Genomic DNA, 126,208 nt, shown 5'->3' on the forward strand with positions numbered 1-126,208 from the left:
GCAGTCACGTAGCATAATGAAAGATAATTTTCAGTGACAAGTTACTAAATTTCTTGCACATTCTTTCTACAGTAAATGATACCCTCTAGAAATGAGGGAGATCCAATTAACGGTGTAAATCAGATGTTGATTCTTAATAATTCGCAAGATGTACTCCAAAATCTTCAATCACAATCTTTATAATTTTTCAGTAATTTTAAAATTTTAAAACCTATGATTTTTCTACGCTTTCATCTACTATCCCCCTGCTCAAATAAAGACCAATAACACTAATTTATCATAGCATTTTCTAGTAAAATGGGAAACATAAATACAAATTCCTTGTTTAATGTCATTAAAAATCTTAACTTGGCGAAAAACCAAACTGATTCCCAGAACAAGAACACTGTACATGATATTAAAATGCTGGTCTATTTTATCGATATCATAGTTAGTGAGAAATTTTGGTTGGTATTTTAGCAAACAGTCGATATTCTAAAGAGTTCTTCTGCCGACCTGTTTTCGTACCCATTTGAACCAAAATTTATACAGAATGATATCAAGGGCAAAACGAAATATCATGTCTAAAAGTTGTTTAATCGCTCTTCTGATACATGGATAAAACAATCAATAACCTAAATTTCATTGAATGCTTACATCTCATATATCATAGTGAACTTGAAATTAAGGATACTACTAAGTAGAAGACCATCGTCATATCTTGATTTTCCCCCTTACATTGACACAGATTGACGATTTCCAACTATAATCTATGTCGGACGTGATAATTTGAGTTTCCAATTGTCAACTTTTCATTTCTCATCAATAACATACACACTGTTCCTTCGTATGGCGTTTAGTTATTTCGTTTAGTTATTTCGTTCATATTCACACCATTCGAACTTAATTTAAAAAGAGTGCGCTCCATACACAAAAAGTGCTTCATCTGAGTTGTGAAAACGAACGATTGAAATCAACAATACAAAAGTATTATGGTCACCATCACGAAATTGGATAACCGAAGCTTACTTTCGGTCTTTAAATATCTAAATACCTGTATAGGCATCTGGTCTTTTCTTCTACTGATTGTTTTCTATTCCCGACTGTGACATTTTGAATGAGTAAATTCACACAGTGTGTGATCCATACATACGCTCGTCCTGCCAAATGCATCAGGTCTTACTCCTTTATTAGATGATGGGATTCCTTCAGTCCTTGATTTTTTAAAGGCAGTGCTTTAAGGCCTGACTTTCAAGTCATGAGGTTCATCTTTTCATACGCAATCTATGCAGGGGGTCTTTTGGCCAGAAATAGATCCGGAAATGTTCGAATTTCTCCTCTTCTTTTTATGGTATGATATGGTTTTTGTTTCTTTCATTTACATTGGGGACTAAAGAAACGATCAGTGTGTATTGTTCGTTTTATAGAACTTGTTATTAATGTGTATTTTGCATTATAAGCAGTCAACCTGACTACAAACTATCATTATTTGTATTCCGTGTGGAAAGAGGTCGGGTCAATTTCGAGTGTTATCTGACATCTAAAGATTTTTTAATTAGTTCAGACGTTGATATAACAATGAAAAGTCGACTGAACATGATTAATATTGCATCTTCTATAATTCAAAGCGGAATTCGGTTTATAAACGAGAAACCATAAAGCGTTTTCAATTTCGGTATTAGTTATGTATGTTGTCTACGTATTATCCTGGTTCCCGCTACTACGTTCCGGGTATTAGCTATTTGATATATCTGATGTGTATCATTACGATCAGGTACCAGCCAATCTACGTGTGTATGTGTACATGATTTCCCGCCAAAATGACCGACTTACAGCTATGGAAAAATAGTCCATAAACGTTCCGTATAATGATATGCAAATTCATAATTAATCGTAACTTTTTTTATCTTTATATAATAAATATAACAAAATGGATTCCACAAAATTGAAAATAGCATTATTTTACGAGGATTTCTAATATTTTTTTCACTTCCGGGCGCAGAAATACGTAGAAGCTCGAAGAAATTGACAAAGTGAATTGAGAAGGAAACGGATAGATATACGTCCTTGCTATCAGGTAAAACAATTTAAATGTACAGAAAAAACACATTTACTTCACACAAATAGTACAGGCTTAAGCATTTTATTGTCTTATACACGACTGTAGTCTAGTGTTTAAACGACGGCGGTGACCTACAAGGTACGGGTCATACTGGGTCAAGTCTAAATATGTAAACATATCCACGTGCTATTAGGTAGAAAGCATCGTAATGCAATATCTACAATTTTTTCCTCCTTTATACATCGTTTAACCAGATATATTTCTCTTTCAAATACACTTAAACACGGGTTGTATGTACGTATCTTTTCTAGTGTTTTCTTGTCCTTATTAAAGTTCATTTGTTGATGTTTAAATATTTTTGAACGACTGAACACAGGAGTGAATGAATGCAATAATTATATATACTGAAGACTTGGGCTGTACAATGATAGTGTACGTATATCATACTGATAATTATTCTAGCAGTAATTATGTTAATTTAGGATGTAATGACAGGAATTCATGAGCTATGCCTCAGGCTTTCTGAAAAATATCAATGACAATGTAAACAGGAACAAAACATTGACACGAATGATGCTCTCTTCTATGTTATAGTTATTTAGGTATGTGTGTTGCACAAGTTTCAAAAAAACTTAAGTTATAAAACTTTTTTTCAGGGCACAAACCCACTTTAAAGAGACTTGTCTACTGCCATACCCATCATATTTTCATGCACCATTTGCAAGCAAGAGACTGAATGGTTTGCAAAATTAAAAATCAGGACGGTGTCCAATTAAACCAAAAGAACTAAACTGGATGAATATTGTAGGAGAAATCTAGAGGAAAGTTTTGATTTGTGAAATTGGTTTTCCTGAAAAGTCATTCATCCTAGCCTGCAGAAAGGAACTATAACTGTCCACCACCAACTGACGAGCTAATGTTGAGCTTCACATATGGAATTACTCAAATACCATCAATGTCTATGTTTTCAGCACAGATTTCACAAGTTATGACACAGCTGTGCTTTTTTTTTATACCTGTTAAAGAGTTGTATACTAAATTTTATTTTTTTATCATTTAATATATCTTGTGTCATTTAAGAACTTGTATTTTGCCAAAAGATGCATACTAGTGAATGAAAGTGGTGCAGTTCATTTTGCTTTGGTATATAGAATTGAATTACAATTGTTCATGTTATTGGAATGCATATAAAAATAAGGAGATGTGGTACAATGTATATACATGATATTTAGTGAGTTTATCAAGCAAAAGTAAATAAGAAATAGGTATAAGCAGTTACAGGTACTACTGTACAATCTCAAACAATGAGAAAAACTCATACCGTAAAGAGAATTTCATATTTACAAGTAAGTTTTGTTTTTGTGTCGAATAATTTTCTTCTATTGTTTTAATTGCAAATATGGGAAGTGGTTAAAATGCTAATGAGACAGCTGTTATGGCCACAGAGCCTTAATTGAAAACTTCTTTTTCATTCATACCGGTAGATTTTGCCTGGAGTTAGAAACATATCTGCCAACTTTTCAAAATGCACATGGGGGTTTTACGTGAAAGATGGTTCATATAGTCATACAAAACCTTCAAGGGGGCCTTCAAATGGAAGCAGGACAAGTCGCCCCACTGGCTAATCGCCCACTTTTAAAAAAACCGCCTCAAACTGATTTATCAAATCGCCCCACATGTGAAATTGGTTAAATCATGTTAAATATTACTCCTGCCAACCCGCCCTACTTATAAAAAAACGGTAATATTTAGATTAATATATATATATATATAATTAAAAATAAAAACTCGCACCACTTTAATGAAAACTAATCTACAAAGAATACAAACAAACCGAAAATTTATTTAATTATTATTATTGATATACTGAAATTATAATTCTAAAAAAAAAAAATGTATTGTTGAAGAATAACTAAGTTTTGAAGCTTAGTTATTTGCATAACAATTGAAAAGAAACCTGTTAATTGTATCATAATGCAATATAAGGAATTTAACTTATATTCAACGGGATAACATCTTTTTCCATAAGTGGGGAGAGTTGGCATTACTAAATTCATCCTGGTTAATAATATATTTATCTAGATTTCACCGATTTCCATTAGGTGGGACCAGTTAGCAGGAGTAATATTAACGGAATTTAACTTATATACAACGGGATAACATCTTTTTACATGAGTGGGGCGAGTTGGCATTAGTGAATTCTTCCTGGTTAATAATATATTTATCTAGATATTATCGTTTTCTATTAGGTGGGGCAAGTTGGAAGGAGTAATATTAAGGGATATAACACATTTCACAAGTGGGGCGACTTGGTTATCCAGGTTGGGGCAGGTTTTTTTTTTAAAGTTGGGCGAGTTAGTGAAAAAGTGAGGCTATTTGCTAATGGGGCGATTTGTCATGGATTCCCTTCAAATATATTCTAATGTGGTTTTTGGCTTCTTCGTGCATAAACAAGCTCATTGCCATTGTTGAATTAATTGTTTTCTTTAAAATAGTCGACAAAATTGCTCTTACAAAATTTCCATTTGGGAACCTCGAGCTCGATGGGGGAAATACTCTGCAAATACTGACAGTTGGCAGGTATGGTCATCAAAAAAGTTGATGTGTTACTATGTACATTTACCATTATGTTACTTGATGTTCTTGCTATACACACAGTACAGAGACTAGTCAATCTTTGTGAACTATTTTTTATGGGAGTCATAGAATATGCGTATACAATCAATAATTAAAAATAGTCTATTTATATTGAAAAGGAAAAGTTCTTATATGTCTAAAGAAGAGGGACGAAAGACACCAAAGGGACAGTCAAACTCATAAATTTAAAGCAAACTGACAAGGCCATGGCTAAAAATGCATTTCATGGCGAGGCACAGAAAATATACTGTAAACAGTAGACTATAGATATAGGTGAACTAGGTACAAAAGAACTCTAAATCTTAAATTCTACAAACCACCTCTGTTCTATGGAAGATAATGATATAACTGGACTAGAAATACACACAACCTGTAATTAACTGCCTTTACAGCGCTTTCGCGCTTTGATTACCTCTATTTGTCTCTTAGTTGTTGATTTACAAGATTTGGATATCAGTAAACTACTGTCGCCTTATTTTACTTACCATATGTTTTAAAGCAGTAGACATTTAGACGTCAACATATGATTGTCAGTTAAAGACAAGTTTATATACCACATACAGTTAATTCAGAAATTATTCTGAAGTTTTTATCAAGGCGAAAGTTGCGACAGTATCATGTTTGTTATAAAAAAAAACCTATCTTTCACAACTTAAATAGTAACTAGAACACATCCGCGAAATCGAGGGCATTTAGAGTGGATATAAGTATGTAAATTTTTGTATGAGGAATTTTTGTAAAATATTTTATGACTGGAGAATTTCAGTATTTAAAACATGATCTGATGTCAATGTAACATTTTGAATTGTCCACCGTCTATTTTATTGAAAAAGTGTATGATATACAGTAACTGATCCTCAAATTTTCCCGTCTGTTTCTTTAAAACAGTGTCTTTAACTGATCTTCAAAATTTCCTGTTTGTTTCACTAATTCACCTTTAAAGTTTGAAGTGCATTACATGCATGACGAAATACATCTATTCTGTTGACATTTATTTCATTATTTCTAAAATTCTTAAACAAATTTGAATGAATCTATATTTAACCTTCCTTTTATTTAATTCTGACAGAAATAATTTGATATGGTCCATTATTTACGCTATTTTAAATTTCCCCGCAAATTTACTAAAATTCTTAGGAGCATCTGAGATCACTCACAGTTTTTGTGGTGTTCGTGTTACTTAGTCTTTAGTTTTCTATGTTGTATTTTATGTTCTATTCATTGTTTGTCTGTTGGTATTTTTCTTCATTCGCAAAGGTGTTGTCAGTTTATTTTCGACTTATGAGTTTGAATGTCCTTCTGGTATCATTCGCCTCACGTTTTTAATTTCACATTCAGATATATTGATACATAAAAAAGAAGATTTGGTATGATTGCCAATGAAACAACTATTGTTCATCCCATTAACAATCCAAACTTTTCTGATTGGGTTCCTAATATTAATAAATACCACAGAACTGAAAAATAAAGAAACAACAGACACCGCTTTCTCTGCCTCATTTGAGACTTATGCTTCGGATTTGATATAGGTGGTAATTTCAGTACCACGAGACGATTTTTATTTTGAAATAATAAACTTCCCTCACCTTAGCAGCAATATTCAAACTTCACCTGCATATTAAAGGGATATACATTTTCAAGCTCATTCGATATTAAGAGCTTGCTGATACTACTCAGACTTTATAAAACGTCATCGGTGTCTGAGCCGAAAGTTGATGATCCAGGGGTATGCCAAAGAACGTCTCGCCATTTTTTTTCTAAACAAAAGTTTATCGGAATATACCAAGATCTTCAAAATAACCTGTGATGGTCTAGAGGTGAAGTTTCCAGGTACTGACTTGTTTATCATCTTAATAACGTGTTCTTTTTATTTGGCTTTATGTATTTTCAATCTATACTGTTAAGGCCATCTTTGGTAATATACTTTCGTCGTGGATTGGTATTTATTCACCGCGCCATTGTGTTTTTGTGCTATGGTAATTTTTGTAGTCTTGTTTTTCAATTTTGCTTATGTACTTTGTCTATAGAGTATTTAAATGCCATTTGGTGTTTCTTTGCTGAAAATACTGATGTACTCCAGTTATGGCATCTTTACTCATTATGTCAGTTTGTTTTGTTCACACATTGATGTCAATGTAGTGGAACTTTATGCGACTGTCATATAAGAGGGAGGTTCAGCTAGCTACAAAATCAGGTTTAATCTACCATTTTATTCTTAATAACAGGATTTTGACAGTTGTTTTCCATGCGTTTGATTTTGTCATTGTTAAATGACTTAAAGTCTTTCCTTTTGGAATTTTGTTTTTTTTCAATTATTTTGTCATACCTAAACCACTCGTGGAGTCAAGATATGTTGAGTGTATTAGTTGCTTTTCTTTGAAAGGCTCATGAGCTCCTACCTGGTATTAGTTAGAAAGCTTTTGATCAACCGTCATTATATGTATTTAGTTTGAATAAAATTTTCAAATAATGTTCCCTATGGCCCCTTTGCATATTCTTTCTGTCATTTTCAACCAGGAAATTTCACCAAAAGGTATTCCTCGATTGACAAGAAACACACAAAGATATAGAAGATGTCTTCTGATGTGTTGATTGCGCATATATCTCAACAATGCCAGCATGTAATTGAATGCAAAAAGATAAGTGAACAAAGGTATTTTAAACTATCTTCAATTATTGATCATATATAAATATATCACAAAATGTCTCTTTAAATACAAATGTATATATATCACAGGTAATATCACAGATTCAAATATAAATAAAAATTAGCAATTAGTAAAAGTATTATCTTGTTGGCAATTCACGGATATATTGTAAGAACCATCTGTTTTACAACTCATGAATCATTTGGGATTTTACATTTAAATTCAGTTAATGTTTATTTCGTATGTTTGCAGCGTTTAAAGACATGTTCATCCCTTATATTAGCCCTTATCCGTGATAAGTAAAGGCTACGAAAACAAGAGTGGTTTCTTGCGAAAATTTGAAAAAGCAGAAACCACAATCTTGGAGTTCTTTAATAGAAACAGAGAGATGTATTCACATATCAAATTGTGGTCTTGCTCGCTGGACAATAATTCTTAGGGTATAAAATTATATGTTTATGATACTCTTGTTTTGTCGGAAACGAAATTCAGAATTACGCCAAAACCACATAAACGGTATATTTCACTGATGTACCCTTTTTTGCTAGGAAACAATAACTAAGACAGTTTTGGATTTTGTTAACATTGAGATTCATGTTAGAAAAATATAAACGGTTAACATGTGAGAGACTAACAATTCCTTTTCTCAACTAATTCCGTATTTCCCAATTTGCCACTGTGATAGATGCCAAAAACAGTAAAAACGAATGCATCTATGAACGTAGTGCCAATGAAAACATTGTTGCTGAGCGTTAAAATATCTATAGATGGTAGCGGCATTAAATTGACTTAAATCACCGACATGTATATATTTTACATACTACAAAAATAAATAACTAGATAAAATGTAACAACATTGAAAATCAAAAAGAATGATAAAGATAACTTCCCTGGTTCTTTGGACACTCTCACTTATATATAAAATCTACAAGGACGGAGATAAGACTAACATTCATACAAAATGTCAGGGGTATGCAGAATGGTCCATATAAATTTGGCAACTAAAACATAGTCATGTTAACATATCATTCTGTGTTATGCTTTGTACCAACGATATCTGTTTCCTAGATGGTCAAGGAATTTGAAAATATCTACTTGGTCACGTTGGTTTTTATACTCCTGTGCAAGGCGTACAATTACGTCATAAGGAATGTCCATGTGAGCGTACTTATTGAATTCCATCGTCTTATCAATCATTACTTGGTAGGGTATCAAGCCTAAAACAAGAAACAAGATTGTTCATTTGTCATGGATATAACACTTTAAATTATTTTATTACAATTATAGCTGCACATAGTAGTATTATGCTTTTAGAGAAAACGTGATGGTATTAAGTACTGAAAAACTAGTTTAGCCCAGCAAAAAAACTTTTGTTTAAGAAGTCATTGGTTGCATTTACTAGTATCGTTATTTTTCCGGTAACAAATTTGGTTGTTGATGGCTGGTTTTTGGCAGTCTCTGTTAAGTTTGTTTGAACTTTATCTAGGCTTAATTAAGGACTATTTGGAGCTCGACATATGGTATAGTCAATTGTGTATTGAAAACTGTATGTTGACTTAAGACATCTTTTGTTTTGTTTCGTTTCGTGTCTCTTGGTCTTCTATCTCATAGATATACACCATGAATCTTCTTTAATTAATAATTACCTTCGGATCTTCCTCTCTGCTCATCTATAGCATATAGTTGTCCACTTAGTTTTAGCAGTTTATCGGACCAGTTGTACCCCTTTTCACTGACCTCCATACCTTCTCTCATTATCTGTAAACATGACACATTTTTGTAAGCATACATGTTAAGTAAAAAATTATTCACAATAAATGTAGAACATATATATTTTTAAGATGTATTTGGAAACACAAATTAGAATCTCTAATTAGTTCAAAACTTAAGAATTCTGGTTGAATGAATCTTCTATGACTATCGCCACTTTTCTTCAATCAAGACAAGTTATAGATGTATATGTTAGAGACAATTATGTCAAGATGTGGATTAGCAAGGTACATAAGTCATAACATCTTAATTCTTACCATACCAAAACATAAACGTACAAAAATAATAGTCCAGTCTAATATTAAGCCTTTAAGGAAACCGAACACCACATGCTGTATCAAACTGTCCAATGTATTGAAAACAAATATCCAACCATAAATAGCTATTTACTGTAACAAATGGTGCAGTTAAATTGGTACCGTATATGCTATTACTACCACCTGGTCGATGAATCTACGAATGGACTTAATTTTTTAGTGCATCACCACCTCAATAGTAAATACTTCGGATCTTGCAGGAAAATACGGATAGTTTATTTGACATCTGTTGTTCTAAGTTTTTGGAAATCATTTAATTTCAGGAATGTACCTTTCATACGCAGACCTTGCCAAGGATTGGTTTTGTTTTTCATCAACTTTTCGCCGTTTCAAAGAGGTTTCGATTTTCAAATGATTTTGTCCACGAACATTTTTAATGGTCGAAATGTTTATCTGATGTAGTAAAAAAAATGCATTACTAATATTAATGATATATTTTTTTTAAATACATTTTTTCCCACATCAATCAAATTTGTTTTAGTTGTTGTTTGTGTTTTTTGTCAATTAAAGAAAAAAATATTGATTAAATTGAGAATGGAAATAAGGAATGTGTTCAAGAGTCAACAACCCGACCATAGAGCAGACAACAGGCGAAGGCCACCAATGGGTCTTTAATGCAGCGAGAAACTACCGCACCCGGAGGCGTCCTTCAGCTAGCCCTTAAACAAAGATGTATACTAGTTCAGTGATAATGAACGTCATACTAAACTCCGAATTATACACAAGAAACTCAAACTAAAAATCATACTAGACTAACAAAGGCCAGAGGCTCCTGACTTGGGACAGGCGCAAAAATTCGGAAAACTATTTACGTTTGCAAATATATTTTGTTGGCTTTTGGACTATTTATATTTAACCAGTGATATTGCATCAATGACAAAACACGTGTGCTTAAAACAGATATATCATATCACACACACAAAAAAACCAATGTGCAGTTCTTTTTTACCTGGCCTTTTGTGTCTCGATAGAAAAAATCCTACGACAAATCAGTTTTAATACATGAGAATATTAAAAGACTATACACTAGGACCAAAGTTACATTAATTAAATACAAATCAAATAAATAGATATATAACAAGAACAATTGCATAAATTGAATGTTAAAAAAAGATAAATTAAAAAGAGTCAATGAGCTTCACATTTTAAAATGAAAAGGTGATGTGCAATTTAAGAGTTCAATAATTTATCTGAATATTTCAATATACATCAAAGTCACTATGAAGTTATTTATTATAAAATAAATTAGTATATTGATGTTAGTGCTGTACGAATCTATAATGTCTTTCATCCAATTGAACAAATTCAGATAGTTCCTACAATTTGTTGCTTGGTATGAGAGAAATGTTATATTTTTGGAAACTCTACACTTCAAGTTGAATAGCATAGACTGAATATTGTAAACAAAAGAGAGTTAATGAGTGTCATAAATTTAAAAAAAAAAGATAGGTGATGTATGATCTAGCCATACTAGTATGTGTCTTAATATTTATAAAACAATTTATATTGCTACGAATTTATATTCGATATAAAGAGAATTAATAGGTTGAAGTTAGTGCTGTGTGAAAACATGTATATATATTTGATCCGTATAGACAGATTTAACAACAAGTAACTCCTTTTTTGGATAGTTCAAAGACTAGGGATGTTTAGAATGAACAAAATGAACATCATTTTTGGAAACTGTAGACTATATCCTCTGATACAGTTTTGTCTTTATCTTTTATAAGGCGTACAGGGAAAAATTCGTGCATCGCACCAACACACCAAACTTTAATTAAATACCTTTCCTGGTCTGTCCATATATGGCTATTTGTATAATAAATGAAATTTATCTTTATTATGTTTATTAAAGCTACAGTTTGCTATATGCAGTGAATGGTGCGTTGTGTTTTACACTGATGCAGAATACTTGTTAGTATTTGTGTTGGTTTACAAATAGTGTGTCCTTCATCTAACGAAACAGAGTATGGTTTCAAAAAGTAGAAAACCCCAATAAAAAGATAAATCCACGAAAAATTTAAAATATTCGGTTATAAATCTTGATTGGCAGTACATAAAATTCATAGGTTAAAAGAATTTAAATAAAATAAATATCTGTGAAGGTATGAACGTAAATCTACAAATAACAAAATAACAGTTGGCACAGAAAATAGTAATTCTATGGTGTATACAGTGAGTTTGACAGTTCACGTACAGGGAGAGGGGAATGATGGAAAGGTAGAAAGTTCTATTCTGTTAAACATTTTTTCAGCAGAAATGATAAATGCTGTACTGTATTGTTTAAAACTTATTTCGAATCGTATTGATAAATATCACCTATAATTTATAATATCAAGGTATTAAATTCACCAACCAAATGTCATCAAACCTTCAATTATGGTGATTTTTTTTCTCGAAAAGCTTTAGAAGAAAACTCTATGTCTACATGACATTTACAGAGTTAAAAAAAAAGGTGGTAAAGAAAAAACCTGTAAGATCCACAAATTAAATAACCATCACACAAGTCAAAGGTTTCATTCTTTCATTTAGTTTTACTTGAATACAACTTCGTCCACGAATGAATAAAACTGTTGCTTTAGGGAAACCAACAAACTGTAAGTATCCAAAGAACTTCCAGGTCAGGTTAAAAGCAGCACATAAACTGCGTATGTGTATTTGAACAGCGGTATACTACTGTTGCCTTTATATATTAAACATTATCAAGCAGTTAATCAGAAGAAATAATAATGTCCCTGTACCATCAAAACCTTTCAAATAGCATATGTTAAACTTATTAGGGCATTTTTGTTTAAAACAGAAACCAAAACAATCATATTATACAGGAATATAACGAACAGACGTAAGGAACACAGCACAAACAATTGGATATCAGGGTCAAGTAAAAGGGGCGAATTTAAATAAACACCTCATATGTTATTAACAGAACAGAAATAATTAGATAGAAATAAGTGTTAGTTATTCAATGTGATAATCAGTGTAATGGAACAAAATGACTTTACGTAAAACAAACGATAAAGCATGCAAAAATATTACAGGAACGTATAATGTAAAATGTAACATTAAGCATTGCTACTCTATTTATACTTTATGATGCATTACATTTATCTAAGGTAACAAATCAGCCCTACAAACAGGAGGATAAGTCATGAGTATAGATTTTTGAAAACCATAATAAGAATCTACATCTAGCAGAAACACAACCCCAAAAATATTAACGAAAATATATATGTAGTTTTTATACTGTATCTAATAAAAAAAAAAACTAATTGTTTGCATTAAACAAAGTCTTAAGCTTCACAAAATACAGAAATTTTCAAAGATCTAATTTATAATAGACAAAATATGTAACACAACTATATGTGTATCACTTGTTTTACAGTAACAATTAATAAACATCATAGTTAACGTTCTAAAACCATATATCAAGTGAACATTAACAGTCCTAACAAACAAACAAAAACAATTGACCAATGTAAAAATTCAATAGTCACTAAACGATAAGACAAGGAACTTGTATTTCTGTCCGATAAAGTAAAGCCATAGCAAAAATTAACAGTAGACAGTTTTGCAGGTTTTTTTTCATAAACACGCCTTATTTAAAAAAAAAATGCATTGTATAACAAGATAACATTCTGGCAATGGCAAAGTAAAACTTATGTCTAGTTTTGCATAATTTAGTGCAAGCAAGCTGAAAAAAAACATACTTTGTATACTCTTCAGTAGCGTAACTTTTTACAACATTCAAAGGAAAATGTATGTATTTATCAGAAAGTCTATACAATTAAAGGATAGCATAGAAGCATAGCGATACAACATTGTCATTGGTTACCTGGTTAGTAATTTTAATATCATCAATTGTGTTCCGGGTCTTGCTTATTTGGTCCAAAATACGTTTTTCCTTATTTTCCTTATCTATACCGTTTTGTGGCTGTGACTCCTATTGGCATAATAACTTCAATTAATATCTTAAAAACCGCAAAAAGACCCACAAGACAATGGTATTATAAAAACAAAGAAACGGCCATCATTTGAAAAAAACTAGAAATAGAATAAAACCCCACTATTTCAGATTATGCATTTTTAAAAATTAAAAATGAGGCACATAAAGGTTACAAAATATTTAGGAAATGTGTATGCTAATGCACCTTATTGTATATGGATATTTTAAAATATCCGTTCGTAAAACCAATATAAATATACTAGTAAAACTTAAAAATGGTATCAGCATGGTTTATATATAATTCGGAAAATCAAAGTGGAGAGTGTGTTAATGTTTCTATATAGAAGCTATAATATTTTCTAATATTAGTATATGAAATCAATATAATTCAGGCGGTGATTGAATTACCTGATCCTTAAATTTTAGTTCATATATTTCGTCTTCTATTTGATTTATTTTTGCTTTCACTCGTCGTTCACGTTCAGTTTCAGATTCATGGTAATGAACTGGTGACGGTGAACGGTCCTATATTATAAAATGCAGGTCTGATGTTAGACAACAAAATGCATAGTCGCAGTTGATTATAATATCTTTATTTACAAAACCAAACTCAAAAATAGTACAATATTGCATGTTGATTGAAAAATTGTCAATGTTACTTTGGAACTCAGTTTTATTTTTAAAATCTGTTAAATGTAGAAATAGTAAACTTTGGCAAACTCTTAAGAACACAGTAGTTTTATTTTACATGTCCTTAGTCTGTTATCAAATCACTACTGATATTTAAAATTGAGGTGTTAGTATTGCCAGAAACGGCTATGATTAAAGATAGACAATAATACAAATGACATTATATGCATGATTAAAAATGAGTAAGCAACCACAGATAAGCCCAATTGATAGCTAAGATTGAAAACAATTTTAGAAATTTAGATTAGTCTAGACTGAATAGAAAGATATTCAGTGTATGATACCTTATTGTTATGCTTTATATCGTAAATTTCGTCTTCCGTTTTTCTCATTTTTTCTAAAATTCGTCTTTCTCTTTCTGTTTGAGGATCTTCCCGATATGAGTTGTAGCCCTATTCGCAAAATGTTTGTATAAAATATATGAAAATCTTTTTTTTTGTCAAATTAGGTTTAATGATTCATATAGTACAATTTATCTGAATTCATTTTTTTTAAAAGAAGTAAATGATTTAATGTAGCAAGGGTTAGTCAAATGCTTGACAATGAATGACTGGTAAATGAAAATGGAAATTATCCATTTACCTTATATCTATGCTTTAACCCATTTATTGCTTCTTCCGTTTTTCTCAATTTTTCTAACATTCTTCTTTCCCTTTCAGTTAAGGGAGGTTCTCGATAATCATTCGAGTCGTAGCCCTATTTATAACATGTTTCATTTAATATTGTAGAAACAAAATTAAACAGTTTCATTGATATTAATTCTATTATGGGTAAAAAGGACCACATCTGTTTATTTCAATGGCAACTTCATACATTCAGAACCCCCATCAGGAAAAGAATACTTTGTGGACGATTCCTTCTATGCATGCTATTTAAGATCTTGATTGAATTTCATACAAAATAAGTAAAATCTTACACTTTTAATTTCGATAATGTAACAAAAACCTTTCGAAATACAGACTATTATTCAGCAGCTGAAGATCAATCATTTTATATTTTTGTATATTCAAACTTATTCGGAATAGGAAAATTTATAAGGGGGTTTAATTAGAAAATAAAGTATGCAATACTCTTGATCATTCCATATATTGTTCAACCGATGCATCTTGAAACATATTAGTAGCTTAGCATGAAATATAAATACGAGATAAAAGGATTTATAATGGCAAATTCATTATTGGTCATGCAGATTTATTTACATCCATGGTCATTAATATTTTATTCTTGATTATTTAGTGCATGTTTGTAGTGCGATACATGTTATACATGCAATAAAAGAAACTATTTTCATGAAAATCATAAAACAAATATTTGGAAAATAACACATTTGTGCATTGCAAACAAAATCTTAGTGGGTGATACTGTGCTTATTAAACCCTTCACCATAAATGGATGATGCCGTGTAGTCCTCTTTGCCCCGACTTTCAACAATATGCAACAGTGTCAGAGACACTAATAACAAGAGTTAATAATATCATGTTTTTTCATTTTATTTCGGAACATAAAAATATCATTTCAGTTAGATATTTTATCATATTTAAATCAAAATTTCGAAATCTCGTATATATAAAATTGACAAAATTGTTAAGGTATATAGTAATGATAATATTTGGTATGCTAGTCAGTTTCACATTTAATACTTTATTATTGGTGAAATACATTGAAAGAATAACAGAAAAGAACTAAATGTACGAAGAAAAACTCTTCTTTGAAGTAAAAGTGTTTAACTATTGCATGGTTTTTTAACTCCAATAGTCGTTTTATTTATACCAATATATAGGAAGAAGACAAACTTACGTTTCTGTTAGATGGTGGAGGTGATTCTCTAGGTGACTCCTTTGCCCTTGGCCAACTGTCATGAGGTGGTGGGTACTGTTTGGCGTACTCTAAAGGTCGCTTACTTTGTGGAATTGGTAAACCTGTTTGTACTGATTGAACTTTCTCCAAAAAGCTGAGGAACTGTTGCCAACTAAAATATAAAACTTATTCTTACTTTTCTGTAAGAAAACAAATGTTTTTTTTTTTTAGATTGCCATTGTAGGGTTATGTGTTACTGTCTTTAGTTTAATCTGTTACCCGACGAACCCTTAAAAGCCAAAATGAGTTTGACGACCTAGTTTTTGTACTGGTCCACTTTTACAATTGAATTATATACCCATTTCACATGTGAAAAGTTGTTGCAGCTGGTCACTCATAAAGAAACAACGGCCAGACGTAAAAACAGGTCATATTTTTAACTAAAATGTATTTTGCTCTATCGTGATGGATTTTTTCATTGATATATGCTCCTTTACATATTCATAATGTTATGGATAGAAATAATAGAAATAACTTTATTTTTTTTCATGTTTCAACTGACCTTAAAAGACCATTAATAGGTTGCATAGTTTTAAATTCTTTTTTCTTTAAATTGGTAATATAAACAGCACCATTTTCCTCCAACTTATATAGCATCTATTTTGTTTGAAATTGTAACCCTCAAAGCAATTTGAACAGAACATAAAATAGAACATAAATTAGATGTGGCAAAAAAGATATGCATACAGGTGGTGACGAATTTGAAAGTGCTTATTGACAATTCAATCATTGTTTTATGAGTAGCTGCGAACAACTTTTAAAAATATTGCAATATCATGAAGCATTCCTGAAGGTTTTCAGTTAAATGCAACAACAAACTATGCATCTCTTTGGGCAAACATTTCATGGTATACCACCACATTACATACTTGTATTGTCCGTTGGACTGTTGGAATTTGTGAAGTATGTGGTCTAACAACGAATCTTGTAATGGAACTCTGTTCTGGTATAAAACATCACTTATCTAAAATAGAAATAAACTAAATACAACGAGGAACATCGGATAACAATAGTAAGATATTTTTCAATTATTTTTTGCACCTATACAATTATTGTATTACCATTTTTGTGTAAAACATAAAATATATATAACAAGACTTTTCAACAGACATTTATAACGAAGTCATTATTATGTCAAAGGACAAAGGGGTAAAGTATTAGAAGAGGCTGGCATATTGGAGGCACTTGATATCGTTCGTCTTTCCGTTGTCCATTTTTCGCCATAATTTTGTCAATCATTTCGACTTATAATTTTTTATTAACTTTTTGCTATGTTCCGCATCATTTTCCCACTAAGGTGAAGACAGAAGGAGATTGCATCCTTCACGTGAAACGATTTATTAAGGACATAATTACACAATAATACATGCTTTCTCTTTTAATCCATCATGATCAACACAAGTATTATGTACCAATAATTGCAGTAATTTATGACAAACAACTAGATTTCAATTGTACCAGTCAACTTCTATGTCATTTTACATCTAGTGAAGAGTTGTCTCATTGGCAATCATATCACATCTTTTTATTATTATAAATGTCTCATCTCTAAGCTATGAATCTTATATTGAATAGTGTCAAATTCCGTAAAGATCTAAGATAAGTGGGCTAAAGTGTTAAAAAGGAGGCACAGGCATAGAGCCATGTATTTAGACATATCAACCAAGCTTGCAGTTGCTATCTTTTGACAAAAGAACTATGTTTTGCTCCAAAATATCTGTTTTATCAACTATATAACATTTCATCGATGTTAATTTTTTTTTTTAACCCTTTTAGGTGATTCTAGTTAGAACATAGTGATCACTTGCTACCAACCTGAGCCTTTGATAATGTTTCCCTCTTGTTATCTACAGATTGAAAATCTCTATAAAGTCTCTCTATATCAAGTCGATATCCAGTTTCATTTAAAGCATCATGCACCATCCTGAGTAATTTTGCTGTCTCTTTTTCCTTGAAAGGCTCTAAACCATGCAGACTGATAATAAATAAAATCTTATCATTTACAAACTTCTTTAGAGATTTATAGATAATGATATTTAACGAACAATTAATTAATTCAATTGATTTTTTAATGAATTGTGAATAAACAATTATACATATCACGTATTGAAAATCTCATGGGGTTTGTTTCCCCTTAAACAGCATTTTATTTCTATTATTTATCATTATTATTTCGTATCATCTTGTCAAACAAATATAGTAGAGTAGTATGCAAGTCTTTCACAAAACGCAAAGAGTACAACATTAATCAATATTAACAACTTTAGAGCAGAAAATATCTAAATTTCTAACAAAAATAACACTACACTAAACACAACAAGCAAGCCATGATTACTGTAAACCAACTTATATTGGCGAGCGATTTCTTTTCGCGACTTTCGTGAATAGAAAAATATCGCGAATATAAATCGTCTCGAATATGTAAAACTTGGATTTTTCCTTACTTAACTACATCAAGAAAATTTGAGAATCGCGAAATTAAATCGCTTCGAAATGGGATAAAAAAGACTGAACGCGAAATAATGTATCCGCGAAAACGAGTTGTTTTACAATATATGTAACCTCACAATACACGAATGGAATTCTTTCTTTTAAAGATTTCTTGTTAAAAACAATCTATTCACATTTGAAAACAAAATATATTGCGCATAACGCTGCATAAAATAAAAATAAAAAAAACAACAAAAATATTGTTAAATTAAACTTATTAATAATCTTAACATCTCTTTATCATTCGTGTATTATCAGGTTTTCTTTAAAACCTACAAAACAACAACAATTACATAAACACATACAACACACTCAAATTCAAACATTCAATACAATCACATAAAAACACTAACAAACAATTATTTTCACTAATCTTATTAATTATAATCTAGCAATACATAAGTAAACTGATACCGAGCTTGTCCATAGCAGCGAACTTGATAGACCGTCTGATTTTAGATCAACACGCTGCATTAAAACAATAATACTACAGACCCATCTAGTTTTGAAAGGGTAAACAGTAACAATTATCACAATTAATTCAAACAGCAAACCGAAACAAATTTCAATGCTGATAGGTGCAATGACAGACAATGTGTTTCACACATGGTGCACACAGACAAGCTCGAATCAACTTACGAAGAGTTATTTTGCTGAGATGAATTGTAGTATTTAGAATTTCCGTACCCGTCTTGAGTTTTAGTAAACCTGTAAATTAAATATTATATTGTGTTACAGTGTGTTGATTTATATAAGACGCATGCCAAATAAGCTGTATATAATAATAAAAAAAAAATGGAAATATTGAGAAATAATCTGGTTAGTATATAATAATTTGCCTACATATAAGTAACTATATCTATACTGGGGAACAACAGTTTTGAAATTGACATTTATAAGTAAAATATATATCCATACTAGATAAAAAGTTTTGAAATTGACATTAAGGAATACAAATATGAGTGCAGAATTTGTAACTAAATTGTGATATGAAAACATACCGTTTACTACAAAATAAAACAAATTTCATTATTTAATTATTTTCTACAAAGAATAAACAAAAATATCGACAATTGTAATTTATTTTTCAATTAAAAATCTTAAATCGATAGCATTCATAACATTTACATTGACAAAATTGGATATTCAATACTTTTTTTAAAATCGCCTGCATACTATCGCTGTAGTGATCAATTAATTTGTATGAACACAAGGAATTTAAAACTAAAACATATTCTTGAAAGGATAAAACATATTTTTGAAAAGATACAAAACAATATGTAACAGTTACCATTTGTTCATGTTACATGTATTACTTACAAATCTGGATAATTTCTTTTCATAGCATATTCTATAAACTTCAATATTTTTTCGTAGTTGACTTGACCAGGTATACTAGGGTCTATAAACATAGATGCAATGAGTCTAAGTGTATCTGGATGAGGTGCAGCCTGGAATACATAAAAGATAATTGCCCTAAAATCAACTATCATACAACAATTCAAAATTATTACTTATTATTCAGTACTTATCTAGACTCGGGGCGCTTTTTTTTTTTTTTTGGTCGTGAAGTGCATTTCGAGGGTTTTTGTCAACACAAGGTTGTTTTTTTTTGTATTGTTGGTTTATTGACTTTTAATTCCTTCTGTCCTATTATTATGATTCTTTTTTTGTAACTTTGTAATTATGGCTTTCTTTGATTAAGATTCTTCAGTAGTTTTCTTTTTATATTCATTATGACATCTTAGAAACTCCTTGTTCTTTGCATTGATAATCCTAGAATATTTTCCACGATCTTTTCATCATTCCATGGAATGACCATTTAGCCTTAACATAAATTCAATATACCTATTCTACTGTATGTTTATTTCATTACAAGGGTTTAATTATAGACATGTTTCATGTAAAAACAATTTGTATATTCCTACTTACGTTTTGAGACAATAAGCTCTGATTTACTCTGTCAAACGAACACCAGCCCATAAACTGTTTATCGAATTTCGTTGCTTCAATGTAAGCGTTGTATAATCTATCTGGTTGAATGTGACTCAATTCGTCCCCAATGATTTTGACTAACAAATCTTCATCGGCTGCAGAAAACATGGCGGAATCAGATGGTAATTTGTATGTATCATATCTGTCTGTAGGTAGATATCTTTGAAGTAGGAATTCTCTTTCGCCTGATGCTCCGTAGTTCCCATTATCACTTTGTGTTTTTCTTGGAGGCATAAAATGTTGATCTGATTGGAAATTCATTTTGAAATTGTTCTCTGAATGATAACCGTTTAAAGGTCGGTCACTGAGAGGTCGATCAAGGTATGAATATTTGTACTCTGTGTCGTTTGCTAGCTTTGGCGATTCTCCTCTTCTTATCCAGGGTTCACTCTCAAAAACTGTGCTCATCTGATTCTTGTTCCTATTAGCTCGAATCGGTGGCAGGTTATTATATGGCGATAGTGTTTTGGAGTCTGGTCGTGTTCTATTTGCAAAAGTTGGTTTACCTTGTATGTTTGATGAAAAGTTATCCTGTAAAAAAACTTATAAGTGAAAGCTCTCAAAATGTATACACAACTTTTTAATGATGTGACCTATAAGATCATGTTGTTTTTTTTAGCAGGTCAGGGTTTGCATCTGAACTAATAATATCCAAAGTTCGTATTATTCACATTTGATATATCTAGTGCAATAGTACATCTTTTGTGAGTTTGTTAACATGTATCTACAACGGAATGCCTTCTATCCTTTTTCATAAATGTAAGCTCTGGTATCAACAGAAACAAAGTCAACAGAATAAAAAAGGAAATGCAATCAAAATGGCTCGTTTTAATGAACTTAATACTCTGAATGTCATTATTGTTATGTTCTTAACAACTAGTATGGTTTTACCCATGTGCATTTTTTTTTTTCATTTCTGAAATTATACGTTTTATTGTCTTTATTTGTAATCGCATTTGGGCCAGACAATCATCATTTCAGAATAGATATCTTACAACTGGGCACGACTGGTAAGTGTTTGAACCTATGTTATCAACGTTCTCGTTGTTATCATATAACTAATCACGTTAATGCTTAAACAAATCAAATCAATAAGTAAAATATGACTACTTTCTACATGATTAATACGAGAAAAATATCAAAATATATTAAAAAAAAAAAAAACTAACTAATCAAGTCAATTTGAAAAAGGGGTGATTAAGATAACATTTAAAAGTATATTTGTTTGTGGAGTATGTTATACTTTTGTATTTCTCGTGCTATACCGAGGTGATAATTTCCATCCAACAGAAGCTGATATATGTGGGTTGTAAATACGACTAGATATTCTAATCTAACATGTGGATTTCCTACCTCTTCGTTTTCTTTATCAATCGGTGAATACTAAGAAAAACAAATAGACATAAATAGTGGGAAATTTTGGGTTTTTCACCTTCATAAACAATTTTTGTCCTTTTTGTCTGTTACACTAATAATTCTATATTGGATTAAATGCCTTTTTCATGCACTTTCTTTATTAGCTTTTCAATATGAAAGAGGAGGATTAAGATCTCAAGATATATACTAATCATAATTATGATTTCTTTCATCCTTGATATAAGATTGGTGATGATGTTGAACGCACCAACAACTTGTTTATACAAAACGATGAAATGCAATAAGGTTTAGCTGATAGTCCTTCGATGAAGTCTGCTAATTTGGAATAGATCTGTATAGAAAAGCAATCCACGCACAGTTGGTCTTAGTACAACAACATATTGATGTTTAAACCATATACTAAGAATTCTACACAATTGTATATAAATAAACCTCTATATATGTATAAATATATCCCTATTAAAACCAACTCTAATGACTAATGACTATTAATCTAACTATCAAGTTTTATCCTTTTTGCTCTTGTCGACTTTTATAAACACATAACCCCATTCTGCTGTGGAACTTCATATCTGTTAGAATTATGTTGGCAAAGTAGATTACTCTCAAGCAGAAACCAATTGACAAAGAATCAACGATAGATCACCGTTAGTAATTTGACAATGAACAAAACTGATATCGCAAAGCAAGCTCTTAAAGTCCCAGAAATTACAAATGTAAAACAATCCAAACGAGAAAAAATAGCGGCTAAAGAAGGTAAAGAAACAATGAACGAAATAAGAAAATGATATAAAGCAACAAACGCCAATTATTGAAATACTAGAGAACAGCGTTTTATATCATCCTTACTCCCAAAACGCCATACGTTTCAAAACATTATTAATGACACCCAGGGAAAGGTACCCTTTCGGTGAAATTGTAAAAAGTTATACACTATGATCCTATCCGGGACATAAATCTGTTTTCGCCGCAATATTATTAGATGATTAGTTGTCATTTATACATCGAATAATCCTTCATATACATTAAAATATTCGGAGTACTGTATCAAACAACATTTCCTCTAAAAAAAAAACCAAGACAATTTCAAAACGTTTGACCTGAATTATCACAAAAAGTGTATAGTCCGAAGACGCGACTTTCAACTGATTAAAATAGCAATGCATAACTGTTACGGGGCGCAAAAATGAGTAAATATCTTATTCATACATTTTATATGTGAGTGATAGCGGCTTTTCGATACATTCAGTTAAAATGGAAGTTTTTCTTGTTTAAATGGAAAGGTAAGGTCAAAAAGGAAAGCCCTACTTGTAGGAAAACCAATGGTACTAATCGCAAATGAAAAAATGTAGCTTCTTAAATATATAAACGTAAACAGTACCATAACCCATTGCAATAGAACTCCAAATATGATTTATGGCGCCAAACCTCTCAATCACTTCAAGACTTCGGGCAACACAACACACCGAGAAAGGTATGTATATGTATAGAATAGAGAAGCAAACGCAATCTTGATTACTGAAGTTAAACATAGATTGTTTTATGTCACAGTAATATCATGACATCATGCAAAGATGGCTATACATGCTTTTGCTTTTTGAAATTCCAAAATTGAAAAATATTAATTGGTCTTGTTGCTCTATGGCATGTAAAAACATAAAGATCTAGAGAATAAACGGTCCACACTCATGCACCTAAAGAAAATAAGTCATTTCTATTACAAACCACACCACCCAGTGCATAAATAAAATAGACAGTGAATTAAAGGTAGCAGTTTTATGTAGGAAATGATTTCAGGTTGGAAGAAGATAGGAGGACTGTACTTACCAGGCGCATTAATGGCCGAAATAATCTCTAAAGAAAACAAAATATCGCTGTCATGAAAGCAAGCTATTTCAAAAAGGAAAAATGAAGGGCACTTAAAGCAATAATCTGTTAATATTTTAATGAAAATTATCATTAAAATTTTAAAAACTAACTACTTCTGAAATAAGCTAACAGCATATTAGTATAATTTTTTTTTCATTTTATTTACTTGAAGATAATAGAGGAAGGTGTGTTCTTTCCCTTGGTGTGGACCTCTACTTAGGTTAAAGTTGTTAAAGTTGAATTTAAAAGTTTCAGTTCTATTATGGAACATTGATTATAAAAAGAAACATTGGAGCATTTAAATAAATTTAAAAATATTATTTCATACAGGTTTTAGATAGTCGTGTAATATCATATAACAAGTGAAATTTTACCCTCAAGTAAACATATTTGTCTCACGTTAGAACAATATCAGGTATCGTTTTAAAAGAATTATTTTTATTCGTTATTGTCTATATAAGGCACAGATCAAAAGTCTTCGTCTCTAATTTTATAAAAATGAAATATTGTCATTATCTTGTTCATTGGTCTAAAACAATTATATTCCTTAAAGAATGTCATTTAATTCTACAGTATTTCAAATGTTTCATTTGAGCTAAGATATCATTGGTCAGTGCCCTAAAAAAACTGCAAAATTGGCAAACTGATGTATGTCATTTCGCGAATTCTTATACAGACAAAACAGTTCTTTTTTCAGAATTCTACCGAAATAATGAGTAATTAACATTTACACTTTATATATTTGGTGCGTAAGCTCTTGAAAATGGTTAATTTTATGGTATCTATTGGTGTCTTTAAAATAAATAGGCTAGTACTCACACATACAGTTAACATAAAGCATCGAGTTTTTTTCATTTTATGAGTAATGTGGCCGAATTTCCATGTCAATGAAGTTAATCAAAATAGTCGTTAATTCATTAGATACTATTTTAAGTAAGGACTTAATACATTGAATGTTTTTGTCATTAGTTAAATTTGGTACTAACAATATGGACAAATCGTTTATCTTATCAAACAAATACCTTGTGTTAGGTATTGTGTCAAGAAAGCTTCATTAGTTTAATACGGAAACACTTGTTATGGTAAAAAAGTAACATGTTATATGTTTTATGTCAGAAAGCCAGTATGTTAGCTGCATACAATTATGTTTACATGAATGTTTTCTATCTATATGTGTTTTAATATCGGGTAATATTTAAGGAATGGATTATTTGTCGCGATACATGCAACTCATGCTTCATTAAACGTTCTCTGTACATACCACGTTGTGTCTAAAGTATTGGAGTTCTTTCTGCCTCTAACATAAAACATTTTCAATTCCATAAGTGCGTTGACAAAAGCATTAAAATGACAATGCATGAATAATTTCTCTGGTAATCATTTGCTTGTTGCTATGTGTAATTTAAGATGTATTATTAATTTAAAACAAACATTAATGTTTTGAAATTATTCATTTTTCTTTTGATATTCAAATTGTTTTTTCACTCATTTTTACGCAGAATACAACGACAAATGATTACCGGAAGCAATAGTGCTGAATGAACATGATTTTATCGGTTGCTACCATCAGTGCTTGAGTGTATCATTTGCAGAAAAGGGGTGATTTTGCGATATATTGTGCAAACTGTGTTTATTCATCTACCATGCTATAAACTTGCATGTCTCTCATTTTTCATTTTTGAACTGAATTTACAGTTTTACAACCAAATACATTAAGGGAAAACATTTTGAAAACTACGTGAATTGTTAATGACGTCTTGAAAAATAAACATTCAAGCAATGGCGAACCATTATGTGCAAACAATTCCGATAAATAGACGAATTTTTATACAATAAAAAAACGAATTTCACTTTTTACTTTTTTCAGTCAAATAATGAAAATGTAGCAGACGTTTAACGAGTATATATATGGCATCGATGAAATCCACCCAGACATACAGAAGCTGATACATGAAGCCTGTAAACTAAGACAAGATAATCTACGTCTAGCACGTGGTTTTCCTACCTCTCCGTATTCTATGTTGTTTGATCCAGGCTAAGAAAAATAAGTATACATATAATCATATGAAGATTGTGGATCTCGAGTTCGATACACTCTAATCATTACTTTTTAGGAATGAACATAAAATCTTTAAAATTTAAATAAAAGTATAATAACAAAATGTATAATAAAAAATCCAGTACAAAATATACATATGACTACTGGTTTCAGTTTCTGAAGACTAAAAGTCCAAACAGGATTTGTATAACTGTATTCGTGTTTTTGATTTTTTTTATGCCACTAGATAAAATTGGAACTTGAACGAATAAGAACTATGACTTTGTATGTACCTTTGAATTCAGCATGATTATTATTACTTATTCGTGTACAAACATATTCAGATAACAGATAGTTAGTAGACTTACTCTTTGTGCACTGAAATATCCTTTGGTTCCTTCAGCAAGTAATCTAGGGTCTATCTTAGTAGGGTTCTCTGCTATGTTCTGTATTGGAGGTACTCTAGGTCCATAACCGCCAGGAGAATTCTGTCGATCTTCCCTGTAAACAGTGCCACTAAGTTACTCAAGTAAATACACCTTACTTGCTTATAAGAATTTTAAAGGGAAGATTAAACAGAAAAGTTTGTATTTTAAGCCGTAAGCGCTTACAACTTATTTACTTTTATATATTTATACACACTTTAATTATAATCGTGAAATTAAATGCTAAACCTGAGTGGTTTGAAAATAGATTAATGAAAGTATGTTAATGTGGTGAAAAAGAACTGGTGATCCACATATTTAACTTTTTAATCAAGGACATAAAATATATTCCAACAAACCATGACAAAATAAACATGTCCAATAAACCAGTGCCAATTGTGTTTAATGATTCGAAACAGATTAGGAAAAACTAAGAGCACTTTCATGGATTTTAAACATTCAACAAAGTGTTTTGTCTTCAGTTTCTTTTCCAATTAACAATGATATTTAACCGTAAACACTTCCTACAAGCAAGTGAACAAATGAAACGTTTTGGGGTAGATACAAAACATGTGTACCTGAAACCTCACAAACAAAACATGGCATCGATGAATTAGGAGTACTTTACAATGTCTCGTCCTTTTTCTTAAAAAGTTCATTGGAAAATACCGAGACCTTGTTGATAAATAAAACCGGTATATGACGGTCTTGGAGAATAAATTCTAGGTACCAACGTTATTTCTCATCTTAATTAACAGTTGCAGTGTTCTGATGTTTGTCTTTGTACATATTAACCTTTTGTGTTTAGTCCAATTTCGTAAATATTCGTTTGGAGTGGCTCAGTACGTATGCATCCTGCCAATGCGTTGTTGTTCTGTGGTCAATTTTTGTATTGTTGTCGTTCATTTTGGCTTATGTGTTTTTCTTTGCTGGTATAATTGTTTGTTTATAGAGTTATTATGATTATAGCACAATGTTGACTGCTGTACCCATATTTTTGCTTTTTTGTCTAGTATGTCTGTTGGTTTTGTTCACACATTGTCAATATAATTAAACTTTATGCTTCTGCCATACAATTGAAAGGTTTAGCTAACTATAAAACCTTTTTTAATCCAACTTTTTTCACACAAGGAAAAGTATGTACCAAGTCAGGAATATGACATTTGTTTTCCATTCGTTTGATGTGTTTGAGCTTTTGATTTTGCCATTTGATAAAGGACATTCCGATTTGAATTTCCATTGGAAGTCGGTATTTTTGTTATTTGACTTTTCATAAAATAAAAAAAAAACAATATTAGGTCAATGTTAGAAAAATATCATCTTTTTTGTATGAGGTGGCTAAGAAACTGGGAAAGGGCGAGGTTCTACCGATTTTTTTCTGACATTAACTTAATATATATTGTTTTTATACTGCAACTTAAATAAATAAATTCATAGCTTTTTAAATTGTAACACAAATTTCAAACTTATTTTCATCCCTTAATAAACCCCTGACTGTGGAAAAAGTGTTCCATGATGAAATTGACATTGCACAAAGTATAGCTGTGTTACTATATTTAGGTAATAAATAGAACTAGTTGCAGTATAAATAAGTTTCTCTAATTCTATGGAAATTTATTCCTTTCCGAACCCATTGTATAAAAACATTTAATCAACGTGTGGTTGCCGGTGATCTCAAAAGATCATTGGATGATTTTAAGGGTCATAACCTCTTTAGCTAACCGAATGAATCAAAATATATATACATGTATATGGTATGATTGTCAATGAGACAATTTTTTTTATCAGGACCAAATACAGGGACGTACACAACTATGAACTCACATTGTATTTAAGTTTTCTATAACTGGAACCCGTTTGCTTCCTATTATTTTGATACCAATCTGTGGTGTATGATTTGTGGCAAATGGAGCTGTTGTCGTAGTGAGATTGTTAGCACGCATAAAATCATATTCCATCCGCTCACTCTGAAAATAATAAAATGTTAACGTAAATAAATTGTTACCATATGATACATGTATCAAATCTACTCATTCTGATGTCTGAAGTTTGGTTACAAGAACATCTTTCAAGCTTTAGTGTAGTATATTAGCTTATTAGCTTATTAGAAAACAAAACATTTATAAGTTTAAAGAATAGGCCAATTATTTGACAATCAACTGGTTTTGAATAACAAGAGAGATGTAGTAGCTTGGACACAATAGTTATACATATAGTAAAAAAAAACAGAGAAGAAATAAAATTCCTAAGGTTTTATTTTGTGTTTTAAAAAGCTACTACATTGTACAGGTGTAACAGCGGGTATTCTACAATAAACTCCGACAAGAGTTGCACTTTAAAAAGCTAAATGCGCATAAATCAATATTTACTGCATGACTTTCTTTGACTACCAGTTTTTGATTGCCCCTTTTATTTAATATCTTCTTACTTTAATACCCAACATAGTAAATAACTGTAGAATTCTGATTTATAAAATAATTTTAACTGGTATAAATTGTCAAAAGGATTATCCAGACTAGATTTCAGCTTATTATCAAAAGTTGTCTATACCATGCTCTCCTCCACCCACACTAATACAAGACTATAGAAATTGTGGGTTTTTTTATAATGTCACTTATCAGTCTACGCCACTTTTTAACCTAAAAAGGCGGTTTTCCTAATATGAAGTCGGTGATATCCAAACGTTTCCCCGCGGAGAGTGCCTGCACCACGTAGGGAGAATAACTGACATTTTCAATGTTATACTTGTTTATATTTTTGACACGGCCTTAGTTGGAGTTTGTTATAGTACATTTCTTTTTTAGTTACTGTATGTTAACAATTAAACAAAATCATTTGTCATTTTTAACATGTGATCGTTATCCATATATTCATGTTTTGATCAACCTGGTCCTTGAACTTCATTGAGTACAACTTTGCTGAAGGCTTCCTATTTAAAGAATTGAAAAAATGGTCTCTATTTAAACTTGATGATCTGATGAACTGTTCCTGCCAGCTAATGGGTCGTATTTAGTCATATGTATAAGCTACACAAAAAGAGGAAAGGATAGCATGAGTGTGGCTACGATAAATGGAATTCGTCATTGACGCAAATATTCTGTAACGGACAGGTGGTAGTCCAAGTTAAAAGAGGAATAAAGGAGTATACAAAACAAATATATGACTTGTGTAGATATAAAAAAAAGCCTTTAAATTTCGGTACAGAGAATCTTCATGCCCGCGTCACACTGTCCCGATTTTTACGCCGATGGCAACACGATAATGGAAATTTTCAAAATCGGGACTGATCGTATCCAGATCGGGCTATTCGTAGTGCCATCTTTAACCATCGTAGAACCATCGGCCACTTTTTCTAGCCTTCGGTGACAACTTCGGGAAGGGTTCTAAATTTTTTAACATGTTAAAAAATCCCCGAAGGTGCGTCCGATGTTGAGGGTTCGTATTGAGTTCGTATCACCATCCTCACTATCGTAATGTCACCGGGAATGCATCTTTGCACATCGTATTGCATTCGTGTTTACATCGTTTCCATCGGGCAGTTTTGACATTACGATGTCTACACGAATGAATCACGAAGATACCCGAAGGTCTTACGATGGCAACACGACTTCGTGAAGACCTCGTAATCCCGTCGTGTTGCCATCGAATAAAAGTACGAAGGCGACAAGATGGAACTACGACGGCAATAAATCCAGCTAAATGTAAGTTAATTTTCGCGTTAAAATACATTTAAAGTGCCTTGCGCGATATGCACTGGTCAGTCTAATATGACAGTTAAGAAAGACGTTCACAAAACATGGAGCTCGTATCATATGATTCTATGAGAACAAGAAAGGCGACAGCGTTGTTTCTATTAATTCAAATGGAACAAGAAGAGCAGCAATTACAGGCTCAGGATTTACTTTTACAAATAAAATATTATTTTTTGTCAATTTTCCATATCTAGTAACATAATGAAAATCATAAACGCGACTCGTACACCAACACTGCAGGTACACGTATATAGGGAAACCAACTTTTTCTTCATTATTCTGATTTTTTTATGTATTGTTTGAGTTGTTGTCACACGAATGTTTACTCCATAACCATTTTGTTTTCTATATGTCATATTTTGCCGCATTTGTTGCTTTCCCCACATCCTTCCTTTTGTCTATATTATTATGATATTCTCCTGGAAAGAGCTCTTTTTGAATAAAAGGGATCAACGAACCCATTATCTTACCTTTGAGATAGATCAGTAAACATGGGCATAATTATGGGTGATTATTCAGACTAGTACACACATTTTACAGTTCAAACAAGGCAATGCCGAGCGTGGCATCCCCTCGTATGTAACATATTGGGGACAAATATGAACACTATATTTGTATATACACATGCAGAAAATGGTAAATTGAATATGCATATTTGATACATAAACTATTTTTCTAGAAATCAACCAAAACATTCAGTAACTGGAAATACCTTTAATATTGTCTTTAGAACCAGCAGGGAAAAAAATGAGCAACCAATTCCTGTGTATTATGCTATTTCAAGGAGAAAAACAAGTCCATCTGCATGACCTTGACCTTTGGCCTTGAACGTAAAAAATGTCAGATCATTACAAGGAGGAACAATATACCAAATGTGGTTAAAATCTTTTGAAGCATATTGGTTTTAGAGTGACCACAAGGGTGATATTTCCTTGTATTACAACTGCCACTGTGACCTCGACCTTTGAACTTTAAAGTCAATAGCGCTTAAGATATTCTTAACGAGTAACACCATACAAAGTTTTGAGCATTTTGGGTCTAGAGTGTCAATAACAATTTTATATACACGCAACTTACATGTAGTAGGCGAGGGGAATCCGATAATAAACTAAGTTTTATAAGAATTAGACAAAAAGATCGATTTCCCGCCATGCATGGCAGACTTGTACAGAAACGATATGTTGTCGAAATTCTGTTCGTATCTTTTAGACATCGTATGGCCATCGCGCTATCATCGTAATCCATCGTGTAGCCTTCGTAATCCATCGTGTAGCCTTCGTGATCCATCGTGTAGGCTTCGGCTGAGATATGAAGCTTAAATACCCGTCTTCGGTTAACCTTCGTATGTCCATCTTTTGCTATCGTATATAATTTCGGCACCATCGTATAGACTTCGTTATTCATCGTACTTTCTTCGGTCACTTTTTGGTATTTTAACGAGATCGGGACCAACTTCGTACGAACTTACAATTTTCGCATTCGGGTGTCCATCGTATATAAAAATCGGGACAGTGTGACGCGGGCATCAAAGATAACATTAATTTCAATAGTAAGAAAAATAAAAAAATTGATCAACCAATTAAACAAAAACAGAAACTGAAACAAAACAAACCGGAAATCAACAACCAGAAACTGCCAAAGTAATCGACATTCGTAGGTAAATATCTTATCTGATACATTATACATGTACATGTATGAGGGGCGAGAACATGTAATCTATGCTTATTAACATGTAGGATGGTAGTTTATCAAAATCCAGTCGTTCTTTTTTTTGTTTTCAGATATGAAATAGCATTGAAATTATATTGTTTTGATATCTATGACAGCGTGGGATCAAGTTCAAGACCACATCTCAATTTAAATTAATAAATCCTTGGAAAAAACAAACGTTTCATAATAGTTTGGTATGTCATTGATTAAAACTTAGAAACAAAGTAGGCTTTAGTATGTCTAACTAGTTTGGATCCAGCTAATATTGTTACAAATACTGAAGAAGTGTAAACGTATCCGAGTAAATTTTTATGTCAATTTATTTAACATATAAACGATAAATGTTGCAATATGTCGACAAAGGTTATTAAATGATTTATCATAATTTAGTGGGTAAATATTTAATCTTAAGAAATTAATATTTAGTTGTGTTGTTATGTACTTACTATTCTTTGACAAGCATTTATATAAGTAACTTGAGACGTTATCAATGCAAGAGAGTGATACTATCATAGAAAACTCAGAGATTTTTTTAATGTTCAAGGATTTCTTACATTTGGAAATAAGCATAGTCTTGTATGATTTTAAATTTTAGTTTCTTGTGTATATTTCGGAGTTTAGTATGACGTCCATTATCACTTAACTAGTATACATTTTTGTTTAGGGTCCAGCTGAAGTACGCCTCCGGGTGCGAATGCGGGAGTTTCTCGCTGTATTGAAGACCTATTGGTGGCCTTCGGCTGTTGTTTGATCTCTGGTCGGATTGTTTATTCTTTGACGCATTCCCCATTTCCATTCTCAATTTTATATTATTACATTGTTTTCCTTTGAAATATGGTCACTTAAAAATACTACTCGTTTAGTCTTGTAATATGTCTAGCCTGTTTGACTGTACCTTTATGTTAATCTACCTACTTTTTTTCTTCGATAATAGTTATCAACGGTATCAGGCTTATAATTGTATACGCAGAACGCTCGTTTCGTCTGCATTAGACTCATCAGCGACGCTCAGATCAAAATAGTTAGAAAGCCAAACAAGTACAAAATCCTGTTTTTGTACTAGTTTTAATATTTCACTCTTTTAACCAGTTCTGCACAACCACCGAAATAACAGAAAGCAGTCGAATATATTTTGTTTGCAAAAACGTGTGACTCGACTTTATTTGTTAAATGTAATCATTAGAGTTTTCCGAAGGGTCGGCCTCAGTTCATCCCACACTGTGGTGTGGTGCTTAAACTGAGGTTTCCTGAGTGATGTTTTGAAGACTGTTATTTGACTTTTGACTTCTTCTTTTTTTTTAATTTTCATGGTTTTATCATCTTTGATTTGTCTCTCAATTGCCTCCGTAGTAACTATGATCATATATTCAGAATCACCATGCATCCGTTTGAAAGTCGGGGAAGTTTGCATTGAAAATTGAGATTTTGACAACGTATAGAGGTACATCCACCTGTTCTATCATTAATATCATTAAATCAAATCAACAACTTTACGACTTCAATACTTGTACTTATGCATCCCCCAATAAAAATGCCAATCAAAACCAATATTTAGCTTAAGTATTTAATAAATACGAATTGTTAAAACCCAACTATTTAAATCGAACATTTCAAAGGATTTTATTTAAATTCATATGGTATATCGCTTCCTTGTTGTCATTGGCTACCTATGTAAATCAATGTCAAAGTGCGGTATGGTTTAAATCGAATTCTTACAAAACTTTTAAAAAGTCATTCCTATATATGTATTTCATAATTTAAACTGTTTGTTTACTGTAGCTTATAATTATACCATTTACGTATTAGTTTTCAATTTTACCTCTGAATTTTGATTAATTGCATATGGGACAAAATATATTGTTCTTGTGTTAAATACAAGCCAGACTGTTTGAATGCAAAACAGACAGTTCAAGTACCTGAACAAATATTGTAAATGCATGGAAAGACAGGATTACTACCAAATAAAAACAGTGACTTATTCTACACTCTTGCTAAAAACATACGCCACGTTCACAAAACAGTATAAAGAAATCTAGAGAATGATCAACCCCCTAAAAATGCGGAGGTTAGCTCAGATTCTTTGAAGAATGGTAAAAGGTCATGAATCAGGAATACAGGACTGTTTTGGGTCATGATTATTTTGAGGTACATCCACCTGTTCTACATATTTAGATTAAGATGGAAGTAATTCTATTTATCTAACATTAGTTTATTCATTTCTTAGTTGCACTATTGTTTCAGAAAAGAAAGAAAAAACATTTCTCTAAGAATCATCTGTATGTGTGACTACTATAAAAACTGTATGGCCGGATTATTTAGATTAATTCAGAACAGTTTGTTTTGTGTCCTTCAAAACGACAATTTAAAAGTAAATGAAATCCGAAAACGATGTGAACCAAGGGCATCTTTCAACGTCAATAATTAGGAAATTTGCTTTCAAAATTCATCATATATCTCGATGATTGAATATACTATCTAGCACCTTTTACGTCATAATCAAATAACCCTAAATTGCAGATTCAAAAAAAAACCGGATAAATTATCTTCACAAAAGAATATAATGCAAAGAATATTTTAACTATCTTTAAATAAAAACTTTTGCATAACACTTTGCACAAAATTCTAAATGCAGCATGACGCAAAAAGCGAGAAAAAACCTCAAAGACAAAGTACTGGATAACTCTTTGCTTGTTCAATACATTTAGTTCAAAAAGGTTGGTGAATCAATCAAAGGAATATGAGATCAAACTGAAATAGTGAATAAATTACTGATATAAATTATTGATAAAAAATTTGCATATTGAAGGTTGTGTTTTTACGTTTAGCAGATAACAACACTAGCATACACTAGAGCCGGGAAAAGTCATATTGATATTTAAAGTTGGCTGTACTCTGGGCGTCCACTGGATCAAATAGAAGAACAAGTAATCTGGGGTACAAAAAGGAATTTTTTTAGGAGATAGCATAAAGATGGAAAAGTAAGCAGCAATGCATAAATTGTTTCACCTCATTCTTCGATGATTAGACAATACTGAAATGTTGATGCTAATCAGTGAGTACCTGTCACTTGAAAAAAAGAGAAGCGTACGATACCAAAGGGACATTCAAACTCACAAGTTGAAAATAAACTAACAATGCCTCGACCAAAACACTATACATAGAAATATTCATTTAACTACTCGAAGTTATGTATTTTAAATCTGGCATATGCACATTGTCTTTCTGACATATACCCCAGTATGGACATAGAACTAAGATTAATCAGAGATATTTAATCCATACTACCACATACAACTCCGTTTATAGTTTGAATCAAGCCTCTTTATTAGGGCCAAATGATATCTGATCTTGATGTGAAGGAACGTTAAAAAGGTTGATATGAGATCAAGATTGTCAAAATAAATCCAAGGTCGTATTGACGATGTTTCTGGCATACGCGTTTCTTAAACCTATACTAATTTCTGCATACCGGTGATTTAAAAAAAAATGAAATGTGGGTACAAGTGTCAATGAGACAGCAACTCATTGATTGATTGTTGGTTGCTTTACGCCACATTAACACAAAAAGGCTATATCGCGGCGGAGACAGCAACTAATTGATTGATTGTTGGTTGCTTTACGCCACATTATCACAAAAAGGCTATTTCGCGGCAGAGACAGCAACTCAACCACAAAAACACAAAAGACACTTAAACGGCAACATACATAGTTATCAACAATAGACATGTGATTAAACAAAATAACGCCTTTTACAATGTACTGACAATATAAACGACTAAAAATAACACGTTTTAATTGAACAGGACGCGACTTTTATTTGAAGGACTTTTCGGCAGTAATCTTGCCATGCATGAGGCATATTTCTTTGTCTTAGTTAGCTACCATTTGGGGGAAAAGTTTGCCTACACTCACATTGCAAAGTGGAAAAATCCCTTTCATCAAATCATACCAGTTTTAGTTAATACATTTAACGCTAGGTGTTATAGTTAAATTCTACCGAAAGTATTTTTCATAAACAATATCAGTTGTTACAATGTAAGAAGCTAGAAACATATAGCCAAAGTTGCCGCACTTGTTCTGTGGTATGTTTAAGGTTTGATCTTGTGCTTTCTAATCACGCAATAATAGATATTCCTTCTAAAAATAATAACTAAACTAAGAAATGCTGTGTGATTTCACTGTATATTTTGAATAATTCAACCAGTAGATATATAATAGATTATACTGTACAATCTGCAATATTGGACATTTAACCGTACGACGTTTAAGGAGCACTTGAACAAATAAATTAGATTTCAATATATATCTTAAACACTTTATTGGAACATTAAAATTTTCTTCTTAACAATAATGTGTTTACAGTCATCGCAAGCAAAACGATTTATCGCCAATATAAGCCTTTTGACAAATATTTACAAACCAGCATATGATTTGCTCCGTGACAGAGGTTTGCTTAGCAACAACCTGTTAAATTCTTCTCTTGATTAGAGAACGACCACTCAATAGTCCTTTCAGCAACTTGAAAATTGTCTTTGGAAAACAGTTGTCATATAAATAGATTTTGCTTTGAAGAAGAGATACGATTGAAGTGGTCTCTGTCAAGAAAAAAATGTCAAAATGCAAAAATCCAACTTAAAATGACACTTCAAACCTCGAGCTCAGGTGGCAGACAGTCCGTATTAAAAAATTCATTTAAAAACTGACTATAATAAATTGAGTGCGAAGATTTGCGGTATGGTAAACACAAATTAACGTACGCGTGTTTGTTTCCTTTTAAACTATTATAAAGTTCCGCCTTAAATTACCTTTTCCACACACAAAGTGTCATTTAAATTGCTACAGGCAGCAAATATGCTCAAGTTGGACAGTAAACATCTTATAGTCTAATACATATTTGACTAGTCAAGCAATGGTCAATCTTGTATGACATTTGTGGAAAATAATCAAAAATATGTGCTTGTGCCACGGTTTCGGAGTTCGTGTCAGTTCAGAAGTTATAACATTTGTTTTAGTTCGTCCACCATTTGACATACATTATAGGAAAATATTCAGATTATATATACCTACCTTGATGTTTCCACTCTTTCGAGGATTCCGAAGTGAATTTTTATCGCGAAATGAAGAGGACATATTATAGTTCCTGTGCGCTCAATACAAGATTCAAATAGAATTCTTCCAAAATAAATAGCCCTACTCTAAAACCATCATACAAGTTTCTGCATATCTAATATACAAATAAATGGCATATCGTATGTACAAATAAAATTAATGGCTATATTTATTGATATCATCTAACGTTCAAATTTCCCCAATGTTTCAAAACAATGATAAGTTTAAATCATCTTAGTTTGGTATTTAATACAGAACAATACAGAGCGTGTTACATGTCAATATAATGTACGTGTCTTTGTTACCATTGACATATAGTATCATCTACCAACTACCATCTATGTTTGTTTTAGTATAAAATTACCAATTTAGAAACAAATATAGGACTTGAGTTTTCTATTGTGTAAATAAGTTAAATCTATTTGCTGTGAACACAAAGTTGTTATGGCTGCAATGGTAACTGTTTCTAGAAATGATAGTCTTTAGTTAACCGTCAGAAAAAAAAAATATATGTAAAAATCAGACGATTAGTGTTTAACGAAAGACTGCAATACATTATGCTAGAAAATAAACACAAATATAATATATAGTCCAGGACAAAAAAAAATCTCTAAAACCCAAATCAGGGTACTTAATTCATTGTAATACTTATTGAATTGTTTTCCTTTTCAGATTCCACAGGATTGATTGGAATATAGAAATAACAATTTTAGATATTTTCCCGAGCATCAGTTAAACCATGAAGATGAGTGTCTGTTTTTGGCAGTGCGGGATGAATGCATACGCATCCTTATTCTATCTGAATTGGAAAGGTGTCCCGTGTAAGGAGAGCGCTACACTTTTGTACTTTTTAAGAACCTTTGCTAACAAGGGGGTCTGTTTGAAAATGCAACATTGATGTTTCTATCTAACGTTCCATCATTTGACAGTGCCATCCTGGCCACTTTAAGCAGAATCTTCCAAACGAAGTTATTATTAATTGTTCTCATTCTGAATATTCATACAGTATTTGTTACAAGACATTTGGCAAAAATCTTAGGCTTCAACTCTTACAGGCAAAATTGACCATAATGGGATAATTTCTTGTCACAATTAGAAAAATTATAAAATAACAAAAAATCAACAAATATTAGCTTAAAAAGTTATATATTTGGTAAATGGAAATGTACCGTCGGTTTTCATAGGAACATGAGGGCATGGCGGGTAAGGTTTAGAATTTTAGTTCCTGACATGAGCTTACAAATGTTTTACTTATTCTCATTATATCTATTTTCTAAGATGGAGGAAACAATTGAGGTTGGTGATACTTGATTCGTTGGTTTGCACATTCTTCATGTATTCAATTATATAAGAAATTTGAATTTGGTTCAAAAGTGAAATACATGGTTCACCGACATTCACAAAATCCTGGCAAACCATACAATTTTTTCATCTGGTGACAACGGTTCTATGCTATTTAACATTCAATATCAGTTTGTTTATACTCCTTTTTTTGGGTTTAACATTATAACTTTTTATTGCTTTGTTTAATCCTTCCCATATGCAAGTTATATGCAAGTTATAATAATTCTACAGCCTTGAAATAGTCATATTTAATATACAGTATTTGTTTGATACAAGAATACTTCAAACATGACAATGGGGTGCCCTCTTTTACATGACCTGTAAGTTTAAACATAGAAACCTTATCGGAGTTTCGTGCATCCCATGTCTTCTCAATAGGATGATAAAGATTATAGACAATGAATAAAATTAAAATAAACGACAATGACAAAGCTATACTATGTATAGATTTATGCATTATTTTATGAAACATGCAGAGACACATTTTTACTCATGAAAGGGGTAAATTAACTGGATAAATGTGTGTAAGAATTTGATATTAAAAGTGTAGGACCTTGCTTAAAAAGGTGATAAAACTGACAAAACTATAAAAAGTTAAGTACACTAGCTTACAACACAAAAAGAAGGGAAATTTCAGGTCAATTTAAGTTACACATGTCTATTAGATATGAAATGTTTGGAACTGTTATTAAACATGAAATGTTTCGAAAAGTAAAACTTCACCGCATTGTTTTGACGTTGTTACTGACTAATAAAAAAACAAACATCAAAAAGTCCAACAAGAATGCTCCTTAGAGCATAACATAAACAGTAACAGTTGACATAGGCTATGAATACATTACATACTTTTGGCCTTTTTGGTTGAGTTGTGATAGAAGTTGGTCTGGTAATCTTCTTCTGAACTTGGTTTTCCGAAGGCCATACCCATGCCATCTTCAATATTTATCTCTAATAATCCAGATACGAGATTACCACAAAGCCTAATCACACGAAGTACAATTTTTATCCAGATATTTGTAAACAAAGGTCTCCTCTTCCGATCACAGATTTTGAAAAGAGAATGTCGTATCACCTAAATCTTATGTTTTCACAATGCTCCTTTAAATACCAAGGGTAACCGCGTCTGCTTGTAAATGTAGATCAGTAAAAACTTGGTAAAGTAAACACTCACTGACAGTTTGTAAAATAGAAAATGTTTGGACCTTAGACAAATGAATGTCAGCGGGATGCCGCAGAAATCGTTGTGTTTGCCTTTGACTTATTAAAGGATTAAATGTTTGATTGATTTGGATATCATTGGCAAACAATCTTCAACATCGAACAGTTCCTTTTGAGACCAATACACACACATTTAATATGTAATGATATTCTTTATCGTATCTATTGGTGAATCGGTCCATGTTTCTAGTATAGCTGGATGGTGTTTATTTGTAGTTAAACGATCATTATTATATTTGAATGCGAAGGTTTAATTCATTCTGCTCAATTGTGTTGATATATTTTTGTACTTGAATAAAAAACCCGGATCAATTTCATGTAATTCTGTTTTAAACTTATTGTTCGTAACCTTTCAGTCAAGTAAAAAAAAACTAAAATGATTTACTGATCAATGTCTCTCTGTATGTACAAGTAAGGTTATACAGGGGTATTTTCACAAATATACCTGCCATAAACTAATAAAACTAAGCAAGCTATATAACTTAAAGTACTTCAGTCGATGGTTTTGTCTGCCGTTTGAACGACTGTATCACAAAAGTTAAAAATCTATCGTTAAAAAACCCATCAAATGGATATTGAAAAAATGTTCATTTCATTATACGAGTCTTATAATAATATCAATTTTGTAACAAACCAAACAGTGTTGTTGCTATTATTTGAATAGATACAAAACTATATCAATGTTACACGAGGCAAATGATCTAAATGAACTATTTCAATCGAAACATTGGATATCAAATTAACCCTTGGAAACATTAATAGAATTATTAAAAAATAAATTGATAAAATTTCGATTGACTTGACTTGTGTTTGTTTTCATATCTATGTGAAACTAAAACAAACTGCTACGAAGCATTAATAATGTTTACGTTACAAACACGGTGAAAGTAAAGCAGTATAGCTCAATTGTTACTATTATTCCAGTCCTTTGTTGATCTCCCCCTCTAGTTACCTTATTATGAACGTGAAGAGGACAGCAGTTAGCGGTTTAAATTATGAGTTTTGTGATTTTGACATGACAATGACTTTTAACTGATAACCTCTAATTGTCTTTATGTCACCCACGAGTTTCAATGCACAATGTATATTTAAAGACCCTTATTAAAATTCATACATAAAACGTTTCACTTCTATATAATTTCTGAAACTATAAACGCATGTAAATCTAAGATAATGAAATGAGTAATTGCACCAAATGTGTCATATTTTCTGGTGTCGTAGACAACAGTTGACCCTAAAAACAGAGGATATACATATCCCTTCTCCTCTCCCCCCCCCCCCCCCCCCCCCCCATTTTTTGTTTTATATTGTTGAATCATCCAAATGTCTAGATTGCTAAACTATTTAAATCATTATAAAGGAAAACGAATTTCAAAATCAAACCTAAATAATTATACACCTGCAATCCTATGTTGGTTCTTACACCAAAAGTTTATCTATACTCATAACGTATATTATTTTAGCTAGATACACACCCAATTCAAAACTGCCCCAACCGCTGGAGTGTGAAATGTATTCAAGGCCATACGATATGTCAATTGTATACACATTTACAACGTGCACCGCATATACTAGACTTGATATAATTCCCCTTCTTTTATTTCATTCTTACTAAATCATGTTGACTGAAAACTCCAATGATACTGAATGCTCGAGTATATTGATTGACCTTGGAGAAACAATTCCTTTTCTTTTATTTCTTTCTCACAAATATATATGTTTACCTAAATCTGCCATAATACTGAATGCCCAAGTTTACTGATCGCCCTTGGAAAAAGTTTCAGACAAACTTAACAAGTCCCTTCGTCTTCAGATGTCAAAATTATGGCAATTTCTAAGCTACAGTTACTTTAGTAGAATTGTTGGAGGAGTACAATTGAAGAAAAAAAACAGAAAATTAGGAAGGGACATGTAGCAAGTATGCGCATGTATATATACCAGAATTTAACCTCGTTTATTGTGCCTCGGATACCCACCGAGGGCTGTATAGCCAGTCAAGGTCGTTTAACACTTCCAGCATCATCAAACACCCGTGTGATAGGTTGGTGCATAGTTAATTCATTTTTAAAAGCCCTTACCATAACTCGTGATGAGAAGATAAGTAAACTGTCGACACATTATTTCTGACCTTTTCAAACTTGCTTACGTTTATTATTGGTAGGCATAACCCTCATTGATGCTTTTGGACAAAGCTGGGATATTTGGTAAATGTTCGCAGCATATCATCGACATAAAAAGAGGATCACAAGATTCCTGGTGCATATCATATCGACAGTCTCTAGCTGTACGTGATTCCATTTTTTACAATCAAAAGTTTGAAATCTTAAAGACTTTTGTGTATAGATCTGATTATCCGAGAAAGAAAACTGTCTTGTGTTTGTGTGTTCATTGATAAGTTTAACTAATCCGAGGCAATATGTTTATGATAATTTGATCATGTTAAATCATACCTGATCTGCAGATAGTATTGTGTATTTTATTTTTTGGATTTGATAACATTTTTATATAGTACAGTATAAAGAACTCTTGTGTTTTTATTCCTTCGACTCTAGCTCTCACACTGCAGCTTGTTCATACGAAGGGGAATAACTCTATTTGATTTAAAAGTTTCATTACTTGAACGTAGCTTGGAGATTAAATCGCACTAATGAACTTGCCAAGAAAATATGTATATCTAATATAGAGAAAACGAGTTATTCTTATACAAGAAATACTTTTCAGCTATGTCGAAGATACTACATCTAAACGGTGACTAGGCTTTAAAACTGGTGTCTCCCTGGTTTTCTTTCGACGGGCAGTAACACCCTTCCACAGTGAGAGTACACTGAATGTTTAAGTTCGCATCCACGTCCATTCATAATTGGGACTGTCGAATGGCAAAATTTCTGCATTTTATCTAGCATACCATTATTTTACAATGGCATTCCAACTATCCGAAACATACCTAACGTACGTATAAGTTGTTCGTGTATAGTCCTGAATATGCAAGTGCACGTTTAGAAAGAACCAACAAATAATAAATCAAACAAATATACTAATTGTTTATAGCATATAAGCAAAAATTATAGTATCATAAAACAAATTAAAACAGAACCAAAAATAATATTTTTTTGAAGAACATTGATTAACATATTCTTTATTAATGTTTATATCGGTTTATATGACCGTCTGCAGTTTTCGGGGCTCTTCTCTATGGATAATTAGATGGCGTCTAGACTCAAATTTACACAAAAATCTGATACATATCATCGAGTCCATGCATTGTTTATTGTTTAATTATTATTTTTTTTATAGTAATTTCGATAAACGTTTTATTATTGAAAATTTGACAGCTAATGCTCCTTTAAGTAGATCCCAGTTTTTCTTTGTGCAGGAATTAGAAGAAGTTAAGATTATGACAACTAGTGAATACATCTCCCGTGCATTTGTTATTTCTTCAGAAGTCTACCGAATGCAAAGAATATGACATATCCGTCCTAGTTATTGGTCTGAAAATGTCTTAAACGGTGTGATATAATCATTCAACTGTCATTTCCTTTCTTACAACATGTACAAGCCTTGAACTAGCCATATCACTCTTGATGAAATGTACTTTTTCAGACATGAAAAAGAATAAATCGACATAAATTATATCTAGGTTTCAATATGCACAAATTGAGTATCTCCGACATAACCTACTTATGCTTTGAGATGTAGAATCGACAAATAAATAAATTCCGAGTACATAATGCACAAACCCTTCATCAATTAAACATTGTAAATCAGTTCGAATTTATCTTCCTTCATACCTTTTAACACTTTTAAACAAAATAATACTCTTTTATTTTGAAACCATTTAATTTTATTTGATTTGATAAATATTGTTTATACTTATTAAATATCTGCTCAAACTTTATGAAATATTTTGTTTGGGTTTAGTACATAATGGCCTCCAGCAAACCAAATTATAACGAAAGAGATTTTGTCTCACAACACAATGGTATGAAACATGAATGCAAAAGCTATTACTTGTATTCAGAGCTCCAAAATGAACCTTTGAAGAAAAACAATCAACAGTTAAATATCCGGTCATATATTTCATCACACAAAGCAAAATAATTATAAATATACTGTGCTAGAAAGTCATCAATCGGTTTAAAGAAATTTAAAGTATATTAATTTAAACTAGTATTAAAGTTTTGTTTAAAGCGGTCTGTGTATAACTATACTATTGTGGTATATGTGTTTTATATAAAGTACATTACATATCTGGTTTTACATTTATTTTAGGTATATTGAAATATGAAAAAAGCTAAATTGTTTTCAAAATAAACATTGAATTTTCATAAATATGACCAAAATTGAACATGGAATAAACGACAACGACAGAAACATAAAACACTTAAAGAAGAAAAAAACCTTAAGAAATTCAATGTATCAATATCATTTTACACTTTTAACAATCCTGGAATTATGCATGGGGTGTTTAATTTGAAGATTGAGGAGTTACCGAACTGTTCAACAATCACTTCAGGAATTTTTCGATAATTTTCTACGTTAAATGCGGTCATCTTATTTTTACATATTTTAGTTAGATAATTTATCCAAATGCAATCGGTCTGAATCAGGCGACTTCTGATCCCAATCTAGGAACAGGATTTCTAACAATATATATATGTTCCTGTCACAACCCACCAACCCATCTTATAATCTTAAGCATTATGTTTTCCAAAAGTCCGCAAATATTTAAGTTCATTTTGGCTTCTCTTGTATCAAATAATCTTTAAAAAGTGCACTTTAATATTGTGATAGGGTAACAGTGACAAATTCATTCTGGTTTATTTACACATGTGACTTAAGTCGAACCTTATAGTCTTCGTTGTCAAGGAAATTCCTAATGTTTCCAAGTGAAATAAGTGTCGACTTTGCTGGAAGCAATAATGATTTATTCATTTCATAGAAGTAGTTATCTATACTATTTTGTTGATAACTATGGTAATATATGGAGATATTTTCTATAGAACCCCTCTGTAATGCTAGTATCCTGTATTTTATGTTTTATAATCACATTCTAACACTACAAAGACCTTTTGAGTTGTGAATATCTATAGAACGCCCATAAATAGATAAGCCGACAGAACGGTAATACATCTCTGATATCAACAAAAATATTTCGAATATGTTCTTGATCCAAAAATAAATCAACTGACACAATGTTGGGTATGTAATGTGTATATGATTGATTTGTGTTTGCTTAACGTCCAGTGACAAATATTCCATACATATTCACATCGAGAGCACTTCAACAAGCAATTCGATTAGTAAGTTCTGGTACGAGGGTTGACCAGCATCGAAGGCGGGAATTTGGTCTGTCATTGGGAAAAAGAGAATGTTGAATATGCTGAGAAATTGTGTCTTACTCTATAGTCAGAACACTAACGGTCACATGCATGCACAAAACAATTTATAAAAACTAATATTATATACAGCAAAAAACGATAACCGTTGGATTACATGCTTCTGACTTGGGACAGGAACATGAAGAATGTGGTGGGGTTAAAAAGATCTAAAAATGCCAAATCACGCTTTTCACAGTGGGCTTAACTCATCAGATAGATATACAAAAGCAACAAACAAAAACTCTAAGAACACAAAATACAGATATGATAGAACTCCAGCCTATAATGACTATTGGCATCTAAGACTTAAATATAAATCAGTACACATCCAAAGGGTTTACTGATAAGACGTCATAAACAATGATCAACAATCAGCGAAAACCATGCTTGATCTTGTGCAATGCCACAATATAGGCCTCACTTGAGCCTACAGTCTGTTATGTACGCATATCCAACAAGTTGATAAATTGGAAGGAAGAGAATGAAAAGCGACAAACGTCATAGAAAAAGGTTTCATTGTTCATTTTTTTGTTAAACGGTCAGTCACAATGACAATTGAAGAATGCTTTTTTATTGTATGTTTCAATTAATTTTACAATTATTTTTTGTATTGTTGACGTAAACAGACAGGTGATCTAAACCATATAATTTTGTACTTCAATAAAAAATGTTTTTACTGAATGCATGAAGAACACTGGACACTTTTAATTTGCAAAACACTCATTTGCAAATCCGCCGCCGCCTCAAACAAGAGCTACAATATCATGTATATAACCAAAATGTGCGGAATTACATGGGATTTAATAATTTCATTGGTTTTATACTGTTACTTTCATATTTATTTTGCAATTTGAATTATAAAAACATGGGATTTTCAATATCCCATGGGACAGGGCAAAATCCCATGGGATTTACCATTATCCCATGGGATTTTGGTTAAATCCCATGGGATTTTTTTTGGTCCCATGGGATTATTGTAGTCCCATGGGATATTTGTTGTCCCATGGGACAAAAAAAATCCCATGGGACTATAATTATCCCATGGGATTTTTAATATCCCATGGGACAAAATAAAATCCTATGGGATTAAAATTATAAATATATATATATAAATATAAAGTTATGTGTATGTTACAATGAATGCTGTTTGGTAGTAAAATGTTTTAAATGTATACGAGTTTTTTTTATATTTTTTATATATACATATATATAATTTTTTTTAAATTTTGTCACAAACATGTTTTTTATTTGTTTATATGACAATAAATATTATTCTTATTTTGGAATGTATAATAATAATATTTTACAGTCAAAGAATAAAGTCCTTTCACTGAAACAAAATGATGAAATTTCTAAATAAATGAAAAAATATTGTTTTGAAATCTTTGTCTTGTTTATTTTATTATGAAAAATAGAACTGAAAAAATATTTCATATTCTGACTGAATAGTTCACTCTTTTCATGAGGTAAGATTTTCTTTGTTATAGGTTCATTGCAATACTTGTATAGGCAAACAATTTGAATTATATATAACTTTGTGGTGTACATAATAGTATGCTTATAATTGCAAATTTATAATATAAACACTTTTTGTTAAAGTTTTTGCTTTCTTTATTCACAGCTTGCTATGTACAATTATTCAGTCCACTATATAAGAGTGAAGTCAATAAATAATTTCATTCACTAGAATATTCCTGCAATTCTTAGACAAAACATTTTTTCAATCTGTTCTTCAAAGATCTTCCTCTGTACATCTTTATTGAATGGAGAGATTCAAATGAGAAGACAAAGCAAGTTTATTTGGACAACAACATTCTAATATCTTGTTCATTCGTTCCATCTTTCAATTGATAATTACATTGTTGTATTTATATGATCAAGTTCTTGTGCATCAATGATCGTGATGATATGACTCCTTTTTGTTTATAGTCATCATGTTGAAATTTCCTCTTTCAAATAAATGTAGGAAAAAACATGTTCCATTTCAAATTAATAAAAAAGTCGCACTATGGAGAAAAATATCAGCTTTAAGTTTTCCGTTCAGTATTGATCTGTGAATGATGACCATGAAAATCCAGATTTCTGACCTACAAATACACAAACTCAAAAATTATCAGTGAAGAGATCAATAAAATGGCTATTTTGTCATGTTTATGATTAATATGATAAACTTTCATTTAAATATTCAAGTACTAAATTACAGAAATCGCTTAAATTTTATAATAGTTTAGAAAGTTCAGCTTATTTAAAATTATAATAAAAAATATAGGCCACCGATGAGTTAAATAAGATATTACATTTTTAATGCCAAAAAATGGCTTTTTTGCACCAAAGGGAGATAATTTGGAGCTTTTTCAATGATATATGCATTTTAAAAGTCATCTGGGGCCAAACCGAATAGATTGTTTTGAATGATTTGGTGTACCATATGATAAAGATATAAATAAATTGAGTTATGAAAAAAAAATATTAAAACATTTTTCTGAAATTGTTATACCCTAGAGCCTCCTAAAATGTCATTTGATCTCTATTGGAGAAATGTCTCATTGGAAATCAGACTGCTAAGTGTTTCTTATTTTTATATCAACCCAGCCATATTATACCTGTCTAATATCAGGAGCTTGTACATAGTTCAGTGGTTGATGTTGGTTCATACCCGTCATTTTTATTTTTCATAATTTTTTGTTTTTATAAATTAGTCTGGTATATTTGACGTTTGAATTGATGCTCTGTTTCAAATTTGGTTAGTGTTGACTTTTATAGATTACTATAACATGTATAGGGTATGGGTTTTCTCATTACTTACAGGTCATCAATGGCCTCTAATAAGTAATTACAATGCTTACATCCACTAAATTGAACTCTGATGGATAGTTTTCTCTTTCATCATACCACATCTTATTTTAATAAATATTTAATTATTATTCAAGGACAAAATTTTTTATAACAGTGGACTTACCATTTAGGCTTTGGTGACCTCTGTAAATCTTATTTTGTTGATAATTTCTTCTGTTTATAGTTTCCCCTTTATCTTTCATGTTCTTGCCCTACACATAAAAGGGTAAACATCATTTAATGACAAAAATAACTACTACATGTATTACATAATTAGTAGGCAACTGAAAATTTTGTCTTATTTGTATATAACATCAACTTACTCATCATTCTTGCTGTTCAATATCATGAATATTATCATTATTCTATGAATATGAGGTCACAGTAAAATTAACCTTGGCAGGCAGACATCTTTTTTCATATGATACCTTGTAGTCATTCCATACAACAAGTAGACCTATGCTTAAAAAATCTAAGGCCAAAATTAAAAATATGTTTGTTTCCCCTCCCCCCACACGGGTCAAAAATAAGCGCCAGGGTCAAAAAATTATTTTCCACAAAAAAAATCGAAATTATTTTTTTCCTGAAAATAATTTGTTTCCATTTTTGGAAAGTGCTTGAAAGCAGAAGGATTGATAATCTAAATAAATACACTCAAATTGAGCACAAACAACTGATAAGTGGCCTGGACTGGACAAGTCAAACCATTCATGTGACCATGCTATGACAATCACATCCAGTTAAAAAAAACTAGAGGCTCTCAAGAGCCTGTGTCGCTCACCTGTTAATGTGTTTACTGATGTCAGCCATCTTCGTTGGTAGGCGGGGTCATTAGACACTTTTTTTTTTAAATAGATACCCTAGTATTATGATTGTGGCCAAGTTTGGTTAAATTTGGCCAAGTAGTTTTAGAAATGATTTTTATACAAGTTACAAAAATGACGAAAAGTTGTTCAATATTGACTATAAAGGGCAATAACTCCTTAAGGGGTCCTCTAACAATTTTGATCATGCTGACTTATTTGTAGATCTTACTTTGCTGAACATTATTGCTGTCTACAGTTTATCTCTATCTATAATAGTATTCAAGATAATAACCAAAAACTGCAAAATTACCTTAAAATCACCAATTTTAGGGCAGCAATTCAACTGAAAATTTGTGAGGGGATATATCTTATTCTGATGGACATTTAAATCTTGAAAGATTTGCCCTAAATGTCTTAGTTTCAAAGATATAAAGCAAAACCTGCATTTTACCACTATGTTCTAATTTTAGCCATGTCGGCCATTTTGTTTGGTAGGCTGAGTCATCGGACACATTTTTTAAACTACAAACCACAATGATAATTGTGGCCAAGTTTGGTTAAATTTGGCAAAGTAGTTTCAGAGAAGAAGATTTTAAAAAAAATTATGAAAAGTTGTTAAAAATTGACTATAAAGGGCAATAACTCCTTAAGGGGTCGACTGACAATTTTGATCATGTTGACTTATTTGTAGGTCTTACTTTGCTGAACATTATTGCTTTTACAGTTTATCTCTATCTATAATAGTATTCAAGATAATAACCAAAAACTGCAAAATTTCCTTAAAATAACCATTTCACAGGCAGCAAACCAACAACAGGTTGTCCGATTCGTCTGAAAATTTCAGGGCAGATAGATCTTGACCTGATCAACAATTTTACCCCATGTCAGATTTGCTCTAAATGCTTTGGTTTTTGAGTTATAAGCCAAAAACTGCATTTTACCCCTATGTTCTATTTTTAGCCATGGCGGCCATCTTGGTTGGTTTGACAGGTCACGCCACACATTTTTTAAACTAGATACCCCAAGGATGATTGTGGCCAAGTTTGGTAGAATTTGGCCAAGTAGTTTCAGAGGAGAAGATTTTTGTAAAAGTTTACAGACGACGGACTCAGGACGACAGACGACGAACGCCAAGTGATGAGAAAAGCTCACTTGACCTTTCAGGTCAGGTGAGCTAAAAAAAAACTGCCTTCCTGGTCTGTTTACAAAGGGTAGACCCGGGGAGGGGAAACAGACATTCTTTTAAATGTGGCCTGATAAAATGACAAAACCAAGAAAACTTATCATTGACCAAAGAACAATAAAATGCGGTCATGGTTTATATATGAATCTGCCATTCAGACATGCACACCTTACAATTGTTTCATATCTACCAAATATAATCTACCTGTAACTTTAAACATATGATAAACTGACAAAACAATGCAGTGTTTCATTGACCAATGAACCATGCATGAAAATGAGGTCAAGTTCATATAAAATATGACAGACAGCTAAGTGCATCTTACAATTATTTCATTCACTAAATAAAGGGGCCTTATTGCTTACAGTATCCGGAAAATTGACCAAACCACAAAAACTAAATATTTTCAAAGTTCCTTATACCCTGCCAATTTGTTATGGTTGTGCCTGTTCCAAGTCAGGATCCGATAATTCAGTGATTGTCGTTTGTTTATGTGTAACATATCTGTTTTTCAATTTTTTTGTACATAAATTAGGTTGTTAGTTTTCAACTTTCAACTTGGCTATCATCATGATCATGTGTAAAATCATACAAGTGTTGGGAAAACAGGAAGTTGTCGAGTGATGAATCTGAAAATGCATCACACGGTATAGCCGACTTATTTAACCCTGAAACCAAATTTCAGAAATCCTTCTATTGTAGTTCCTAAGGAAAATGGGACGAAAAATATTCATCGGACGGACTGACTGACGCAAGGATGGATGGACAGACAGGGGTAAAACAGTATACCCCCCCCCCTTTTTTAAAGTGGGGGCATAATTTTAATACGGGGCTATAAAAACCCATGCAAGATGTCAAAACAAAAAGAAGTAACCTAATTCTTACTTGTTAGGGGCTATTTATTTATTGTCGGTTATACATATAACAATACAACATATTAAAGGTCTGTAGAGCTTTTATCCGACATACATATATATGACAAGCACAATACATTTGTACATGAAACATAAAGCTCATCACTGAGATAGTAGTCTCAGATAGAGGGAGGCGGGGTCAACCAAACTCCCCTATTCAATCTGAATGCAGGACAGAAAGTCACAGTCAAAAAGTCACACACTGTCACAGGACAAAAAGTCACAATTTAGTTTTGAGATTATTTTTCTTTGAACAAGAAAACACTCTTTTTGTATTTTTCTTGAAGTTTTATACATGAACATGATGTAGCAACTTTAAATTAAAATTTATTAAAAACAAATAAATCAGTGCATTAGGTTTGCGCACATTACCATTACATTTGCGCACAAAAATCATTACGTTTGTGTGCAGCTTTTGATTACATTTGCACGCATTTTTTAACATGTAAATATAAAAAAAAAGATATAGTATGATTGCCTTTTACAGCTGACTATGCGGTATGGGCTTTACCTCGGGCTTTTCTCATTGTTGAAGGCTGTTTGGTGACCTATGGTTGTTAATGTCTGTGTCATTTTGGTCTCTTGTGGACAGTTGTCTCATTGGCAATCATACCATACCTTCTTTATATTGGCTTATGGTTGAAGGCCGTAAAGACCTCTAGTTGTTAATGTCTGTGTCATTTTGGTCTCTTGTGGACAGTTGTCTCATTGGCAATCATACCACATCTTCTTTTTTATATTATGAACAATTTCCTAAAATTAAAAATGAATATATGTAATAAAAAGAAGATATTTCAAAATCTTTTTTCATTTATATTCAATCAATTGTCAACAAATTGTTTGTGACTTTTTGTCCTATTAACTTTGTTACTTTATGCCGGAGTTTGACATGTGTTTGACTTTTTGTCGGAATGTCCTGTGACTTTCTGTTTTTGCAGAAGTCCAGGGAGTGTTAAAAAATCACATGTGCAAGTTGAGAGTCAACACTTACACAGGGACTAGTCTACACAATACTTTTTCAGAATGTCAGCAAAAAAGAATCACTGGTGACAGGGGAGTGTAACCGATGAATTGATCCTGAATCAGATAAGATTTTCCCGGTACGTCTAAACACCGCTCAGGAGGACCTCCTGGGTGCACACATGCAGGGCATACAAAGTGCACTCATGGCAGACCCTATATAGTCGCCGTCGTATCTGCACACATGATGGATGTATATATTCGTTATAGATCGTCATACACTTCTCATTTTAGAGTTAAATTTACAAGCAACCTCTTAAGATTCTAAAATAATAATGCTACTAAAAATATATTATTTCCCCCAATTTTCGCAATTTTTTCGCCATATAAAATATTTAGGCGACTGTGCTTTTAGTGAATATAAACGATGACGAGGCCTCACGAATAAATATAAATATGAAATATACTGGAACATCGATTAGCATAGATCGAGCAGCAGAGTAAACTTCCACATAAATCTCGAAGTTATTTACGCCGGATAATATAGACTGTGCTCCTGAATAAAGTTGTCAAATACATTAATTTGTGTTTTTTACTTCTACAAGAAATTTGATTCAAATGCTAATTACGCACCATTTGCTGAGCAGAGAATCATTCTAAGCCAGGAACCGTCTATACTAACTGATAACAGTAAGAATAGAAAGTCTCTGTAAAAAGGCAGTCAATACTAACAGAACTGTATTAACTTAATGATACATGTACATCAAGTTCCAGCACCTCACCAAGCACCCTTGCCTTGCATACTGAGATGGCAAACTGGTGTGTGTCAGTATTTTAATATAAAACTGCGTAGGTTCATATCGTTTGATTCGACGTTTGTTTGGTTATTTTTTAAGGATCGTTGTAAAATTATATCTAAATCTTTGTTAAAATACGATTTTAAATTGTTCAATTCTTTCTATTTCATAATTTTGTCAAAGTCTACTTTTTAAAGTTTTAAATTTTACAGAAAAAATGAATATTCCAATTTGATTTGAAGAAAATCTTTTTGAACTGTCATGACATGGTGTTGCAAAGCTGATTACAGGTAACTATAACATACAGTAATTTTCCATTACGACAGTGCGTGTATTCTCGGGTGTGTATAACGTATAGTTTTCTAGAGAACATCCTGTCTACGTGTAATACAGATTGATGACATTATACAACATTTCTTTGGTTAAATGTGATAAGGTATCTGTATCCATTCCCTATTTCAACACCACTAATTTTTCGAAGAAAAAAAATAAAAAAAAAAATTATATGAAATTAAGAAGAAAAGTAGCAAATATAAACTTCAGTAATTGCGCATTGAGTAAACATAATTCCAATATTGCATGAACAAATCCGTGAGAAAACGTATATATACATGTATGAATAAAGATGTGTTTTAAAAGACCTATTGGCATTATTTCACACTAGGACCTAAGATAACTAGAACTAAGCAATGGTTGATCCAGAAATTTTCATATGTGGGGACTCATTGACTGCCTTAGAGGGGTCACGTCCAGTCATGCTTCCGTGATTCCCTATATAATCTACCATTTGTTTCCCAAGATTTAGGAGGGGGGCTGGTACACACATATATATATAAATATACCTCTGCGGCGGAGCCAGCCATTTGAAAAGAAGGGGGTCTCAACCCAGGACAAAAGGGAGAGGGGGTGGTTCCAACCATATGTCCCCATTCAAATACATTGATCGCTAAAAAAAAGGGGTGGTTCCAACCCCCGAAACCCTCCCCCTGGATCCGCCACTGATACCTTGTATGCATATAATTAAGAACAGCTTTGAATATATGCATATAAAATAATGGTACGTTTAAAAACCGTTCAGGATCTCCTGGTTGCACACAGGACATTAAGTAACTTAGGACATGTATATATAATAGTAAGAGTTCAGGGTATACATTCGATAACTAACATATTTTATAATTTTGTAATTTTTGTTTTGATAAAATCAGAGACATATAATACATGTATTGAGACATATATAATACATGTGTCTCTGAAAAAATCAAACCATCTTTAAAGAAGTTATTTCAGTTTGAATCGACTGTCTTTTGCATTAGAATTCCAAAACGTTAATGTTATTTACAAATGCCAAAACCTGCAAGAAAGAAACATTTATATTCGGTGATTTTTACACTAAACGTTTTCGTAATTTGTTTTAAAAATATTAAAAAGTACATGTACATCGTTTTTTCAAGATTTGTATAGTAACTGGTTTAATTAAGTCCCCTTGATGAAATTTAAATTGCGAGACGCTAATTAATAAACTATGATCTATCTATCGGCATGCGTCGTTATTTGGGATACGTCACGGATGACCGATGGTCATATTCAATACGATATACCAATCATCATTTGAATTTGGGCAATTGATCTTTAATAATTAGGACTAATTGGTGATGGCAGAGAATAAGTCGCTGGTGATGGTTAAAAACATATAGAAGTAAACTTTGCAAAAAAAAAGGTTTCCTCGGAAAAAATTATGAAAATATATGAATATGCTAAATAATTTTTTTTTCCGAAATAATAATTAACGTTTAGAAATAACAAATTTTCACAGTTGGGAAATTTTCAATTCAAGTTATTTCATTTTGAAAACGTTGAAAAATATAGATATTATTATATGTTAAATGTGGGCCGCTTGGAGATCAACTTGTGAAACCCTGCATAATTAGGGTTTGTCTACTTTCGTCTTTTTATATTACCAAACATTCTATAATCAAGGATTTGTACAAGGCCTTGTTATAATGAATATTATCGCCAATATCACCATAATTAAATAAAGAACAGATACAATATTCGCCTAAAGAGTTTGCCATCTAACAATTCAAAATGAAATGTTGAGTCGAAACTGAGGTACCAAATCTATAAAAAGAATCACTATTTTAGTCGAAATTAAACTGTATATAATATTCTTTTTTTCAAAACTCCTGAAATAATTTAACATTAACTATAGAGAGCTTACATATGCAAATCTGTTTAAAAGTATGTGAGCGTAAATAAAATTTGTTTATTACCCCCCCCCCCCCCCCCCCCACCCCCTTTTTTTCCTTCTATAAAATTTAATTGTAAACGATTTTCGTTCTTAATTTGTGTTTGCTCATTAACTGGGGTTCATGCTGTCAAAAAAAAAATGTCTCCTTGTGTAAAAGTTATTGATAAGAAAAAATTGAAGCTTCCAGAAGAATAACGGTACGTCTAAACACCGCTTGAAGGACCTCCTGATTGCACTCATGACATACGAAGTGCACTCAGGACCCTTTATAGTCATCGCACACAGGATGGATGCATATATTCTTTATACGCTTCTTATTTTAGAGTTAAATTTGGTAGAATTTGTAATTCTTAGAAAATAATAAGGGCACGTGTCACACAACTACTGAGCCATGAATTATCCAATCAACAAAATTAATTGGATTATCTTTATTGTTGTTTTATACATTGTGTTGTTAGTACAGTGTGACCATGCGGGAAGTAATATTGTGACGTCTAGAATGAATATCACGATGTTTTAAGATTTTCGTCTTTAATTAAAATTTCGTTCCATAAATTTTTAAGTTTTATTCTTAATTTTATTATCATGTCCTGGACCAGTAATTAATTCTTTGCACGAGTTTGAAAAGGGAAATAATTATAAATGTTCATACTTTAAAAGAATTTATATTAATTAAAGTTTTGTATATGGAATCCGTTCTAAACGGTAAAAGCCGTACTTTTCAAACAATCAAACTCATATACATGTAGTTAGATGTTATTTCTCATTTTTATCGAACTTGTCCAGGAATTTTATTTTTGAGTTATACGAATATTTTAAGAAATCCGTTTTTATTAAGTTTTTTTTCTCTCACAAGCCTGAAACGAATTTCAATGCGAAAATAAATTCTGAAAATGAACTTGTCTCCGTTTTCGTCTCCGTTTTTTGATTGTAGTAGCGAGAAATTTTAAAAAAGAAGATGTGGTATGATTGCTAATGAGACAACTATCCACAAAAGACCAAAATGACACAAACATTAACAAAGAAAGACTATTTCGAAGACAGTTTATTGACACGAAATCCGTTCAAACCACGACTAAGTCTTCGTGCACAGATTTCCGTTAAGGTTAAACTGAATATTGTACATAATTGTCTTCTCTTGTATAATGGTTTGTTGAGAATAAAGATATACAAATGTAATAAAATTTGATATTCAGTCAACATTGTGTTTGTTTAAAATTTTGATTTAGAGAGAGAGATAGAGAAAAGAATCACACTGAAAAACAAAAATCGAACTTGTTACAGAAAAAAAAACGCAACTATAAAATAATTTTCTTTATTCGTGAACTGCAAAACACAACCAGAGACATATAATACTATATTGTATTATATGTCTCTGACACAACAAATTAATTTACCCGTCATCATGAAAAATAAACTGAAAAAGCACATCGAATGAGATATATGTTTTATTTTTTCTATATGCAAATTCATGTTAAAGGTAAAACTGAACTAAACAATACAATTCCTAAAAAACAATAAAGATAATCCAATCAATTTTGTTGATTGGATAATTCATGGCTCAGTAGTTGTGTAATCAGTGACAAGTGCCCTCATTATTTTATAAGAATTAACATATCTATCTAAGTTCGATTCAGGCGCGGATCCAGAGGTGGGAGGGGGGTTCCGGGGGGGTTGACCCCCCCCTTTTTTTGGCCGATCAATGCATTTGAATGGGGACATGTAGTTGAACCCCCCCTTTTTTTGCCCTGGGTTAGGACCCCCCCCCCCTTTTAAAATGGCTGGATCCGCCCCTGCGATTTCAACTTCTACCAAAATTTAACTCTAAAATAAGAAGCGTATAACGAATATAAACATCCATCATGTGTGCAGATATGATTACGGTAATGGGTCCTGAGTGCACTTTGTATGTCCTGAGTGCACTCAGGAGGTCCTGGGCGGTTGTTTAGACGTACCCGAAGAATAAATCATTTCCTGAACCTAAAATACATTTATCTGTAATTAAAGAAAATTCGCCTAAAACATTCTCTCATATATTTAAACAATTAATTGTAAAATAATTAATTCAACGTCGGACTTTCTGTCTGTTTACTAATACTTTTCTTGTTCAGTTTAGTTTATACCCATAATAGATGAACGGAAATAAGTACTTTTTTTAGGAAAATTTACAATTAGATGAACGGAATTAAGTACTTTTTAGGAAAATTTACAACTCAAATTTTCAAAAACAAAATTCTACACTTTTTACCTGGATGTTTTTCTCTGTCTCGAAGCCGCAACCTTTGACCCCGTATCAAACGTAGCGACCAACACCTCACATGACGTATTCTCGATGTTGAGGTATTGACAATATACAATCACATTTATCAATCACATTTATCAATATACAGCAAGTAAGTAATTTGGTGTCGAATGCCAGTAGATCAGAATTTGTTAATTGAACTTTACCTGTTTAAGGGGCACTAGCTGCCAAATTCATGTTCTTCATCGATTTTAATAAAATTCACATAACGTGTATATAGTGTTGAATTGTTTATTAAAATGTTGCGCACAATCTTGGCTTATATGCATAAAACCATTATATTTCATGACACTGCATGAAAAAGAAATTGACTTATCGCATAATACCAGAACCAGAGACATATATATTGTATCTAATATCTCTGCCAGAACTAAAAAATAAACTACAGTAAGTCCACATACACATAAGAGGGTATGGATGTGAATTAACAGAATAGAGAACAAAGGACAAAGAAAAAAAAGGAATAAAGAATAGAGAAAGAAAGAGAATAATGGAAAAAAGTGTAAGTTATTAAAAATATAACTAAAACAAGAATGTGTCCCCAGTACACGGATGCCCCACTCGCACTATCATTTTCTATGTTTAGTGGACCGTGAAATTGGGGTAAGAACTCTAATTTGACATTAAAATTAGAAAGATCATACCATAAGGAACATATATACTAAGTTTCAGGTTGATTGGACTTTAACTTCATCAAAAACTACCTCGACCAAAAACTTTAACCTGAAACAGGACGAACGAACGGACGAACGAACGGAGGCACAGACCAGAAAACATAATGCCCCTCTACTATCGTAGGTGGGGCATAAAAAGAAGACAGAAAAAAAGACACCCCTCCGAGACGAGCCTTTCATGCACTGTTATTACCCAAGGTTAATTTTACGGCGGCTCATTTTATTTTGGCTTAGAAATAAACATAATTGACAAGTTTCCTTCCCCTGCATTCTCGATCCCACATGTAAATAGCACGGTGATTTCAAAAAGACATTGATACATCATTACAACACTTGCCGTCAGTATTTGAATATATTGATTAAGAAGGTATAGAAGATTAATGCACGCACACTATTATCCACCACTGGCCTAAATAGTTAGTCCGCAAACAACGAGGGTCATAAAAACCCAGTACTTTGAACACAGCCACCGGCATGGTGTGAATCTGAAAGCTTCCCACTATCCATTTCTACCCATAGAAAACGTTTGCCTTTCATTTATCAAAAATGAAATATGTTGATATTAATGGTATATAAGAATTATTGGGGAATTCAAACCATTCCTATTGTAAGTGATAAAACTAAATTTATATCAGGGTGATTGAAATGAGGAAAAAAAAGGGGGAATCAGGAGTTCAGGGCCCCCTGTTTGGGAAAAGAATTGGTTGATTATATATGGAATCACTGAGTCATGGCAGGAGCAGGCCCCTCTTAGGCAGTCGGTGGGCCCCACTTATGAAAAATTCTGGATCCACCACTGTGGTCATGGTGGTCTTCAGTTGTATTATCTTTTAAAAAAAAATTACACCTGTATAGTGTATATTCTTTAGTGTAAATCAAGGGAAAATACTGTGAACTATCTGTGCATTGGGGCTTATTAAAAGGTATTTCGGGGGGAAGAAAGAAGGGAGGGTGAGTCCATGGGAGGTAATCCCCACCCCTTTCAATTTGAGAATATATATGCTATTATCTTGTAAACGGTCCAGATCCCCATCCCTAAACCATATATATTCTTGAATGGGACGATAAAACAAATCAAATGAAATTAAAAGGAGGTCTTTGGGGGTTACCCCACTCTGTTCAATTTGAGAATGTGCTATTATCTTGTGAACGATCCAGATCCCCACCCCTAAACCATATATATTCTTGTCGGGGACAATAAAATTAATAATGAAATAAAATAAAAGTGAAGTCCCACCCCCTCTAGTTTGAAAACTTGTAAACGGTCAAGATCCCCACCCCTAAACCATATTTATATATTCTTGTATAGAACAATAAAACAAATCAAAGGAAATATAGGGAGAGTCCATGGGGTTCACCCCCACCTCCACATGTTTGAGAAACTTTTAAATGGTTGAGATCCCCTGTCATCCAGTGGTTAGGTGAAAAAATTTCAGGATCCCTGATCCCCACCGTCAAACCATATATATTCTTGTATGAGACAATAAAACAAATCAAATGAATATAGGATCATCCCCTTTGTCTTGGGTTGGGAACCCCCCTTTTTAAAATGGCTGGATCCGCCCCGGCATACCATCTAGCTAGCTATAAAGGCTTTAAAAATATGAAATCAAACAAGGAAATTAACAGTGTAGGCAACTGTTTTGAATTTAAAAAAAAGTCTTTTACATATATATAACAATGTTAAATTTTTTGTGCATTTATTTTTGCTTATCGTATTTTCAATAATAGACAAAATTGCATGATTGAATATTGTAATTTAAGAAAAATCAGCATACATGATATAAAATGGGAAGTGGAAACTGGGAATTTGACAAAGAGACAACAACCCAATCAAAGAGCAGACAACGGCCGAAGGTCACCTATGGGTCTTCAATGCAGTGAGAAAAATTCGGCACTGGTCTTCAGCTCATAAATATGTATCAGAAATGAAAACGAGATACAGCTTTCAGTTGTATTAATAAAAACCTCACAATAAGTTCTGAATATCAGAATATACAGTATTGCAAGATTCTCTCAAAATGTACACATAGAGCTGAAAAACTGTCAGTGACTGTAAAATTAATCATGCTTACATTAAAGTCCATGGAGTCCATCTTAATATGCATACTCTCGTACAAAGGAATATAAGTATGCAATAGACATCAAGTTTTCAAAAATAAGAGTATCTATGCCATTAATTTACGACAAGATCTTTATCAAGTAATAATTTCGGTTTGTTTAAATATTTCGGAGGTTAGTATGACCTCCTCTTTGGTGATGATGTTTTCGTTTTAAAGTTGGGAAAATTGTTTGTACATGTACCAACAAAAATAAAAACACAAATTCAATCTAGAATTATGTTTTTATCATTTTTTTATGTTTAGGTTGTCAGCAAGATGAAAAGGACAAGTATGCAGTTCAAAATTCAAAATGTGGATAAGTTGAGGTTCTAGGTCTTACCTTTGCAGATTTTCATATTTTGCATGAATGAATTCAAAGGTTATATGATGGACAGCAGAGAAAGAAAAAAACAACTTTTCAATTATCCTGCTCCTGGATAAATGTAAAACATCTTGTTTTTCGGTAAGTTTTATGCTCTGTTTTGATAGTGTTAGTGCATTCATCTTTCCAGTCTTTCCTCTAAATTGTAAGTTTTTGGTGAGTGTTCACCATGAATTTCAGTAAGTAACTTGTGGATTTACATGTATGTACTCAAAATTTAGTACTAATATTAATGGGATTTTAGCATGACATCCTGCCAAATGCTTGTTAATCATGTTTATGTTCCAGAACAAACAAGTATTTGGACTGTACGCATACAGTCTGCCCAATTTTAAGAAGTTGGTCAAGTTTATTACAAACAAATGTACAGTACAGATCAACATAACTGAAATCTTTAATAGATTAATACAAAAAGTTTAATTGCAGTTAAAATAAAAACACAGGTTTGGTTGAGATGGTTCCAGACAGTACAAGTATACTTAAATGGTCTGACTGTACACATATGGTGGGACTGTAAGTTCTGGACCATAAAAGTAAGATCCGAATACTGATATGGTCTGGAACATTTATACATGTCTTAAAATTAATATCAAACACATTGGTGTTTTTGAACTTGGTAATAAGTTATGTGATAGAACTATAATGTTTTGGGATATCAAAATCAAAAATATCCCATTTTTACTTTTAATAAAGAAGAAGATTATTGATGTATGTTTAAATGTATATTAAAATGAGACAGCAAGCCAACAACACAAAAAAAAAAGGATAAAACATACATATTTTGTTTGTATCAATGTTATAATTTCCAATATGTTCAAGGTATTTTTTCATTGAAATAAAACACAAATTGAAATCTGTCTGAACTTCAAAAGCTTAAAGAAATATTGTTTCTGTTGTCTGCATTTTGTATAATATATTGCAAATTCTTGTGAATAATGGAATGTTATTATAGTTGTCTAAAGTTTTAACTTTTAACATTGATCTTTATACTGTAAAATTCATAAATTATTGCGTGCATTTATTATTGCGATTCTGTCATTTTAGACTTAAATGCGATTTTAAATTTTACGATTTTGAAAAATCCTGTTTAATCCATATAAAATATTTCATAATACGAGTTTAAATTATTGCGTTTACAACTCCGTTGCATTTTTCGCAATAAAAAAAAACTTGCATTAATTCCGAATTTACAGTATATATATATATTATGTATATAACTTGGGAAAATACCCAAATTTTATAAAGAAGAATAAATTAATTGATTGTTATATGGTATTAGAATAGGAAGATGTGGTATATTGCTAATTTGACAACCCTCCATCAGAGACCAAAGGATGTAGGCCGTTAGCAACTGATGACACTGGACAACCTTTAACAATCAGTAAAATCCATACCGCATAGCTATTTTTATTGAAAATCATATTATTGCTACATGTATGAAAACAATTTTGTATAATCCATTACTTTAGATTTTATTGGTTCTTTTTCAGAAGGATTGATATTCACCACCTAAAATAAATGGAGAAAACATAGAAACAAGACCAGAATAAATTCAAAGTAAAAAAGTTGGATCAGTTATTATTTTCATCACTCAGTCAATGATTTGAAGTTCTTTTAAATTCAAAAAAATATTGAAACCACAATAATGTCAAAGTTCTGTGCTGAATGTCCAAAAAGTGGACTATACCATCAAACAATGTTGGATGATAAGAAACTATTAATGTTTTGTGTTGAGGGATATTGTGAAAAAAATAGATTTACTTAAATAGCTACTAGTATGTTAAGCCTAACAATAGAGTTTTTATTGATTTCAAATGGCAAATAATTGTGTTTGAAGAAAGTATTCTATAATTCATGAATAAACATATATTGATACTTACATTATCTGCTTTGTTGTTTAAACGTTTAGTTTTGAACAGTTAAAGAACAATATGCTAAATTAACATTTCCCAAGAAAAAAAGATATTCAATTAAAAAGATTCATCTTATAATAATTTACTACCAAATAGAATACATTGTAACATACACATTACTGTTTATTTATATCTATATATTTACAATTAGAATCCCATAGGATTTTAATTTGTCCCATGGGATATTAAAAATCCCATGGGATAATAAAAATCCCATGGGATTTTTTTTGTCCCATGGGACAACAAATATCCCATGGGACTATAATAATCCCATGGGACAAAAAAAAATCCCATGGGATTTAACCAAAATCCCATGGGATATTGCCCTGTCCCATGGGATATTGAAAATCCCATGTTTTTATAATTCAAATTGCAAAATAAATATGAAAGTAACTGTAGAAAACCAATGAAATTATTGAATCCCATGTAATTCTGCACATTTTGGTTATATACATGATATTGTAGCTCTTGTTTGAGGCGGCGGCGGATTTGCAAATGAGTGTTTTGCAAATTAAAAGTGTCCAGTGTTGAAAGATGAGTAGAAAGATAGAGATGTATTAAAAATTCTTTCAATAACTTATGTATATACATTCTCTTTAAACATCGGTATGTAACGGTCTTTTGATAAGTTCAGCTGTACTGAAAATAATATTACAAACTGTTTGAGAAATAAAATTGTCGATATTTCGATTTATAATAAAAGGACACAGACCAACCTATATGAAAGATTTTTAGGTATTAACAGAGTGACCTATTTTCACTAAGCGAAATTCCAAAGGATATGGACAACATATCAAAAGCTGGGTGCCTGAGGTTATGGATATTATAAATAGTCAAAGAGTAAAAATTGGACTTCTATCTGAAGATTTGATGTTAAAAAAAATATCCGATGTTTGATTGATTGAATCAGCTTAAGTGTATTTCATATTTTAAACTATTTACACTATAAACTTCTTTTAATATCTAGTTTAAAATAAGGAGTTGAGGTATGATTGCCAATGCGACAACTATCCAGCAGAGTGCAAATACAGTGGATTGAAGCACCAACAGGTTACCTTTCGACAATCATCGATGAGCAAAACTATAACTTATAGTCAGCTATAAAACGCCCCGAGAAGACAAAATGTGAAACAATTCAAACAAAGAATTGATTTATAACAAAAAATAACAAACGAAAAGTAATAAGTCAGACATCAACCGACGAAAGTCATTCAGATTTAAACAGTTATCAGCACCCAATTTCAGTTCTGATATGTTTCAGATAATCTTTTATTTTCTTTTGAACAATAAATTTTATGCGACAAAATTCCTAATGTTTCTAAGTGAAATAAGTGTCGACTTTGCTGGAAGCAATAATGATTTATTCATTTCATAGAAGTAGTTATCTATACTATTTTGTTGATAACTATGGTAATATATGGAGATATTTTCTATAGAACCTCTGTAATGCTAGTATCCTGTATTTTATGTTTTATAATCACATTCTAACACTACGAAGACCTTTTGAGTTGTGAATATCTATAGAACGCCCATAAATAGATAAGCCGACAGAACGCTACACGGTAACACATCTCTGATATCAGCAATAACATTTCGAATATATTCTTGATCCTCAAATAAATCAACTGACAAAATGTTGGGTATGTCATGTGTATATGAATGATTAGTGTTTGCCTAACGTCCAGTGACAAATATTCCATACATATTCACATCGAGAGCACTTCAAATAGCAATTCGATTAGTAAGTTCTGGTAAGAGGGTTGACCAGCATTGAAGGCGGGAATTTGGTCTGTCACTGGGAAAAAAGAGAATGTTGAATATGCTGAGAAATTGTGTCTATAGTCAGAACACTAACGGTCACATGCATGCACAAAACAATTTATAAAAACTAATATTATATACAGCAAAAAACGACAACCGTTGGATTACATGCTTCTGACTTGGGACAGGAACATGAAGAATGTGGTGGGGTTAAAAAGATCTAAAACTGCCAAATCACGCTTTTCACAGTGGAGTAAAGGACTTAACTCATCAGATAGATATACAAAAGCAACAAACAAAAACTCTAAGGACACAAAATACAGATATGATAGTACTCCAGCCTATAATGACTATTGGCATCTAAGACTAAAAAATATAAATCAGTTCACATACAAAGGGTTTACTGATAAGACGTCATAAACAATGATCAACAATCAGCGAAAACTATGCTTGATCTTGTGCAATGCCGAAATATAGGCCTCACTTGAGCCTACAGTCTGTTAAGTACGCATATCCAACAAGTTGATAAATCGGAGGGAAGAGAGCGAAAAGCGACAAACGTCATAGAAAAGGATTGCATTGTTCATTGTTTGGTTAAAAGGACAGTCACAATAACATATATTGAAGAGTGCATTTTTATTGTATGTTTCAATTACATTTACAATTCTTTGTATTTTTGACGTATACAGACAGGTGACCTAAACCATATAATTTTGTACTTCAATAAAAATATGTTTACTGAAATTATAAAAGATGAGTAGAAATATAGAGATGTATTAAAAATTCTTTCAATAACTTATGTATATACATTCTCTTTAAACATCGGTATATAAGTAACGGTCTTTTGATAAGTTCAGCTGTACTGAATATGATATTACAAACTGTTTGAAAAAATAAAATTGTCGATATTTCGATTTATAAAAAAAGGACACAGACCATCCTATACGAAAGATGTTTAAGTAAACAACGTGACCTATTTTCACTAAGCGAAATTCAACAGGATATGGACAACCTATCCAAAGCTCGGTGCTGAGGTTGATGATTATAAATAGTCAAAGAGTAGAAATTTGACTTCTATCTGAAGCTTTGATGTTAAAAACATATCCGGTGTTTAATCGATTGCGTGAGCTATCGTAGACACTATATACTTGTTATGTCCCATTTATGGGCATAATGTTTTCTTGTCTGTGCGTTTGTTCGTCTGTCTGTCCCGCTTAAGGTTTAAGTCCAGGTAGTTTTTGATGAAATCAAAGTCCTATCAACTTGAAACTTAGTACACATGTTTCTTATGATATGATCTTTCTAATTTTAAAGTCAAGTTATAGTTTTTACCCAAATTTCACAGTCCACTGAACTAAGAAAATGATAGTGCGACTGAGGCATCCGTGTACTTTGGACACGTTCTTGTTTTAATAAGGTTTAAACTGGTTCAGGTATGATTACCAATGCAACAACTATCAAAAAGAGTCCATGATAAAGCGGAATGAAGCTACATTAGGTTACCGTTCGACCATCCTCAATGTGCAAATACTATACCGTGTAGCCAGCTATAAAACATACCAAGATGACAAAATTCGAAACAATTCAAACAAAGTATTAATTTATATGATAACAACAAACAAAAAGTAATATGACAGACAACAACCGACGACAACCTATGAAATACAGGTTCCTGAATTGGGATAGATACATGTATATCTAAAATTTTGTTGAGTTGAACATGTTTGAGCGTACTCAATATTCTCCTTAACCCGGGAGAGTGGTGCAACAGAACAACGTATTATAATAATCTGTTACAACCAATTGCAGATACTACTAGGCTCTTCATATCGACATGAAGCACGAACACAACTCACATAAATACAGACATCTAAGAGCATTCACAGTTAGTAAAAGCTAATCTAAGGCCAATGATGATAGTTAACAAAAAGATCATTTTCTCTCAAATTTGTTCAGTCTAAAAACAAAATTGCAAGAATGACTAAAGAGACCAATAGTGCACGACGGAGCTCTGAGTGCACGAGAAACAAGAGATATTTTATACAAATGTGCACGTTTCTTTTTCATCCTGTGGCCGGGTCAAAGGTGTTACCCGTGAACGTCATTTAGATTTAAACAGTTATCAACACCCAATTTCAGTTATTTTTCAGATAATCTTTTATTTTCTTTTGAACAATAAATCCTATGCGTCAAAATGTTGACGTCATGTGGCGATAACACCACTGCTTATGTGTGACCAGAGTGTCTCGAATGTTCTCGATTCTTTATTCTTCTTTTAAAAAAGTCGTATTTAGATAAGGTCTGAATTATTTGCTTTCATTGCACAAATCCTTTATCAGGAAATAACGATTTCAAAATAATATTTGTTCGAAAATACAAAAAATATTTTGATTGGAAAAAATCTATATCATATTTACCCGACCTTTTGACACCATTTAAAAAGGTGAACACATAGATTTGATCTTATTCTTTTTTTCAATCAATAAAGTTTTGCACTTTTACTCAACCAAGTTCTTAAGAACTGAAATTATCCTGTAGATACAATGACGTATTGTACGTCTTCAAAACACAGCGGAGACTTATGTGTTTAATTCCTTTATCAGTTGTTTTTTCTTTCTATCCCCCACCTTGAACATACCAGAAGTCGTTATCAAGGAAATTACAAGTCCATATAGTATTTTTCGGTTCTCCCTGTGGCGTTTCGTCAAAATAAGAGAGCATGACATTTTTGCGCAACAATATTAAGATTTACATTATGATATTTATTCACAATAGATCAAGTTATAGGACTTGGACTCAAATATGAAAGGGATCAGTATTTCAAGTGTATTTTGTCATAAAAAAAGAAATATTATATGAATCTTTGGTAATAAATAAAAGAATTAAATAGAATAAAGACGAAGTTATTTTGTATTATCCCTCATTATCATTATACCAGTTATTACTGTAAATGTTTGTATTAATTATAATAAGTACCGTTCTATTCTTCCATTTCTCTTTGAAATTGTTTGCAAGAGACTTTACAATTAGAGGATAAGAAACAAATTTTGATTTACTCGTAAAGTAACTACCATGTAAAGTTGATGTATTCATCTGTTAAATATTATTAACACCATGTCATACAAGGGCATGTATATGTACGCGGTACAAGCCCAAAGATCACCAATACAAATGTTAAAGTCCATGAAGTCAAATGCTATAACACAATTGACTCTTTTAATTGGACCTAGAAGTGTTGCATAAGAAAGTATGTTGCTATAAAGATACCTTTTTTGTTATTGTGTTGTTGGGTTGTTGTTTCATTTATATCTACCACACAGATTATGTTTTCATATTAAGTATGCATTCCTAAAACAGAGTGAAACAAGATGGAACATCATACGACAAGACCACAAAACCACAGACGAACTGAGGTGGACGACCAAAAGATTTGATGGAATATGAACCAGTGAGCAAAGTGTTATATGTCAAGATTTTGGGAGTCACAATTAAAATATCGAAAAGTGACAAACCCTTTGTTTGCATTTAAATTAAATTAAATACATTTGTATCTATGTGGTTATTGAATCTCCATGACCTTGTAAAAGATTATCGAATATATTAAATGGACAAGACATTAACTTAAGATATCGAACTTTTTTCCACTACAGGGTTAAACTAATGCTTCCACATAATCCATCCCGGTGCGGATCGTGCCGAGCTAGGTATGTATATATGATCGATTCTTATCTGTGTCTACAATCAGAGCCTGTTAGGTTCATATATACTTTTCAAGTACGTTATATGAACACTTATGGACAAATGTTTATGTTAAGTTACCCACTTATTAAGGTGCATAATCTTAGAATTGATGAATATCATTAGATTTCTCATTAGGGTAATTGAAAATGGGCATCTTGAGATTGAAGTTATTACATAAACAGATAAATACTGAGAGTAAATAAGCCAATGCACCTTTATACGTCTACCTGTAAAGCCAAACACATTTAGATTTATCCGAGGCAAAAAGTAAAATAACCAAACGGAAAGTCTCTAAGCAAATAGCAAAATCAAAAGCTCAAACACATCAAACGATCCATAGTAAAAAACTATAATAGTTATCAATGAAGCAAGATATTTTCTTTTAAAAACAGTCATATTTTAAGTATACATTAGTCTTGACGCCATATACTTCTATTTTAAATGCACATTTAATATGGTTCTACATAACCGAAATTTTACTTTCAATAATGCACTTAGCTTTTAAGTATCCAATATTTATAAAGCAATAAGACAGTTAGATTTAAATTAAATAGACTAGTTGAATGACGTATTAAAACTCTAATGCAAATGCGTTTATTTAACTTTACAAAGAAATATCATCAGACATTGTGAATTTATTTACTCTACGATGTACTGTTACTAAATCTAGCGAGTGACGTTTTGTAAAACATGTTCTTGTCTTGCAAATTATATCACGTTTCTTTTCTTTTTATTAGTACTCCAATGGTAGTTAGTTGGTGCAAACATCATAGAAATTCCCAACCAAGAAATCGGTAGCAATAACTCAGGCTGACTTGTTTTCAACGCTTGCAAATTGCTCTCCGATTGAACATATCATGCTATAGAGGTTTGGACATTATCATGTCCATTGTCTTACTAAGTGGGATTGGTATTTTAAAAAGAAATTGTCTATTTATATGTATATGTTTGTAGCCACGAAAAAAAATAACAAATTATGATAAAGATTTTGGAAGTGACGCTAATGAAAAGGTGTATGACATACAAGTCACTGTTTGTTGCCAAGCAAGCAATTGTAATCTTTTGATTCGCTTGTATGGTTTACTTTACGATTAGATGAAATAAACATTACCAGTGAATAGACAAATTTTACTATCGAATAATAAATAAAAAATCTTTTCAACATTCATGTTAAAGCATCATTACCATTTAAATTATGTATTTATGGAAATAATAAAATATTTCATTTCAAATTCTTTTTAGAGTGCTTTATCATTTCTTTGTCATTTTAAATAGATAATACTGACAAAAAATAATACGACTTAATATTTTTCCTTTGAGTAGCTCTTCAATGTGAAATTTACGCATTTACATCAATTTTGTATAATTACAAGTACTTGAATATTATTTGAAACTTATACAGTAAGATTTATGAATTTTGGTTGTCAAAATATTATTTAGCTGTCTTCTTTTAAAAAGATCAGATGACCTTTGCCATTCAGTGTTATTAGTAAAAACATAAATAAAACTAGATTTAAACATTTAGGATCGAACTATGCCAAAATTTCATTTATAATTGTTCAATAATCTTCTCAATTCATAGTAAAATGTGTTTCTTTTTAATCTTATTTAAACAATATGATATCTTTTTTTTTTATATATTAAAAACTTCCTTTTACTACACTTTATTGTTCGTATAAATCTTTTTTTGGTATTACTTATCATCTTATGGTCCTGAAATCGATTTATTACATGACTGCTTGCATTGAAATACATTTATTTATTTATAGCTCATTTACTGATGAAGACTCTTAGATATGCATATAATCTATATAAAACGCTGTCCATGTCCGCACTCGTAAAAATAAATGACACGTAATTGATTTCGTGCAGGCATCTCGAGTTCCTAACTTTCAAAGTACCAAATACTAGTGTAATCAATATTTATACATTAAAAGAAACCATCCAATTAAGACTTAAGAATGATGATACTTTCATTTTTCATTATTTTATACATTCAAAGAGTTATTCTTCACTATGGCTGGTTACAAGCTCTTCCGCTCGGGATAATACCATCAACGGTACCAAATCTATAGCGCATTTCAAAAATTAATGTCTCCTCTTCCGCTCGGGATAATACCATCAACGGTACCAAATCTATTGCGCATTTCAAAAAATAATGTCTCGTCTATGAAGCTCGATTCCAAAATATGTTTATTGTAGACTTAATGAAGAGTGATACACAAGGCCATACCTACAACTGAGATATATTTACTTTGCCTTGGTGGAATATCATATAAATGTGTAAGCTTGGAGGTTAATCCAAAAAACGCTTTTTACCTTAACTTATATTAAGTGCCTATGAATGGAATCAATAGTTCGATATTATTGCTGATTTATTATCATTCCCTGAAGGTATAATCCAAGTGTTAGGTGCTTTAGTTATAGCATGACAAAAAATATCTTCAGCTGATACATTTTTGTTATTTTATCAGAAAAAATATTTCCTAAGATAAAAGTGACCTTCACCTGTTTTATCTTTTATATTCAGATCGTTTTGGTTTTCGTGCTCTATATTTTTCCCAACAAACTTTTTACACTAAGAAACAATATGCTCGCTTTTTCCAGACCAATTTGAAACGTACAGAACTTTCTACGGTATAACATTTTTTTCTCTCGGTTAAGCTCCATGAGCACTCGCAATAAAATGTCCAACAAACAAAATATGTGCAAATCCTTAAAGGAGCAAAACAACTGTAAGAGGATGAATATCAAAAACTCAGAACAACTTTACTGAAGGAGGTAAAACTTCAGTTTTTGTAAACAGAAGTAATGAAAAAATATGCATTCAGTTAGGTCGGATTACGACATGAAATCCTTTGCTCGTGTTGGGAGAGTGCTAGTCTCTTGGCAAGTTAAAGAACCGATAAATGTAATTAAGAAGGTAAGTATGTGGCCTATTACTAGTTTTAGTTTCTGTTCCTATCAAAAGTTTTTTTTCCCGTATTCATCCGGTCCTCTAACTTTGCTGAACATTCGTTTAGTTTAATAGCTTGTTTCTCGACTCGAACAGGCATGTAATATTTGCTACTGGACGATAAGCAAACAAAAATCCATTAATAAGTCGTAAAATTATAATTTTTATCTGATTAGCATTATAGATCAAATAGGAAACAAATATAATTCAAGCAATATTAAATTATATACTTTTAAGAGATAGATAAAGACGTGTAATGCATAATTATCTATTTCGTCTCTGTGTGTACTGTTATCGGCATACCGTTTACCCTCTGTAATTCACAATCCAATCAAGAAAAAAAAAACATTTAATGTGTGAAAAGTAAAGACTATCTTAACATACTGAGGCCCATTTTAAAATTTTAATAGATTTGAAATATGATATAAATCATAAATTAAGGATTGTTAACTAAAGTGTTTGTAAAACCTTGACTTTGAATTATAGTTGTGTTATAGGACAAATACTGTACTTGTTGAATGCTGTTTGAAGTATGTTACCAATGGCTTGGTAGCATTAAACAACGTTTACCTTGTAACTTATACAAGTTAAGTGTGTCTCGAGCATTAATCATGGTTTTTAAGTATCCAACCAAGAAATCGAAAGTTGGATCTCGAATATAGGGAAAGATTATAAAGACTTCGAAGTAGCTTCGCTTTTTTACGCAAATATTCGGATGTCTTTTTTGTGTCGCTGGAAGGCTGAATTGGTGTAAACCCCACATTTAATTGAACAGGCTGCATGTTTTATCAAGTCCATAATATGAATGATTCAATTACACGTATAATTTATAAAACATTATGTGCTAGGTTTACACATATCATAAGTATGATTTATAAAATTGTCATGCAGTAATTCGTTAATTGATATATTTATTTTCATTATCTCCATGTTTCTATTACTATAGATAGTCATTTGATATGGATTGGTAATAAATATTTTACTTTTTTGCTTTTCTCTTATTTCCTGTTCTTTTCTTTGTAGAAAACAAATTACAAAACATAACCTATACATGCTATAGTTATCTACATAATAATAAGACCCTTTCGTACTTAAATTGAGTTTTTAAATTGAAAAAGATTTTATTTAAATGAATAGCCTCATCCTTTATTGGTTTGCAATCGCTATTTAACAAGCTGACGATACTTTCTGTTTAATGTTAATTTATTTAATATTGCCTTTACCTTTAAATTCAGCTATTCAACTCTCAATCAATAATTCAGAGCTGATACTAGTGGTTACCTTTGGATTTGTGAAAATGAAATGTTTTTGAAACAGGCGGGGAAATAATATTACAGAGACAACTTGACAAGAGGGCCTCACACAATGACATTTTGTATAAGATATTAATTCTCGGGTCTTAACGTGACGAATCAACTGTCTTCAAAGTACGAATATATGTTGTAACTTAGATAAATTTAGTCGAATATACATGTTTCTTTCCTAAAATACCTTAACAATTTTGTTTTTAATCTGGCCACCCAAACTAATCAAGTTATATCATGATTGTTATATGATTCTCAATTCAAATTCACAAACTAAACTACAATTTTAAATCTGAAATGAACCATGTGGATTTCTTTTCTTAGTTCACAACTTGTTCGTGTTATTTATGGATATTCGATAAAATACACGACAAGTGTTGCTCCGGAATCCGCTCATTACCAATAAATACTCTATTACAAAAATTCATATCGTTATTTGTAAAGATTTAATTTCCTATTAAATGTTTGACTTAGTAATGATCCGGGAGAAAGGTAACATCGAGGAGTAACGAAAGTATCTTTATAACCACATAAATATTTCATATTTGTTGTTAGGAGGGTAGCTGTGATATTTACTTTGTTGATATGATATAGCAGCTGTTACGACATGTGCACAATTTAATACAATTTCATATCTTTTAAGCATGCAAATAAAAGAAAAGTACTGGTTGAAATGTGAATCTTTTGCAAAAACTTTGATGGTACATAATTTCATAGACCATATATATTCAATTTTGAAAAAAAGTTAAATTTATATAACCGATTTTTTTTAGATCAAAACTTATTGCACTTATTAAATGTATTTGATCTTTTCTTCTCCATATATCAATCATATTTGAACAATATATAGTTTAAACAAATTGAAATCTATCAACCTAAACTACCAATATATTTTAATGTTCACATTACCAATGGGCGAAGTAGTGATATATTATATAAGTGAAATGAGTCCATACAATTATACTTTAAATCCGAGTACTAATATAAACTAAACGGTATTACTGATACCAAATTAATACTTGAATACTTTTAAAATGATGTAAAGTTTGAGTGACTTTCGTGCAGAGTAACCACTTTACAGTAAATACAAATCAAAGTGATTGTACTGTCTATGATACAACTGTTGTTAAGATATTCTGTAATTTTCCCCCATATATATGGGGACTTTTTGCACACTTGAGTTTCTTCTTGTAACTTTCAGGGTTATGAATATACAACAAAAAAAAAGACTTGTAGATCATTTTTTTTGTTCATAGGATTCATCTTTCTAGTCATATTAGTAGATTATTCAATAGAATGAAATTCAAAACAGTGTGGCTGTGGCCATTGATTGACACATTAAATTCATCCATTGACTGGGACAATTTAGGTGAACGTTTGTATGTAACGACCACTACTCACTATGTACTTTTTAAAGACACTTAATTTATGGGGTCACCAAAGGTTCTCAACACCTTAATAAAGTAATTCGAAAAATTAATCAGAAAAAACACGATGTTTTGATTTATATCAATTAAATAAATCAAAGCATAAAGGTTATTCCTGATTAATTTTTCGAATTATTTTATAATTAAAGGCGTTAAGAAACCTTTGGTGACCCCAAAGTGTAAATGTCTATCGTAGGTACGTCGTGAACAGTGGTCGTTACAGACAAACGTTCACGTAAATTGTCCCAGTCAATGGATGAATTTAATGTGTCAATCAATGGCCACAGCCACACTGTTTTGAATTTCATTCTAAATGTTTTACTAATGGTGCCAATAAAACAAACCTTTTTTTAGAGTGTTCAAAACTGTTCTCATTGTAATCATTCACAAGAGCCAAATGATATAACACTGATGGAATGTGTTTATATATACTTGCAGTCTACCAAAAAATGAGAATCGGCATCTCGCTGTAATAATAATAAAAGATCATCTCTTACCCTCACTCTATTGCGACATTACGTTAAAACAAAAGAAACATGTCTCGAACGCTCGCTGTTTTGATACAATACATTAAAACAATCAACATGTTTCAAACCCTAGCTGTATTAAAAGAGTGCATCCATACAACACAAATATCTCGCTGTATTTAAAAAGTGTGTTTTAGGTTTTGAAAGATGATAATATACAATGTACGCCTTAGTGTTCTCAAGCCCAAATCATGATTAAAAAATTTAATAAATCAGTATCAAAAATGACAAATGCAATGTTCAAGTATATTACTAATACAGTAATTTCAAAGTAAATATGAAATTGCAAAACTTTTAACTCACAACGAAGTATTTTCGTTACTGCTTAAAAGAATATTACAAAACGTTTCCAAATATTTTATGTGTTACTTAGGTGGCAAGCAAATTATCTTATCAACACTTTAGTCTACCCAGGGTAGCCATGATTAATTGTGTTTATATATGATAACAACATGTTTGATATTAATCTTTCATAATTGTTCTGGTTGTAAAGAGTAAAAATATTATTGTAACTTTAGACAGAACATGCAGAAGGAAAGACCCAACACCACCCTAAGTTATTTCACATCATGCACATTTTCTAATGCATATAAGTACTTGGTTGCTGAACACAGCATTATGTGAATTTATGTCGTTCTTCAGGTCACGCAATCAAAACACAACCATAACGACAGCTCAAACTGAAATTTGGAATTTCAAAAAAAGGGCGACAAAGACTTGAAGGCACGGAATTGTTTCGAAGTAGTGTGGTATGTCTTCCTCGAGACAGGTTCTTTGTAAACTAGCACATATGTATGTTTAAATTTCGGCTTAGCATACACAACAGGGTTCATTGTTATTCCATATCAACTAATTTTCGTCACGATATCCATGCATAGAATATTAGTTAAACATTAACACATACAACGTTACATCAAGTTCCAAAAAGTTTCTTTACTCCTCCCCCTTTTTCATCATAAATCTGGTTTCTCATACACTAGACACCAACATGATACAATCTTAATGTATTTTGTATAAATAGTATAGCTGTATACAAGCAAAGTTGATTTACTATGATCACTTTGAGATGCCATGAGTATCATGTATGTTCAGAACGAGATGGTCAACACACTCAGCGAGGAGGCTGCTTCGGTTGTGAGTCAACCGAGAGGATGGGCGAAAAAACTGTTGTTTCACGGGTTAGTTGTGACAGTTTGGTCAATACTTTTTTTTACATGAAGACATAACCGCTATTTCAAATCGTAAGTCATAGATTTTAACGTAACCATTCCAACCGTACGTGGCTGTGTATTTATGAATCCCACACAGTTGCTCCCCTTTACTCTGTTGACGGACAGGAAAGTAAAGGCGACTGTTCTATTACAATGTTAACTCTTATGCTCAATTTTATGTTACGTATTCCGAAATTGCCATGTTGTGAACGTTTAAACACTTTTGTCTTTTTTTCACTCTACTTTCATGTTTTTGAATTTGCAATAATATAAAGATATTAAAATATCATCGTTAATTGGCGCCTCGTTCTATTTTTTTTTTAATACCGAGTGATTTGAAGTATTAACGGAACGTGTCCTGTGCATTTTGTTGGATTAATATTTGGTCTACTTTTCACAATTCTAACTGAATATATTTATGTCACCTGTCATATTTCCAGTTTTTATTTTTAATTTAATTGTTAAATTGATAACAACGAAAAGACGTATCTATTGAAACGGTCTCTGCCCAGCTCTTAGTTACGGTAACGATATTTGAAAATTAAAGCTTGTAATATGACCAATCATCACGACCCCTTGGTAGGAGACATAACTTCAAGTAATTCTCTTTTTTAAACCCTAAACTTATAGCTATGCAACAACAACAAAAAACGATAAATTCAATATTGTAATACACACGTAGTTATAGTAAGTTCTAGCTATCCACGATCTCTTAATTCGGAAGAATTTCAGGAACACCAAGGGCATTGCAAAGTAGAGATTTTCCTGTCATTTTTACAAATGTTACATTACTTTGTGGTTATCAAACTGCCTTGATCAATGACCGTTTAATTTGAAATTAAATAAGGTGCAAGTTCTCACCAAAAGAAAGCATATAATAATTGGTAAAAGCCTGTAAATATTGGAACTCTACTGTTTTCCTATAAAGGGTGTCACCTTGAACTTGAAATTAATATTAGATTCAAACGATTTCTAATGATATAATGCAAGTGTCAACCGTTCAATCGTACATTATGGTACACACAAACGAGCCCCTATGCTACTTCTAAACGGCTTAATTGTAAGACCATTACAGAGAGGGAATTGGAACGATCAAATCACTTGTTCTTAATATGAGATATGTTATTTGTTAGTTTTATCTGGTTTATCATGCCCCGCAACTTAAAGTTGGGGGCATATTGTTTTACCCCTTTCGGTCCGTCCGTCCCATTATGGATTTATATAATAGTTCTTGAAAAACTGGTCATTATCGTGATATATGGACTGCCCACAGGACAGTGGTATTGACTAAGATAGTGATAATGACTGAGCCGAAGGCGAGGTCATTATCGCTGTCGCAGTCAATAACACTGTCCTACGGGCAGTCCATGTATCACGATAATGACCAGTTTTTTCAAGAACTACTATGTTTATTTCATTGAGAAACCATGTTTTGGAAAATTCTCATAAATTCAAAATGCCTACAGCGAACTCGAGTAGTTGTATGATTTCTATGGCAAAGAGTGAAGACCAGTCGTAGTAACACTGCCATTCATTTTAGTGCAATTTTTCAGTATAAAAATACTTAATCAAGTTCTCTTTAATTTTATAATTAGCGAAAACATATAATAAACAATTCAACAACTTAAATATACTTAATATTAAAAACAGGAACATGTTTTATAAAAGGTACATCTCTCTAAACAGAGAAACCACGCCCCACCGGTCATTAACAGAGAAATCACGCCCCAGCGGTCATTATCAGACGAAAACCACGCCCCAACGGTCATTATCAGACGGAAACCACGCCCCACCGGTCATTATCATGTAAAAGTTCGTTAACGACCGGTTTTCTGGTCCGTTTTTTCTGTTAATGACCGATGGAATTTATTACTGAAGTATAATGAATGTCATGTGACCCCTTTTAATCCAATAAGAGAATCTTATTTTCAACCGACATGAAATAAATATAGTTATTCCGCATAACTCCTCCTAAAGTTTGAATGCTAGGAAGTTTTCACTTTGCTAGCTGTTTGTACATACATGTACCTGTATATTGAATGTGTGCATGTGGTCACGGTTTTTATTTTTATTAATATTTGCTAAATATTTTCTCTCTAAAATCTCTTTTGAACTTGTCATTTTTTGGGTATAAGCAGTGTAAATGTTGTATATAGTTATTTTCGCATCTGCGGGGGCATCAATTCTGTCTTCCAGACAATAATATCTCAAAGAAGGTCCTACATTGTTTAAATACAGTTACTTCAGAGTGGAGAGCGGCGGGCATCACTTTGTCTAGTCTTAAATCTACGTTGTACAATCACGACTATGCAGTCTATATATAAGAATAAGGATGCTAAAGGGTGTGTCATATGATGGAATTGATTTCCATCAGTGAATTTGATCGCAAGAAATACTGAAAAGATCGAAATGTTCAAGTAGAATCGGAATCTCGTTAAAGAATCCCGTTCAATAATGTTCATTAAGCAATTTTAATAAATAACGATACTTATTATCTAAATAAATACGACAATTAACGAAGGTCATGTACGACTTATTGTTTGGATTCTGTCAATGAACTTTGCGAGTAAAACACATCGTTCATGTATTTAAATATTGAGCATTTTATATAGAATATCTTCTTTCAGTAATTAAAATTAAACTGCTTTCGAAATTGGTTTTAATCCATGATATTGATTAGACAATATTAATGTATCTATTATATCTCTATAAATTAGTTATCAAAAACAGAAGTTCATTTTAAAATCAATAAACTCGGTGAAAAAATTCTTTTTATCTCAAAGATTAAAGACTATGTATTTAAATGAAAGATCGTGATGAATGTCTTTGAACTTGAACCCCAACTACAAACTTTCTAATGAGTCAAATGTCATGGTAACACCAAAAAATCCACACGGCTGTACTTTTTTATTTTAAATAATCGTATGTAATTTATCAAATAGCGATTTGGAAATGTAAATAGTTGAGAGAGAAAAAAAACTCTGCTTGAAGTTGAAGCCTCACGCAAAAAGGGGTTGTGATTATTGATAAAAGCAACATGCCAACTATATATTTCAAAGGCCTGTCGATTGTAAAATTGAAATTTACATTTATGTCAATAAAATATTCAAATATTGGGACATATACTTTAAAAGTATGGAAATCGACAATCTGTCAATAGCGTTTAATGTTATTGTAATTAATCATCCATTTCATATCAGTCATGTAATGTGGCTTGGTTCAAAGACTTGGAGAAAGTGAAGACCAAATGAAGTGCAAAATATGAATATAGCAATGCACCAGCACGAAAGATATAAATATATTCATCTTAAGTTTTTATAAATGTAAGATTATTTTTTTTACTATAACGAGTTTTTAAATTTAAATAACATTTTCTAGCTAACATGTTTAACCGAGAGGCACTAGAACAGTCCACTATGGGGGGACATAATACATCTTCATTTTTTCATTATGATAAATGTTACAGATCAAAATTACAACAATTGAATACAACAAGTGAATTCAAAATGTCCATCCACTGCAGATAACAACCTTGTATACGTATGAATACGACATCTTGAGCCCCTTTACCCCCTGTGCATTGAATTATTACGATGTTAACCAGATCACTGATTATTGATAAAAACCCAAATTTGGAGTATGAATGGTTGTATTTGATAAGTTTTGTCAAATGTAAACGAACAAGAATATCTATCCATAGTTGTGTGATAAGGAAAGTAAATCTGTGTAACTGTGCCTGTAGTGTTTATCTGATGATTGCTTGACGACGGAATGGTTGGGGAACAGCGATCCCTACATACTCTAGATTATAGAACTTTTCAAAGCATATGCCATGTATTATCACAAACGGGGGTTATTTATCAAGTGACTTAATTTCGAACTTTATTCCTATTCAATATTTAAACTTTAAGCTATTATATAGAATTTGAAAGTAGATAATAGTTTTATAAATGTTAATATCGTCAATCAATTTGTAACTAACAAGCTTCGAAGTGGCAATCTTAAGAAAACAGTTTCCAAGATTTAAACAAATGGTATACATACTATATGCAATGAGTATTTAATTTAGTCTTCATTCCTTGTACCAGTAAAAAAGTCAAGAAATAACTAGGGACTCGAAATAATAAGTCGATGGACAAACAACACTGACGCTAAAACGACACACCACCTTCTACGAAACACTTAACAGAAAAAATACCATCGATGTGATTCTCGTGACAAGTAAAAAAATTCTGCTTTAAGTCTTATTCGGTAATGGTCATACATATAAAAAAACGGTAAAGAGATTTTTTTACAGATCTCTTAGAAGTCCGGGTATAAAACAGCAAAATAAGAGTTAAAAAAAATTAGTTTCATTACATTTCGACATCAGTACAACCATATAAAGCTGAATGTCAAGTATCGGTTATAGATCTAAGATAATGAAATGCTTTTCAATGTATTACTCACAACCTTATATATCATACATGTGCTATCATTACATTGCATATGATAGGAGTCGTCGACAATGAGCTGGATTAAAATGTCAATTATTCCTACCCCCTTACGTTTTTTTGTCTTATAAATATAAGAGACAACATACTCGTACATGTAGCATATGGTATCGTTTCACAAATGTTTTGAGACTTTAGAAGACAAAACAACATGTATGTATTTTTTAAAATAAATTGGGTTATATTTACTAAGAATGTATTTTGTTACTGACATAATTGTGCCAGAGTTTTTGTATGGGTTATAACTGCACTTTGGTTCCGCTTGTGACTCAATATATCATCTATTGGATATCATTTCAAATCGTACCATTTATAACACAAGAAATGTTAGATATATTTCAGATACCCTTATATATTTATGAATTAACGCAGGATCCATATGACATCTCGACAAATTAAATGTTTTGTATAGTAGCAAGATTAACTTGTTAGATCTATCCATGCTAAGTAGATCACATTGTTACAAACATGCGAACTTAGTAATATAATCTGTTCTGTTTTTTTAAAAGTTAAAAGATTAAATCTGAAATGGATATTTAAAGAAGAGTTACAATGATACATACCCGCCGTCCTTTTCTCGGCATGTTTTCAGTTTTAGTATCCAAATAATTTCACTAAAATAATTTTAGTACATATTCCTTAGATACCTTTTCCCCGAAAAAAAATCACTTGCACTCGATAAACAAATACGTAAATGCATTAATTGTCCGGTAACCAACTTGAAATTCGAAATATATTTCGATTCAATATAAGATTTCAAAGGTAAAAATAAAAATTTGCATCTGAATGAATTTAAACCACTAAATGAATGCGCGTTCAATCAGCCACGACAAACGCAAATGTTTACCAAATAACACATAGCTTTACATGTTTAACAGAAGCCGAAGTTTCGCATTCAAATGTCCCAATAATTCTTACAGTGGGTTAATATTTAATCAATACAAGTAGAGGTTTAAACCCTGAAATTATATTGATAAGGAAATAAGGTCTTACGTTAATTCTCAAATAAAAGGACGGATACTTTCTGGATCTTTTTTTTATTGGAACATTTATTATTTTATTAATTATATATGGATATGCTAGCTATTTATACTCGCTATACAGATTCTAGACTCCCCTATCCTTTATAAAATGTAAAACTCACAATTAACGTTTTATTATTTACAATATTATATCAACTGAATGAAAAAGTATAAATGATTTGCAGTTTTAGGGAAACTATAAAGATAAACGAACAAAATTTGTAATTATACGAGCCATAAATTCGGAAGGAAATAAGTAAAAATAAATCATTCGTACAATAATCCTGTAAATAATAATTCAGTCTTAGAAAAGTGACATGGGTCGAAAACAGTCTCGACTGACCAATGGCAATAAAATGGTGCATAGAAACACGTTTAAATGGTTTTTGTTTTCATTTTATGTGCTTTTCAACTAACTTTTTTTAGTTTGTTCTTCAGTTATAGTGTTACATCACTGTCCCAGGTTAGGTGGGTGGTTTGGCGCTAGCAAACTTGTTTTATGCCGCCAAATTCTGTATGCACATGTCCCTAGACATTGTTTTGTACATCATGCCGTTGGTTTAATCTCGTTTGAATTATTTTACATTACCTTTTAAAGCTGAATATGTGGTCTGGGTTTAACTCGTTGTTGAACGCCGCATGGTGACCTTTAGTTGTTAACTTCTATGTCATTTGGTCTCTGGTGGAGAGTTGTCTCATTGGCAATCATACATCATGTTCTTATTTTTACAGTGTCCATTTGTAATGCTTTTTAAACTCTTTGTTAAATCAGAAATGAAAAACTACACATAATTGTTCATACGAAAGTACGCAATGCAGTGTTTGCAAGAGTCTATTATTGTCGCCTAATGCACTTAAAATATAAGCCGATTCCTTATTTCAAATACGGGATCGAATATTTTTCTGAAAGAACACACTCTCAAATCCTGCCATGGTGGTCTGAACTTAACTTTTATTATTCGCATGCAAGCATCTGAGATTTTTTTGTCACATTGACAAGTAGCCTGTTGTAGAGGACCTATAGGTAAGCTATGAGAGACCATGTGTAAACCAGATGAGAAAAGTTATATAAAGAAAAAAGTCACTTAAATGTAAAATTGAAGTCAATAAAATAAAACGTAAGAGAACAACGTAAACCACTAGAGAGAACAGACTTGGTACAGGGACATTACACTTTTAAGCATACAGTTGTGTTAAATGTGTGTAGTCGTTCCAAATATAACAGGGGTGATACAAAAGAAAATCTATATTATCTTAATTAGTAGCTAGACCAGTCTCTTTTCTATTTTCAAAGAATAAATAACTTATAAAATTAAAAATCAAAATATGTAGTAACGCTTGAAAATTACTTTCGGTACCATTGAAAGCATCTTATTTATCTCGGTATTTGATTATGTTTAAATAAATTTTAAAGCTTATTGCAATAATTTCAATAGGTTTATATATAGATGTAAAAGAGATAGTCAACAGCAAAAAAAGTCATCTATTGAATAGTTTTTCTATACGGAAATGGAATTTTTTAAAGTGTTTGTTTTGTGTTCAGAACTCCAGTTAGAATACAACATATAAAGTTATTTATCAGATAAAACAGTAACTAGTAAGAACAGGATGAACTATTTGTTGTGCTTAAACCAGATTCTGTTGTCATGTTTATTATAGGTCAAACATATTAGTAGCTATTCAAATACAACAAATTGGTTGATATTTGTAGTCTGGAAATACAATAATTCTCGAGGAGGCCAGAGTCAGAAACTGAAATTTTTATACCAAAGGAAATTTTTGTATATTTTATTTCAATTGTTTTAGGGGAAAATGGACTCTCTTGACGCGATTCATTATCCGGGTTCGGCTATACGTTTGAACCGTTTTAGTTTTATCAGCCCTTCAATATTTGAGTTTCAAATATTTTGACCCGAACATCACTCAAGAGACATTAACTGTCAAAATGCGCATTAGTTGCAGTAAAATTGATACCGTAAAGGCTTCTTTCCTGTATTGAATTTTGTGTATTTGTCAAACGTGCAAGTTATCTGCGCTAAGATACCACTAAGTACCATAATAATTTAAATAAAATCAATACGAAAAAAATGTTATTCTAGATAGGAAGCATGAACTATGGCTCGTCATTTCACTGGACACACTTTAATGTTGTCTTAGCTTTTAATATATAGTATCTTTTGGGTGACGAAAAAAAAACTTTAAATGTATTTGTTAAGTTCATTATCGATACGAAGTATTTAATATTATATCAATAAAAACGAAATTGAATGGACCGTTATCTACTTGCAAATAATTCTAAACAATATGTTTAGCTGAATAAATTCAATAACACAGTAAATAAACAACAGAGGAGTTTGGCATTGTTTCTATTGTTACTGTATTTGCACAACACAACCGGAGTTCCTTCAACTCCTAATAAAATTTCGGTCAGAAATATGAAAAGAATTTCCAACATTGAAACATTTTGACCATCACAATTTTCATATACGGTACGCTCTATATAAACCGAAACCGATGACTTCAATTGAAGTTTGAATATTCAGCAGAGAAACCCAAGGTAAACCTTCAAAACGCCATGCTAGACTTTAAACATGCCAGATAACAATTTAAGTTTTCCATGGCATTCCGAATCCCCACAAAGCTTATATACAGAGTGTTTGTTCTGTATACTATTATATACCAACTAATCTACTCAAATCAAAAGAAACATGGGTTCGTATTTGTCTTCACGTTTTCCTATTATTTTTTAGTATGAAATTATAATATTAGGAAGTGAAAAGCAAATGATGTATCGTACAAACAATTGAAAAGCTCTAATAAAATCTAACTCTTTTGTATACGGGGTTAAAGGTTTAGGCATTTTAAGGATGCATATATAGCTATAACATGTGTAGGACGACTGTGAGGTCATTCAATACAAAACGCAGAAGGAACAATACAAGCTTTGCATATCCAAGATAATTGTGAGTACGAAGATAGAGTGCTGGACAGAACACGTTTAAAAAACTTTTCCAAATAGTGGTATACTTATAATATATATTTGCTACCTGCATAGCCAAAGACTAGCACTTATTACAAACATGAGAAATACTTACTTTTGGCCTTATCTGCAAAATCTAAATTTAAAACGTACAAACTGATTTTACTTTTTAAAAGGCATTATTAACATAAAGCAATTATTTCACAACAACAAAAAAACTCATTCACATTCCATACGGGATACAGTCTTAAAGGTTAATCATTTAAAAATTTAAAAGTATACTTTCAATATATTATTATATTTAATATATTAATAATCTTAAAAACGATTTTCAATAAAATTGTTGAACTCCCTAGTAACAATGTAGATACAAGTAAAAATCAATCAGAGATCCATTTGATTTTAATTATATATACATTAAAATGTCCCATTAACGTCCACAGCATTATTTATTTTCAATATCTCTCACAGAGAATAACTAAAGTATGCAGATTAGAATTATAGGTGTCAAATGAAATAGATAGTATATGTAAACCATAATCTGCAAATGCCAATAATAGATTATAAATAAAGAATATAAGAACTGTTGTTGTTTTTTATATAGTTTATACATTTAGTAAGAAAGTCTCAAGTTAGAATATTAAGTTTGTTGGTGACATCGCGTGTTATCTGAAAATACCACTGCAGTAGTATGAATTGACACCAGGGTAAACATTGCCTTCTGGGTAAACATTGCCTTATTTACTGACATGTTTTAATACAATTGTTGCAGTATGTTCTACAGAAGTAAACATTATACAATCTTGACAGTTTCGTTAAGCTATACTTTCTACTTAAGATTTCCTATGAATACAAAATACATTTACACACATCATAATACAATGCATAAAGATTTAAACTATTTGCATCATGCAAGATTAAACATTATTTCAAGTTGTAAACCAGTGAAATTATGGTGCATTTAGACATCATTACACATGCAAGTGCGATTAGTGTGCACATTAGTTCTACACTTGTAAACCAGACCATGGTTAACTTACAGATGCCTTTTGCTTCTTCCTTTCTAACATTGGGCTCATAGACCTCTGTTAATTCAGAGAATAAGAAATTGAACATTTTTATGATTTCAGTGCAGCAGGAAATTATAACCTTACGAGGTCTAAAGTTTTGAGGATGCAATTACAATGGATACCTATATCACTTTTTGTATTGATTTCAAATAATAGCAATATTTGTTCAAATATTTGATGAAAACTGCATTTGATGTAATATGATTCAGTATTTCAATTAAATACATAAACACATTTATTTTTAATTCATGTATTTGGTTTTGATGTTATATTTGTTATTCTCATATGATTTTGTCTAATGCTTAGTCCGTTTCTGTGTGTGTTACATTTTAATGTCGTGTCGTTGTTCTCCTCAAATATACCGATACACACACACAAAAGCATAAAGGAACCAAACAAATTTTGAACATTTATAACTGGATGTATATTTCAATGAAACATGATTGCTACGATTGAACAGAAAGTATTGTATACAAATAAGTATTATTCAAATTACCTGTGATGGTTTCATCGCTGTTGGGATTTCCTAAAAAAAAATAAGAAATCTGTACCTAAAGGTTAAATTATATCACATTCAAATCTAGAAAAGGCAGTTAGTTACAGGTGCAACAACTATTCACATTATAAAAAGATATTAAACTATACAAAAGACAGACGAAAGATACCAGAGGGACAGTCAAATCAACACTCACAAAAGCTCAATAAACAATTGAACCACTTTGATAAGACCTTGTGTCATATTGAAGAATAAAGCAATACACTACTACTGAAGACTGATAGCTTTTATGTTTCACCTAAAAACAACCCTCAAACCAAATATATCTGGCATAAATAATCGGAAAATGCAGGACTGGAATAGGCAAAAAAGCTTAATTTGTATGAAATTGTAGGGGTATAAGTACGAAATAATAAAACAAGAAAAGACATTTAATACATGGGTAAAATAGGTCTTGGACATAGAAAACTTCAAACAAATCTGACACAATGCAAAATATCATATAAGCCCGCATGGTGAGCATTTAACCGAATATTAAATTGTTTGACATTCTCGCACACAACAACCCATATGGAAAGCGCATCCCAGACCAACAGGAAAGGTAAAAATCGAAAAGATAAAAATAAAAGATAGTAAATCCATTCCATAAGCTAAAACACAGGCGTTGTCTAATCTATAATAAACTATAATAAACGCATTTTACGACTGTCATATACGTATTAAAACTTACAAAATTAAAGCAAATATTGTAATAGACGTTAAATCAGTAGAATACACCTGCAGTAAAACTTTAAATTGCGAAAGCGTATAAAAACCGCCTTAAACTTGAAGTCTAAATTTCCAAATCAGATTTTTTTATAATTAAAAAAAAGTAGCTTTCTGAACGCGCGTCTAGCCCAAAAACTAAATTTCGATCCTGGTATCTATGACGAGTTTATTTAATACCTATCAAATGAATAATATGCAGTTTCTTGTCACCAGTTGGTTGTTTGTTTATTTGATTGTTGCATGGTTGCTTAAACAATCAAACAACTGATACAAAGACACAATCGACACGTCGGTTTCAAATTCGTGGTAAAAGGTTAAAATGTCACGCGTAAATAGCTATCAACGGTACCAGGCTTATCTAATTTGATACGCCAGTCGCGTGTCGTTTTGTCTGCATCAGACTTATCAGTGAAGTTCAGATAAAAAAAGTTAAAAAAAACAAAAAACAAGCAAGTACAGAGTAGAAGAGCATTGAGGACCCAACATTCCGAAAAGTTGTGCCAAATGCAGCTATGGTAATTAGTTATCAAAAGTACCAGGATTATAATTTTATACGCCAGACGCGCGTTTCGTCAACATAAGACTCATCAGTGACGCTCAGATCAAAATAGTTAAAAAGCCAAACAAATACAAAGTTGAAGAACATTGAGGATCCAAAATTCCCAAAAGTAGTGCCAAATACGGCTAAGGTAATCTACTCCTGGGGTAGAAAATCCTTAGTTTTTCGAAAAATTCAAAAGTTTTGTAAACAGAAAATTTATAAAAATGACCATATAATTGATATTCATGTCAACACCGAAGTCCTGAATACTGGGCTGGTGATACCCTCGAGGACGAAACGTCCACCAGCAGTGGCATCGACCCAGTAGTGTAAATAGTTATCAAAAGTATCAGGATTATAATTTTATACGCTAGACGCGCGTTTCGTCTACATAAGACTCATCAGTGACGCTCATATCAAAATAGTTAAAAAGCCAAACAAATACAAAGTTGAAGAGCATTGAGGACCCAAAATTTCCAAAAGTTGTGCCAAATACGGCTAAGGTAATCTACTCCAGGGGTAGAAAATCCTTAGTTTTTCGAAAAATTCAAAAGTTTTGTAAACAGAAAATTTATAAAAATGACCATATAATTGATATTCATGTCAACACCGAAGTCCTGACTACTGGGCTGGTGATACCCTCGAGGACGAAACGTCCAACAGCAGTGGCATCGACCCAGTGGTGTAAATAGTTATCAAAAGTACCAGGATTATAATCTTATACGCCAGACGCGCGTTTCGTCTACATAAGACTCATCAGTGACACTCAGATCAAAATAGTTAAAAAGCCAAACAAATACAAAGTTGAAGAGCATTGAGGACCCAAAATTCCTAAAGTTGTGCCAAATACGACTAAGGTAATCTACTCCTGGGGTAACCTATGCCTGTGATACTAAAATCCTTAGTATTTAAAATATAATTGATACATTTACAAACAATTACTAGTAATTTATTAAAATGACCATGTAAATGGTATTCATGTACTTCTGGTATGATGATACCCTTGTGGACGAAACGTCCACCAACAGTGACATCAACCCAGTGTTGTAAATGGTTATCAAAAGTACCAGGCTTACAATTTTATACGTTAGATGCGCCTTTCGTCTACATAATACATGTCAGTTACGCTCAAATCGAAATAGTTAAAAAGCCAAACAAGTATACAGTTGAAGAGCATTGAGGACCCAAAATTCCAAAAAATTGTGCCAAATACGGCAAAGATGGTCTACAATCGTAAAGTGCTAGTGTGTTTAGATAGCCGACACGAATCGATAAGACTTCAAATTAATGAAAAACATGCATTTATTATTATTGTAATATCAACCATGATGTTATTCATTTGGGAATAATCAAATACAGTTTGACAGGACTTTTATAAACATTGAGATCAGAAAAAATCAGACCACATTAAAAGAATGACCTCTGAATAAAACTAGAAGCTCATTTGAAACATATTACAAACTTTTAAACCAGAATTCTTCGAAATTTCTTTATATAGATTTAGGAAATTTATAGTGTTCATTTAGATGCAAATCAAAGGAGAAGGTCCGGTAAGGGCCGATTTTGGCCTCAAATTTTAGGTTCATCTGACGAAAGATTTCGGACACTTTTTAAACACTTAAGTGTCTATTTCAGTTGCTTCAATTAGTTTTTGTGAAAGATTTTAACCGACGTACTCATTAAAAACGCTCCGATTCAAGCTTAAATATGAAAAATCTATCAAATATGCCCCAAAATGTCACTTTTTCAGATGGTTTTTGTCAAAAATGAAAGTGGCCGCATCCATTTTCATCCTCAACCTTTATATATGTTATGTATTATCATCAAATACAACTTGCATTTCAATATTAATCATTATGGGACGAAAACCGTCTAAAATTTAACTAAAACGGTAAAATTATGACGATTTTAGTAATTCAGCATGACTTAATGATGCTATTTCACGATATATGTGCATTGTTTTGTCAAAAACAGTCCATATTTAATTTATGTAGCAGCAGCATTCTACTGTCAAATAAATAGATAATAGTTTACATTTCAACAATTTTGTAAAACTGCCATAAATGGGTCTTACTGAACCTACTCCTTTAAGCATGATTTAATTTAAACAATGTTAATCCGATTTAAGCATGTTTTAATTTAAGCAATGTTAATCAACTTTAAGCAAGTTTTAAATTTTAGGAATAATCTAAGATATAGAAAAAGAGGAACAACTCTAAATGGAATTAGTCTACATTTTTAAAGTAAGAGTTGTCTGTTCCTGAAATCGTAAAAGTCACATAAATAAATAAGGCATATCAGTTTGTTAATATACTGATACCAGTACTTGGCACGAGAAAAATGTGAACAACGCTCAATGCGATGATCTTTCTACACAAGTGTATAGTATAATTAACGATAATACTAATATTTTGAGGGTAACATTTTTATCTATTTTTTTTACATTTGTTGGTAAAAATTGCTTGTATAATTATTTTTACATATTTCTAACCAACACTTCTGATATGTCATGGCGGTTTGGTTTTCATGATTTTGTTCAATCCGAAATACAACTTGTTAAACGAAAAGTTCCATTTCTTTCGGACATTGGACAACATTTGCCTCTGAATTCAGAAAAAAAGTTGCATTATTTATCATCAGTCTTATTAATGTACACGAGATACAATTTTTTTAGATAAAATTGGATAGCATAATTATACATATAACGTTTCGATGTAATAAAATTAACGGTACCAATTTCTTGCACCAGATGCGCATTTCTACAATACATGTCTCTTCAGTGATGCTCGTGGCAAAAATATTTGAAATCCAAAGCTTATATAAAAGATGAAGAGCTATAATCCAAAAGGTCCAAAAAGTATAGCCAAATCCGTGAAAGGAATCAGAGCTTTGCATGAGGGAGATACATTCCTTAATTTATAATAATTTCTATCATTTTGTAACAGTAAATTTTAATAACACAAAAAATCTGTATTTTCATGCCAGTACCGAAGTACTGGCTACTGGGGTGGTGATACCCTCGGGGACTAATAGTCCACCAGCAGAGGCATCGACCTAGTGGTAGTAATAAAATTAGCGGTACCAATTTTCTTGCACCAGATGCGCATTTCGACAATACATGTCTCTTCAGTGATGCTCGTGGCCAAAATATTTGAAATCCAAAGCTTATATAAAAGAGGAAGAGCTATAATCCAAAAGGTCCAAAAAGTATAGCCAAATCCGTGAAAGGAATCAGAGCTTTGCATGAGGGAGATACATTCCTTAATTTATAAAAATTTCTATCATTTTGTACAGTAAATTTTAATAACACAAATAAATCCGTATTTTCATGCCAGTACCGAAGTACTGGCTACTGGGGTGGTGATACCCTCGGGACTAATAGTCGTAATATATGGAACATTATGGTAATTGTTTAGAAGAAACAGTTACCGTGACACAGGGAATTCATTATGTTCAAAACTATATGACAATACCAAATTAGAAAAAAAGTATATTGGTCAGATGATGAGCCACTGTTAGGAGAAATTAACAATTACAGCTGTTTTCATTGAGTATGTAGCCAGACGTAATATTTTTGATTAGCTTGCTTGTTAGCTGAACCGTGAAATCATTATTATGTCAGGTATATAACCCTCCTTTAGTAGTAGCCTTGTCAAACAGAAAGATAGATTGGTTATCCGCTGGACTAGTCTACTCTTAAGGGGTTAGTTTATCTGACCTAACAATGACTTCACGGTTCAGCTAACAAGTAAGATAACCAAACATATTACCTTTGGCAACACACTCAATAAAATCAGATGTAATAAGGGCAATGTTTAGTTGGTTGCGGAACGAAAGAACACTTGAAGTAATTAGAAAAAGAACAGATCATTCAAACATTAATCCCACGTTTGAAGATTGGCAACCCGTATGCTTCTTCATCAGTACCAGAAATTCTAAAAGTTATACACCAAGAGGTGAATAACAATGATGGTAGGAATTATAGAATTACTGATGTGTGAAGTGCAGGTAGGAGAGTTGTAGAGTTGGGGGTTATAGATGACAATCTCGACTGTATTATGTAAAGTCTTCTTCTACTGTTTAAACTGAACATGAAATAGTATGAAATTCAAAACAGTGTAGCTGTGGCCATTGATTGACCCATCAAAATCATCCATTGACTGGGACAATTTACGTGAACGTTTGTCTGTAACAACCACTGTTCATGACGTACCTACGATAGACATTTAAACTGTGGGGTCAACAAAGGTTTCTTAACGCCTTTAATTATAAAATAATTCGAAAAATTAATCAGGAATAACCTTTGTGTTTTGATTTATATAATTGATATAAATCAAAATATCGTGTTATTTCTGATTAATTTTTCGAATTACTTTATTTAGGTGTTGAGAACCTTTGGTGATCCCATAGTTTAAGTGTCTTTAAAAAGTACATAGTGAGCATAGGTCGTTACATACAAACGTTCACCTAAATTGTCCCAGTCAATGAATGATTTTAATGTGTCAATCAATGGCCACAGCTACACTGTTTTGAATTTCATACTATTTAAGACCCCAAGTCATCAACAACATAAAGTCTCACATACATATCTCCATGAATTTATCAACAAATGAAATAAAATATTATTAAACATTTTGTTAGTTCTCAGATTTTCCCTAAAAGTTTCCTTCATGAATAAGAAATATCCGACACCCCTAGTAAATTAATTTACGTTTTTTTAAAAACGTTCTTTTTATCTAATATCTTCTGACAGTTCTGAACCATAAAAGAGGGACGAAAGATACCAGAGGGACAGTCAAACTCATAAATCAAAAATAAACTGACAACGCCATGGCTAAAGATGAAAAAAAAGACAAACAGACAAACAATAGTACACATGGCATAACATTGAAAACTAAAGAATAAACAACACGAACCCCATCAAAAACTAGGGGTGATCGCAGGTGCTCCGGAAGGGTTAGCAGATTCTGCTCCACATGTGGCACCCGTCGTGTTGCTTATGAGATAAAAATTCCGGTAAATAGTCTAATTCGGTAGGTCACATTTATGAAGGGAACTCTTGATTTATTAGCTTCCTTGTGACCAACAACCCTCGATCAAGAAAATCATGATAGGAAATGCAAGCACGGGAATATTGTATCAATTCATACATGTATACACCGTATGCATGTGCTGTTGGAATGTTGCTACTTAGAAATGGAAAGTTAACAATTGGAAAGCTGAAATCATCTCTTTTGTCGTAAAGTTTTGTTTTCAACCGACTCTCATTGTCAATTTCTAGATGCAAGTCAAGATATGAGGCCGACTTAACAGTATAAGTTGTATCTTTTATCTCTAGTTCAATTTGATAGATGCGTTCAACAGTCACCAAATTTTGAATTATTTAATGAGAGAACATCATCTATATAGCGGAAAGTGAAGATAAAGGTTATTGCTAACTTCTTAAATTTCTTCCTAAGAAGTTCCTGTATGAAGTCAGTCTCATAATAATGAAGAAACATGTCTGCAAGAAGAGGGGCACAATTGGTTCCCATTAGAATACCGACAGTCTGTTGCAAAACACGTCCTCCGAACGTAACAAATATGTTGTCTATCAAAAAATTAAGCATCTTGATTACTGATAAGTCTTATGTAGGCGAAACGCGCGTCTGGCCTATTAAATTATAATCCTGGTACCTTTGATAACTATTATGTCAGATTCAGAGAATTTTGTTTGAATCAGAGTGATCTTTTACAAAGTAGGATATATCCCTCCCTAAGACAAGACACTTGTATCTACGTTGGCCATTCTTTTTTATGAAAAAAAGCAGTACAAACTCTTTCAATTTGTCTTTTAGTTTGGAATGTGGAATACTTGTTTAAAATGTAGAAAAGACAAATGTTTTAATACTAATTGCAAGATGAAAGAGAGCAAGAATGTACTCTAAAAGATCTTTGGATTTTTTTAGTATCCACATCTGATTCACGCCACCTCTAGAATAGGTTATCTATTCCTGAGCAAAAGTTGGATACGAGTAATTTTCACATAGGTGTATTATTATTATTATTCTGTAAAAGCAATTGGATCTACATAGGTTTATGAATGTACTTTATTTGAGATTGATATAAATTTATTCTTAACAAAAGATATATTTGGTTTTCTTTATTGACCAATTCAAGGAAAAAGTTTTTTAAAAGACTTTTAAAGATTCTTCGTTCTCTTTTTTTTTTTTATAATGAAAACACGTTTTTGTAGTCTGATTCAAAAATTCATAAATTTTAAAGAGTTAGAACTAGTACACAATATCAGAAATTGTTATAAATGTCTTGTTGTTTTAGTGTTTAAAAGTGTTTTGTTAGGAGTCATACATTTCCCGTAATATTTTGGTATTTGTGAAATCAAGCAGGAAAATAACTGTAACAAAATGACAAACATGTGTGTGTTAAATGGCACAATACGTTTACGGCTTTTCTTCAATAAAAGGTGTTTTAGTTTATTGAAATTATTGTTTTTTAATTCTTTAACATATTCTCATCAACCAAATGTATATTTTTATAAATAAAACTATTATCACGAACAATATAGGGCTGCGGTACGGAAAAACATACTGACATGTTAATGATTTTCATATTTATATTATATATGAACGAACCTTAAAAACAACTAGGAAAACTTCCTTGTTATATTGAATGTAAGCAGTATGTTCTCCTTAATTCAACACAATTATGGAATAGAAAGGGACTGGTGAATTTGGTTCTCTACGGTGAATGAGTCCAAAGATTTTATAGCATCGACTGGTCAGCTGGTAGGCCCTCCAATTATTGCACTTTCGGTCACAGTTTATGACGCGTGTAAATTGCATTGACAACAATGAATTTTTTTTTTGAAGCTTTTTAAAAGAAACAATAAAATAGGATTTGATACAATGTATAGGTGTCTCAACTCACTAACGACTGTGGTACATTTACTGGGTGATAATTCATATGCCAGGCGATTCATACAATGCAGAAAAACGCTTACCCTATCGATGTACATTATAAGGGTCTCGCTTCTTTAAGAGTTCAGGCGATTCCCTCAGTTTTTATATGTTGCCCTAATTTGTCTTCCTATTCTATAAACGAGATTTGAACATCGGTTAACAACTGTCACATAATTCAGATCAGTTTTCAGATTTAAGTGTTCAAGTGTGTGGCCTTTTTGACATTGAATGATTTAATGGAAATACAAGGCCGTATTGTGCCAATACGGAACCATGTCCTTTGAAAGGGAGCTTTTATTGTACTAATACCAACTCTTACAACAGTTTAAAGTTTGAGGTACATTGATCAGTACAAACTCAAGCTAGTGGGCGAAATCCTAAAAATGTCTTTGATATAACAGTTTTGAAGTCGCATAACACTGGAATGTAATTAGTTTAAATCCAATTCGAAGGCTACTTTCAACAATCGAAACAACAATATGAATTTTGAAGTAGATTGCTCCTAGCATACTTGAAATAATGCAATATGTAAAAAAACTGAGTTTGTAACTAGAATCAATTGAAATACTAATAGATCAATAATATAACCAGGGTCATGCCATTTTTGTTTAAATACGTTTCTTACAGGTATTGCGTAAGCTCGTTTGTTACTCTTTCACATTATTTACCCACAAACGTGTCCATCTTGCATCTAATATGTCATGTAGAACTTTAATTTAACAAACGATTATAGAAATATCTTTGTTTGTGTTTTTTTACAATGATGATAAAAATAACCAAATTACAATGCACAGCAGTAGAAATGTATGCCTACGACAGGTGATAACATTCGATTGATACTGTTTACTATTTAACATTGCCATATAAGGGGTAGGTTTGGCTACCAAAATAAACAACTTTCAGAACCATTAAAAAAATATGAAAGGTAAAGGCAACCGTATTATAACGCTGTTGAATAGTCATAAAACCAGGTCATAAAACAATACCGAGGGAAACACATAAGAGGAAAACAACGGAACAACAGAAACACTGAACCCCTTCAAAAACAAACACCAACATACATATAAACAGACTATTTGATAACAACTGCAATATTTCTGACTCGGTACTAGCCTTTTTAAGAAAAAATGGTGAGTTGAACTTGGTTCATTTTGTTAGCAAAACCGACCGCTTAAATGACAACTTTACGTGAAAAGATCACAAATAAACACAATAACACTGAGGACAGAAACATGAATAAACAATATTATATATAGTACAATACAACAATACCACAGAATAAAAACGGTCCCCACCCCCAAATTATACATATTTGCATTTATAATTACACTTTTGCTGTACACCTGGTTTTTTATTTTTTCAAGAACTTTTTTTTAAAACGGATTTATATTTTTTACGATGAGACTTTCAAAGAAAGAAATATGTAGCAATATAATAGAGTCTAGTTAATTCACCGTCGTGACTTTTAAATCAATAAGGTTTAAAAGTCTATTTATATTTGTGTTTTAGGCGGTATTTGACACCCTAAAAATGCAAGATTGCAGCTCTGGGTTCAAACAAGCTTCAATCTCGTATCGCATGCTGTGACTTAAATTGGTTCTATGTTCGTACAATCTTCAATTTTTAGCTTACCTGGCCCGAAGGCCCAAGTGAGCTTTTCCCATCACTTTGCGTAAAATTCAGTTTTTGGCTTATAACTAAAAAAACCAAAGCATTTAGAGCAAATCTGACACAGGATAAAATTGTTTATCAGGTCAAGATCTATATGCCCTGAAAATTTCATATGAATCGGACAATCCGTTGTTGGGTTACTGCCCCTGAATTGGTTATTCTAAGGAAATTTTACTGTTTTTGGTTATTATAGATAGGGATAAACTGCAAAAATGTTCAGCAAAGTAAGATTTACAAATAAGTCTACATGACCGAAATGGTCAGTTGACCCCTTTAGGAGTTATTGCACTTAAGAGTCAATTTTTAACCATTTTTCGTAAATCTTAGTAATCTTTTACAAAAATCTTCTCTGAAACTACTAGGCCAAATTAATCCAAACTTGGCCACAATCATCTTTGACGTATCTAGTTCAAAAAATGTGTCCAGTGACCCAGCCATCCAACCAAGATGGCCGCCATGGTTAAAAATAGAACAAAGGGGTAAAATGCAGTTTTTGGCTTATAACTCAAAAACCAAAGCATTTAGAGCAAATCAGACACAGGGGTAAAATTGTTTATCAGGTCAAGATCTATCTGCCTTTAAATTTTCAGATGAATCGGACAACCCGTTGTTGGGTTGCTGCTCCTGAATTGGTAATTTTAAGGAAATTTTGCTGTTTTTGGTTATTATCTTGAATATTATTATAAATAGAGATAAACTGTAAACAGCAATAATGTTCAGCAAAGTAAGATTTACAAAAAAGTCAACACGACCGAAATGGTCAATTGACCTCCTAAGGAGTTATTGTCCTTTATTGTCAATAACAATTTTCATAAAATTTGTAAATTTTTACTAACATTTTTCAATGAAACTACTGGGCCAAGTTCATTATAGATAGAGATAATTGTAAGCAGCAAGAATGTTCAGTAAAGTAAGATGTACAAACACATCACCATCACCAAAACACAATTTTGTCATGAATCCATCTGCTTCCTTTGTTTAATATTCACAGACCAAGGTGAGCGACACAGGCTCTTTAGAGCCTCTAGTTTGTTATGTTATAAACGTAAATGTATCTTTGATGAGTCTTGACTTCGTTTGTTTAATTGATGGAATGTACGTTATATCTGAATTTGGTAAAAACTCATTTTATTCCTTGAGTACTGTTTGAAGCCTCCACAAAAAACAACATTTATATAAACATCAATAAATTAATTTGCGGCATTAGATAAAATCCTGTAAAGTTTATTTCAGCAACAATATGTTAATTTCATAATCCAGTGGCAACGATTCGAGCGTCACTGATGAGTCTTTTATAGACGAAACGCGCGTCTGGCGTATATACAAAATTTAGTCCTGGTATCTATGATGAGTTTATCGACAGTAGAAAAGTTATCTGATCAAGCACAAAACAAACTGGCAAAGGTCTTGAATTCAATTTTCGACTCATTACTGCTTTTGCTTGTATTTGAATAGATAAAACTGCAAATTGGCATATGAATAATGTTTCAAAATGACGCGAACTGAAAAGACTTTTCCCTGGTGTGTTTTTGGTCGTCTACATAAAATACAATACAATATACCTTTGTTAAATTATTTACAAGAATGAATACGTAACTTAATCTAAATGGCTAATGATCAATCAAATGCACATTAACTCCAGGTGTATTTAGTTTACGAATCCTGTGAATCTGTTCATGAATTATTCACACTAGTTGTTGTAAATATTCTCAGGTAACATCATAAGCATGTGAGTTAGTATTACTGACGGCTCCAGCGTTTTGTGTACTTTTGTATAAGGATTTGTTTTTTGGTTAAATGCACGCAATCAGTTTGTTTATCAAATCTATGATTCCCTTTTACCATTAAACCAGTAAAAAGCTGGATAAAGTATATGCTTTCTGGAGTTTGTCGATGTATTTGAAGTACGGTTAATAAAGACTAGCGTGTTCTGACTCTATTGAATAATAAAATGTAGAATTTGGAATACTGCCTTTTTTATCAGTAACGATCCGGTCAGTTGACCAAAGCGTGGTTTCATCATAAGTCGGGATATTAGTAATAAGAATGGCTAAACGTGATTTCCAGATGTACCTTTCCAGAGAGACACAACCTTGTAGTGTAGTTGGGTATATAAAAATATCACCTGTCAATACCCCTTTTCAAGTATAAACAGTAACCAAGAGACCAACTGGGCGACAAATGATTCATAAGAATGTCTGTGTATAATGTATGGGAGCATTTAGCCATTGTCCTGTGTTGACCTACTAAAATGTCCCAAAAAAAATGTGCTGGTCTGTTTTGACATATTTGGACTTTCGAACTCGATAACACTATTGTGTTCTTCGACAAATATAGCTGTGCAGTTTTACACCCTTTTGGATTTTTTTCCAGCTTTAAAATGTACATTGCTATTTGATTCAGTCTCGGTCCCCGAGGTTACACCCTCTCAATAACCATTGTTTGTCCTGGCAAATTAATACAAGTTATCTGTCCAAGTTGTCAATTATGTAATTATGATAACACTGTAGTAAATATCACTTCTAATCCCTTCCAGGTTTACTAAGTTCTTCTATGACGTTCTTATATAGGAAGACTTTAAAAGTATCCATGTAACTACAAATGCCTGGATTTGACTCATTAAAGGTCACCGAGGGCGAACCTTGTACAGTTATCAGGTTTGAAAAGTATAAAGCTGAGATCTTTTAAAAACTACACATCAGCATTAACAATAAATGTCATTCGGCGTTTCAATCAACAAGTTCATTTCATAATGCCACAGCAACATGGTACTCTGACAAACGATCATGATCAATGGGATGTGAAGTCCAAAAAAATGGTGCCAAAACCCGTTTTGATCTTAAATGTATGCACAAATATTTTCAACCAATGAGATTTTGAAGTTTAGTCTCGAGTACCAGGCATTTGTAAATAATTAAGTGGCAACACATAGACTATTTTATTGATTTCTGTCTAGATGCAAACATTTTATGCAGAGTAATGACACGAAAAAACCGTAGATCTAATATCTAGGTTCTGCAATGTTGGTCAAGCGAGGTGAAACACGCGACCTTTGCTATTAGGGAAACAGAAATAAAACTACTTTTATGAATTTTCCCCATTACATATTAATTGGTAGAAGAGTGCCTTCTGAATGTGTAATATGTAAAGGTACGAAGCCAGTCTGAAAAGTGATGTCAAATCAGGTAATCCTTATTCGAAAGTATGAGCTGCAATTGCTCGTGTGATTTTCATAAATGACATCTTGCAAGACAAAATTTCTTTAATGAAATAGGAGGAAAAAACCTTAATGTTACTTTTTGAGTCTACCCTGTTGATTTGTTGAATAATTTCATCTGAGTATGCAAGTAGGTAATTGCCACTGAACGTCAGAAAATATGTGTCTTACTTTAAAAAATTTGAAGACCAATAAATATGTCATTACAACTAAGGACACTTACAATTTTATATGTTTAAGATACGATTAGTATTCTTCGGTGGTTGCAGTCGCGTAGGATCACCAACTTGGTTCAAAGGTAAACTTTGTCTGCTGAGCTTAATATTTTGGCACGTAACAAATCTTTCCCTATTCAACATTTCAGACTATACATGAAATTGATGATTTATCAATTGTGTTGATTTAAACTTTAGTATTTGCACATCTCGTATAATATAGGATAAATGTCTTTTAAATGTATCAAATAAATTGAATAATATTTAAACAAGTGTAAATTATCCACCTATTCAATATTTATTTTGTCACTTGTAAGGATAATTTCAATGTAGATCAATATATTTCAAATGGGCCGAAATTATACGATACAATATGTATAGAACAATTCTATTTGTACCATTTTATTTCTCGTCTAAATGAACATCTATATATATGGACTTTAAGTTAACAGAAAGTCTTAACTATTCTAACTATGCGATTTAGAAGTTAAGCCAATTAAGATGTAAGGCTTTAAAGTAATTTTAAAATATCGTTGTGTAAAATTATAACAATTAAGATATTATGGAAGTTAAATACAAAATCAATATTTTAATAATATTTTTAAAAATTTGATGAATGTCATACGTTCAAAAAAGAAAGGAACTGTGCTATAAAGCAATACATAACTGAGAACTATAATTATAAAGTCCTTTACGTTGACAGCAAATACGACGTTTTCAGTGAAAATTTAATTTGGAAACTTTTATTTTTTTCCAATTAAAAGCAGTTAAGGCTTGCAGATTACAATCCTCAGCTAGCCATATAAGATAATCTACACGTCCTTCAATATATAAGTAACCTTCGAAAACAAAATATTTCAATAAATGATAGGAATAACGAAGGATAGTAATATCCCGACATTGTGCCTTTATCAGACCATAATTTTCAACCTTGAAAATGGTAGCATGTTCTGATGCAAAATAAGAAACATTAAAACTATACCTTGCTTTCAAATCTGTTTTGCCAATTTCGTCTAAGAGGCCAGTGATGATATCGTATAAGCTCCCTATTTTTGTAATTAATCTTATTGTCATATCCAACATATTCCCCTGTCCGTCCGAATATTCCATGTAAGTCTTCATCACCACCTCTTCTGGGAGACATTTGAAAAGCATCATTTCTGACTGAACGAGTCCAGTAATCTTTCCTGTCTGGCCAGTGATGGTAACGGTAAAGGTCTCTCACTACCCCGCTCATGCTTACTGCTGTATGCTTATATATTTCCCACGGTTTAATTTATGTTCGGCATATATTTAATTATATAATTAAATCCACTGCATATCTTCCAAAATCAAATGTTTGTTCTATTTTTTTGAAGAGTGAAATTTTACACATTAGAGAACAATGGCGCCGTTTCTATGGTAAGCATAAATGCATGAATCGTTATATCCAGAATTCATCGTGTTCCTCAATCTCATATCAATCGGTGTTTTGTTTATATATTTGAATGTGTGAAAGAGCTAAATATTTAAATAATGTGTTTGAATTGAAGAACTAACGGTTAAAATCCTATATACACAAATTACAGTCTCGGGCCATTGCTTGCACAATACCCTAGTCGAGTGCAAATAATGCTATATTGTTAGTGTTACTATTACGTACGACTTAGTTAATTAGTTACGATTTCAGATAAAATTCAACTGTTTCAATTGTAACAAGAATAAAATTACACTGTTAGAGGTAAACTGTTTAATATTTATAAACATAATTACAATTTAAATAGTTTACTTTTAGTGTAATCGTTTAAAGTGGGGTTAAGTATAAGCTGATATTCAAAATAAAAAAAATATACTGTTATATTCATTTACACTTATACACATAAACAGTTCATAAAGGGTTAGATTATTTTGAAAGATTTGCTTCAATGGTGCCAATAAAATGTCCTTGTAATTGCATGGATTAGTTTAGATAAAAGAATTAATGATTCATTTTAAAATTGATCTTTAGTTTCAAATAACAAAATATTTATTTTTGTCTTTCTTTTACTTTTGTTTGTTGACAAGCGAACACTGGACTGGATTTGTATTTGTCTAATCAAGAAAAATGAATACTTTCACCTTTCGTGAAGACATAATCGTTATCCATTTGACCTGGAAGCTTAGTAAATACAGACATGCTAAGCTTGGTAAATACAGACATGCGTAAGTCTGACTTTCAGACTCTCTACCTATTGAATAAAAAAAAACACGATGATTCTCCTTGAAAGAGGGACGAAAGATACCAAAGGGACAGTCAAACTCATAAACCAAAACAAACTGACAACGCCATGGCCAAAAATGAAAAAGACAAACAGAAAAACAACAGCACACACGACACAACATAGAAAACTAAAGAATAAACAACACGAACCCCACCAAAAATAGGGGTGATCTCAGGTGCTCCGGTAGGGTAAGCAGATCCTGCTCCACATGTGGCACCCGTCGTGTTGCTTATGTGATTAAAAATCCGATAAATAGTCTTATTCGGTAGGTCATATTCATGAAAGGGAAGGGGATTGTAGTTACGAAGTAAGGAACATATCCGATATCATTTGTGAAACGGTTAACGGTCAACCAACTCGTGATGGCGTCCGTAAAATTTACGAAGGAAAGCTCTGTAGCTGGAATTACTCCAAACCATATTCAATATCAACTTGAAAATGGGGGGGATTTTGAATTTGGACAAATATTTCCATGCAACATGCCGTGACTAAGCCGCATCAAAGATCAAATATGAATAGAAAACGTAAGACGTGACTGCACATTTATACATCCCTTACATACAAACGGATATTTCCGGATGGTATAAGTCAGAAAGACAATAATTATATATCCCATTCAAACCTAGCTACATAGTGATCCCAGTGTATATAATTCAAAAGAACTTGTACTGAATATTGAACGGGATGGTACAGATTCTAGCTTTATAAACAATCTGTAAATTGCATTGTTCACTATGTTTAAACCTCAGAGAAAAGTATAATTGTTTAGTTGTGAATTTTATTTTATAATCAAGATATCAAATTAGTTACGTATAAATATATTTTATCCTGACACCTTGGTGAATGCCAACTACATTTGCAGTAATTTAATCCAAGCTTTTGATATTCCGAACAAAACGTAACCATTCTAAATGAAACACACAATAGATTTGTATTGCTTTCCAATTGTCGTAATATTTATAGTTTAATTATCATATTTTATGTAGTGTTTAATCATATATGTCAATTTTACGTTAAACACGAGTCCTCTTTTAAAGAGCCTGTCGTGCTCTTTGTATGTACATAAAAGAAATACTTTCCAGATTTTTTTGTGGGTTCGGAACTCCGATTGAGCTGTTGTAAGACAATGTTTCGGTATCCGGTCATTCCGGTCCCAAACCGATCCGGCCCCAAGTCGATCCAGCCCCGTAATAAATGATAAGGAATAAACTATACAGACTCTTAATTAGTATAAATGGAATTTGTAAAAAGTATCAATGATGGATGACAACAGGTAAGTGTGAGAAATTTTAAGAACTTCCAACAAAAACAAAGTTTGTATGTATCAGTTTGGGGATCGGCTTGTACCGTTGTGATTGTAACTATTTGTTATTACACAGGTTTAAAGACTTGTTAAGATCACAGTCAATTGAAAGAAATTGATAATTTAATACTGATTATTAATGTTGATTGTCCTAAATTCTATTATAATTTTTCTAATATAATTATACCCAATAATCTAGAAAACTTGTAGTGAAAACATTTTTTTTCGCCGTACACCTTTCACATTATAATAAAATTCATAAACATTTATGAATAACAATTAATATTTATCTTTATTTTTATTCCTTAAATAAATATATTTTTTATTGGGGCCGGATCAACTTTAAATATGAGCCGGATCGACGTTGGGACGGATCGACGTGGGGCCGGATCGATATGAAAACCAATGTTTCTTGCTTTATTATCCATGATCAGTACACATTTCCTGTCCTTCAACTCAGTCAACTCATTTTGTTCAACCTTCTTATCAGTAGAAGTAGACAGATATGTTTTAGTTTACTGTGAAGACGAAAAACCATACAGGAATTTTTCGTTTATTTGCTTGTCGTCCTGAATGACATGGAATACTTGCAACTTGATGATAAGCAAACGTCAGTCAATCATATCAGATTTGTTAGGCTTTTTCCGTTGAATATAAATAATAGGATTTACAACAAAAAATATATATCATGTATACGTGTAGTTTGTTTAGGATTGGTATGTAGTTCAACCTTCTGTTACAAATAACACATGCTGGTAGAATGATATATTTATGTTTGACTTATACATTCTACCATACATTTCGCAACATCAATGCATGTCATTATAATCTGTAGTAATTAACAAAGAACCTATATATATTATGAAAGTCATACACGAAGAAACATATTTTGTCTTTGGTAGCATAGTCAGCATCGTTCTGATGTGTGCAGCCATTGCTTTCAGTGTTTTAAGGAGAAGGCCCGGTAAGACTCCTGTTTGGCCCCAAAATGTAGAGCTTTTACAAAGTTGTTAAAATGTTAACTTTTAGTAATTTATTGAAAAGCAACATGCTTTTGTTACATAAATATGGGCTGTTTTTATTTTTATACAATGAACGTGTATCAGGTATTATCATCATTATGTCATGCACGAATACTGACATCTATACAGTGTCGCTCACCTTGGTCTATGTGAATATTTAACAAAGGACACAGATGGATTCATGTGTTTTGGTGATGGTGATGTGTTTGTAGATCTTACTTTACTAAACATTCTTGCTGCTTACAATTATCTCTATCTATAATGAACTTGGCCCAGTAGTTACAGTGAAAAATGTTAGTAAAAATTTACAAATTTTCTGAAAATTATTAAAAATTGACTATAAAAGGCATTTACTTCTTAGGGGGTCAATTGACCATTTTGGTCATGTTGACTTATGTTTAGGTCTTACTTTGCTGTACATTATTGCTGTTTACAGTTTATTTCTATCTATATTCTATAATAAAAGAGGGACGAAAAAAACCAAAGGGACAGTCAAACTCATAAATCTAAAACAAACTGACAACGCCATGGCTAAAAATGAAAAAAACAAACGAACAACAACACACATGACACAACATAGAAAACTAAAGAATAAACAACACGCACCCCACCAAAAACTAGGGTGATCTCAGGTGCTCCGGAAGGGTTAGCAGATCCTGCTCCACATGTATTCAAGATAATAACCAAAAAAGGCAAAATTTCGTTAAAATTACCAATTCAGGGGCAGAAACCTAAAAACGGATTGTCCGATTCATCTGAAAACTTTAGGGCAGATAGATCTTAGCCATGGCGGCCATTTTGGTTGGTTGGCCGGTTTACTGGACATATTTTTAAATTAGATACCCCAATGCTAAGTGTGGCCAAGTTTAGTTTAATTTGACCCGGTAGTTTTAGAGGAGAAGATTTTTGTAAAAGTTAACGACGACGGACGCCAAGTGATGAGAAAAGCTCACTTTGCCCAAAAAGACTGAACTCCGAGGAAAATTCAATGGTTAAGTCCCTAATCTCATGGCAAAATCAAATGACAAAACACATCAAACGAATGGACAACAACTGTCATAAATCTGACATGGTACAGGCATACAATTTAAACATGTTTGCTAATTCTAAAACGGTTTTTGTCTAAAATGGAAGTGGCCGCACGTGTGTGTGCATTCTTAATATATAAATATATGTTGTATTAAATGATAAAATATATATAAAAGAGGAGCGAAAGATAACAAAGGGACGATCAAACTCATAGATCGAAAATTAACTAACAACGTCATGGCTAAAAAAGAAAAAAAACAGACAATAAAAGTACACAAGACACAACATAAAACACTAAATACTAAGCAACACTAACCCCGCGAAACACTGGGGGTTATCTCAGGTGTTCCTGAAGGGTAAATGGTTATACTGAGTACGAATGCCGCCACCTCCAATTTAGACAAACATCATCTAAGATCTGAAAAGTGACGTTTAATAGCATATTAGATAAAGGATACTACAGATACAGTTAAGTCGGCTTCATATCTTGACTTACATCTAGAAATTGACAATGAAGGTCGATTGAAAACAAAACTTTACGACAAAAGAGATGATTTCAGCTTTCCAATTGTGAACTTTCCATTTCTAAGTAGCAACATTCCAGCAGCACCTGCATACGGGGTATATATCTCCCAATTGATACGATATTCCCGTGCTTGCATTTCCTATCATGATTTTCTTGATAGAGGTTTGCTGCTCACAAGGAAGTTATTAAACCAAGAATTCCAAATGGTGAAGTTGAAATCATCCCTTCGTAAATTTTACGGACGCCATCACGAGTTGGTTGACCGTTATGGAATAACCGTTTCACAAATGATATCGGATATGTTCCTTACGTCGTAACTACAATCCCCTTCCCTTTCATGAATATGACCTACCGAATAAGACTATTTACCGGATTTGTAATCACATAAGCAACACGACGGGTGCCACATGTGGAGCAGGATCTGCTTACCCTTCCGGAGCACTTGAGATCACCCCTAGTTTTTGGTGGGGTTCGTGTTGTTTATTCTTTAGTTTTCTATGTTGTGTCGTGTGTACTATTGTTTTTCTGTTTGTCTTTTTTATTTTTAGCCATGGCGTTGTCAGTTTGTTTTAGATTTATGAGTTTGACCGTCCCTTTGGTATCTTTCGTCCCTCTTTTATAGATTTGTCATATTTAATTTGAATTGAGCGTTTTAAATGATCAGGTCAGTCAAAATCTATTACTCAATAACCAATTGAATCGAATGAGGTAGATACTTATTTAAATATGTTTAAAAAATGTCAAAAAGCTTTCATCCGATGTACTTCGAATTTAGGCCGACATACTCCCTTACCTGACCTCCTCTACAATTTAAAATTATGAAAATTGCGAAATACTATTTCATATAGTGTATTTATCGCGATTCAGTGTGAAAATTTATCACAAAAACATTCCACAGCGTATTCACACAAAAATAATATTGCGTAGAGAACATCATGCACCATTTTCTACACAATGAGTTGTCTATATCTGTTGATGTTTTTGAGCTTTAAATTTTGATACTTGAGTTTTCCTTGGAGTTAAGTTGGGTTTTTTTTATGTTAATAACGCGATATTTAGAACATTTTACTGAGAACATCTACTTTTGAGAGAAAAGTACAAGTTACAGAAAAGAGCATTTGACTAACCGCGAGATAAGTTTCACAACGAACGAGGGAAGAGAATTGATTTACCACGCGATAGCATTTGATGTATCGCTAAAACACAGTCAGTATAACAAACGAAGAGAGACAAATATTACCACATGATATCACATTGTATGACCTATTCATACAGGTTCCAACTTACGACATCTGCAATAAGGCAAAGTTATGTAGCTTCTATGATGAGTGACATGTTGATATGTCGTTATGTACATAGATGTTGTCTTCTAATGTTATAAACAAAATTCTTTGGCACTGTCAGTACTGTGGAAAAGTGCAATATTTGTGTATGAGCAACATCAAGAAACATCCTCATAGTATATACATGATATAGTTGTGTATTCATTTAAATTTATCTGTAAGATGAATGAAAGTTCAAATGTGTGGAGCCTAATATCCTTTTTTACCGTTTATTCATTCTGTTTTGATTCCAAGCACTTCTGGTTCTTTATCAGACATGTTCAACATTTAAAGAGAGTATTCGGTTGAAAAGTATGTTTTGAAAATTCATTACGTTATTCATATTCAAGTCCCATTTTAAAAAAAGGTAGCTTATAAATTCAAACATTTGATATTAAAACTACAAATAAAAATACAATCAATATTACATACAGGGCACAAACAAAACATTTCATGTAATATTGTCACTATTTGTGAGAGCAATATTTTCAAAGAAATATTGTATAAAGTAAGATCACAAAAATACTGAACTCAGAGAAAAATCTAATCGGAAAGTCCATAATCCAATGACCGTGGCAAAACACATTAAAAACGAATGGACAAGAACTGTCATATTCATGACTTGGTACAGGCATTTTCATAGCGCTTAACCTCTCACTTGTACGACAGTCGCATCAAATTTAATGATAATGATAATGTATGTTATCTGGAAAATTTAGCATCACCTTTCGGGGAATGGTTTTAAAAGCCTACACGTGCGTTTAAGATTAATTTGTTAATGTGTTGAAGTTTCAGAATTATGCAATTTTTTTTATTCATTTAGTGCAGATGGATTGTTGGTTCCATAACATCAAGTCGCTCATATGTCGTGCGTGTTTAAAATGAGAACAAATTAGCAATAAATAATACTAGAACACACCTGTGATATCGCGGGTCCGTGACTGAATTAAGGTATATTACTATGCGCAAGCCTTATTTTAGTATTGTTATTGTCATCTGATAAAGTAATGCCGATTATAAGATACACAGTTTTCTCTGCTTTCAAACTCTTTCTGTGTGAACCCGTCGACCTGGAACTTTTCAATTATTGGTAATATTAATGGAGTATGTTTTAATCAACAACATGGTCCTATATCGTGTATATAGCAAAATCCTATATACACCGTTTGGTGGTGCGACTGTCAGATGCGGAACGTACAGATAATATAATATAAGTAACAGGTGAATACACCGTGTATCATCAGTACACCGGATATAGGTACTTTTGACCTTACACGGTAACGAAAATCTTTGTTTTGCTTTATCAATATTTAATGTACATTTCTCAACATTTGAAATTCCTGCTCCCAAATAATTTTCGCATCGATTTTTTCCTACTTATAAAACAAATTTGATATTCTAATAAGAACAATTAACCTGTACATGCGGAAATAGTTGTGAATTTCAACACCAACTTTCAATTTCGATACAGTTGTTAAGACATTTACATGTTTTATCTGAAAGAAACCTAATACAGGGCAAAAGTAATTGTCACCAATCTTAAACCTACCTGTGATTACTCATTCCTTGAAACTTTTTGGGTACTAAACAAGTATAAAAATAATGTTTTGTGTACGGTGTACAACAAATTAACCATGCACCGTACATAAAAATTTATGTGGTCAGCTAAACACCGTAAACACTTTTTAGGGATAAAATATCGAAAAATAACATATGTATGAAAGATTTCAATGCCAATTATTGAAACAGCTATACTTATTACATGCACACATTGACCTTCTATCAGAAAAAGAGTTGCAATGAATATAGAATTATATCGGATGAGACGGTGGCCAACTGCTTTGACAAGTATTTGCACATGCTTTTACAATGTTTTAGTAATCCCTCTTGTTTTGGAAAAATAATGAGACATCTCTAATCATCAACCTACGACCAAATCATTTCTTAAAACAGCAATTATGTTTAGATTGAAGTACACATTGATATTATGTGAACAAAACAAAGATTTTCGTTACCGTGTAAGATCAAAATCGCTCACGCCCGCTTCGTTAGTACCTATATCCGCTGTACGATGATACACGGTGGAATATACTATTGGTATCGGATTCGACCCGGAACTTGTTAATTATTGGCAATATTACTTATGTGGAAAACAAAAGGGTTTGGCGTGGTGTAATTTTTAATCTTCACCATTGTCCTATATTAGCTATATATAAAGTTGAATTCTATGGTTTGTCATTTTTACCCCATGACGGTTGACAAATTGCACCTCGTTATTTTAGTATTATAGATAGGTAGGTCCTTTAATATGAGCCGTCTGTGTTGAAGATCGCGAATTCTGGTTCGTTTTTTTTTTTTTTTTTTTTTTTGGGTATATCCCTTTGGCGTGGCTCCGTTACTACACATCCCGTCATTGTGTTCTTGCGCTATGGTCAATTTTTATATTCATGTCTTTTTTTGTGTAGATATATGCCATTTTGGTTTTATGTTGTTGACAAATTTGTATGTTTTATAGTGATTAAGATTATAACACAATGATGAACCTATATTATGTATGTTTGTTTTGTTCACATATTGTTGTCATTAAATAGGAATTTAATCGACGGTTAACCTAGCTATCTAATACCATGTCTAATCTAGTTTTACCTACATAGGGAATGCCTGTACCGAGCCAGGAATATTACATTTTTTCCCATTTGTCTGATGTGTTTGAACTTTTGCCTAGTGCACCAAAACATCGGATTTAACATCTCCATTCTGACTGGACGTGGCTGTGTATTTATACATCTTTCATAGCCAAACGGACCACCCATTTTGACAAGCGTTTTCTACCGATAAGACAGAATATGGGTCACTGTGAAAACTGTTCAAATATGGAAAAATAAAGGGTGGCAGGTAGGTGAAGCATACATAAATGAAGAGATAAATGAAAAATGAACAAATTGGTACCCGATTTATATAATTCCAAGGCCGTTAGTTGGCACCAGAAGCGACGAAGCAGCGCATCTATGTTGGGTGGGCAAATATCCATTTTTTGATACGGGACGAGCTCTGACGTCCTACGGCCCCAGCTTGTCTGGCAAAACAGCCGTTAGACGTCAGAGTAATCTCGGACTAATTAAAAACTTGCTTTTTTTCAATTTATTTAATAAAAAAATAAATGCATTTACTTCTTGCAAGCTTTCTATTGTGAAAAACTTTGATAATGATGCTTCTTACCACTGGACACTAGAATATAAAATCATCATGATAATTATGAAACCGTCACAAATGAATCACTTTTAGATTTTTGTTGTTCATCGTCATTCTTTAAAAAATCGTTATTTCCGTAGTTTTCATTTTCTTCCGTCAATACTTCTAACGTCTCTCTACTAAAATAATCTGAATCGATAGGACACTTTGGCGATTCCGCACTTGAAACATTTGTGTCCTTGCTTTCGTTTGAATTCTTTGTTGCTCCTCCCGAGACCACCATTACCGGAAATGCAACATACGATAATATACCTTCTTGAATAGATTTTTGTTTGATATTAGGTTTAACCGAACCTCCGTGTATATTTTTCAGTAACATATTGATCGAAAGAAGTCTATTTTTTCTTTCAAGGTTAGCACGAACATCATCCATATTTTTTATAAAATATCTAGCCTGTCTGTCTACGTCATAGTTCATAGGTTTACGACGACTAGCATAACTTACAGCAAAAACTCCAATAACAGCAACACCATAAACCATGACTACAGCAACTGTAAATTTCATCGCCCCTTCTGCATCGTAGGGTTTTATTTCCGGTAATGTCGAGTTTGTCACGTTACATCCAGTTAAATTGTTAAATTGAACAGTTGAATTTTTCAATATCATAATTCACACAAACAATTAAAGATGGTTTCCACTGTGAATAAGAAATAATGAATTACATATTGATAACAATAAAAATGTTCACATACAACATGCATCTGTCAAGATATTATTGTGTGTCGCTTTATATAATGTATAAATCAGTAACACATGTTTCACCGAAGATACAATAAATAAATGCATGTATTTTCCATCTCATACTAAGTTCACCCTACTACGTTAATTGATTGTACAACTATGCACAGTACATAGTACTTACCGGTAAACCTATACAATAGGAGGCTATAATAATGAAAACACGGTTATAAATGTTACAACATTTAAATGTTAACTTATTATAATGCTGCAAACTTTTCATAAAAAGGTTTTTTTACAATTTGAACTGTTACATTATCTGAATATATATATGTAGAAATTTTGACACATGAACTGCATCCTTACCTTATTTTTGTGATTTTACTTTTTCCTTACCCTATCAACTTATTTAAAGGTGACGTAAAATGTCACAGGATTGGCACGGATTTTGTAAACTATTTGCATTCTTATTATGCTTTCATAAATCTTCATAATACGTAATACGTAAACATTAATCGATCAGTAAAATTGTCGTCTCATGTTTCAAAATAACTGAAAATTCTGTCATGTACATAGAATGATTTGGTAAATAACCGTCTAGAATCTTGACATTAAACTATTTTAGAAAACAAGAAATATAAATAAAAGATGCCCAAAAAATCCAACATTAGAATTAATGTATTATAAATAAATCCGGTTATTCTAAGTGAAGTTTTAATCTCGTCCGTTGCAGTGCTTTCTTTGTTATTTTAAAGTTGTGACGTCAACTCTTTATAACTTTCAGCAGCAAGAGAGCAACCGTAATATAATCAGAGAGAAGTATTTTTAAAATACCCATCCTCCCTCCACTATGTATAATGTATTTCGTTTTAATACTGCTCGTTTGTTCTTAAAGGTACATGTAAATACTAGTAAGTGAGAGTTCCAGTTTGCAACTCTTATCAATGATGAATTTATCATGTGCTGCCAATCAAGTCAGATGGACGTTGGATTTGTAGAAAAATTTGTTCGTTAACAAGTAAAAATGTTGTTTGGTAGCTGCATGTTATACAGTTGCAGTTGTTCCATATTTTAGTGATAAAGTATATTTTGTGGATCACTGTATCCCAGGATCCAACTGTTACAGCTCCAGAATCGTACATCTATCTATCTATCTTTATATATCTATCTAGTTATTTGTAGGTTGCCAGAGGTAACCAAAAAATTAGTTATCTAAGAATCTATCTAGTTGAACAATATATATCTTTGAATCTAAATATAACTGTGTGTAAATGTTAAAAGTTGAGTTTAAAAATAAAAAAGCTGTAGATAAACTCATCATAGATACCAGGACTAAATTTTATATATACGCCAGACGCGCGTTTCGTCTACAAAAGACTCATCAGTGACGCTCAAATCCAAAAAAGTAAAAAAAGCCAAATAAAGTACGAAGTTGAAGAGCATTGAGATCCAAAATTCCACCAACACTACCAATAAATTTTAGTTCTCGAAGAATGTGAAAATGGTAAGTCGACTCCGTAGACTGCATGGTTATTGTCATTTGATGATGATTTTTAGCCACTGTATGAAATGTTTTTTTTAGTGCAAAAACTATAAATGATGAGCGAAAAACATTAAACATCATAAATAATTAACAAAATAAGATCTTTTAAATATGCTATTACCTTGAACTATTATTAGTTTAGTTTAATTACAAAAATGATTGACAAGAAATGATCTTTAACAAGACAAAACCAACCAGATTTTTTGTTCTGTCATCTAAAGTCAAGAGCATGTTTGTATTTATACATGTAGGTTCTTGTGGATGCTTCTTTTAAAGTCGATTTATATAATTTTGTTTCTACATTATATATAAATAAGGAGATATGGTATGATTACCTATGAGACAACTATCAAAATCAAAAGCTCATACACATCAAACGAATGGATAACAACTGTCGTAAACCTGACTTGGTACAGACATTTTCTTATGTAGAAAATTGTGGATAAAACCTGGTTAAATAGCTAGCTTAACCTCTCACGTGTATCAATCGCGTGAAACTACATTATATTGACAGGGATATGTGGAAAAAATACCAAACAGACATAATAGGTAATAATGTCAAAATTAGAGATACAGCATACCAAATTGAGTTATAATCTTAATCACTATAAAATAAACAAATATGTAACAAAGAAGCCCATAAAAGCATATAGTTGTCGTTTGTTGATGTAAGTCTCGTTTCTAGTTGTTTGAATATATTAGACCGTTGGTTTTCCCGTTTGAATGTTTTTTCTCCTTGCCGACCTCTTCTTATTTTCATATGAATCGGAGTTCCTTCAGACACTTGGCAAACACAAGAAGATCAAAGAAGCGAGGTTATTTCACTTTCAAATATATTGATGATTAGCAATCCGTCGAACTTTTCTGATTGGGTTCCATTAATATGTCCCCAAGAACTAGAAGTTAAAGAAACAACAGACACGGCTTCCTCCGCCTCATTTTTAGACGTATACCTCGAAATTGATTTACAGTCATCTCAGTACCAGAATCTATGACAAACGAGACGAATTTAATTTTGAAATTACATTCTACCCACCTTTGTAGCAATATACCAACTTCACCTGCATATGGGATATACATTTTCCAATTTATTCGATATTCAAGAGCTTGCCGATCCTACTCATTTTTTTTGTAAAATGTTACCAGTGTCTGAGCAGAGAGGAGTAAGTCAAAGAACGTCTCGTCCTTAATCTATAAAAGTTCATCGGAAGGTATGAAGACCTTGTTGATAAATATTCCGTATCAATTCCACAAATCATACATGACGGTCTTTGTGTATATATTCTGCGTACTGCAATGTTTATCATTTTAATAATGTGTTATATTGTTCTTTTATGACTTTGTTGTATTACTATTACTGTTTGGTCTGTTTTTGCTGATATCCATTTGACGTGCATGGCTCGGTACTTAATCCCGTCAATGTGTTGTTTATATTATCTTTCAATATTTCTGCTGGTGTGCTTTGTACGTGTGACTTCTAGCATTTCTTTGGTACATATGACGTGGCTCTGTACTTTCAAGCATCCCGCCATTATGTTATTGTTCTATTATAATTTTGTAGACGAAACGCGCGTCTGGCGAATATATAAAATGTAGTCCTGGTATCTATGATGAGTTTATTTGAAAATACTTTGAAGGACAAAATTATTTTATATCTCTACCTGTGTGACGTTAATTTTTGTGCTGACATGAATTATCATTGATATTGTTATATTTATAAATTAACGGTTTACAAAATATTGAATTTTTAGAAGTACTAAGGCTTTTCGGATCAAGTATAGAATACGTGATTGTAGTACCATCGGACTTATATTTAAGTCAAATGAAGTAAATCGGTTCTTATACAAATAACATAATTGTAGTACCATCGGACTTATATTTAAGTCAAATGAAGTAAATCGGTTTTTATACAAGTTAAATTATTTTCCAGGTTTATTATTTGAAGATTGTAGTTATGTTTAATCGCCATATTAAGTTGGGATTGACAGGTCGACAGGACGACAGGTCGATAGGTCAATAGGTCGACAGATTGACAGGTCGACAGCGACATGTCAACAATTAGCTTGATTGACAGTCTGACAAGTCGAAAATGTAACTATTTTCTTTTTTTATAATTTTTAAAAGTTTAGGCAAACGGTTCAACAGATAAAAAAACATAAGCATCAACACATCCAATAACAATATAAGCTATTTATAGTTTTTCATCTAATATATAAAAGAAGTGATTGTATATTTTATTTGAGAGGAAAAATTAAATTTCAACAAAACAAAACTCGTCAATTACTTTTTCTTTAAGTTTACAGTGGCGCTTTTTAATTCATTTTAGTTTATCTTTTATTGGCCGTTTCATTTTTTTTTTCATTAAAGATTGCAATGTCCTTTAAAAATTTATGGAAAACGTCTCCATTTGAAAACCCGTATCTGTATCTGTAGCAAAATTCATTTAATATGTCACCGATTCTTTCATGTCTCACTCCTTTCATTGATTTGATTTTCAGTTTTGCAAGCCCCCATATGCCTTCAATTTCATTTGTGCAGGTTCCATCTTGTGCTTTAAATTCTTTACTGTGGTTTACAGTTTTATGCACAAATCCTTCCTTTTCCAATGTGTTATAAGCCGCCCAACAATCAGAGTTAATGTGTGCTCCTTCGGCAACATTTTCCTGAATAATTGGTAACAAGGTCTTACGATCTCTTTTTTCCACTATTTGCAAAATCACTTTCCTTGACCCCTTCTCCACCATTCCAAAAAAACCAGGTATCTTGTTTTCCTGTACCTCTGTGATATTTTCTCTTTTTTCCAAGGAGACTTTCATCGATTTCAATCAAATGTTCACTGTTTGATCCCAATAAGACTGGATCATTTGTTAACGATTCCTTACATACTATCCGGAACTGGCCACTGACATGACTGATATCGGAAAGTTTTTCCACTTCGTAAATTTGAAGATCTATTCCAAAGTAGTAAACTAGTTCCATTAGTATTCGTAGTGGCAGTTTGGACTTCTGAAAAAAAGAAGAACATGAAAGTGTGATATTTTTTTAAACTTTGCTGTGTATAACAATTCCCAAATAAAAACATAAGAAATACTGTTACATGAATATGCATTTACTTAATCTTTCCATACTGGTTATAGTCCAGTCAATCTAGCATAAATTTGACCCTAACCCGAAAGTAATTGCAACAGAAGATTTTTAAGTTTTAATCTTTAGCATTATACCCTAAATATACACAGAAAAAAGTCCCATAAAATCTAACTTGAGGAAGACTAAAAAAATCACAATTTAAAATTCCTATGGAGATTTGCATTGAAAAGGGAGATAACTCTTGCAAAAAAGGCAGAAATATCAATAAAATTGATACAAAATTATTACTTTACGGCTTCTATTCAACAGAATGTATTCATTCTTGATTTTTTAGCGGTCTTTAGAGTATAACAAACAACTCTGAAGATGTTTTCATATCTTTTATCAAGCTATAATCTAGATTTCGTAATTCATTAGTTGACCATTTATAGAATTTTTCAACATGTCAAGGTAAAGAATCTCAAATTTAATCAAAATAATTAAGCATGTATTCTTCTTTTTGTGGTTTAAAGTTTCTTTAGATAAGTAAGTTGCTGAAAAAATATAATATACAGATATAAACAATACCAAATTTTGACATTATTTTTTCTAAATGGTCACAAAGCTTCAAATTTGCAATTTCTTTAATGAAAAATGCACAAAAAAAATAAAACTACCCATAACACTTCGGTTTTGTACATTTCATGAGCAGAAGATTATATAATTTAGTCAAATACAAACTTATAACCCCATCAAAGTATCATACTTTACATAAATTTCAAGAAAAACAATCAAAAACTGACCAAAAAAGACTCATTTTTGCAAGAGTTGTCTCCCCGTCCAATGTTAATTTCCATAGGAAATTAAAAATGTTGATTTTCAGTTTTCCTCAAGTTAGATTTTATGGGACTTTTTTCTGTGTATATAAAGGGCATAATGCTATAGATTAGAAATAAAACATTTTCTGTTGCAATTAGTTTGAGATTAAATCTTAGATTGACTGGACTATTAACACACTGAATGATTACACTGACCATTATGTTTATATCACACAACAAAACGCATAAACAGACTACATGTAAATTTTATTTTACAACCGGTATTCAAACCTGACATGCTACTGTTGTATTAGCCTATACATACTGTTAAATAGCGCCAAATAAACTTAATAGAATATTGCAATTAATATCAAAACTCAAAAACTAAACGCCAATTCTAATGGATGGATTATGATAATCTATCTATTTTCGGTTTACTATATTTGGCAAACTATCCACAATGACCGGGTGATGCCCGTCCGTATCTTATGTCCCATACTCACTGTACATATAATCAGTTATGTTAACCACAACAAATCCCTCGGAAGATGATTTATTTTTTTATATCAACAACAGATTTAGATATGATTGGTTCAATATCCATTAACAATAATTAAATTTTGATAATAATCTTTTTATTTACCTCAAAAATACTACTCCTTATGGAGCTGGTTAACAGGCATGCTGGGCATTTCCATTGTAAAGAATCTGAAATGTCTTTCCGTTTACACAAATTCATATCTGAAGCACAATGTGTGCAGGTCATTTCTTTCTTTAATAATCCATTATCCATCATATAAGGTATTATTAATTAACTGGAGCTTATTTGACTAAATACGAGTAAAACTGCCAAATCGATAATTTTGTCCTATAAGGCCAATACGGATTTTTCCGTATTGGCCCGGGTTTAGCAAGCCCAATATTAGCATATTCGATTAGCTCTAGACTAATCGGTTGAAATCCCGATAACTCTAGAGAACTACGGCTAGTGTCGTCTGACAGGAGAAAATGACAACAAAACGATGGAGCAATAGCTCTATAAAAAATATAGATGATGCGATGGATGCGTTAGTTGAAGACTATTTTCACTACGACGATTTATCTAATAGGGAGGCAGAGTACATCAAGAGAAATCTCGCGGATGTCAATGGGGAAGGAAATTTGATTCTGGAAGAAGTTGATTCAGCGAATTTCAACTTCCAAAATGAAATTCTGCAGGACATTGAAAATGCACAGAATCATGAGATTGACGAATCAGACAAAGAAAATAGCTCGAGTAGCAAGAGGTTTCGCTCTGTCACTGATGAAGACACTGACTCTTTTCTAGCTTTAAGTGTTAACAAGAACACAAAAACTAAAACAAAGAGTGACTTGAAAGTGATGCTGGATTTTTTCATATCTGTTGGAGAAATGCGTGATTCAGTGGAAATACCTGCCAAAGACTTGGACAGTCTGTTATCAAGATTTTTTCTTGGAGTCCTGAAGAAAAATGGTGACGAATATGAGCCTGACTCTTTATCCTCTATGTTCAACAGCTTGGATAGACATTTGAAGGACTCAAAAAGTAGTATAAGGTACGATTATTTTCATGTAGATTATTTGATATCTGTGAGACATGTAACTCCCTTGTCTTGATATAGCATGATAGCCTTTGCATTATTCTGTCAAGCATTATGACTCGAATATTCAGTGCCAATATTTTAATTTTAGCCTTGTGTCATTTTTTTTGGTAAAAACTATATATATCATCTGGGTCAATGTGGTTTTGATGATCTTAAGCTTGTGTACAATGAATATTCCTTGGTTTCTCTTTGCTATAAGTATAAAACATGTACATACAAAAATTACATGTCAGATATTATGCATATCTTTTCTTTAATGTTTCAGTATTAAAAAGGATCCTGAGTTCAACCACACAAGACGGGTATTAGAAGCGAAGCGAAAGGCATTAAAGTCATTGGGCAAGGGCAGTAAGCCAAACAGAGCTGAACCTTTGACGACTGAGGAAATCCAAATCTTGAGGGAGAAAGGCGTTATTGGAACACGTAAGTTTAAAAAAAATGTTGTATTCCAGCGTGTCAGTCAGTAACTTTTAATTAAACATTTTTCTAACCTTGTGGCAAACAAATTATTTTATTTCCTTGTCGCCCTCTATCCATCCCTGATTATTAAATGGTTGTTCTAATAAAAAATGTTTAAAATACACATAAGGTCTTGAACAATGAGAGTGTCTCCAGAGGTCTTTTGCATTTTGATACAGTATTTGTCCTTTAAATACTATTTTAAGTTGGATATTTACATTAAGATACATGTATTTTAGTTAAGTTCTTTTTTTTTTCTTTTTCCAGAAAACCCTGATGCATTACTGAATGCTGTGTTTTTAAATAATGCAACATACTTTGGTCTACGAGGTCGACAAGACCATGTTAACATGACATGGGGAGATGTCAAGTTAAAAGCTACATCTGATGGAAAGGAGTATTTGGAATTTAATGGTGAGATTATGTTATGATTTCCATCATTTAAATAGTTGATATTTTAAATATTTTAGAAATCACAGAATATATACTTCTGTGGATAATGGATGTACATGTACAACAGTCCTGACAAAAGTTGGTAATTTGTGCTTTTAAGGATATTAACCATTGTTTTATATTTATCAAAACAAATCTTATTTACTATGCAATACATGTTTTTTGTTATATAAAAGTGAAAGTTTTGTACAGACAGGAAGGATAATTCTTCTTTAAATATTGACATAAGCATACTTTTTTCAGAAAGAAGCACCAAAACCCGTAGTGGAGCAAAAAAGCAGGGATTTCCGGGATATTACGCCAAAGATTTTCGGGGAAGGAGGAAGTAATTGCCCTATTCATGTTTACAAGGAATACAAACGGCATAGACCTCAAGACACATTAACTGATGAACATAGATTTTATTTGAGGCCTTTAGATAATAAACATGAGGAAATATGGTACACTCGCCAAACCATAGGCAAAGATAAATTAGGTAAAATGGTAAAAAATATGGCAGAAAAAGGAGATCTTCAAGGAAGAAAGGTTAATCATTCGGGACGTAAAACTTTTGCTACCACACTACTTCAAAATGGTAGACCTGCCAATGAAGTTGCTCAATTAGGAGGCTGGAAAGGCATTAGTACCTTAACTCATTATTCAGTACCGTCTATTGAACAACAGCAACAAGCTTCTCACACAATATCTAAGGTCATGTTGCCGAACTCAGATTTACAGACGACATCAGATTCAGAGGAACCTTGTGAACTTTCAAACTCAAATACATTAGTTCATAATAATTTAAATGCAAATGTATCAAATACAAATAATCAAACTGCTAACAAACATGACAACCCAATGGCCATGTTTGCAGGTGCAACTATAACAGGTGGTGTTTTCAATATTAACATATACTCAGGGGAAAGAAAGAATACTATAAACTGCAGCCAAGAGCTTTAATCTGAAAACTAGATAAAAACATGTTTTTTACTTGTTGTGTTTATTTACTGTTGATTATTTAATAAAATTGTTACTATTTTATTGTTTTGATTAAAATCCTCAATTTTCATTGATACATATTCAAATCACTACTATTGAAGTCCTGAATGTCAGATTTTCACACTATTTTCAATCTTCATATTGGCCCGGCTAGAGTTCATATTGGACTGGTTAATTAATAAAGGTATCATTGCGTAACAATTTTCATATTGGCTTAGTTATAGGTCCTCGGGCAGCCATATTGGCCTTCGGCTTCGCCTCAGGCCAATATGGTACCCTCGGACCTATAACTAAGCCAATATGAAAATTGTTACGCAATAATACCATACTATTGATTCTTGGCTAGAGACTACAGCATACCAATTTATCGCCTTTGGTGCTCGATCTAGTAACGGAGTTCCTAAGTTTTCCATTTTCTTTTTCTATACTAATTTTTAACACAAACTACGTGCACACAAATCAGAAAACTGACTATAAAGGATTTCTCCCAAACAACTTTATGACGTTAAAAAACGGGAAAATATTCAACAGATTTTCGCGAAACTACATTATGACGTTACGTTATCGCTGTTTTGCTTTGAGACTGCTGAAGATGACTGCGGCTTTTAAAAAGTTCAGAAGCGAGGATATTTTATCCCTTTACGAATCCGCTTACAATACTAAAATTCCTTGGAAAGAAGTATTTGAAGAGGTAACAGAGAATTATTTTTCTATATTTGAAAAAGCTACAAATTGCTCCCGAAGCCTAGTTTTGTCCAGTGTTTTATCACTAACCTCTACTTTGTGTGGTCCAAATGCGAAGGTGACAGTTGGAGACGACTCATATTCTACCGTGTTAAACCAGTATATCGTTGCAGTATGTACACCCGGTGGAGGAAAAACCAATACATATTACAAAGTCATTGATCCCGTGGTGGAAAAATTAAAAGAAAAACATGGAATTGCAATTCAATTGGAGGCTTACACGACAGCAGGTCTCCAGAAACACCAATTAAATAACCAAGGGTATGGTATCATCACGTGTGATGAAGGACACAGGTTTTTGTCATCTGTAAATGTAAAACAATCGAAGGGTGAAGGCGAGAGATCTCTTTTGTGTAAGATGTGTGGAGGAAAAGGAGACTCCAGCATCCTAGTAACAGGAACAAGAGGTTTTTCCAAAACATCAATGTCTTGCTGTCTATTTATTCAACCTCAACCATTACTTTCAGAGTTATGTCAACTTGGTGGAGATGATGGTTTAATGGATCGGTTTCTGTTTTGCGTTGCCAAACCAGTCTTTAATACCACGGCAATTACTAAAGCAAATGTACCACTATTACGAGACACCAAATTGCAAAGTTTTGAAAATGTCATGAACAACATTTACGAGGAACACCTAGCAGGGAAGCACTACAAGTTGTCCGCAGATGCCGAGAGTGTGTTTGATGGTTTGATTGACTCATATTCCGACTACATGAATGCCAAATATGGATCTGACCACGGTAAGTAAACAGTATAGTCATGAAAAGAAAGTGAACTGGGGTTAAATTTCCAATATTAATGTCAATATCTTTGTTCAAGATAGCAATATTATATTTATTACAATAGTCAAGAATAAAGTATTTTACATCTGCACACCCCCCCCCTTCCATCCCCACCTCCTCTAATGTACACAGAATTTAAAAAAAAAGTTGAAATGTATGAAACCACTGAAATTTAAGGAAGCGAACCCACTTTTAATTATTGTATCCGCCCATTTACATTTTTAAAAAGGAGTCTTGATTAAGTCGCAGCATTCAATCACATAGGCAATGATATAATCCATTCGAGTTTTTTATTGTTAATCAACCGGTTTTAAACTATTACACAAACATTTTCAATTCATACCAGAAATTTAATTTATTAATCGTTTACATAACTACTGTGGCAGCTTATATTTGCTTATAACGTAATAAATGTGCATAACAATATAATCTTAAACACAAAACTTATTTTTATTTTTATATTTTTTCAACATTTATTTAAGTTTGCTCATTTAAATTTCAATGTTTAAACATAATTTACATTATTCTTATCGTTGTATTTGCAGAGGAAGACAAAGAGAATGAAACTCCTAATCTTAACATATCACTAGATGAAAGTGAAATGATGACAAGTAAAGACACCATTCATATTCTTCGTCTTGCTGCCGTTCTGCATGTATTCCAACACAGTTTCAGTTGTGGATTAAATGATGGGTGCTACACACCGACACCATTAGAAATAACCAAATCTAGATTAAAACAAGCAATGGTCTTGTATAATTCATTATCTCAACAAAAATCACTGTTTGTTCAGGTTAGTCAAATCATCCTTAGTCTTAGTAATTACATATTCACTGGGGTAAAGCTGATGACCGTAACTGCATTCACGGTCATCCCAAGATGTCGGATGAAAAATTAGGTCAGTTTCTGTATTGTCTGTTAAAGTGTTTCTATATCATTTTCTTTACAAATCATATATTGAAACGATGTAAATTTATAAAAGAATCACTCGGAAATCACTAATTACTTCTGAGAAATGTGCATGAAACGGGAAATTCGATTTGAAAAAATCGCCAAGATGACCGTAAATCACAATCGAGATGACCGTTACAGAATCAGCGATTCATAACAAGGCTGACCGTAACTGCTTTTAAGATGACCGTAATTTGTAAATGATGACCGTAACTTTTAAAGGATGACCCTCAATTCTAAGAAATATCCGTATTTATATAACTATCTTTTTGTATCAAATGATTAATCGTGTTGGTATACACATATTAATATGAAAGTTTTATCCTATAGGTAGAAGAAAATAAGACGTGCTTCAAATGCAAAGATTACCATATGTACCTTTTTTACAGTAGAGGGTTCAATTTTTAAAATGAATTTGCCAAAAGACATGCGGTGCACAGCCTTCAACTGCTCGACAAAAGATTTTGTTTTGTTTCTGGGATTCCTTTTAATGACATATAATAAATACACATTTTTGAAAATGCCAAAAAATTGCATGTACACCAATTGATATTATATCGTCTTTCATTTTGTCGTGCAAATAAAATAACAGAAATATTTTGAAAATATCATTCGAATAAACTAGTGAAGGTGAGCTCCAGCAAAGTAGATCCTTAAAATAGTATTGTACGAAAAGCGTATCACAAGGCGGAACGTTGTCAATTTGTATATATACAGAAATGTTATTCATACAGTCAGGATTCTACTTCTTCAAAATTATCTCCCCACTACGCCAGTTCATGCTCACAGTCGTAGAAATGGAAGCCATTGTAGGGATGACGCTCTGCCAATTTTGCTCTTGAAAACTGATAAATTTATCCACATAGCACCATTACGATCGATCGTTATTTGTCAGTTATATTTTAAAATACAAATGTATCTACTAGCTAATGAGCATTAGTTAATGATCTTGTCTGCATTGATTCGACTTAAAAATATTGTCTGTTTGGATGTCAGATGGAATTTTTGAAAATTCTTAAGCATTTAAAAAAATTCTAATTAAATATTTCGTGGAAGGGCAGACTAAACATTTCCAGTGGTTGTTGATTATAAACCATGGTTATCACACACACATTTTCATCATCCAAATTAAAAGACTGTCGTCAAGTACTTTTAGAAAAAATAGCTATTCGAACACACCTACTCTGTTTTTGTGATTCATTAGATAGGTATCTCAATTGACCCATATATTTCATCTTTTCGTACTGTCATTTTTTTACGTTATAAAGTCAACCTGTAGCTTTGATATATAATAATGATAGAATCTGAAGCGAGATGCTATATAAAATACTCTTGCTTTGTACGTTTTAAAGACAAAATATACACCCCAAACATGTCCTAACATAAAAAGGTGCACTCGATTTTTCTCTTTTCGATACAATCGTTACCTGTTTTGGGGAATTTTTTCTTGATTCACATAATGGAAGGGCAGACACGAAAATTTCTGAACTAAAAGATTGATATGTTCTCCGTCCGTGATAAAACAAAATCGGAGGTTATGCATTTTCTACATCCAACTTATAGATACTATATATAAAAAAAGAAGGTGTGGTATTATTGCCAATGAGACAGCTATCCAGAAAAGACCAAATTGAAATGACACAAACATTAACAACTATAGGTAACCGTAAGGCCTTCAACAATGAGCAAAGCCCATACCGCATAGTCAGCTATAAAAGGCCCCGATAAGAACCATGTCGTCGACTTGATATCTTATTGTTTTGCATTACTATGTAATAGATTTACATTGAAAACTTATGCAAATGGTGTTTTTAAAATAAGAAAATTGTCGTTTGATTTGTTTCTATTAACTTTTGAAAATTTTGTTACTATATCAAACATTACAGGTAACTTTTATCGCTTTCTCGATAAACACAGAGCTTCGATTCTTTTGTTCTATTTCAAAAGTGTTTCCGCCTGCATATATCAAGACAAATTAAGATTTTAATCTGCTTCCTCTGGACCCATACACATGGGCTCGATTACCAAATATTCGTATGTATTATTAATGTTTTTAATGCTCCATTTATTGGCATTATGTTTTTCTGGTCTGTGCGTACGTTCGTCCGTTCGTCTGTTTGTTTGTCCGTTTGTCCAGCTTCAAGTTAAATAAAATTGAAACTTAGTACACATTTTCCCTATGGAATGATCTTTTTGATTCTAATGCCAAATTACAGTTTTATCCCATTTTCATAGTCCACTAAACATAGAAAATGATAGTGTAGATGAGGCATCCGTGTACTAGGGACACATTCATGTTTCTTCAAATTTTCGTCGTATCGCTGTAAATTTGTATTAAAATTTTAACGTCGATATCAATAAACATTTCATTGTTTACGAGAAATATGCAATTTACTATCATTGTTATAAATCCTAAATATGGCCAATTATATTATAGTTTAAAAAAAGAAATTTATGAAACATATTTATATCCGCTAACCGAGCCCCTATTGAGATCGACAAACTCAACAAAAAAGCTTTGAATACAATACGGATATTTCTTAGAATTGATGGTCATCCTATAAAAGTTACGGTCGTCCTATATAAATTACAGTCAGTCTTTACAAATTACGGTCATCCTTTACAAGTTACGGTCATCTTTTTACCAATCACGGTCATCCTTGTTTTATGTTACGGTCATCTTGAAAATATTTTGATTATGATTTACGGTCATCTTAACGATTTTTTCAAATCGAATTTCCCGTTTCATGCACATTTCTCGGAAGTAATTAGTGATTTTTCGAGTGATTCTTTTATAAATTTACATCGTTTCAATGTATGATTTGTAAAGAAAATGATATAGAAACACTTTAACAGACAATACAGAAACTGACCTAATTTTTCATCCGACATCTTGGGATGACCGTGAATGCAGTTACGGTCATCAGCTTTACCCCAGTGATATTAATGGTCTATGATTACACCTAGCATTTTGTGCATTAATATCAAATTGTAATATCAATTTGAATTTGATTATTGAATAAAACATTTCTTCAATTTAGATGACACGCAAATCTTAATACGGAACTGTACCAAAATTATATTAAATTCTTGATAACAAATTATTAAGCCAAACCAACGGCAAATTTAAAATCAATTAAATCTATTTGCGAAATAATTATCGCTATATTATAACAGCTGTTTTCAATTAAATTTTTTTTATTAAATTTATGTAGAATACAAAACATCAAATAAAAAGCTTAAATATTAAGTAAATTAAAACTTTCTTACAGGCTATTGCTTCATGTGATCGGGACACACCAGCTCTTCATCTAAAACCAGTGGCAACTTTTAGGGACAGAGTCGCCAAGGCCATGTGCAAATCGTGTGGACCATTTGTTACAATACGACAATTACAAAAACGTCTAAAACGTTCACTTGCCGAGAACATCAAAAGTAAGTTTCCGTAATTATTAATAATTGTTTAAAATATTTTCCCTATTGTCAAACAAGTTGTTTCATTGGTAACCCATACTGAATACACATCAGCTCCTTCCAATGACGCAAATATACTTAAATACAAGGTAAAATATACATGTTCACAAGAGAACACTCCAAAATGTTTATTTGTTCATGGTATTATTTACGAAATGATGTACGTTTGATACAAAAACTCAATTATTAAACATCTTTTAATGTATTTTTGCGTGGGTTAATGATTGTGGGTTGGGGTTGGTGTTTTTATAAATATCAACATGTGCGTCACTCAGTATGTCCTTATACTTTGAAAGCACAGATGCTCCTTAAAGACACAAAATTTATGCAATTATAGTACATCACCTAGTCATGAGCTTAAAAACAATCAAATAATCAATGGAACATGATTCTCATACTACATACAATAAATTTTACGCATGTCTTTGATCATAATTCTTCCATATTTTTATATTACACATTTTAATTATACGCATTATACTTTTTAGTTGAACTTGAAATGTTGCAACAAAATGGATTCGGCACATTAAAGACAATCAAAAACCGCCATGGAAAGCGTAACTTTTTCTTTAAAATACCAGGCAATTGCATCGATATGGAAATTGGTGCACATTCTACAATCATCAAATCGGTGGGAATTAATATTGACACATATGAGTTAACATTCAACGACTTATCAACTCTTACTGATGAAGAAAAGAACTTTACTATTCAACATCATCCACATGCAGAGGGAATCGAAGGACTGTGGTGAATTTATTTGATGACCAAACACACGCATTTTGAAACTAATTGTAATCAATTTAGTATCATTTTTCAAGAAAACATAATTCTCATTATATTTGTTTCATATCTCATCTCAACTGAAAACTTTTATTCCTTTAATTGTGTTTTTTCAAACAATCAAAGCGTTTATGGACTGATTTAAATAAGTGGTTATGGATGAAATAACATTAAACATTTTCATTAGATAAATACATGTACAATTATAATTTTGAGGCTTTACAACGAATACAGAGTTCTGTGAATAAAAGTAATAAAATTTATCATGCGAAAGCACATATAATTCAGTGGTTTTAATTTAGTTTAATAGAAAAGTGAAAAGCAATGGTGACTGTTTAAAAAAGAAACTAACACCCAACAAGCAGTAACACAATACGATACAGTTCAATTGCTGACTTGTCGACTTGCTGACTATTTTTTTTGAGTACTCAACTTCCCCCTACACAACATCCTGACTTAATGACAAATAATCTATGGATAACATGAAACATCTGCTGACCTGTCGACCTGTCGTCCTGCTGACCTGTTGACCTGCTGACCTGTCGCCCTGCTGACCTGTCGACTTGCTGACCTGTCGACTTGCTGACTATTTAACTGAGTACCAAACCTTCCCTCTACACAACATCCTGACTTAATGACTAATAATCTATGGATAACATGAAACATCTTCTGACCTGTTGTCCTGCTGACCTGTCGACTTGCTGACCTGTCGACCTGCTGACCTATCGACCTGCTGACCTATCGACCTGCTGACCTGTCGACCTGCTGACCTGTAAACTTGCTGACTATTTAATTGAGTATCCAACCTCATGCTAGTCCCTATCCACATTGACATATTAACAGCTGTTATGTTAACCCCCAAAAACACCGACCCACAAGAACATATTTAATGTTTCAGCGAATGAATATTTCGATTATTGCCGGAACTAGGCCTTCAGATTGTTGCGCGCCTAAACATATTTAAAGTATTGGCGTATGGATATTTCGAATATTGCCGGAACTACTTAAACGTATTCTATACTTGGGCCGTTTCTTCTACCTCAGGCATAGATTACCTTAGCTGTATTTGGCAACACTTT

At 32.1% G+C, this 126,208-nt stretch overlaps 3 protein-coding genes and 1 long non-coding RNA gene across 53 annotated transcripts; 3 read left to right on the forward strand and 1 right to left on the reverse strand.

Annotated features, from left to right (window-relative positions):
• Positions 1 to 7,329: 7,329 nt before the first annotated feature.
• LOC139493163 (uncharacterized) lies at positions 7,330 to 99,857 on the reverse strand. Of its 50 annotated transcripts, none has more exons than XM_071281365.1 (19): positions 99,066 to 99,454; positions 84,713 to 84,742; positions 84,187 to 84,231; positions 83,262 to 83,282; positions 27,922 to 28,064; positions 26,041 to 26,173; positions 25,640 to 25,669; positions 23,593 to 23,619; positions 21,742 to 21,771; positions 20,326 to 20,919; positions 19,714 to 19,844; positions 19,033 to 19,101; positions 17,719 to 17,878; positions 16,773 to 16,867; positions 15,844 to 16,015; positions 14,331 to 14,438; positions 13,246 to 13,353; positions 8,973 to 9,084; positions 7,330 to 8,543 (listed from the first exon to the last, which is right to left on the reverse strand). In XM_071281365.1, the coding sequence occupies exons 1-19, from the start codon at positions 99,318 to 99,320 to the stop codon at positions 8,362 to 8,364; spliced, it is 2,445 nt and encodes an 814-aa protein (XP_071137466.1). In that variant the 5' UTR covers positions 99,321 to 99,454; the 3' UTR covers positions 7,330 to 8,361. The 50 variants fall into 50 exon arrangements, 42 of the variants coding, with proteins under 42 accessions (XP_071137466.1, XP_071137452.1, XP_071137459.1 ...); XM_071281351.1 differs by lacking the exon at positions 13,246 to 13,353 and adding an exon at positions 13,765 to 13,881; XM_071281358.1 differs by lacking the exon at positions 14,331 to 14,438 and adding an exon at positions 14,629 to 14,742.
• Positions 57,585 to 59,750, forward strand: LOC139493366 (uncharacterized). Its single transcript, XR_011656988.1, has 2 exons — positions 57,585 to 57,694; positions 59,694 to 59,750. It is a non-coding gene; the product is annotated as an uncharacterized lncRNA (long non-coding RNA).
• Positions 99,858 to 115,683: 15,826 nt separating the features above from the next.
• LOC139493370 (uncharacterized protein KIAA1958-like) lies at positions 115,684 to 118,469 on the forward strand. The gene is made up of 4 exons (XM_071281728.1): positions 115,684 to 116,457; positions 116,771 to 116,928; positions 117,232 to 117,378; positions 117,661 to 118,469. Exons 1-4 carry the CDS (start codon positions 115,892 to 115,894, stop codon positions 117,744 to 117,746), a joined length of 957 nt encoding a protein of 318 aa, XP_071137829.1. The 5' UTR covers positions 115,684 to 115,891; the 3' UTR covers positions 117,747 to 118,469.
• A 476-nt stretch (positions 118,470 to 118,945) lies between these two features.
• Positions 118,946 to 125,412, forward strand: LOC139488549 (uncharacterized). The gene is made up of 4 exons (XM_071274299.1): positions 118,946 to 119,879; positions 120,467 to 120,714; positions 124,145 to 124,307; positions 124,835 to 125,412. The coding sequence occupies exons 1-4, from the start codon at positions 118,946 to 118,948 to the stop codon at positions 125,098 to 125,100; spliced, it is 1,611 nt and encodes a 536-aa protein (XP_071130400.1). The 3' UTR covers positions 125,101 to 125,412.
• The last annotated feature ends 796 nt before the right edge of the window (positions 125,413 to 126,208 follow it).

Source organism: Mytilus edulis, chromosome 1 (genome assembly GCF_963676685.1).
Source record: "Mytilus edulis chromosome 1, xbMytEdul2.2, whole genome shotgun sequence".
NCBI lineage: Eukaryota > Metazoa > Mollusca > Bivalvia > Mytilida > Mytilidae > Mytilus > Mytilus edulis.

Bases quoted from the DNA above. Each gene is read 5' to 3' on its own strand.
- LOC139493370 (XM_071281728.1), top strand. From the start codon at position 115,892: ATGACAACAAAACGATGGAGCAATAGCTCTATAAAAAATATAGATGAT. The intron at 116,458-116,770 runs GTACGATTATTT...TTAATGTTTCAG, and splicing joins GACTCAAAAAGTAGTATAAG to TATTAAAAAGGATCCTGAGT. The intron at 116,929-117,231 runs GTAAGTTTAAAA...TTCTTTTTCCAG, and splicing joins GAAAGGCGTTATTGGAACAC to AAAACCCTGATGCATTACTG.
- LOC139493163 (XM_071281342.1), bottom strand. From the start codon at position 99,320: ATGAGCGGGGTAGTGAGAGACCTTTACCGTTACCATCACTGGCCAGAC. The intron at 26,174-27,921 runs GTGAGTTCATAG...CACTGTTTACAG, and splicing joins ATAGAAAACTTAAATACAAT to GGAAGATCGACAGAATTCTC. The intron at 25,670-26,040 runs GTAAGTCTACTA...TATTTTTCTTAG, and splicing joins GATATTTCAGTGCACAAAGA to CCTGGATCAAACAACATAGA.
- LOC139488549 (XM_071274299.1), top strand. From the start codon at position 118,946: ATGACGTTACGTTATCGCTGTTTTGCTTTGAGACTGCTGAAGATGACT. The intron at 119,880-120,466 runs GTAAGTAAACAG...TTGTATTTGCAG, and splicing joins CAAATATGGATCTGACCACG to AGGAAGACAAAGAGAATGAA. The intron at 124,308-124,834 runs GTAAGTTTCCGT...TATACTTTTTAG, and splicing joins ACTTGCCGAGAACATCAAAA to TTGAACTTGAAATGTTGCAA.